Source organism: Mobula birostris, chromosome 26 (assembly GCF_030028105.1).
Source record: "Mobula birostris isolate sMobBir1 chromosome 26, sMobBir1.hap1, whole genome shotgun sequence".
NCBI lineage: Eukaryota > Metazoa > Chordata > Chondrichthyes > Myliobatiformes > Myliobatidae > Mobula > Mobula birostris.
Window position 1 is genome coordinate 15127190 of NC_092395.1, and position 121896 is coordinate 15249085.

At 39.2% G+C, this 121896-nt stretch overlaps 1 protein-coding gene across 7 annotated transcripts; it reads left to right on the top strand.

Annotated features, from left to right (window-relative positions):
- The first annotated feature begins 13533 nt into the window (after positions 1-13533).
- LOC140188335 (mesoderm induction early response protein 2-like) lies at positions 13534-118775 on the top strand. Of its 7 annotated transcripts, none has more exons than XM_072244487.1 (14): positions 13534-13579; positions 20039-20194; positions 34159-34246; positions 38190-38311; positions 38911-39045; positions 43617-43740; positions 70482-70570; positions 73975-74047; positions 77625-77776; positions 78402-78483; positions 81019-81113; positions 99138-99265; positions 107522-107652; positions 108185-118775. In XM_072244487.1, exons 4-14 carry the CDS (start codon positions 38198-38200, stop codon positions 108643-108645), a joined length of 1584 nt encoding a protein of 527 aa, XP_072100588.1. In that variant the 5' UTR covers positions 13534-13579; positions 20039-20194; positions 34159-34246; positions 38190-38197; the 3' UTR covers positions 108646-118775. The 7 variants fall into 7 exon arrangements, with proteins under 7 accessions (XP_072100588.1, XP_072100585.1, XP_072100586.1 ...); XM_072244485.1 differs by having other exon boundaries at positions 13560-13735; XM_072244489.1 differs by lacking the exon at positions 13534-13579 and adding an exon at positions 15138-15170.
- Positions 118776-121896: the final 3121 nt, after the last annotated feature.

Consider the following 121896-nt stretch of genomic DNA (forward strand, 5'->3'; position numbering starts at 1 on the left):
CAAATTTAAAGATGGTATTTGAGCTATGCCTAGCCATACAGTCACGTGTATATAAAGGGTAGAGTAGTGGGCTAAGCACACACCCCTGAGGTGCACCAGTTTTGTTTGTCAGTGAGGAGGAGATGTTATCACCAATCCACACAAATTGTGGTCATCCAGTTAGGAAGTCGAGGATCCAATTGCAGAGGGAGGTACAGAGGCCCAGGTTCTGTAACTTCTCAGTCAGGATTGTGGGAATGATGGTGTTAAATGCTAAGCTATAGTCGGTGAACAGCATCCTGACATAGGTGTTTGTATTGTCCAGGTGGTCTAAGGCCCTGTAAAGAACCATTGAGATTGAATCTGCTGTTGACCTATTGTGGTGATAGACAAATTGCAATAGGTCCAGGTCCCTGCTGAGTCAGGAGTTCAGTCTAGTCATGACCAACCTCTCAAAGCATTTCATCACTGTAGATGCGAATGCTACCGGGCAATAGCTATTAAGGCAGCTCACATTATTCTTCTTAGGCACTGGTATAATTGTTGTCCTTTTGAAGCAAGTGGGAACTTCCGCCCATAACACTGAGAGGTTGAAAATGTCCTTGAATGCTCCCACCAGTTGGTTGGCACAAGTTTTCAGAGCCTTACCAGGTACTCCATCGGCACCTGCCACCTTGTGAGGAATCACCCTCTTTAAAAACAGTCTAACATCAGCCTCTGAGACAGAGATCACAGGATCACCGGGAACAGCAGGGATCTTCACAGCTGTAGTTCTATTCTCCCTTTCAAAGGCAGCATAGAAGACATTGAGTTCATCTGGTAGTGAAGCACCATTGCCATACATGCTATTGGGCTTCATTTTGTAGGAATTAATGTCTTGCAAACCCTGCCAGAGTTGTTGTACATCAATGTTGCCTCCAACCTTGTTCAAGATTGTCTCTTCATCCTTAAAATTCTCACTGAAATTTTATTAAAATCTTATTGACTCCTGATGAAGGGTCTTGGACCAAAATGTCCTTTTCATAGATGCTGGTGAGCTGGTGAGTTCCTCCAGCATTTTGTTTGTGTTACTCATTGAAATTTATCGGATTCTGTGATAAGTTGACATGCAAGGAGCTGAAGATATTTCTCAGCTGGGGAAGAATCTAGAAGATAACAATCAGGAAATAGGTTTTTGGATAACGAATGGAAGAGGAATTTCTTCCCTCCGAGGGCAATGAATCATTGGTTTTCTCTTTTCAGAGAGTCTGAGGGGTGAGACACTGAAGAACTACACAAACTTTTCCATATTGTGAGTCAAGATATATGGTGAACAATGTAGTTGTGTAAATTATCAGAACAACCAGGATCTTTTTGAGTGGTGGAACAGGCTCAAGAAGATCACATAATCTACCTGATCACTTCTTTTATGGGTTCTGTTTGGTATATTCTTGTTGGTTCTTTTTATCATATGTATTAAGCAAAATCAGGTACATTAGATTATGAAAAAATTGAGACAAGACCAACTGTCACATTTGTGCATCCAGATTGATTTTGCTTATAATAAAGTGCATTTTAATTTCATTAATAGAAGAGAACTAGACAAACGTGGGATGTTGAAAGTCTGCAACAAATAATCTGCTGGAACTCTGTGGGTTGAGCAGAGTCTGTGGGAGCAATGGAACTGTCAATGTTTCCAGTCAAAATCCTGCATCAGAAATAAGCTGCAGAGTTAAAACTTAGACAGCTCCATCATGGGCACTAGCCTCTGTAGTATTCAGGACATCTTCAAGGATCGATGCCTCAAAAAAGGTGGTGTCCATCACTAGGGATCCCCTTCACCCAGGTCTTGCCTTGTTTTCATTGCTATCATCATGAAGGAGGTACAGAACCCTGATGCCATATACTCAAAAAATCAGGATTCGCTTCTTCCCCTTTGACATCTGATTTCTGAATGTTCATTGAACCCATGAACACTATCTCACTACTGTATATTTATATATATTTACTGTAATTCCAAGTTTTCTTCTCTATTATTATGCATTGCATTGTACTCCTGCCCCAAATGCAACAAATTTCACAACATATGCCAGTAATATCAAACCTGATTCTGGTTCAGAAATCCTCCATTCTCTTCACAGATGCTGCTTAAATTGCTGAGTTCCTCAGGAAGTCTGTTTGTTGCTCCAAATTCCAGCATCCACATTCTCTCATGTCTCTACATTTTCAAAGACCTGCATTGTCTTAGTTCTTTAAGAAAATTTCTCACCCCCTACCAGATTATCACGGCACTGACCAATGCATTCCAGGAACCTCAGAAGGTGGTCAGTGGTTTCTGCATTTTAAAGGCACTGTGGTTAAAACAAAATTAATGCAAAAGTCACCAATGAGCTTGCATGGTGGAAAATAATATTCTTTCATACATGCCACCATAGTGTTCAGTTTTTATTAGTTAAATGGTAAAATCTTAAGCATTAAGAAGATATATTTGAATAGGTCAAATAGAACAACAGTCTGTATATGAGTAAGGTGCTTTTAAGAGCAGGAGTATGTTGCATATGACAGGTCTGATGCAGTGTCATGCTCCAACTTGATATTGCAATTCTTTATCTGCCCAACCCCCACACCCACCTTAAAGTTGTTGCTAGTAAAAGCCATTCATGGTTTGCCTTATTTCATCTTTGCACACTGTAAAGAGGTGAATGGAATGTCTTCCTTCTTATTTCATAATATTCACAATTAATATTTTTAGAACATTCTATTTAAATTTGCATTGTACTTGGATAGCTTGCAGCGATTTCAATGAAATTGGCTTAATTGATGTCACGTACAAGTTCTAAAAATATCTTTTCCCTGACACAGTGAAAATAATTTTGCTCATAAACCTCACTGACATAACTCCAGCAGAAACGTTCTTATAATTTGCTGACATATTGTCTCACCCGAGGTATAAGTGATTTGAGCATAAATAAACACTCCCTCCTGCTACTAGTAATACACCCAGAAGTCATATGCTATTATATTCCCTACCCAGAGGAAGATCTGAATTTATTACAATTAGTACATTTTGTGTATTGTATGAAGCATTTCTGTTTGCTGTCTGTGCAGACATATTAATAATCTATATTAAGACTTACGTCTGCGGAGTTTTTCCATTGTTTCTCCAGATTTCTGATACATCTGAAATTAAGCTGGTCAAAACATTTAAATTACCAATGTAGACAAATGCATTAATTAGATAGCACTTACAATGAATCTAATCTACTTGCACTGAAATTGCCTCTATTCAAGAATAAAATCGATTCTATCTCAGGTGAGCAATATTCTAGGTTCAGTATAATGGCTAAAATGGCCCTTGTTTTTATTTAGAGATGGTTTGAAATTTATTCTACACAGATCTCCAACCACAACACACACAACTGAAGAAAAACAATGATACACTTGTATGATATATTTGGCAACGATGAAGAAGATCATTCTGTTAGCAACACATACAAAATGCTGGAGGAACTCAGCAGGTCAGGCAGCATCTATGGAGAAGAATAAACACTTGATGCTTTGGGCCTATACTCTTCATCTGGTCACTTATCATTCCGTTAAATTATTTTCTTAGGAGCTGCAAGTCAGTTAAGCACACCTCCAGTATGGTAATTAATCATAAGATTTCAGATTCAATCTGTGATTGAATGTATTTTGTGTTCATCGTCACATATAAGGCATATGGTATGTATAGTTTCAGACAATTCATGGTAAGTAGAAGGTAGGAAGAGAATAACTTCGGACTTATAGCTCCAAAGCTTCTAACAACATAGGTTTTCTGGTTGTATTTTCTGCTGGAAACTGCTGGCATTGATTGCAGAATTAATTAATAATTCGCTTCTTCGTGTCATGCAATTACCCAAATGGTGAATTAAATGGTCTCCGATCACCCTCCACCTAGCAGCTCTGATGCTCCTACATGGCTTTAAGATCTATGTAATGAAATAGAGTTAGCTGCAGTACAGAGATGAAAAGTCTGCCAAGATTCTCTCGGCTAATCACAGTAAACTGAGCCGAAATGGAAAATCATATGTATGAATATCAGCTAAAGACAGGATTATCTTCCACGGTAATTATCTTCAGGTTGAGCAGCCTAGTAATATTCATTGTTCAGTTTAATTTGTGAAGAACAGTCACTTACACAAGGAAAAGAAGGATTTTTTTTTTTTTGTTTTTGCACACAAAAGGCTGGAGGAACCCACCAGGTCAGGCAGCATCTATGGAGAGGGATGAAGAGTTGATATTACAGCCTGAGTTCCTTCATCGGGAGTGGAAAGAAAGGCGGAAGAAGCAGAATGAAAAGGTGGGGCAAGGGGAAGGAGTACAAACTCGGAAGATAATCGATGAAGATAGGTGAGGGGCAAGTTAGGTGGGTGGGGGAGGGGGACGAAGTGTGAAGCATGGAGATATTAGGTGGAAAAGGTAGAGTACTGGAGAAGAAGGAATCTGATAGGAATGGAGAGTTTTTTGTTAATGTTGGTAAGTGTTCCTTCTGGATGGTATGCATGTATCGATATCTACATCTAAATGCTCATTTACTGGTATGTTATGGTTAGCTCAATTATTATCTAAATGATGTTAGTACTTAAAGTCATAGAACCATTACCACAGGGAAGGAATCTACTCGGCAGAGCAAGTCCATTCTGTCTCTCAGTAGGGAAATTCATTCAGTCCCTTTCTCCAAGTGAGTTACCCAATATATGCTATGTTCCTCTGAGCATGTTGCAGTCTTGCAAATTTAATATTGGATTTTACAATTCACTTTCTCAGTCTTTATCAAAATTGACAATTTCCACTGCCAGTCATCCATCTGCAAAATTGGCTTAGTTTTTCTCAATGTATTTTACAACGTTTACATTTCTTTCTTTGTTTTTCACACTCTCCAATAAGCATAAATTTATTTTCTCTCTTTCACTAACTGCCCCCATTAATGTATTGACTAGACAGCCTATACAATGCTGTCTTCAATCTATTAGAGATATTGCATTTGACCTACCCATCTATCCTTCTATCCATCTTCCTACATCTTCTCTGCAACTTCAAGTTAACTTGATTTCTCTCCTTTCTAGTTCTGATGAAAGATCTTTAACTGGAAATCTCAAATCAGAAATGGTAACTGTTTCTCATCGTATTGAGTACCAATATTGCCTGATTTAAGCATTTTCTGATTATTTTATCTAAGTCAAATAGTCCGGTCATTGAATTAATAGTTGTCTATGGGAGTTTCATGGTTACAAAGTCAAATAATTGTGAGAGGAAGTGTCAAATCGATGGCCATGATTTCCACATTGTAAGAATTACTGCACTTCAGAAGTTCTTCATAAGACCATAAGATATAGAAGCAGAATTACGCCATTTGGCCCACTGAGTATGCTCCGCCATTTCATCACGCCTGATCCATTTTTCCTCTCAGCCCTAATCTTCATGCCCTGACCAATCAAAAATCTATCAACCTCTGCCTTAAATATACATAAAGACTTGGCCTCTACAGCTGCCTGTGGCAAAGAATTCCACAGATTCACCATTCTCTGGCTAAAGAAGTTCCTCCTCATCTCCATTCTAAAAGGAAACCTCTCTGTTCTGAGGTTGTATCCTCTTGTCTTTGACACTCCCACCATAAGAAATATCCTCTTCACATCCACAATATTAAGGCCTTTCACCATTTGGTAGGGTTCAATTAGGTCACCCCTCATTCTTCTAAATTCTAGTGGATAAGCTCCAGAGCCATCAAATGCTCTTCATATGACAAGCCGTTTAATCCTGGAATCATTTTCATGAACCTCCTTTGAACCCCCCTCCTGTCTCAGCACCTCCTTTCTAAGATAAGGGGCCCAAAACTGCTCACAATACTCCAAGTGAGGCCTTACCAGTGTTTTATAAAATCTCTACATTACACACTTGCTTTTACATTCTAGTCCTCTTGAAATGAATGCTAACATTGCATTTTCCTGCCTCAGCACTGACTTAACCTGCAAATTAACCTTTACAGAATACTGCACAAGGACTCCCAAATCCCTTTGTGGCTCAGATTTTTGTATTTTCTCTCCATTTAGAAAATAATCAACCCTTTCATTTCTCCTACAGAAGTGCATGAATATACATTTTCTGATACTGTATTCTATCTGCCACTTATTTGCCCATTCTGCTTAACTGTCTAAGTCCTCTGTACTCTCCCTATTTCCTCAAAACTACTTGCCCCACACCTATTTTGTAATGTCTGCAAACTTTGCAACAAAGCCATCAATTCCATCATCCAAATCATTGACATGAAACGTAAAAGGAATCGGTCCCAACACAGACCTCTGTGGAACATCCACTAGCCACTGGCAGTCAACCAGAAAAGGCTTCCCTTATTCCCACTCTTTGCATCCTGCCAATCAGCCACTGCTTTATCCATGCTAGAATCTTTCTTGTAATACCATGGGCCCGTAGCTTATTGAGCAGCCTCATTTGTGGCACCTTGTCAAAGGCCTTCTGAAAATCCAAGTATACAACATCAACCGATTTTCCTTTTTCTATTCTGCTTGTTATTTCTTCAAAGAATTCCAACAGATTTGTCAGGCAAGATTTTCCCTTGAAGAAACCATGCAGAGTATGACCTATTTTATCATGTGCCTCCAAGAACCCTGAAACCACATCCTTAACAATTGACTCCATCATCTTCTCAACCACTGAGGTCAAACTAACTGACCCATAATTTCCCTTCTTCTTCCTCTCTCCCTTCTTGAAGAGTGGAGTGACATTTTCAAATTTCCAATCTTCTGCAACCATTCCAGAATCTAGTGATTCTTGAAAGATCATTACTAATGTCTCCACAATCTGTTCAGGGGTGCACACCATCTGGTCCAGGTGACTTATTTACCTTCAGACCCTTCAGTTTGTCAAGAACCCTCTCTCCAGTAATGGTATCTTCACACACTTCATGACCCGACACCTGGAACTTGCACCATACTGCTAGTACCTTCCACAGTGAAGACTGATGAAAAATAGTTATTCAGTTCAAGTGTCATTTTATTGTCCCCCATTACTACCTCTCCAGCATCGTTTCCCAGTAGTCCAATATCTACTCTTGCCTCTCTTTTACACTTTGTGTATCTGAAGAAACTTCTGGCATCCTATTTAGGCTGTGAAGCATTTTAGAACATCAGAGATGCCAAAGATTCACGAGACTTTCCTTCTTTCTTTTTTTATTTTCTTGATTCTTTCTTACAATTTTCTCTTCCTTATTTTCTTTTTTTTAAACCAGTGAGTACGACTTCTGATCAACTCTATTGCCGTGGCAAGATTATTTCCTATTTCAACATTAACTGCATTGACACTGGCCAGTGTTATCAACACATTCTCTTCACCCCAAAACTCCTTATCCCTGGTTGTGTTACTTATAAATTTAGTTTCTCCAAGACTCTCTTCACATGTCTTCTGACAAGCTGTACAAATTCATCCTGAAATACTGTATATTCCTCACTTTTACACTGAACCCAATCGCCTATCACCTTGTCATCACTGAACTGTCCTCTGAGAAAATTTAAAACCCTTATTATCTTTAGAGACTCACTCCTTCCTAATGACACAACTTCTGTAACCTTTGCATGTCTGCTCCTCTATTTGATTCTCCGCCGTTTATCTTTCTCTCACTTTCCTTTTATTCCATCAGGTCAGACTATTCAAAACTTGTATTCTGCTTTTCTTTTGCCATTGTCAGAGCTTAAATGTACAAATTATTGGCCATTACGACAGTTATTATGACTGCAAAGCTATCTGTATAAAAGACCTTCCTTGAGTTGTTAATGGTGCTATATAAAGTCATGTCTTTATTTCTTCAGCTTTTTGTTATTTAATTTTGTGTAGATATCGTATGAGACCCCCATGAAAAATCTTATTTCTCGCCTGATTCATTTTCCATGTTTACTATTCAATATCTCTAACTGACACATGTTCCTGATGACGGGCCTCAGCCTGAAGCGTGGACTCATTATTCCTCTCCATAGATGCTGCCTGACCTGCTGAGTTCCTCCAGCATTTTGAGTATTACTCTGGATTTCCAGCATCTGCAGAGTCTCCTGTGCAACATTCCCCCTCACAATTGTTAACTTTGCAACTATGATATACTTTGCCACATGAAAATAAAAGGACAATAATTTATTTTTGTCTTTATCTTTAAAGTAAGTTTTTAGCAAACCGATTATTTCAGAGGGAAGGAAAACATTAACTTCTGCACATAGATGGAACCTAGCATCTTAAGCACTACATGGCCAGATAAAAAAGGACTTTCATGTAAAACACCCATTCATTGTGGTTTGAAAAATAAATAATTTACATTTCAACTATTTAAATAAAAATACAGTTACAAGTTAATTTGCTATTTTATTTTTAAAATGTACCATTTTATTTAAAGACACAGCAAGGAATAGGCCTTTCCAGCCCATCGAGGCACAATGGCCAGCAACCCACCTATTTAACCCTAGCCTAATTACAGGATAATTTACAATTACCCATTAACCTACTAACCGGTACGTCTTTGCAGTGTGAGAGGAAACCCACACAATTCATGTGAAGAAGGCACAAACTTCTTATTTGTAGCACCTGAACTCCAGAACACCCAAGCTGTCATGGTGTCGGGCACCCTAGCTGCTATGTTACCATAGTGCCCCTCTAATACAGCAGATCTCCAGACAAAATATCATAGTACTAATAAGTTTACTCTCTGAAAACTTGTGTAATCAGGATTCCCAAAGTGCACTAAGAGTTTCCAGTGGTTGACATTTAGGGTTCTTTACACTACCGGTGTTACTTTCCTCTTCCTTTTTTCCCCCTTTTCACGCCTTGTGGCACATCGGGAGGCATTTTTTTTTTGCCATTTCCTTAGCCCTTATCTGTTTTTTTACGAGGCCGAGTTGGTAGTTCAACATGCAACCCAGCATGGATGGAAAGCGTGCAAGGAGCCAGCCAGATTTGAACCTGGGACCACTCACCAGGACTCCAGTGCTGTTGTCATTACTTTCCTGTGCTGTCCCAATAACCCTCAAAGATTTTAACATTTAAACATATTGAGTGGCAGTGAACATTCCTACAAATATATTTTTCATGTGCTAACAAATATCCAGTGTGCGTCCAATACTTAAAATATTCAACTCTTGCAGTTAAAGCAACTTGATATTCCAGTGCAGTATTTTGACCTGAAATGGTGACAATTCCTTTACCACTCCAGTTGCATGACCCACTGACCTTCTCCAGCAGGTTGTATGTGGCTAAAATAAAACTTGCAGCACTTCTAGGAGACGCAAGAGACTGCTGATGCCTGAATCAAGAAAAAAGCAGGTGGAGGAACTAAGCAGGTGCAGGATTTTGACCGGAAGCATAGATGTTTCCTTTCCTCTGACAGGTGCTTCTCAACCCATTGAGTTCCTCCAGCGGATTACTTGTTGGATGCTTTTTATACTGTTCATCTCATTCCACACTTCCTATTTGTGATTTTGAGTGTAAGTTGTCATTCCTGGTGTTGTGGAATTTGTCACCAGGAATAGCTTATCTTAGTTCTGTTTCATGATACGGCAACAATATAACCATATAACAATTACAGGACAGAAACAGGCCATCTTGGCCCTTCTGGTCCACGCCAAACCCTTACTCTGACCTAGTCCCACTGACCTGCACTCAGCCCATAACCCTCCATTCCTTTCCTGTCCATATAGCTATCCAATTTAACTTTAAATGACAACATCAAACCTGCCTCAACCACTTCTGCTGGAAGTTCGTTCCGCACAGCTACCACTCTCTGAGTAAAGAAGTTCCCCCTTATGTTACCCCTAAACTTTTGCCCTTTAACTCTCAACTCATGTCCTCTTGTTTGAATCTCCCCCACTCTCAATGGAAAAAGCCTATCCACATCAACTCTACCTATTCCCCTCAATTTTAGGTACCTCTATCAAGTCCCCCCTCAACCTTCTATGCTCCAAAGAATAAAGACCCAACTTGTTCAACACTTCTCTGTAACTTAGGAGATGAAACCCAGGTAAGATTCTAGTAAATCTTCTCTGTACTCTCTCTATTTTGTTGACATCTTTCCTATAATTCGGTGACCAGAACTGTACACAATACTCCAAATTTGGCCTTACCAATGCCTTGTACAATTTCAACATTACATCCCAACTCCTATACTCAATGCTTTGATTTATAAAGGCCAGCATACCAAAAGCTTTCTTCACCACCCTATCCACATGAGATTCCACCTTCAGGGAACTATGCACCATTATTCCTAGATCCCTCTGTTCTACTGCATTCTTCAATGCCCTACCATTTACCATGTATGTCCTATTTTGTTTAGTCCTACCAAAATGTAGCACCTCACATTTATCAGCATTAAACTCCACCTGCCATCTTTCAGCCCACTCTTCTAACTGGCCTAAATCTCTCTGCAAGCTTTGAAAACCTACTTCATTATCCACAACTCCACCTATTTTAGTATCATCTGCATACTTGCTAATCTAATTTACCACTCCACCATCCAGATCATTAATATATATGACAAACAACAATGGACCCAGTATAGATCCCTAAGGCACACTACTTGTCACTGGCCTCCAATCTGACGAACGGTTATCCACCACTACTCTCCGGCGTCTCCCATCCAGCCACTGCTGAATCCATTTTTACTACTTCAATATTAATACCTAATGATTGAACCTTCCTAACTAACCTTCTGTGTGGAACCTTGTCAAAGGCCTTACTTAAGTCCATATAGACAACATCCACCGCTTTACCCTCGTCAACTTTCCTAGTAACCTGTTCAAAAAATTCAATAACATTTGTCAAACATGACTTTCCACACACAAATCCATGTTGACAGTTCCTAATCAGACCCTGTCTATCCAGATCATTATATATACCATCTCTAAGAATACTTTCCATCAATTTACCCACTACTGACGTCAAATTCACAGGCTGATAATTGCTAGGTTTACTCTTAGAACCCTTTTTAAACAATGGAACAACATGAGCAATACACCAATCCTCCAGCACCATCCCCGTTTCTAATGACATTTGAAATATTTCTGTCAGAGTCCCTGCTATTTCCACACTAACTTCCCTCAAGGTCCTAGGGAATATCCTGTCAGGACCCAGAGACTTACCCACTTTTATGTTCCTTAAAAGCGCCAGTACTTCTTCTTCTTTAATCATCATAGTTTCCATAACTACCCTACTTGTTTTCCTTACCTTACACAATTCAATATCCTTCTCCTTAGAGAATATCGAAGAAAAGAAATTGTTCAAAATCTCCCCCATCTCTTTTGGCTCCGTACATAGCCTTCCACTCTGATTCTCTAAGGGACCAATTTTATCCCTCACTATCCTTTTGCTATTAATATAACTGTAGAAACCCTCTGGATTTATTTTCACCTTATTTGCCAAAGCAACCTCATATCTTCTTTTAGCTTTTCTAATTTCTTTCTTAAGATTCTTTTTACATTCTTTATATTCATCAAGCACCTCATTTGCTCCATGCTGCCTATATTTATTGTAGATCTCTCTCTTTTTCTGAACCAAGCTTCTAATATCCCTTGAAAACCATGGCTCTCTCAAACTTTTAACCTAACAGGAACATAAAGATTCTGTACCTCAAAATTTCACCTTTAAATGACCTCCATTTCTCTATTATATCCTTCCCATAAAACAAATTGTCCCAATCCACTCCTCCTAAATCCTTTCACATCTCCTCAAAGTTAGCCTTTCTCCAATCAAAAATCTCAACTCTGGGTCCAGTCCTATCCTTCTCCATAATTATACTGAAACTAATGGCATTGTGATCACTGGACCCGAAGTGCTCCCCAACACATATCTCCATCACCTGACCTATCTCATTCCCTAACAGGAAATCTAACACTGCCTCTTCTCTGGTTGGTACCTCTATGTATTGCCACAAAAAACTATCTTGCACACATTTTACAAACTCTAAACCATCCAGCCCTTTCACAGAATGGGTTTCCCAGTTTATGTGTGGAAAATCAAAATCTCCGACAATCACAACCTTGTGCTTACTACAAATATCTGCTATCTCCTTAAAATTTTCTCCTCCAATTCTCGCTCCCCATTAGGTGGTCTATAGTACACCCCTATAAGCGTTACTACACCTTTCCCATTCCTCAATTCCAGCCAAATAGCCTCCCTATATGAGCCCTCTAACCTATCCTGCCAAAGCACCGCTGTAATATTTTCTCTGACAAGCAATGCAACACCTCCTCATCTTGCCCCTCCGATTCTATCACACCTGAAGCAATGAAATCCGGAAATATTTAGTTGCCAATCACACCCTTCCTGCAACCATGTTTCACTAATAGCTACAACATCATATTTCCAGGTATCAATCCATGCTCTAAGCTTATCCGCCTTTCTTACAATGCTCCTAGCATTAAACTAGATGCATTTAAGAAATTCTCCACCTTTTACTCTCTGTTTATCCCTAATAGTGTAAACAACATTGTTATCTTTTTCTTTCTTCTCTCCTACATCTTCGGTCTGAGTGCTCCCGTTCTCTGTCCCCCGCCTGTCCTCCCCCACACAGTCTACTAGCTTTCTCTATTTGTGAACTAACCTCCTCTCTCCTAGTCTCTTCAATTTGATTCCCACCTCCCAACCATTCTAGTTTAAAGTCTCCCCAGTAGCCTTCGCAAATCTCCCCGCCAGGATATTGGTCTCCCTGCTGGAGGAACTCAGATGGCCAAGTGGCATGTGTGTGTGTGTGTGTGTGTGTGTGTGTGAATCGTTGTATCTTATGTCTCTCTGTTTGATGATGCTGTTTCCAAACACTGTCTCAGCGACACAAGATACTGCAGATGCTGAAATCTGACACAAAGGTACTGGAGGAACTCAGCAGGTCAGGCAGCATCTGTGGAGAGGATTGGGCAGTCTATGTTTCAGGTTGAGACTCTTCAGTTAGTGCCTCATGTAGATACTTCCGATGGTGGGAAAGACTGTCCTTGTGGGCTAAGTCCGCTTCTTACTCATTTCACAAGATCTCCACTATCCAGACCATGTCATTTTCTCACAGCTTCCACAGCTGCTGAAACCTTACAACACCAAGTTCAACAACATCTTGAATCATTTGGTTCTTGAATCATCTGGCACAACCCTAATCATCACCTCAGTGTAACAACACTACGAACAGTTTGCAATAAAATGGGCTCTGTTTTGTTCCGATTGTGCTTTTTCTTGTAAAAATTGTGGTTTATGTTTTTTTCTTGTGAATACCGTGATACTGCTGTATGTATTTCATTGCACCTGTGCCTGCGTGTACTTGTGCACACAACAATAAACTCCATTTCGACTTCATTGACTTAGCAGCATTTTTCCGCTGTATTTTAGACTTCTCAAAGAGGTGTGTGTGTGTGTGTGGGGAGGGGGAAGATATCCTCTTTAAACGCAAGCAAGGCACCACTCCGCCCCCGATGACACCGCCGCCTCCTCCCTGCTGATCGGTTGCAGTTCCTGTCGCTGCCAGAAACGGCGCTGCTGAGCGCCCGGCGACTTCACATCCGGGCACGGGCGCTCGGATCTCCCAGGCAGAGACAGAAACAATATGGCGGAGGTGAGGCGGCGAAAGAGCTGGTTTTACCCCGATGTGATTTAATGACGGCGGCCGCGTACTTACCGGCTCCCCGAGCGGCCGGCTGTTGAGGTGTAGGTCGAGGTGGCGGAGCTTGAAGCGCTGGGGTTGTTGGATTTTGGAGCCGGCGGGGTGCAGGTATTGACGGCGAGTGATTTTGCATCGAGGGAGGGGGGTGATGGTGGGTGGGGGGCGCGAGCGCCTGTCCCGGCCGGGCTCGAGCTGACAGCTGCCCGCGCGTACTGCGCCTGCGCGTCATCCAACTCTCTGTTTGTAAACTTCGTGCCACATTGCGCTGTGTGTGTGTGTGTGTGTGTGTGTGTGTTGGAATGAGACCGCGGGTTTGCCTTACGTGCAATGCCGGTAGCTATCTGTATCGTACGCGATTAATTGCTAGTGTAATGCACACTTTGCCGTTTGCGCACACCTAAGTACAGAAGCGAGTGGACGCGCAATACATGTTTTAGTAAATTGTGTGGCCACTTACATATATTTTATTTGGGTGTGCGCATGTGCATGCAAGAGTGCGTATCTTTAAGAAAATCCTTTAAAAAAAAGCTGCAATGTGCGATAAAAGCCGGAAATGTTCAGCAGGTCAGGCCGCTTCTATGGAAGAGGAACTGTCAACGTTTCAGATCGAAGACCCTCCGTGTACTGACCTGGGGGGGGGGGGATAGGTTTAGGGCGAAGGGTCTTCAACACGAAATGTTGACTTTGCTCTTCTCGCAGGTGCGGCCTGATCTGCCGAATATTTCCAGTGTTGATTGTGTATATTTACGCACGGTTGTGTATGTGTGCACGTGTTCATACTTGTGTTGATGTTCTTTAAGTTTGTGTGTACAAACGCACTTGTGGATGAGTATGTGTGCAAACATAAACTGCACGTATTTATTTGCGCATTCCGAGGCAAAAAGGATCTGAGATTTTGCTTGCAGTTGGTTCTTAACCAAATGTTGTTAACTCATCAGTGGAATTATCTTTCAATTCATTGTGCATCTGTATAGTGGCATGATGCACGTAGTAAAATATATGAAAGATTGAGCTTTTTTTGTCGCGATCGACTTCCGATTCTTCTAAAATAAAGCAAAAACTTATAATCTTCCATTGCTCTTTTCCCCCTCCCAAGGAAGTTCATTTCAGACCGTATTACTTTTCTATACGGCCTGTCTGAGTCTGTGTGTCAAATGTGAGTTGGCAAGGCGATGAGCAATCAACGGGTTGAGAAGAATTTGTTGGGAATGGGAAGAAATTGCCGGCGTTTCGGGTTAAAATCTTTCATCAAGAAGGTTTTTTTTGTAAAATTATAGTTGTTAAGAGCGGTAAAGGAGTTTTGAAAACTTGTCTGTTGGCTTGCGATTGGATGACTTATTTCTGTCGCTAAATTCCATTATGTTATAGTCAATGCAATGCTCGTTGCGCAAGTCTGGTCCTACAACGATAATAATGGACATTATTTCATCACAGTTGTACGTGATAAACTCTGTCTAGTTGTGTAAATGACGTAAGACAGGCAAACTGAATCGCATTGTGCAGTTGAGTGAAGAAATGTGTCAAAGCAGCTGAAGTACACATGGTACGGAAGATTGTTACGAGATTCAAAAACCGGTTTAATACGTGAAAGTTGTTTTTATTTAAAAATCATTATCGTTAAGATCCGAACTCTGGGAAGAGCTGCGACATGCGACAGAATGGCATTGTAGAAACGTGAAAGTCCAATGTAAAACCCCTCATGGCAGAGTGAGAAAAATGATTAATCTCATAATCATTTGATTTAAAATGTGATAAACGATGACGCAGTTGAGTGTGGCGCTAAGGTTCAAATTTCCGACTTGGGTGCTTTTGTGTGGAGTTTGTATGTTCTCCCTGTGACTTACCTCTGGGTGTTCTGGTTTCCAACCATATCCGAAAGACGTACGTTTTTTCAGGTTACAAGACCATTATAAATTACACCTATTTATATAGGTAAGCGGCAGATTCTGTGGGGAGTTGCTCAGAATATCGGTAGAGTTAATGGGTGGTTGATAGTTGCTGCGACTCTGTGGTCTAGAAGGGTTTGTTTCCGTGCTGTATCTCTCTGACTCAATGAACTCTATAATCACAACTTATATCAGGACTAGTCATAATTTCCACCAATATTCTAATAGCAGCCTTGCCTCCTGCATCGATGTCTACAGCATAGTTGTTAATGGGTGAAAAGTGCAAGGTGTTTTGTTTGTGTTTTGTTGTACAGCTATGCATTTTCATTTTGAGTTTTCTGGAGTAATTATTAAATAATAGTCAGCAAAGTATGCAAAAAGTATGCATATTTGAGTGCACATCTGTGCTGAAATATAAGAAAGCTGAGTTAGATATAATGAAATGGATGTTTTAATTAGCTAACTGACAACCTGGACTAGATTGGTTTGGTTTTTGGTTCTTGATCCTCCAAAATATTCCGCATGGAATTTAAACTGGAGGTGGCGGAGGTAGTGATGATAATATTAATAATAATAATATATAGTAATAAATATAGATGATGCAATGGAATCCCATTTCAACCAAAATACACTTTTGTTTGAGGTAACATTAAATCTACATTTATTGAATAAACCTTAGAAGATAGTTGGACCCTCTTGAACTATTACAGTAGCTTGTGTTATAGATTCTGACCCAGCAGCAATAAGAAACAGGCATGGATACCCTTTAAGTTATGGTTTATAACTTAAAGGGGAACTTGTACTGTATATTTTCTTTTCTATAGCAATTGTAGAATTAGAGTTTTAAAATGTTCAAATTCAGACAAATTGTTATAGAATTTCAGACTTGCTCAACTAGTTTTTTTATTCATTCATCTGGTGTAGTTGTTAATATCCTTGAGAAGACACTGGTGAGTGTCTGTCAAGCCACTGTGGTTACAAGTCAATGTGAAGATATGGATTTTGCCCCAGCAGCAATGAATGAACCGTTGTATTTTTCTAGAACTTGATGATATGTGATGTGGAGTGAAACTGGCATTGTGGATCAGCCATGATGAAATGGCGGAGCAGACTGGATGGGCCAAATGGCCTAATTCCGCTTCTGTACCTTGTCTTGATATGGTGTTTTTTTGTTAGGTGGCAGATATTACAGATCTGGAAGGCATTGGCAAAATTACCTTGACAAATAATTGTAATGTGTCTTGTAGGTATGGTGCCCCTATTCATGCAGCTAGTAGTGAAGTTATAGTTTGTAGGGGGTTGGTAGAATGTGGTGGGAGTTGTTGAAAATGTGAGGAGAATGGAAGAAAATGAAGTGGAGAGTTTGCGTAAATGAGTTGATGGAGGTTGGCGTGAATGAGTTGATGGTGGTTGGCATTTAATGGGTTGACAATGGGATGGTGTAGATGGGTTGATTATGGTTGGTGCAGACTCTGGGCTGAAGGACCTGTTTACATTCTGTATGACTCCATGATGCACACTGTAGTCTCAGTACACCACTGGATGATTGAATATTTTTAACAGATGTAAATAAGCTTCTCATGTTATTGGGGCTGTACTCTTAAAGATGAGCTTTATTTGTCTCACGTACTGTACGTGAAAACATACATTGAAATGCGTTGTTTGCATAAAGAGTCGCAGAAGGTGCTGATGGAATCCACAAGTGTTGTCGTTCAGGAGCCAGCATAATATGCCCACAACTTACTAACCCTTAATACCTGGACGTATTTGGAATGTGTGAGGAAACCGGAGCACTCAGAAGAAACCCGCACGGTCATGGAGAGAGCATAGAAGCTCCTCACGGGCAGTGTCGGGAACTGAACCCTTATGCAATCGCTGGCGCTATAAAGCATTATGCTATCCACTATGCTACTGTCTACACCCCTCCCCACATACATGTTCGTATAAATGAAGTATATTCTGTCACTCTCGATGTATGCCTTCTGATTGATGCAACTTTGGGGAGTTTAGAAACAAGTTATTTGCTGTGTAATGCTCAATTTTTATCTGCTCTTGAAGGGATGGTGTCCGTTGTCTATCTAGTAGTGTTTCTGGTCAATGGAGATGTATTTTGTATGGATAGTGGAAGATGGTAGCATTTTAGTTTATTTAAATCCAAGCTCTGCAATATTAACACATCTGGTCACAAGTATTTTGTAGGTAATAAAACAACTATTTGGTAGAAGTAACTCGGTGAATATTTCATCCTCAATGAAGGTGGAAACTAGCATATGAATATTGAGGAAAAAATTAAAACATTTGCAACCACGTTCATCCAGAACTGCTAACTAGATCCAGTTATCTGCTGATAGCACCTGATCCAGCCAAGACTATGGGACCAAACAACATCTCAGCTGTAGTTCTGAAGAATGCTCCAGAACTAGCTGCACCTCTGGTCAAGATGTTCCAGTACAGTTATGAAAATTACATATATCTAACAATATAGAAGATTTATCCAGGTATCTCCTTTTTGTCGAAAGTAGGAATATCCAGCTTTCAGGTGCTCTTATAGACTGATACATCAGGAAAAATTGGATTACTGCAAAAGACATTGAAGTTTTTATGATTTTGTGCTCAGGTGTTTTTTCCCCTTAGTTCCTCTCATTTCTTACCATTGGCAGATTAATATTGCCTTTCTTGATTTGCCTAGCTTCATCAGCAGTGATGTTATATTGGCTGTTTTGCTCATAGACATTGAGGTGCGCTGCATACGGTAGATTCTGTGCCCTTGTTCGCTTCAGTACTTCTTCCAGATGGTCCTCGATGAGTATGAGTATTGATTCATTATCTGAGGTATGTGGTGGAATCAACAGGAAACTTTGTTACTCAGAATTGGATTCAGATTTAACATCACCGGCATATGTTGTGAAATTGGTTGACTTTGCAGCAGTAGTACAGTGCATTACATAATGCTAGAGGAAAAAGCATGAATTACTATATATAAAATGTTTATGTATATTTAAATAAGTAGTGCCAAAATAGAAATAAAAAAGTAATTAGGCAGTGTTCATGGGTTCAATGACGATTCAGAAATCAATTGCAGAAAACTCTGCTCCTGAATTGTTGAGTGTGTGCCTTCAGGCTTCTGTACCTCCTTCCTGATGGTAGCATGACCTGGGGTCTTTAATGATGGATGCTGCCTTATTAATCAATCCTAGAAGATGTCCTGGATACTGTGGAAGCTAGTGCCCATGATGGAGTGGACTAAAGGTTGATTTATACTTCTGTGTCAAATCAACGCTGTAGGTACGGCGTTGCCGCAAACCCTATGCAGGGCCTACGCAGATCCCTACGCCGTAGCCTGACGCACACCTCTCCCAAATGTAACTACGCGTTGCGGCAACGCAGACTGGAACAACTGTGATTGGTCTGCTTGATAGCATCGCATTTCCTCCTACGCTGCAATAGCTTCCCATTGGGTGACTGAAGGGCAGGGAAGGTACTCTGGCTGCAATCCTTCCCATAAAGCTTTACAGACCTCCGAAATTATGGAGGACACATTTCGCTTTTACAAAAAAAGACACTGGCTTTAAACTTGTTTACCCCGAGAAAGACTACCATGACCATGAAGCCTTGCAAGGGCAGGTGTGTATGCATGCACAACGAGCGTGAATTGCAGAGCGACACACACACCAACGCACAAGTATAAATGCTCACAGTGTGCGTAGGCCACTTGCGTAGGTTACGGTGTCAATTTGACGCAGAAATGTAAATCAACCTTAAGTTTACAACTCTCTGCAGCTTATTTCAATCCTGTGCTTTGCCCCTCTCCATACTAGATGGTGATGAAGGCAGTTAAAATGCTCTCCATGGTATATCTGTAGAAATTTGTGAGTTGGTGATATACCAAATCTCAAACTCCGAATGACATATAGTCACTGTTGTGTCTTCTTTGCAACTGTATCGATATTTTGAGTCCAGGATAGATCCTGAGAGATAATTATACCTAGGAACTTGAAATTGCTCACTCTTTCCACTTCTGATCCCTCCATGTGGACTGGTATGTGTTCCCTCATCTTACCCTTTCTGAAGTCCACATTCAGTTCTTTGATGGTATTGACATTGAGTGATTAATATGAAGTGATGTGGACACCCTGGTCCACTCTTCCAAACTGCATCGTTGTGTTACTACCTCTTCTACCATAATGAAGCACTGACAGCAGCAAATTTAGGCAGCTCGTCACTTCATGCTTGTGAGAGAAATCTTTTGGTCAACTGGAAGATCTATTTAGTGCATAGTTTAGTGCCGTGCAGCACATTTTTCTCTAATGGGCTGAATGATGCTGATGGCTAATGGGCAGTTTTGAAGTGAACTGCCAGTATGTGCCAGTGGGCATGTCTGCATGTCCCTTAATTAGATTTCACCACACTATAGCACAGATAAATGGAATACGATGGTATGAATGCAAATAAATGTTTTACAATTTATATTTTTAAATTGTGTTTAAATTATTTGAGATTTAACATTTTTAATTCCTTTGGATAGATTACTTCAACTATTTATGGGAATCTCTGACCAAGATGACAGAAGGGCATCTGCAGGGGATCTGTTTGCACTGCCTCAGGCCTAGTTGTCGCTTACAACTAGTCCACCTTGAACAATCATTGCAGTGTGGCTGGAAAATGGGCACCCTGTTGGGAGGTGAGCATAACATACTGATTGGATCCTGCATCTTCCAGCCCAATACCTCACTATAGCATTTTGATAAAACTAATTTTCACAAGGCATTTATGTCAGTCACATTGTGGTGGGTCTGTGGTCACTGGCGAAGTCAGATAAGGACAGCAGATTTTCATCCTTGGAGTTTTTTTTATTGCAGTCATCACTTTTATTGATGCTATCTTTTTATTCCAGGTTGTTTAATTAAGTGAATTTAAATTCCCCAGCTCCTGTGGTAGAGTCTGAGCTCGTAATTCCAGATCTTCCATTCAAGTCTCTGGCATACTAATTCTGCAACTCAATCACTACTAAAGTGTGCACAATCTTTTGATACATTATGTGATGAGGTATTGTTCAAATGAATGGCTTTTATTCTTTTTTAAAAAATTGCTAATGTGTATATTGAAACCACACATTAAAAGTAGGAGAATTAGAATAACACTTCAATTATTTTATTTTATTTTATTTAGAGATATAGCACGGAGCGGGTCCTTTCAGCCCCTTCGATGCACACCACCCAGCAGCCCACATATTTAACGCTAACCTAATCACAGGACAATATATAATAACCATTTACCTACTAACCAATATGGCTTGGGACTGTGGGAGGAAACCGGAGGACTCGGAGAAAACCCATGGGGAGGACGTACAGATGATGTTGGTATTGAACTCCGAACTCCGATGCTCCAAGTTGTAATAGTCTCGTGCCAACCACTGCACTACCATGGTGCCCAATTATGTTCTATTAAAACACTTTATTTTATATCTTTGAAGAAATAATTAAAGGTTATAATGTGTATGTACTTTGTCTATCTTGAACAAAGTGGTAAAGTCTGCGTAACAGAACCTTGCTGCACAGGAGAGTATTAAGCTGGGTACAGTTTTCAAGAGCTATGGAGTTGCCCCTTAATGAAGGCAGACATTGGTGATAAAATTCATCATCTTCACTGTTAGAAGTGCTTTGGTTGAATTTTGAAGCATATTTAAAAATAGAATTCTCAGACTTGGCTGAGAACTCATAGAATAGGCTTGACAGCAGTGATCCATACCTGCCTTTGTGTTCTGAGACTTGGATTATCTACAGCAGGATCAGAAGGCACTGCAAAAATCTTACTAACACTGTTTCTGTAAAATCCTCTAAATTTACTGGAGGGATAGGTGAACCAAAGGAAGTGACTTCTATCAGATCAAAGACTCCAGCATTGTGTTAGTGGCCTCTGTTGGTCGTGGTCGACCATGGGTACTGCGCCTTTGGTAGTCACTGGTTGGAGTGGCCTCTCCAGGGCACAAACATTGAGACCCTGATTACTCACTTAGCTGAGTGGGGCAGACCACCTCACCCTCATGCCTAACACCAGGCTCCTGAAACAGAAACTCTACTCAAAGTCTGTTGTGCAGGGAGGTTACTAGCCAGTGTCAGGTGTTTGTAATTTTTGATCCCTGTGTTCTTTTAGGCGTTCAGGAATGAGCGAAAAACTTCGATTCATTGATTCTTTATGATCGTTTATTTTACAGTTAAACAAAGTTACAAAGCATTTGAAACTAAGTGAAGAGCTGAGAAGCAAAGTATAGATTCAATGAAAAGAAGACGAAGATGGCACATTTGAAAAATCTACCAGCTTTATACTCAAGATAATAGAAATTCTTCAGATAGAAATAATTCAGTTAATATGCTACACAATTAAAACAATTATAACAGGAGTATAATGTGCTAATACTTAGCCAATTAAAAATTAAATGGTATATGTAACTGCTATGCCACCATCTGCTAGTAAGGGGGGGACGAACCTCCATACTGTAAACAAATACTTGAGTTTGTTAAAGGTACAAATTGTTAAAAATATCAATTATGTCAGTTTAAAGGAAACTATGATTAAAACTATAATTTTAGTCTTGCTTTAAATCAACTAATATCTTATAAAAATATTTAAAACAACAACTGATTCCAACACCAGACAGAAATACAAGCTCAAAGCTTGCTTGAAGTACATCTACAGTGATTCTTGGTGTCCTCTGTTCCATAACCACTCTAAAAATTTATAAGTGCTTGGGCTGATATTAAGAAGCTTGAGGCTATACATCTGGAACACACAAAATGCCTCCTAGCCAGTCAAAGGAGCACACACTTCATAAACTGCCCAGCCACCTGCTAGTCTCCTCTTACAACACTTGTGTGGAAGTTTCATTGGCATTAATTAGCCACTTCAGAATCCACAAATGAGGTCATTTGTCGTCAATCTTGAGGGACTGCCTAAGAATATTCAAAGGTTCAAAGCACATTTCTTATCAAAGAATGTATAAATTATACACCTTGAAGTTTGGCTGCTTATAGGCAGCCACAAAGCCAAAAACATTAACCTTTTTTTTAAAAAAAAAGGCCAAAAACCACTGTGCATAGAAGGAGAGAGAGAGAAAACAAAACGTGCATCGTGCAAACAACAGAAGCAAGCCTACAGCATCCTAAACCAGACTGAATCCCAGATCGGCTCCCGAACAGCTGGAGTAGGCCCAAGCCAAGCCTCTGTTGTCCTCAGTGTTCACACTAACAGTGAGAAACGCACAGCAGCCCTTCAGCTCTTCATTCATGGAATAGTTCTTAGAAAGACAACTAAATGACTTAACCCCTCCCCCCCCAAACTGTATCTACCATTATTTCCTTGTGAATAATTTTTATCCCACAAATTTGAAATGTATATCCAGCTCTTTTTGAAGTTTGTCCTTGAGGGGGTGAGGGGAAAATTCTTTAAAGTATGGCAAAATGTGTTTAGGCTCTTCCTACTTGGGATAGTTTATTTGGGCAAAAAAATTGCATTGGAGGCCTTGAAAATAAAATGATATGCCACAAGACCATTACCTTAAAACAAATGACCTTCCTCTGTTTTATATTTACCGGTTGTTTTATGCTTCGAAGATCCTTGCCAATGCCAGGTTCAAAATGAAGCTCAGAAGGAGCTAATTTTTCAGAACAAGTTGCACTCCCTATTGTCTAATATTAGAATGGAGTTGGAAATTGTCTCTGTATATCATGTGATCACTGTGCTTAAAGTCAGTGGGTACTTCTGGAGCCATGAAATGCAAGTTATTTGAGATCTGTAATAAACAGTTATGGTATCAGGATAAATGATGTTTGAGTTTAACACTGTTACAAAACAATAAGAACTCCACTTCACAGTTTTCTTTCCTTTTCCTGTTTGTTGCAGTATTTAATGTCCTACGTTAGAACTTCATAGTGTACCATAATTGCATTTTAAGTTATCTCAGTCTTGCCTGAGTGGACCATAATTAAAATATATTCTGTGGATGTGCATATACACTAAATATACTATTGCACTCTGTGTTAAGATGAAACTGTTAAAGTTCCTTTCCAACCTTATTAGATTTGTGTATCTTCAAACTTTGTTAAATTCTGACTAAGTAGTTCTGTTGATTCCACATTGCCCTAGGGCACATTGCAAATGTAAAATGAAGCCCCTTCAGAGCCTTTTTTTTAATATTGCAAACCCTGAGTTTAATGTGGTTGATTTCCATAATTTTTTTAAAACGTTATTCAGATTTACAGTGTGCTACAGTTGTGTCTTTGTTACTGTACAGGGAGAGGTTTGATGTTAAAACTGAGCCATAGATATGACGTATAAAATGCCTCACTTTGCAATACCACTTCAAAAAATACTGATGTACAGTTTTCCATTGGGCTTCTTTGATTTAAGATTATCCATTGTTAATGTTGCTTTCAATATCTTTTGTCCATGCTACAGATAGAATTGCTGATATACAGTATATTCTGTAAGTGGCATGAAGTGGGGTGAAAATGGTTTCAAACAGTTGAAATGTGGAGCTTGAATTCTGAATAGTAGCTGGTAGTTATAAGTTGATGCATGGTGTAACCAAGTTACCAAGCATTATTCCATTTTCATGGATTCACAGAATCACTTTGTTGACATGAATGTAAGGAGGAGTTGATAGCTAAATAATAATGCATTTACATAGTGTCTTTAATTCAGTATAACCTCTTAAGGGCCTTCATACGATCATTTTCAAACAATGTTTAATAGGCTTTTGGAGGTGATCTATAGGTATTTGGTCAAGGTAATAAACATTGAGGATTATCAAGAGCAGAGCCTGTTGGAGGGGTTTAAGAACCTGGGGTCCAGATGGTTGGAAGCCTTCCTACCAGTAATATATGAGAGCTGTGAATCAGAAGGTGGTAGTACTGGAGGAGGTTACAGAAATGGGGAGGACTTAGGGTCATGAATAAATTTAACAACAGGAAATATAATTTTAAAATATAGTGGATTCTAGTTAATTGGGACATATTGAGACCAGTTCATTTTGGCCCAATTAAGTGGCTGCCACAATTAGCCAAAGTTTCATGGGACTAGTTAAAAAGGTATAAAAAGACAAACTACTGTTTAACTGAGTAACAATATCTGTACAGTGCCTACAAAAAGTACTCACTCCCCCTTGGAGCTTTTCATGTTTTATTGTTTTACAACATTGAATGACAGTGGATTTAATATGGCTTTTATGACACTGATCAACAGAAAAGACTCTCTCATGTCAAAGTGAAAACAAATTCCTAGAAATTGGTGTAAATTAATTACAAATATAAAACAAAATAATTGATTGCGTAAGTGTTCATCCCCTTCAAGTTAATATTTAGTAGATGGGCCTCTGGCAACAATTACAGCCTAGGGTCTGTGTGGATTGGTCTTTATCAGCCTTGCACATATGGACACTGCAGTTTTTCCCCATTCTTCTTTACAAAACTGCTCAAGCTCTGTCAGATTGCATGGGGATCGTGCGTGCACAGCCCTTTTCAAATCCAGCCACAAATTCTCATTTGGATTGAGGTCTGGACTCTGACTTGGCCACTCCAGGCCTTTAACTGTGTTGTTTTTGAGCCATTCCTGTGTAGCTTTGGCTTTATGCTTGGGGTCATTGTCTTGTTGGAAAACAAATCTCCCAAGTTGCAGTTCATTTGCAGACTGCATTAGGTTTTCCTCCAGGATTTCCCTGTATTTTGCTGCATTCATTTTACACTCTACCTTCACAAGTCTTCCAGGGCCTGCTGTAGTGAAGCATTCCCACAGCATGATGCAGCCACCACCATGCTCAATGGTAGGGGTGGTGTGTTTTTGATGACGTGTGATGTGTATTGTTGGCTTGAGCCAAACATAGCGTTTAGTCTGATGGCTAGAAAAACCCAATCTTGGTTTCATCAGATCATAGAACTGTCTTTGAGCTGACTTCAGAGTCTTCCACATGCCTTCTGGCAAACTAGCTGAGATTTCATTTGAGTGTTTTTCAGCTGTGGCTTTCTCTTTGCCACTCCCCCATGAAGCTGTGACTGGTGAAGCACCCGGGCAACAGCTGTTGTATGCACACTCTCTCTTAACTCAGTCACTGAGGCTTGTAACTCCTCCAGAGTTGTCATAGGTCTCTTGGTGACCTCCATCACTTGTCCCCTTCTTGCACGGTCACTTAGTTTTTGAGGATGGCCAGCTCTAGGCAGATCTACAGCTGCGCCATATTCTTTCCATTTCTTGATGATTGACTTAACTGTACTCCAGGGGATATTCAGTGACTTGGAAATTTTCTTGTATCCACCTTCTGACTTGTGCTTTTGATTAACCTTTTCACAGAGTTGCTTGGAGTGTTCTTTTGTCTTCATGATGTAGTCTTTGCCAAGATACTGATTCAACAGCAGTTGGACCTTCAAGATACAGGTGTATTTTTACTACAATCAATTGAAACACCTTGACTGCACACTCCACCTAACCAGTTATGTGACTTCTAAAACCAATTGGCTGCACAATTGATGATTTGGTATGTCATATTAAAGGGGGTGAATATTTATGCAATCAATTATTTTGTATTTTATATTTGCAATAATTTATCTCACTTGGTAGAGATCTGTTTTCACTTTGACAGGGAAGAGCCCTTTTCTGTTGATTGGTGTCAAAAAAAGGCAAATTAAATCCACTACGATTCAATGCTGTAGAATGATAAAACATGAAAACTTCGGGGGGGGGGCGGTGTCTAATACTTTTATAGACACTGTATTTAAAAGAAATATAGAAAAAAATTCAAACGCTATCGAAACTACTATAGTACTATAAAACTGTGTAATAGTTTTGAATAGTTATCGATGGAGGAATTCTTGATTACCTGACTGGCAGACCACAGTATGTGTGCTTGCAACACTGTGTGTCCGACAAAGTGATCAGCAGCACTGGGGCTCCACAGGGGACTGTCTTGTCTCCCTTTCTCTTCACCATCTACACCTCGGACTTCAACTACTGCACAGAGTCTTGTCATCTTCAGAAGTTTTCGGATGACTCTGCCATAGTTGGATGCATCAGCAAGGGAGATGAGGCTGAGTACAGGGCTACGTTAGGAAACTTTGTCACATGGTATGAGTAGAATTATCTGAAACTTAATGTGAAAAAGACTAAGGAGCTGGTGGTAGACCTGAGGAGAGCTAAGGTACTGATGACCCCTGTTTCTATCCAGGGGGTCAGTGTGGACATGCTGGAGGTTTACAAGTACCTGAGGATACAAATTGACAATAAACTGGACTGGTCAAAGAACACTGAGGCTGTCTACAAGAAGGGTCAGAGCCGTCTCTATTTCCGGAGGAGACTGAGGTCCTTTAACATCTGTCGGACAATGCTGAGGATGTTCTACGAGTCTGTGGTGGCCAGTGCTATCATGTTTGCTGTTGTGTGCTTGGGCAGCAGGCTGAGGGTAGCAGACACCAACAGAATCAACAAATTCATTCGTAAGGCCAGTGATGTTGTGGGGATGGAACTGGACTCTCTCACGGTGGTGTCTGAAAAGAGGATGCTGTCCAAGTTGCATGCCATCTTGGACAATGTCTCCCATCCACTACATAATGTACTGGGTGGGCACAGGAATACATTCAGCCAGAGACACATTCCACCGAGATGCAACACAGAGCGTCATAGGAAGTCATTCCTTCCTGTGGCCCTCAAACTTTACAACTCCTCCCTTGGAGGGTCAGACACCCTGAGCCAATAGGCTGGTCCTGGACTTATTTCATAATTTACTGGCATAATTTACATATTACTATTTAACTATTTATGGTTTTATTACTATTTATTATTGTGCAACTGTAACGAAAACCAGTTTCCCCCGGGATCAATAAAGTATGACTTTGACTATGATTCATCCAGTGTACACTTCTGTATTCTTTGATTAACTGTAAATGAACAAAATCAGCACAGACACCTGGTGCAGAGAATGGACTACGTTCACATAATACCTTTGACAATTGCATCCTCTAAATCTTCATTTTCATTGTAATATTCAAGATAATTATTGAGGCTTTCAAATGCTTTGTAGCTCCTAAATGGTTGAAGTAGTGAAATCGTTTAATTTTCACTTGCTAGCCATCTCTGGCATCTCCAAGCCTGAATGCTTGACACCGCAGTGAGCAAAATAGTTCTGAATTGTCTCTTTGCTTATTTCTCATCAACTATCAGCGACAAAAATCGCTGATTTTTGAACACAAGCAGACGCAACTGAAGCTCTAAGCACATTGTAGTGTCCAACTGCCATACATAAGTGCATTTGATAGACGCGGGTTGTAAATTGTATAGCAAAGGTCTCCTGGCCCAGTGAAGCGGCATAGTATACCAAATAAATGAAGGGAATCCCAGTTATTTCTCAATCAGTTTTTCTTTTTAAGGTTTCCCAAATAAGCGGGAGCCCCAATTAACCGATGGCCCAATTAGCCAAATGCACTGTAATTGCTGAACGGAGGGATGTATGGGCAACTGTCAATTGGTAATGATGAATGGGTTTGTTGCTACCTATGTTAAGAGCAACAGATATTTGGATAACTGAGAAGCATTTAAATAGTCAAGTTGAGTGATTACAAAAGATGTTGGTATCATAAGAGCTTAACTGAGATGTGTTTCATTAGTGACTTATGTAGATGATGGTCTTGCTAGCTCATCACTGGTCATGTGCTAATTGTCACAGGGTTAAAAAGATCATTGTTAAATGTATGGCTCAAAGATTGGTGCAGGAGAAGTAGGTTTGAATTTTTGGAACATTAGAACCAATTTTGGGGAAGGAGGGAGCTGTTCTGATGAATTGGGCTCCACCGGTCCCATTCTGAGACCAGGGTCCTGGGAAATTACATAACTAGAGCTGTGGACAGGACTTTAAACTAGTAGAGGGTGGGGGTGTGAGTCCAACAGCTCGGAAAAATATGGATAATGTGAAAGGGAAGAAAAAAGCAAGAGAGGTTATTGGAGTACAGAATAAAAACAAAAAAATTAGATAGGGATAAGAATTTAACTTCCAGCAACAAGGAGGCAAATTGAAAAGAAAGGTGATGAATATAGGGCTGAAGGGTGTTATATTTGAATGCACACAGTATATGAAATAAGATAGATGTAGCATAGTCAGAATTGGGTATGATGTTGTGGGCACCATAGTGTTGTGGTTGACAGAAGATTACATCTGGGAGCTTAACATCTAAGGATACACAATCACATCGAATGGACAGGCAGGTGGGCATAGGGATGAGGTAGCTTGATTATTAAAACATTGAATCAAATCCTTAGAAGCGATATAGCATTAAAAGATATAGAACCTTTGTGAGTATAGTTAAGAAGTTGAAAGAGTAAGAAGACTCTGAGAAGTAGAGTCCACATCCTGGCAACTCTGCATAGTTGCCAGGATGTGGGGTACAAATTATAACAGCTAAGTTTGCGGATGATACAAACCTAATTGGAGGTGGTGGTAGTGTTGAGGAAGCAAGTAGTCTGCAGAAGAACTTGAAGAGAAGAGGAGAATGGGCAAAGAAGTGGCAGATGGAATACATTGTTAGAAGTGTTGGTCATGCACTTTGGTGGAAAGACTAAAGGTATAGACTGTTTTCTAGGACCAAAGGACACAGTCTCAGAATAGAAGGACATCACATTACAACAGAGATGAAGAGGAATTACTTTAGCCAGAGGGTGATGAATGTGGAATTCATTGGTGCAGACGGCTATGGAAGCAAAGTCATTGGATATATGTAAAGCGGAAGTTGATAGGTTCAGGTTCAGAATCAAAATCCAATTTAATATCACAGGCAAATGTCATGAAATTTGTTTTGCGGCAGCAGTACATTGTAATACATAATAGAAAAAGAGCTAAATTACAATAAGAAATATGCAGTACAGTGCTAAAGTCTTAGGCACATGTAAAAAATTCTGAAAAGCAAAGAAGCTTTCAAAAATAGTGAAATGAAAAAATTCTGAATATCAAAAAAATACTATAAAGAGCAGTAAACAGTAAAAAACTAAATCAAATCAATATTTGATGTGATCACCATTTGCCTTTAAAACTACATCAGTTATCTTGGTACACTGTCGTGTAGTATTATAAGAAAATCAGCTGGTAGGCTGTACCAAGCATCTTGGAGAACTTGCCACAGTTCTTCTGCAGACTTTGGCTGTCTTGCTTGCTTCTATCTCTTCAGGTAATCCCAGACTGCCTCAATAATGTTGAGATCAGGGATGTGTGGAGGCCGTACCATCTGTTGCAAAACTCTTTGTTCTTTTCACCGAAGATAATCCTTTATGACCTTAGCTCTGTGTTTGGTGTCATTGCCTTGCTGCAAAATGAAGTTGAGACCAATCAAATGCCTCCCTAATGGTATTGCATGATGGATGAGAACTTGCTTTCACTTCTCAACGTTAAGGATTCCATTAATTCTGACCATATCACTTGCAGCCTCAAACCTGCAGGGAACCTCGGCTGTGCTTTACTGTTGGCTGCAGCAACTCATCCATGTCGTACTCTCCAGCTCTTCTACAGACAAGCTGCTTCCTGTTTGAGCCCAGAATTTCAAATTTTGACTCGTCAGTCCAGAGCACTTGCTGCCATTGTTCTGCACCCCAGTCCTTGTGTTTTTGTGCATAGGTGAGTCCCTTGGCTTTGTTTCCACTTCAGAGGAATGGCTTTTTGGCTGAAACTCTGCCATGAAGATCATTTCTGACAGGCTTCTCTCGACTGTAGAGGGTGTACCTGGGTTCCAGTAGTTTCTGTAAGTCCAGAGCTGCTAGCAGTGCAGCACTACTTCCGATTTAGAAAGGATGTCAGTTTGATGTATCTCTCAGTTTCCATAACTGACTACTGTGTTTTTGGTCCTCAACCTTGCCTGGTTCTTTGTGCTTCTTCAGAAGAGCTTGGACAGCACATCTTGAAACTCCTGTCTGCTGTGAAATTTCTGCTTGGTAGAGACCTTGTTGATGCAGTATGACCACCTTGGGTCTTGATGCTATGGTCACTCCTGACATGGTGTAAGAATTGATGATCTGAAGGTTAAACAGTTACATTGGCCTCACCCTCACCTTCTGGTTTGGTTGTCCTTCATACAGTTTGATTCCTTCTACACCCATTTCTGTTCTAGTTAATCAGTTTAGTATATTCAACTTAATTATGTCATTGATCATTAGCATCCTGTTTGTTGCCTGCAACACATCACAGCAGCAGGGGAGGGAAGCAGGTGGTGGTTATGGTTTTAGAGGAGAGACCAGGCTGTGGGTCCTCCTCTAACTTTGGCTTCTTTTTCAAGGAGGCGTCAAGATTTGACTGCCTTTTCTTAACTCTCCTCTCATAAAGCAATTCTCTGTAGCAGGAAATCATGTTAAAAACACCTCTTTGCCTTACTGCTTTGCTCCCAGTTGGGGTCATTATTGATGAACTGGTCCATGATTTGTGTGATCATGTTGATGCTAGTGCTGAGGAATTTTGTGGTGAGGTTTCTTGCTGTCCTCAGATTCACTCAGGATGTGTTGCTCTGCCAATTCTTGAAGATCTTTATTATTAAGGCTCTCACTATGAGAATCCAGTCACATGGCCATCATTAACATCCTGTAATCCCGTTTCATTGGCCTGTTCAATGATGGTTTGAATGACTGGTTCGACCTGAAATACCAGGATGTCATTGCATGCCTCAGGCCATAGCTTCTTCCACTCTTCATTCATGCAGTTTGAAGTTACTTTATCCCAGGCTGCTCTGATATTGTCTACAGCTTTCATAACGTTGTAGTTTTTCCAAAATTGCCTGATGGATTATTTGTCTTAACCTTTTGTTTCATCTACAAGTTGATTGAATGTGTGACAAAGGTAGTAAGTTTTAAAATTCAGTATTACTCCTTTGGCTGGAGTAATGAAGTGGTGTTGGGTGAAGGTGAAGTATACGAAATAAGATTTACTTATTTATTTTTTATTATTATTATTTTTTTCTTCTATATTATGTATTGCGTTGAACTGCTGCTGCTAAGTTAACAAATTTCATGTCACATGCCGGTGATAATAAACCTGATTCTGATTCTATAGGAATGCAGGTCTGAAGCGTGTCGAGGTTCTCAGGGTGGCTGGGGCATTATCAAGCACCAACAATGCTGTGTCAAGATCATGCTCTTTATAATACCATTCATTGCTGTGCACTGTTACGTGTCCACAGTTTTGTTTTCCTGGGAGTCCACAGTTTCGTTTCTGTGAGTGTTACCTTATGACATATGCCGACGGTATAAAAGAAATGACGTTTTGCTGAGAAGGGAGTCGAAGGAAAGAGAGAGAGAGAGCGAAGACTGCACTTCGAGCTATCCGGGAACAGCTCATGATCAAGAACGGTAGAGTCTAATGCTTACCCAAACCCAAAAGATTGGGTTAATCAGCGGCACACTGTGCATTGTGGAGACATGTCTGTCCTTCGTATAATCCATGGGTGTGGATTTCGTGACATTCACTTTGTGAAATTGCTCTTCGCGGACTTCGGAACAGTATTCCTCAGTTGGGATCTTCAGTAATCATTTATTCGTTCGCTAGCCGTGGAATCTTTGGAATTCGTCATGCTCGCCTCGTGGCTGCATTGTGAATCCGCACGTCTCTCCTCTTACCTATTTCGTGAATTACTGGGACTCTGAACTGCCACTGTAAGACTGTGCTTGAGTAAGATTTGTTAAGAACAGGTTCTAAGTTTGACTGTAAGGGAGCTATAGATGCATAACACTGTTAACTTCTGTTTAAGAAAGTAGTTTATTTAATTTTCTATATTTTTGAGTAGATGTAAATAAATATAGTGGTTTTAATATTAAAACCGGACTCAATTTGTCATCTCTTGCTGCTGGTATGTGACATAATCGTGACAGCACAAATGTGAAACAAAGCAATTTTGGAAAACATCAATTGTCACCTAGGCTTTCTTGTTTGATTTCAAAATCACTGGTAGACTTGACTTTAAAACGCCTTTCGTTGCTCCTGGTGTTTCAGAGTGATACACATCATAGGCTTTAACTTAAAGTCACCTTTAGCATTGCTTCCTAGCAAGAGTGTTAACCGATCCTTTGCAGCCTTGAACCCAGATGCATGTTTCTCTTCGCGGGAGATGAAAGTACGAGAAGGCCTCCTTTACCAAAATAGACCCTTTTTATCCACATTAAAGACAAGCTCGGGAGGATAATCGTCCTTTTCGATTATGGCCTTCAGTGTTGCAGGAAAATCGTGGGCTGCCTTGCTGTCTGTACTAGACACTTCACCAGAGATGTGTATGCTATGGAGGTTACTCTGCTGTTTAAATCCATCAAACCAACCTTTGCTGGCTGTGAATGTTACTGGCGTACCTTCTTCTTCTTGAATATGGTTATCAGCTGGCTTACAGGCATGTTTTGTTGTGTTTGGTCATCCATCTATATATTTAGTCTATTTTCCATTTTCTCAAGCAAATGGCTCCTTGAACGAGTCACCTTCATTGATGATAACTTTGAGGTCGTTGTTGCAGAAGCTTTTATCTTGTTTGCATTTTTTATAATTGTTCTGATCGTCAATGTAGCCAGTTTCAAAGGGGCGCCAACATCAATCTGATGCTGACCAGTTTCCAAATGCTATATCACTTGCAGTTTCACATCCATGCTAATGCTTTTCCAAGACATCTTGGATGTACTATCCTCACTGGAAGTTGCAGTCCATTTTCTAGACATTGTGGGTGAAAAAAATGGAATAAATTGGCGAGGGAACAAGACGTTTACATGCTGGGGAGGCAGAGCATAAACTAATGTGATTGGTTATGAGTGGCTCAGAGTGTATGTAAAGCGCTGTCATTGGCTGATTGAATGTTAACTGTTTTAAGTGTTTAGAATGAATCTTTGTCATTTAAAAAAATTTCAATAAAGAATAGAACAACTGCATTGTAACGAATCAGCGCTCTGTGGGTAGTGTTATGTGGGGTCTGAGTGTTTTTTTTAAAAAGTGGTCTATTACTTAATGTTACTTTATTTAACAAAATACAAAATATCTCTAACATGTAATATTTTGGAAAATGAATTACCTGAAATCTAAAATTAGCTCTTTTCCACTGACACACTAGTGCAGAAGACAGAAAATAAACACCTAAACAAAGTTTATATAAAAAATCTAGGGTGCTTAATACTTTTGCACAGTACTGTACAGTATATGAAAATTTTGTGATTATTAAGGGTGCCAAAGGTTGCAGGAAGAAGGTATGAAAATGGTGTTGAGAGGGAAAATAAATCGGCCGTGATTGTTCGTGCTCTGATGCCTTATGACACAAGTTTAAGAATTGTCACCCGGAATAATCCAAATGAAACACCAGCTCCAAAATGGGCATTGAGTCAGCACTTCTACTTAGTCTATGGTACCAATCCAAGGGTAAGATGCTATTTAGTCTTTGGATGTATCGTGGGCAAGTTAGGTTTTTAATGGAATTGTGTTTTCAGCTCTTGCTCATTTATTTCTGTCAAGTACACATATGTGTTTTGGCTATAAATTTATAGTTAATTCCTTCAGTATCTTATTAATTTGCAAATACATGAAAAATAACTTTGGGTAATGATATTCTAAAGAATGCTAACATTTTCTGTTGTGTACAAAGTTAATTGCTGTTCATTTTGTATTTTCAGGCCTCTGTTGGTAGACAGAGTCCTCGTGTGGTGTTGTATCGAACACAGAATCTATGTTCTTTAGAAAACAGAGTTCAGTCTGGAGGAGGTATAGTAATCAAACTGATATGATAACATACACTTTTATATCTTGAACATTTTCTTCTTTGGCAGTTTAATGGTTTTGTTTATACAAGACTTTTTTTTGTAATTGATCGCAGAAAACAAGGGATAGGAGCATGAATGGACCTTTGAGCACGCTTCAGATTTCATCAAGAGCATGACTAAACTTTGACCTCAGTGGCATACCTTTTAATTTTCTTTAGTGTCCAGGAAACCTGTCAAACACTGTTTTGAATGAACAGAATAATTGAGCCTTTTATAATCATCCAGAATTGAGAATTATAAAGGTTTACCATCCTTTAAGCAATGATATTTTCCTCTCATTCTTGTAAACTCAATAGAACACTGTTTTGTCACTTAGCAAAATATCTGGAAATGAGCTAAAGAACACCTGCAGTACTCACTTTATGGCAAGTACATCCTCATTTAGATAAGGAGATCAAAATTATGCACGGAACTCCAGGCACAAAAAAAGAACATGACAAAAGATGGAGCTAGGACATGGTGTGCAGTTTTGTTTGCTGTACTAGAGGGAGGACATGATTGCATTATAGAAGATACAGAGGATATTCCCTAAGTTGCTGACTGGGATGGAATGATTCAGTTGTGAGGAGAAACTGGATAGCGTGGGATTATTTTGCTTCAAGCAGAGGAGGCTGAGGTAGGACCTAATAAAACTATACAAAATTATATAGGAAAATGGGAGTTAGTAAGAAATTTTCCCCATGGAGGAGGTGTCTTCAGACCAGAGAACATTGGTTTAAGGTAATGAATAAGGTGTATAGAGAGGATCTGAGGAATGACTTTCAATGTACTGCCTGAGAAGGTGCTGGAGGTGGGTACTCTCTCAAAATTTATGAAGCATCTGGATGAGCTCTTGAATGAGACTATGCTGGTAAATAGAGTTACTATAGAAAGATACTTGATAGAATAAATACTGGCCTTCAAAGGCCTATTTCTGTGCTGTATGACTTACATTCATAAACTCCTTTTGCAATTGCAATAAGACTTCTTCACTCCTGTAATCTGATCTCTAACTCATCTCCCTTAATAAAGGCTGACATGCTATTTGTCCCTTGATTGTCCTCCACTGATTTGTGTATGCACCAAAGCCCCTTGCATGTGCTACCGGGCCGCGAGGAAACGATATGAGTCAGCTGCACCTTTTCTCATTTCCTGTCACACACCGTTGAACTTGAACATAGGGATGCCAACTGTCCCGTATTAACTGGGACATCCCGTACATTGGGCTAAATTGGTTTGTCCCATATGGGACTGCCCTTGTCCCGTATTTCCCCTGCTAAGGTAGAGCGTTCCTATGAAACCTTTCGTGCCGAAATGACAGAAAGCGAAGAAGCAATTACCATTAATTTATATGGGATAATTTTTGAGCATTTCCAGACCCAAAGAAAACCTACCAAATCATACCAAATAACACATAAAAGCTAAAGTAACACTAACATATAGTAAAAGCAGAAATGATATGATAAATACACAGCCTATATAAAGTAGAAATAATGTAGTCAGGAAGATTAAGGCAGAACCGATTTGTGGAAAAAAATCAGCATGCATACGCATGCGCACAGAGGTGCCCGCGCAAGGCTTCGGTAGTCTTTCTCAGGGTAAATGCAAGTGTCCCGGACTTGACTGCTACTTTTGTCCCTTATTTGGGAGTGAGAAAGTTGGCAACCCTAACTGTAAAAGACATTTTGAGGTGAGTTTAACCCTACTTGAACATCTCCCCCCCACCACCCCCCGGGTCAGCCAGTCCGCAAGAATATTGTCAATATTAAACTGGTCCGCGGTGCAAAAAAGGTTGGGAACCCCTGTATTAAGAAACTTGACCCATGGAAAGGTGCCTAGGATCAGAGGATATAAGTTTAAGGTGAGGGGTATGAAGTATAGAGGAGATCTGAGGAACAACATAGAATTCGTCATTTGTTCCCTTCAGCCAAAGCATTGATTTGAAACACCTGAATTTGTCTTTTGCTGTGTGCCAGGTTGTTCAAATGCTCTATAAGGTCTTTACTGGAATTATACAGGTTAACAATCCATTAATTTAAGGAGCTTCAAGAACTTGCATTAAATAGCAAGAGTGTTCAGTTTCTTGGGCGATAATCTTGCTTTTTAGGGGTTCCCTCTATATACCTATGCATCCTTTGCTATAATCATATGCTTCTTGGGGCTAAATTTTGAGATCAAAATCAGGTTTAATATCACTGGCATATGTTATGAAACTTGTTAACTTAGCAGAAGGAGTACAATGCAATAGATGAATATAGAAAAATAAATCAATTACAGTAAATATATGTATATTAAATAGTTAAAAATAGTGCAAAAACAGAAATAATAAAAGAAGTGTGAGTTAGTGTTCATGGATTCAATGTCCATTTCGAAATCAGATGGCAGAGGGGAAGAAGCTGTTCCTGAATCGCTGAGTGTATGCCTTCAGGCTTACCTGATGGAAATAATGAGAAGAAGGCATGTCCTGGGTGATGGGGGCCCTTAATAATGGACGCTACCTTTCTGAAGTGCTGCTCCTTGAAGATGTCTTGGATACTGCGGAGGCCAGTACCCAAGATTGGAGCTGACTAAGTTTACAACTTTCTATAGCTGCTTTTAATCCTGTGCAGTAACCCCCCCCCCCCCCCCATACCAGACAGTGATACAGCCTGTCAGAGTGTTCTCCATGGTACATCTGTAGAAGTTTTTGAGTGTTTTAGGTGACAAACCAAATCTCCTCAAACTCCTAATGAAATATAGCTGCTGTCTTGTCGTCTTTATAGTTGCATTGATATGCTGCAACCAGGTTAGGTCCTCAGAGATATTGACACCCAGGAACTTGAAATTGCTCACTTTCTCCACCTCTGATCCCTCTGAGGATTGGTTTGTGTTCCCTCGTCTTATCCTTTCTGAAGTCCACAATCAGCTCTTTGGTCTTACTGACATTGAGGACAAGTTTGTTGCTGCGCCAATACTCAACTGGCTCCTGTATGCCCCCTCATTTCCATCTGATGACGCTTGAGCTATGCTTAGCTCCACAGTAGTGGGTATAGGGAGAGTGCAGCAGTGGGCTAAGCACACATTCCTGAGGTGTTGATCCCTGTATTGATTGTCAGCAATAGGAGATGTTATTACCAATTTGCACAGATTGTGGTCCTCAGGGTAGGAAGTTAAGGATCCAATTGCAGAGAGAGGTACAGAGGCCTGGATTCTATAGCTTTTCGATCAGGACTGTAGGAATGATGGTTCAAATGCTTGAATGTCATTTTCTTACACAAATCTCCACCACACAAAAATGTCCCGTTCACCTGTATTACATTCTGTATCAGGACAGTCTGAGACATTTTTTCTTCCCTTTTGATTTCTTGATCTATCAGGGTGTATATTACTTTCTGTCCTAGCCTTTTCACCCATTCTTACCAGGTGGAAATTTGAGAGTCTAGTTTCAGTGACAATAAAGTCTTACAAAGATGGAAATAAGTAGAGATGGAGGAATCCTAAGCAGTTCAGCAAAAATATTGGTTCCAGCATTTAGCACTTGAGACAGAACATAGCCAGAACAAATGAACACTTTAAAGCCATCAAAACTGGCCTTCGTGCTGTAATTTTTCAATAATTAATCTATAATTCCTGCTATCCTGAATAGTAGCCTTAAAGGAGTACCTATAAAAAGAAAATCTGAGTGTTCTAAATACAAAATGTCTCTAATATGAAAATGTTTCTTGCACAAATACATATTTAACAATACTTTGCAGCTTATCATACTTGCCAAGATGTTGAGAATTTTCCTTTAAATTTGAAAAACAATTACTCTTTGGAAAGTTGGTGTTTTATATCCATTAGTTTTGAATGTAGAGAATTAGGTATTTTTGTTAGGACTGTGGAAGAAAATATGTAATTGTTAAATTTTGTTTTTGGTCCTGCAGCTGGCTCAATGGGCTCAGCAGATCACAGATTCAACTTGGCCGATATCCTGTCTCACAATTACACTCCTCAGGAAGAAGAGGAAACGCCTGAGGCAGATAAATCGTTTGAAGATCTGGAGAGGGTAATTTTTAAAAAAGTTCTCAACTAACCCTGTATATCTTACTGGTATAAACCTAATGAGTCATTTTTAATCAGTAGGTGAAACAGAATGAATACCAGCAACATGTCTCTCAAATGGATGAATGATGTGATTTTCTTTTCATCTTTGTTTCCATGTTTCCACCACTTATCCCACCCAACCCCCACATTCTCTGCAGCATCAAAATGTAGATGAAAAAGATAGTTGATATATAGAATTCTTTGAATGTAAAAGCACTCTATGTCCTTGTGATAATTGATCACAGGTAAAACAGTTCACTCTGTGTTCAATACTTTAGTTATTTAATCTAATTCCTGGCAAACATAGTTTGAACTGTGTTCTTTATTACAACTGGAATAATTTAGTTGAGATATTAAGCACTACATTACAGAGAACAGCAGAATGAGAATTTGGAGCTCAAAAGTTATTTAACAGATAATTTAAATAAATTTTGGCTAAGATTGTACACTAAGTGTTTTGTAAAATATCTTAATGGTATTTTTTGTATTTGCATTCAAAAGCCTCAAAATGGGGAAAATGAGGAAATATGGTCAATTAATATTTGTTTTAAATCTCTTAAGGAAAGTGATGTGCCTCTGGAAGAACTTCTAGCACTTTATGGCTATGAAGCATCTGATCCAATCTCTGAACATGAAAGTGAGGGCAGCTCTCCCAGTGAGCTTGCTGATAACTTGCCGGATATGACCCTGGACAAGGTTAGCAAATCAAAACTCTTAAGATATCAATTAATAAGGTGATCATACAATACAAAGACTAGCTCTTCAATTATCAAGTACCCATCTATACTACTCTCTCTTCAGTACATGATCTATAGCCGCCTTTGCGTTGGTGATTGAAATATTCATCTAGATTAGGGTACCCAACCTGGGGTCCACAAATTCCTTGCTTAAATGTATTGGTCCATGGCATTTTAAAAAAAAAGAGTTTGGGAATCCCTGATCGAGATTCTAATGATTTGTGAAAAATGCTACCATCTGTGGTGAAAGCATTCTTGTATTGCCTCAATCATCAACCTCTTCCCTTAGATCTATGCTGTGTAATTTCAGGCATCTCTGCTTTTGAGAGAAGTTCTTTTCTATATATGTTTTTACTAAATTACTGTCACTTTGTAATTTTATTACCTCAAGCAGTTTCTCAGCTGCTCACCCCTACCCCAACTTCCTCTGCTCCAATGAAGACATCCAGTCTCTCCTCATAACTAAAATAGTTCATCCTAGAATTTTTAAATTACTATTGATACTCAGTTTATCATTTACAAAACCATTGTTCTAGCTCTCTTGATGCTCTTTAAATAAAATAAGTTCATGGAAGGTTTGGAAGAAGGGAGAGATACAGAATTTTTGATAAAGTCGTTGAACACTACAACACAGAAACAGACCACTCAGCCTGTCTAGCCTGCGCCAAACCATTAATCTGCCTAGTCCTATTGACTTGCACCTGAACCGTTGCCCTCCATATCCTCCCATTCGTGTACCTATCCAAATTTCTCTTAAATGTTGGAATTGACCCCACATTCACCACTTGAGCTGGCAGCTCATTCTACAATTTCACCACACGTTCTGAGTGAAGTTCCCTGTCATGTTCCCCTTAAACATTTTACCTTTCACCTTTAACCCATGAATGCTAGTTGTTGTCTCACCCAACCTCAGTGGGAAAAAAAGTCTGCTTGCATTTAGCCTATCTATACTCCTCATCATTTTGTATACCTCTTTCAAGTCTTCCCTGAACCTTCCACGTTCTAGGGAATAAAGTCCTAAGCTATTTAACTTTATCCTACAACTTAGGTCATGGATGGCCAACCTATGGCGCATGCGGCAAATGTGGCGCATTGCACCCCAGTGATGATAATAAAAAAGTAAGCCTACTCATGCAAAAAGTATTAACCAAAAACCGATTCATAGAGAAAAAACTATAACAGGAATTCAAGTAGCTTAGAGCTAGAAATGGGTTTTACTGAGAATAAACCTAAAACTTAGCAATTATTTTTAGCAATTTTATTATTTCGTGTACATCTTTTGGTGAATGTTATCTTCTTTCACATTAATCTGTTTTCAATTTAAAAAAAATGTTCAGTGAGTCAAACTAGGAAAGAAGGACTTTTGTTCTGCAGTCGTTCCATAACTGTTCAATACACGTTTGGTACTTGTTTGATCCTGAGGCGCCAGGCATCTGCACCAGCGGTGCGTCGCAGGTTTTTATCAGTCAGTGTACAATTGACACTCGTGCGCTACGGAGTTGTGCTTTCTTCGTCCTTTGTGAACATTTGCAGTTTTGTACTTTTTTGAAAATTAAGCCTTGTTTTTACATTCAGTTACCCATCACAGTGCAAAAGAAAATGAGCAAAAGAAAAGCAGAAAGTGATAGCGTGAATTCAATGAACAGTGGGAAAATTAGTTATTATTTATAGCGGGTTCGTCAGGAAAACAGTTGTGCATTGTTTGTGAAAACATTTTCAGCCATGAAATTGATTAAAAACAAAACGAGGTCGCGATTGACTGATTCAAATTTGAAGAATTCTCTGCTGCTCTCAGTAACTAATTTAACTCCAAATATTAAAAGCTTGGCGAAATCAAACCAGACTCAAAAGTCTCATTAAAGTAAGTAATGTTTATCTTGTTTTTATATTAAATGGGGGTACAAGAGTTGTATGGCGCATCTGAACTCGTGCGTGAAAAAATTGACGCATGGAATGTAAAAGGTTGGCCACCCCTGACTTAGGTCCTTAAGTCCCTGAAACATCCTTGTATATTTTCTCTGCACTCTTTCAATCTTATTTACATCTTTCCTTTAGGTAGGTGATCAAACTTGGACACAATGCTCCAAATTAGGCCTCACCAACATCTTATACAATTTCAGTATAACATCCCAACTGCTGTATTCAGTACATTGATTTATGAAGGCCTATGTGCCAAGAATTTTCTCTACGACCATATCTACCTGTGACGCCGTTTTCAAGAAATTATGAATCTGTACTCCCAGATCTCTCTGTGCTGTACCACTCCTTTGTAAAACCTACTGTACCCTGGTTGGTTCTCCCAAGTGCAACACCTCACAGTTGTCTTCATTAAATTCCATATGCCATTTTCCAGCTGCAAGCTTCAATAGTCCTCATCGCCTAGCTACACTCCCTACCTTGTGTCATCTGCAAATTTGCTGATCCAATTTACCACATTATCATACAGATCGTTAATATAGGTGATAAACAACAGTGGACCCAGCACCAATCCCTGCCGCACACCACCAGTCACAGGCCTCCAGTCCAAGAGGCATCCATCTATGACAACTCTGTACCTTCTTTCGTGAAGCCAATGACTAGTCCAGTTTACTACCTAATCTTGAATGCCAAGTGACTGAACCTTCTTGACCAGCCTCCCATGTGGCACCTTGTTAAATGCCTTACTAATTTCCATGTAGACGACATCCACTAATTTGTCTTCATCAGTTTTCCCTCTAGAGTCCCTTAGAATACCTTTCAATACTTTTCCACGACTGATGTTAGGCTCACTGGCCTATGATTTCCTGGCTTACTCTTAGAGTCTTCCTTAAACAACAGAACAACATCAGCTGTCCTCCAAGTCTCTGGCACCTCACCCATGGCTTGGGATGTTTTAACTATCTCTGGTAGGTCTCCTGCAATTTCCGTGCTAGCCTCCCACAGGGTCCACAGGGTCAGGTCCTGAGGATTTATCCACCTTAATTTGCATCAAGACAGTAAACACCTCCTCTTCGGTAATCTGTATATGACCTTGCTGCTGCATCTCCTCACACCTGTAGACTCTGTGTCTGTCTCCCGAGTAAATGCAAAAAAAAATTCCATTTAAGAAATTCCCCTATCTCTTTTAGCTCCACGTATAAATTAACACTTTGATCTTTTGACGACTAATTTTGTCCCTTGCTATCCTTTTGCTCTTAATATATCTGTAGAAGCTCTTAAGATTCTTTTTCAACTTGTCTGCTTGAACAAAATCATGTCTTTTTGCTCTCATGATTTCTCTTTTAAGTGTTCTCGTTTTTTTTTGGTGTCACTTAAAAAAAAATCACTGCCAATTTTTTTTTTCACCACTTCTCTCCTGCTCTGGACACATTTGGAACTTGCATTCTATAACGAAGACAAATTTTTTGTTGTTCATGCCCAATTATTGTTAGATAGTGTTTAATGGTAAATGTGTTGATTAACATCTGAATCTGCATCTTCGTCAACAAAAATTTACTGCTTCGCTGCAATTTCTATTCTCCACCATCTCTGATGCTGTCTTATCTTTAGCTTAAATGGCTTCCTTCTAAAACTAGATCGATAAAAAGGGAAAAAAAGTGTACCTGCAATTTTTACCATAATCTGCATAATTATCAGCATCTGTTGAAATAGTTCTTATGAAATCCATTTCAATGCAAACATCATTGAGTAACCATAAGATGTAGGATCAGAATTAGGCCATTTGACCCTTTGAGTCGTCTTTGCCATTCAATCATTCTAATTTTTTAAAGCCTCATTCTTCTTCTTACTTCTGTAACTTTTAACCCCCTTATCAGTCAAGAACCTATCAATCTCTGCCTTAAATATACCAAATGACTTGGCCTCCACTGCACTCAGTGAATTCTACAGATTCATCATCCTCTGGCTGAAGAAGGGTTAAGTCAGGGTAAATCAGGGTGTTCTTGTTGGTGTGGCTGTAGGGCCTATTCCGTGCTGTAAATTCTTGATCATCTCAGTTTTAAAGGGTTGTCCATTCATTCTGAGGCTATGATATTCCCTTGTATCCTAGACTTTTCTATTAATGGGAATATCTTTTGCTTGTCCACTCTGTTGAGGCCTTTTAGTATCCTGTAGGTTTCAGTGAGATCCTCCCTTATTCTTAATTCCATGGAGAACAGGGTAAGGGACATCAAACGCTCCTCATAGGTTAAGTCTTTCATAACACAGTTGAGTTTGATGTGGAAGTAAAAGGGTAAAAAAATAATGTGGCTTGAAATTTGTTGAGGGAGAGGCAGATCATAATTTCTCTTTTTTTTTTCATTAATTCACCATACATTAGAGGTGGAAAATATTTTTCTGGCCTAACTATTAACTCTTTCAACTTTTGAACTTCTGAAGGACATAAAGGCAAATACATGTTAGTGGCTGGTTTCAGAATTAGTCCAGCACTAAATATAATATGAAAAGAAACTTGAGCTATGCAAATCTACTGAGAAAATAAAAGTGAACTGCTGAAACAGAAGCAGTTAATGAAATAAACCTACGTAATAGACCTATTCATTTTGTTGACAGGAGCAAATAGCTAAAGATCTTCTTTCTGGAGAGGAAGAGGATGAAACTCAATCGTCAGCAGATGATTTGACTCCATCAGTTACTTCCCACGAGGCATCAGATCTTTTCCCCCACCCTCTCAGATGTAAGTTCTGTGATATTTTGGTTTATAAAAACCTCAAGAAGGTTGCTATTTTAACTTGTATTTAACTTGCGGTTTGCTAATTTGAGCCTCTGTCATTTTAATCCTAATTTCTCTTTTTATTTTCCTTTAATTGACCATACATTAGAGGTGGAAAGGATTTTTCTGGCCTCTCACATTCTGAAAAAATATGGAAGAAAGATGACTGATTTGTGAATATGAATAATTTGAGGGAAAAGGCCTCCCTACCTCAGTTTTAAACTAGTTATATTCAACAAATAAGCTTTGTCAAGCTGTCAGAAAGCTTGGGGGTTAAATAGGTGGAGGAGAATATTGGTGATAACTCATACTCATTCCAAGTTTTCTTGTGATCAAGTAACATTAGCTATCATTAATCTGATGCCAATGTCCTTTTTCGCTTTGAAGCCCCTTTAAAATTGTGTTCAGCCATCTGGTGTTCTTCGTATATTTTATTGTGTAGAGATACAGCACCGCCCAATTACACCCCTGTGATCATTTAACCTACTAACCTTTACATCTTTGGAATGTGAGAGGAACTGGAGCGCCTGGAGGAAACGCACGTGATTGCATGGAGAACGAACAAACTCCTTAAAGTTAGCAGCGGAATTGAGCCTGGGTCGCTGGCACTGTAACGTTACACTAACCACTACACTACGGTGGCACCCAAATTGATCAACCTTTTTTTTAAATAATGCAATCCAAGCAATTTGATCTTGAAAATCTGTGGGGTGTAAACAAATGGGTAATTTCCAACTTCAAGCCTAGAAAACATTAAGTTGCTACATATAAACAAGAGAAAATCTGCAGATGCTGGAAATCCATCAACACACACAAAATGCTGGAGAAACTCAGCAGCCCTGGCAGCATCTATGCAGAAGCGTACAGTCAATGTTTTGAGCTGAGATCCTACTGCAGGACCTATACTTTTTTCCATAGATGCTACCTGGCCTGCTGAGTTCCTCCAGTATTTTGTGTGTGTTATCTCTATATATCTTCTCTTTTGAGAAAGAAGTCTAGCAGTTGAATTTTAAGTCTAAACTCTCTGAAGCCCTAGTATTCTATCTTTTGTCAAGTACTTCCAGATTAATGTTGTGACATACTAGGCAAAGTTTTTTTTTCCAATTTGAATGCATTACTTGACACAACAGATCCTGCTGTATCATTCACTAAGTTATGGTTGATCTGACTTAATCTCAGCTCCACATTCTCAGTTACTTTTCACACTCTTACTTTCAAGAATCTATTCAAGAAAAATATTTAAATACTCTGCATCAATTGCCCTTGGAGGAAGAGGTCTCCAAAGTCTTAATAGCTGAAAAAATATTTTTCTTAATGGGTGATCCCTTATTTTTAAGCAGTGATCCCTAATTCTAAAATCTCCGAGAGGAAACTTTTTCTGTATACCTTATCGCGACCCTTCAGGAAATTGTGTTTCAGTCAAGTTTCCTCTCATCTCTTCAAACTCCAACGGATTGTAGTAGATTTATCTCCGGGCAGCACCGTAGTGTAGTGGTTAATATAAACTTTACAGTACCAGCTATAAGATCAGTGTTCTTTTCCTGCTGCTCTCTCTAAGGGGTTTGTACGTTCTCCCCGTGACCATGCGGATTTTCTCTGGGTGCTCCTGTTTCCTCCCACTTTCCAAAGACAAATGGGTTAGGGTTAGTAAGTTGTGACTGCACGAGGTGCACTGATCTGCAGCTGCTCAGAGACTGTATTAAGGAACTGGAGCTGCAGCTCGATGACCTTCAGCTTATATAGAAAAATGAGGAGGTGATAGAGCTACAGGGAGGTAGTTACAGGAAGTTGCAGGAGGCAGATACCTGGAGGAGTGTCAATAATAAGTATACCACTTTGGATGCTGTTGAGGGGGATGATTTACCAGGGTCTGGGAGTGGGCGTGCAGTGACTAGGTCCCTGTAGCTCCAAAAGGAAAGGGGAAGAAGAGGACTGCAGTAGTGAAAGAAAATTCCATACTTAGGGGAGTAGACACGAGATTCTGTGGACGTGAAAGAGACACCCAAACGGTATGTTGCCACCCAGGTGCCGGGCTGAGTGTGACGAGAGCACTCGGTAATTGAAGTCCTTAGACATGTGTATTCACTCACACACAAACATTGTGTTGCCAGTGTGCTGCTGTTGTACATCAGTGCCTTCCCTGGTATATTCTATAATTTATCCACTGTTTCCCCTCTGCATTTTTACATACATTCAGAGTCAGACACCAAAGTTTAGTTTAATTTTGTTCCTTATTTGTACTTAACCGTAAGTCCTAAACTGAGCTGATGCTTTTGGGTTGGCTTCATGTTACGTTTCCTGCCATATGTGACAGAATATTCTACTTCCTTAGTAATGAGGTTGTGTAAATGTGTATATGTTGTTTGTAATCTGAATTTGAGGTAGATGCTTCTGTTTATTTTGTAATGATTGTAACTACGTTGTGGGTTGCAGCATATTCTGATTCATGTGTAGTCTTAAGTTAACTTTGTCGGTAATTAAGTTAAATTTGATGGTATCCTGGTGCCCAAAAAAAAGGACTTATCCCTTCAGTATGGGAGAGAGACAGGGGCTGCCAAGAGTTCACAATGGACAAGAATAAGTATGGAGCTATTATTGTGTTTTCGCTGGTAGATATCTTTTTGTAAGTATTGGCATTTTGATTTTCGCTAATTTCCCTAGTTTTTGATTTTTGACACGCCTAGCAAACACCCTTGCATTAAAGTGCTAAGCAACTCCAGACGTTTTCCCTTTGGCCATAACCGACATTATAACGGTCAGGGACATGTTGGATTGGGTTCACGGCATTCTAAAGGGGGGAGTGTGAGCAGCCAGATGTCTTGGTACATATTGGCATCAATGACATAGGTAGGAACAGGGAGGAGGTCTTGAAGAGAGAATTTAAGAAGTTAGGTAGAAAGCTGAAAAGCGGGACCTTTAGGGTAGCAATCTCTGGTTTGCTGCCTGTGTCACACACCAGTGAGGGTAAGAATAGATGAATGCATGATTGAGGAACTGGGAGCAGAGCTTCAGATTCCTGAATCATTGGGATCTCTTCTGGTGAAGGTAGGACCTGTAGAAAGGGGAAGGGTTACACATGAACCCGAGGCGGACCAATATCCTTGTGGGCAGGTTTGCTAGAGCTGTTGGGGAGGGTACAAACTACTTTGACAGGGAGATGGGAATAGGAGTGATAGGGCTGAGGATGGGGCAGTTGATATACAAGCAGATGCGGTGTGTAGTGAATCACAAACATGAGAAAATCTGCAGATGCTGGAAATTCAACACAAAATGCTAGAGGTACTCAATTGGCCAGGCAGCATCTGTGGAAAAGAAATTAAATTAAATCCTTAGAAAGACATGACATAGAATTGGAAGATGCAGAATCTTTGTGAGTAGAGTTAAGAAACTGCAAGAGTAAAACAACGCTGATGGGAGTTCAAACAGTAACAAGGATGTCGTCTACAAAGTACAATGGGAGATAGAAAATGCATGTTAAAAGGGCAATGTTACTATAGTCATGGGGGATTTCAATATGCAATTAGATTGGGAAAATCAGGTTGGTGGTGGATCCCAAGAGATTTGGAGAATGCCTATGAGATGGCTTTTTACAGCAGCTTGTGGAAAAGCTGTTCTGAATTGGGTGTTGTGTAATGAACCAGTGTAGTAAAGGGAATTACAGAGTCCTGAGAGGAGTTGCCCAAAGTTGATTGGAAGGGTGCACGAGCAAGGATGGCAGCAGAACAGCAACGGCTGGAATTTCTGGGAGCAAATTGGAAGGCCGAGGATAGATGTATCCCAAAGAAGAAGTAGTATTCTAAAGGCAGAATTGTCATGTTTTGTAACTCCGGAGAAACACAGGAGCCCGAGAGAACATGTACACTTCATTTTTACTTTAATGAGACACGCACATATGATGAGGCGTATTGAAGTATGCCATTCACGTACTTTTACATATAACCCATAATGAATTATGTAAACAACAAAGATGCTTAATCAAATGATATATTTCCAATATTACTGAAATATTCGATAGACAATAAGGATGTCACATCCATGGCTGACAAGGGAAGTCAGAGACAACATAAAGCAAAAGAGAATATATAATAGAGCAAAAAATAGTGGGATGTTAGAGGATTGTGAAGTTTTTAAAAACCAGCAGAAGGCAACTTAAAAAGCCATATGGGGGGAAGAGATGAAATATGAAGGTAAGCTAGCCAATAATAGAAAAGAGGATATCAAAAGATTTTTTTAAAAGATATATAAGGAGTAAAAGAGAGGCGAGATATCGGACCACTGGAAAATGACACTGGAGAGATGGTAATGGGGAACAAGGAAATGGCGGACAAATTGAATAAGTACTTTGCTTCACAGTGGAAGACAATAGCAGTATGCCACAAGTTCAAGAGTGGCAGGGACAGAAGTGAGTGCAGATGCTATTACAGTGGAGAAGATGCTTGGGAAGCTGAAAGGTTCGAAGGTAGATAAGTCACCAAGTCCAGATGGACTGCACCCCAAGGTTCTGAAAGAGGTAGCCGAAGAGATTGAGGAGGTTTTAGTAATGTTCTTTCAAGAATCACTAATTTCTGACATGGTTCCAGAAGACTAGAAAATTGCAAATGTCATTCTATTCTTCAGAAAGAGAGGGAGGCAGAAGAAAAGAAATTTTAGGCCAGTTAACCTGACCTCAGTGGCTTGGAAGATGTTGGGGTCGATTGTTAAGGATGAGGTTTCAGGATACTTTGAGGCACATGATAAAATAGGTCAACGTCAGCATGGTTTCCTTAAGGAAAAAATTTGCCTGACAAACCTCTGGAATTCTTTGAGGAAATAACAAGCAGGATAGGCAAAGGAGAATCAGTGGATGTTGTGTTGTTGGATTTTCTGAATGTCTTTGACAAGCTGCCACATTTGAAGCTACTTAACAAGATAAAAGCCCATGATATTACAGGAAAGATTCTAGCATAAATAGAATATTGGCTGATTGGCAGAAAGCAGAGAATGGGAATAAAGGGGACCTTTACTTGTTAGCTGCTGGTGACTATTGGTGTTCTGCAAGTGTCAGTGTTGGGACCACTTCTTTTCATGTTATATGCCAATGATTTGGATGACTGAATTAATGGATTTGTGGCCAAGTTTGCAGATGACACAAAGATAAGTGGAGGAGCAGGCAGTGTTGAGGAAATAGGGAGTCTGCAGAAGGACCTAGACAGATATTAAGAGAATGAGCAAAAACATGGCAGGTGGAACGCAGTGTCAGGAAGTATATGCACTTTGGTAGAAAGAATAACAGCATAGACTATTTTCAAAAATCCAAGGTGCAAGGAAATTTGGGACTCCTAATGCAGGATTCCCAAATGGTTAACTTGCAGGTTGAGTTGGTGGTGAGGAAGGCAAATGTGAAGTTAGCATTCATTTTGATAGACTAGAATATAAAAGCAAGGATGTTACGCTGAGACTTTATAAGGCACTGGTGAGGATTCACTTGAAATATTGTGTGCAGTTTTGGGCCCCTTATCAAAGAAAAGATGTGCTGGCCTTGGAGAGACTTCAGAGGAGGTTCACAGAAATGATTCCAGGAATGAAATGATTATTGTATGAGGAGCATTTGATGGCTCCGGACCTGTACTTGCTGAAATTTAGAGGAATGAGGGGATCTCATTGAAACCTATCAAATTTTGAAAGGCGTAGATAGAGTTGATATGGAGCAGGTGTTTCCTATGATTGGTGGTTCTAGTACCAGAGGGAACAGCCTCATAATGGAGGGACGATCATTTAGAACGGAGACGAGGAGGAATTTCTTTAGCCAGAGGGTGGTGAGTCTGTGATATTCGTTGCTACAGGCAGCTGTGGAGGCCAGATCATTAGGTGTATTTAAGGTAGAGGTTAGTAGGTTCTTGATTAGTCATGGCATGAAAAGTTACGAGGGGAAGGCAGGAAATGGCATTGAAAGGGAATATGGATCAGGCAGGATGAAATGGTAGAGCAGATGTGATGCCTAGATCTTTTTTTAGGTAATTATGTTTTTAACCCTATGCCATTCAGCAGGACAAAGATTATTATATTTTGAGCTTGTACTTAATTGTATACCTAAAATGTGATCAGATCTTCACGCAAGCCCTAAAGCTAGATAAAGAGAACCAATTAAATAAATAACACAAAAACATTATACTTTTTCATTTATTTATTGAGAAAAATTATCCAATATTATATGTATTTGTTCGATTATCTACATGAACTTCTGGGGTAATGCCTTCTACAAAAGCTATGTGGAGTCAGGTGTTCCAGTCAACAAAATGAGATTGGAGGTGTGGGTGGTAGAGGTGCCCTGCCTTATAATAAAAGACACATAAAGTCAGGTTACTAACAGAGCCTGCTCTTCTCAAGAAAGATCTGTTTATGTGCAACATGCCTCGATCAAAACAACTATCAGAGGACCTTAGAAGAATTGTAGAGATGCATGAAGCTGGAAAAAGCTACAAAAGCATTTCTAAAGACCTGCATGTTCATCAGTCCACAGTAAGAGAAATTATCTACAAATGGAGGAAACTCAGTACTGTTACTACTCTCCCTAGGAGTGGGTGCCCTGCAAAGATCACACCAAGAACACAACATGCAATGCTGAAGGATGTGAAAAAGAATCCAAGGGGAACAACAGCAAAAGACCTGCAGAAATCTCTATAACTTGCTAAAGTCTCTGTTTATATGAAAAACACTGAACAAGAATGCTGTTCATGAAAGGACACCATGGAGGAAACCTCTGCTCTCCAAAATAAATATTGCTGCATGTCTCAAGTTTGCAAAAGACTGCCTGGATGTTCTACAACATGCTGGGACATTGTTCTGTAGACAGATGAGACAAAAGTTGAACTTTTTTGGCAGATGTGCGCATTGCTATTTGTGGAGGATAATGAGCACTGCACACCAACACCAAAACCTCATCCCAACTGTGAAGCACGGTGGAAGCATCATGGTTTGGGGCTGCTTTGCTGCCTCAGGGCCTGGACAGCTTGCAGTGTTGAGGGAACAATAATTCAAAATTATATCAGTTTTACGGGAGAATGTCAGGGTAGCAGTCCGTCACCTGGAACTAAATAGAAGTTGGATAATAAAACAAGACAGTGATCCAAATGACAAGAGTAAATTAACAGCAGAATGTTTAAAAAAGAAGAAAATTCATGTTTTGGAATGGCCGACTCAAAGTCCTGATCTTAATCTTAGAGAAATGTTGTGGAAGGACCTGAAACAAGCAGTTCATGCAAGGAAGCCCACTAACATCCCAGAGTTGAAGCAGTTTTGTAAGGAGGAATAGCCTAAAATTCATCCAAGCTGATGTACAGGACTGATCAACAGTTACTAGAAACATTTGGTTCAAGTTATTGCTGTACAGTGGGGTGGGGGGGGGTGGGAAGCGGGATGCTCACACCAGTTACTGAAAGCAAAGGTGCACATACTTTCTCCAACAAATACATGTAATATTGTATCATTTTTCTTAATAAATGAAATAAGTATAATGTTTTTTGTGTTATTTATTTAATTGAGTTCTCCTTATCTCATTTTAGGATGTATGAAGATCTGATCACATTTTCGGTCATATTTATGCAGGATTAGAGAAAATTCTACAGGATTCACAAACTTTCTAGTACCACTGTAGATGCTCATTCATGAAACTGACTTGGCATCTCTGGAAATGCGGCACGTTAGCCACTCGCTGACAGCCATTGGATTCCGCGGCAAGAAACCCACCTTTCTTAGGATTCATACGTCTAGGGTGTAAATGACTTTGGTCCTGCCTAATCCGTGAGTTTGGGATGTCTCACCCCCTCAGACTCTGGTTTGTGTGAATGCCGTGTGATTTACTGACCCCGGCAATCACCTGTCGGCAAGAAATAACAGATTGTACACTGCCTACAATTATAAGGAAGTGTGTTTTAAAATGTTAACTTAAGCAATCGGTTATTAAAGGAAAGAAAGAAAACAAAAAGGACCAGGACCCATTATACTTAAACAGTCAAATGTGTACGGTGGAGTTCAAATGTTGAACTTGTCTGTGACCCGCGTACTGGACCCTCTGTCTGCATGATGTTATGTACCCTGTAACTGGGTTGCCAAACCAGCAGAAATGGACCACTTAGTTGGAGTCTGGATTACTGGAACTAAGAAAGTTTTATTAAAGAAATAAGTAACACAGTACTCCAATAATAAGGATATAAATGCAACAGGTTAGCAATGAATAAACACACATGTACACAGAACTAGGATAATAGGATCAATCAAGCTCTATCGCAGTCTAGGGGTAAAATATTAGTCTCAAGTGACACAAAGTTCAGTTCAGTTCGGTTTCAATTTGCAGTAATCGCTGTTGTGCCGTTGGGGGGAGAGAGAGAGAGAGAGAACGAATGCTGATATTCAAATCGGATTCAACAGACCTTTGATATTCCTCGCAGTTAGCTTTCGGCGCGAGCCCTTTTTAATGTCTTCTGAGGTCACCGACTATGACCCCTCCGTTCCAGATACAATCGTTCTTCTGCGGTGAACCCGGCACCCAGGCAAGGGTGGACACACACACCAGGTTCCCGCCGATCGTACCTTCTTACCCTGTGCGTCTATGGTTGGTCCCACGACCAGACCTCCAAAACTCCCACCAACTTGTGGGGGCACACCGCTTTTCCAGGGTCTCGTTATCTCGTGGTGTCGTGGCGTGTCTTGCCTTAGTGAACCTGTTCCTTTTATCCCCCTGCTAGGGTATCGCCTGTCCATCAAACTTCAAACTGTTCAGGTTCAAAGCAACCGGTCTAAACAATACTCGGAACTGTGTCTCTCTTCGTTAATCTCTCTCATCTCTCTCTTATTAGCATTTTGAATATTTCCCCCATTTGTCTCTTTCTTATCTCTCTTATCAGCATCAATCTTCTGATAACTTGGTCACAGTGAAAACACACACCGCCTTCTGAAGGTCGCTCGAAATCCAGCTTGAACAAAAGGGTATTGGTGCTTCCTCCTCAAAGCCATTCATCTGCACAGAGAGAGCACCTTCTGCAACAGGGTTGGCATCCTCCACCATCTTCCCTCCTGTCGTTTCCCAGCTCCTGCAAAACAAAGATCTCTCTGCCCAGTGTTCTCTAGAACCTTCTCTGAATTCTTCCATCTTGATTGGCTGACAGCACATTCCTAAGTTGAACAACAAGCTTCTCATCTCAACTCAAACCCAAGCTAGCTGATTGCTGAACAGATTGCTTTTACAGAACTGCTCAAATGAAATACCTAAAGCACTGTAGTAAAAATCTTAACCAAGGTATTACATACAGACTATGCAGACCATCATTTCTTTATCTTTCATCTGTTTTTGGTAACTACATGACAGAATTCTTTTCCTTCCTCTCCAGTTCTCAGCAGATATCCTTAACTCTTGGCATTGGGGCAGGAAGCACAACTTTGTGAACGCTTGCTGTTTTTGCAGAGAATAGTATCTCTCACAGTAGCCTGCACCACTACTAATATATATTCTTTACTTTCCTCACTTGAATGGCTTTCTGTGTCATTGTCATTCAATCTGCATTTTCCCCACTCTCAGCCAAACAAGCTAAAAGCCACTTTTATAATGTCACAGACAGTCTCCCACATCCTATCATTCTGGTTCCCTTAACTATCTCATTTGCAGTTGGACTCCCCAGCCACTGACCATATCCGAAGACCATATCTTACAGGTGTGACTGTCTCCTGGTAAAAGGAGATAACTTTTCCCCCTCCATGATGTGTTGCATAGTCTGTAGCTTACTGCACCCCCCAGTCCCCCCACCCACTCTTGCAAGCCAACTCACAAAATGAGCCAAAGATCCTTGAACTACAAACATTACTTTGGAAATGTATGCTTAGATTTCTAGGTATCCAGGAGCTCCTTTGTGCTGGAGTTGTGACATGTCACCAATCTTTAACATGTATTAACCATTTAAAATACTTAATAATAGAGAAGTTACCTTTTTATATTTATTACTGCCAGATCTATACTTTAAAATCTTACCAGATAGTCACCAAACAGCAAGTATCTTTCCTAACTTTTGGTACTCAGCACAATAGCGTAGTGATTAGTATAGTGTTTTACAGCACCAGCAACTGGAGTTTAATTCACGCCATGCCTGTAAGGAGTTTGTGTGATCTCTCCATGACCATATAGTCTTCCTCTGGGTGCTCTGGTTTCCTCTCATGTTCCAAAGACATATGGGTTGTTAGGATATAATGGTGGCAGATGCAAATACTGATAATGTATTTGTCTTTGACGCAAATAGTGCATTTCACTGTATGTTTTGATGTACATGTGACAAATAAAGCTAATCTTTAAATATTATTGCTAGAAATTAAGTAGAAATTTGTCAAAAAATTCTTAACAGCTATTCATCAAATCAACCACCTAATTTGCAACAATACCAGTTGTTTCTGTCTTTGCTCATGATCAACCCTACCTCGCATCAACCCGCACTCTGAGAATCATTTGTTCCAAGCTATGTTTCGCTGCAGAAGTTTCATTTCTAATACCAGCTAATTCAACTGACTTAAGTTGACTTGTTCCTGATTGTAACTGGGAAGGCTTTTACTATGGAATAGGGTCTGCCCTTCTCAAGTTTCTTATAACTAACTGAAAATGCAGCTTTTTATTATGGTGATAGGAGGTGGCCTCCCTCAGGCTTGTTTGAAGAAATCTCTGGCCAATTATTGGCAATATGTAACTTGCAGCACTGGGGGTCCCAACATACTCAACCACTGCTCGTATTCTGTGCTTAGGAATGCCTACTGTTCCATGCCTAGACCACATTTAAGGTAGTCCGATATCTTGGCTGTCCTTCTCCTATCAGCATACAGGCAAAGGCTAAAGAACAAAGTTCCAGAGATAAGGACAACAAAAAAGGTGGTTGTGGTAGGCAAAGGAGTGGCTAAGGAATTGATGGATTGGGCTATGTTCATGGACTGATCAAAGGATCGGAATGAATATACCAATATTAAAACAGTCATGGACAAGTGTGTCACCACAAAAATCATTCAGCCTTCCCCCAACCAGAAGGCCTGGATAAACCATGAGGTCCGCACTCTGCTGAGGGCCAGATCAGTGGCACTCAGATGGAGTGACCAAGTAAGATGCAAGAGGTCCAGATATGATCTCTGGAAAGCCATCTCACACGCAAAGTGGCTGTTACCTCTCACAAAGTGAAACCAAGCAACATATGCAACAACAAGGCTTTGCTCCTAAGATGAGCTCAGTATCTTATATCCTCAACTTGATCATCAAAACATCAAAGAACCTTCACAGACTCCCACAGCCCTGAATAACTGTGATTTCAGTCTCTGAGGCTGACAAAGCGTCTTTCAGGACAGTGAATCAACGGAAAGCATCTGGCCAAGATGCGATACCTGGGTGAGCACTAAAAATCTGTGCTGATCAACTGACTGGAGTGTTCACTGATATCTTTAACCTCTCGCTTAGGCAGCCTGAGGCACCCACCAATTTAAAGTAGGCTTCAATTATACTGGTGCCCAAAAAGAACATGGTAACCTGCCTCAATGACTATCATCCAGTGTACTTGCGTCCATTGTGAAGAAGTGCTTTGAGAGGTTGATGATGAAACGTATCTACTGCTTGGGAAGTGACTCAGATCTGCTTCAACTTGCCTACCGTCACAACAGGTCTACAGCAGATGCCATCTCATTAGCTCTTCACTCAACCTGGGACATCTGAACAGCAAAGGTGCATACATCAGGGTGCTTTCATCAATTATAGCTCAGCATTGAATACTATAATCCCTCAAAATTAATCAATAAGCTTCAAGGCCTTGGCTTCAATCCCTCCTTGTGCAGTTGGATCCTCAATTTCTTCACATGCAGACCCAATTGGCAAAAACATCAACACAATCTCTGTCGGCACTGTTGCACCATGCAGCTGTGTGTTTAGCCCTCTGCCCTAATGTTTTAGACTTATGACTGTAAGGCTAAGCATAGTTCCAATACCATATTCAAATTTGATGATGGCATCACTATCTTTAGCCAAATCAAAAATAGTGATGAATTAGCATATAGGAGGGAGATTGAAAATCTGGGGGATTGGTGCCACAATAACAACTCTCTCATAATGTTAGCATGACCAAGGAGCTGATTATAGACTTCAGGAGGAGGAAACCAGAGGTCCATGAGCTAGTCCTCATTGGGGATGAGAGGTGGAGAGGGTCAGCAACATTAAATTCCTCGGTGTTATCATTTCAGAGGATCTGTCCTGGGTCCAGCACGTAAGAACCATTATGGAAAAGCATGCAACATCTCTACATTCTTCGGGGTTTGGGAAGGTTTGGCATGACATCTAAAGCTTTGACAAACTTCTGTAGCCGTCTGGTGAAGGATATATATTGACTGGCTGTATCACAACCGGGTATGGAAACACCAATGCCCTTGAACAGAAAATCCCACAAAAAATAGTGGAGATGGCCCAGTCATCATGGGTAAAGCTCTTCCCACCATTAAGCACATCTATACAGAGCGCTGTTGCAGGAAAGCAGCATCCATTAACAAGGACTCCCACCACTGAGGCCATGCCCTCATCTCGCCTTTGCCATCAGGAGGAAAGTACAGGAACCTCAGGTCCCACACCACCAGGTTCAAGAGAAGATATTACCCCTCAACCATCACACTCTTGAACCAGAGGGTATAGCTTCATTCAACTTCACTTGCCTCCATCACTGAACTGTTACACAGCCTACCGACTGGCTTTCAAAGATTCCTCATCTCGTGTAAGACATTTTTTCCTCAGGTCAAGCTTGTAAAACCTGAGGTGCAGGCATAGTCAAGCACACTCATTTTTCAATTGCTTTGAACTTTTGGACTATTCTAGTAGTGTCTAGTATTGTGGCTTTCTGAGGGTTTACATAGATATTGCTGTGTAGCCCTAATTGTTTAATGCTATTGTGTAGTGCGTTTGGGATGAAACCAGTTGCAGATATTGCTGTCAGGATATGTTCATGTTCCAAAGTTTATCAACTTCCTTTTTTAATTCAGCATATTTATGGTGTTTTTCACTTACTGATTTCTGTAAGTTATGTGTGTTTGGAATGGCTATATCTATTAACCTTGTTTATCCAGTATTATTTCTGGATGGTTATGGATTGTCCTATCTGTAACAGATCGGTCGTAATATAATTTGTGGGATTCTGACTCTAAAACTGGATTAGGCTTGTATTTATAGTAAGATATGATTTCTTTTATGAGTTTGTATTTTAAAGCAAGACTTTGATGAATGATGTTTGCCACTTGATTATGTCTGTGTAAGTAATCAAACTGCTACGGGATCCTGTAATGTGTTAGATTGTTTCTGGTTTTTCTTGGTATTTTCCATATTTATCATCATGAATTTGTTGGTCTTTTACTATGTATTTTTGATTTTATCACTCGTATTGCCACAACGAACCCTTCTGTTTCTGGGAAGAGATCTCCAACTCTGAGCCTGGCATTCAGCATCTCCTTGTTGACATCTAGTCTGCTCAGATTGTGGGGATCTCTTCCATTTGTTAACTTTTTCTTCAATAGTGATAATTTTTTTCCAGGTTGCACTCTCATTTAAGTATAGTGGTCTGTACTTCGTATCAGAATTGCATATACTCATGTGGAGTGCTAAACCCTGTTTTTGTTGATGAAAAAAGTAGTAAGGTGAAAAGTAAAAGTGGCAGGTCGGCAAATCCAGGGCAAAAATCAAAAAGGGCCACTTTTCAACATAATTGTATAAGGGTAAGAGTGTTGTAAAAGCAAGCCTGAAGGCTTTGTGTGTCAATGCAAGGAGCATTCGTAACAAGGTGGATGAATTAAAAGTGCAGATTGTTATTAATGAATATGATATAGTTGGGATCACAGAGACCTGGCTCCAGGGTGACCAAGGATGGGAGCTCAACATTCAGGGATATTCAATATTCAGGAGGTGGGGTAGCATTGCTGGTTAGAGAGGAGATTAACGCAATAGAAAGGAAGGACATTAGCTGGGAGGATGTGGAATCGATATGAGTAGAGCTGCATAACACTGAGGGGCAGAAAACGCTGGTGGGAATTGTGTACAGGCCACCTAACAGTAGTAGTGGGGTTGGGGATGGCATTAAACAGGAAATTAGAAATATGTGCAATAAAGGAACAGCAGTTATAATGGGTGACTTCAATCTACATATAGATTGGGTGAACCAAATTGGTAAGGGTGCTGAGGAACAGGATTTCTTGGAATATATGCGGGATGGTTTTTTGAACCAACATGTTGAGGAACCAACTAGAGAGCAGGCCATTCTAGACTGGGTATTGAGTAATGAGGAAGGGTTAATTAGCAATCTTGTCGTGAGAGACCCCTTGGGTAAGAGTGACCATAATATGGTGGAATTCTTCATTAAGATGGAGAGTGACATAGTTAATTCAGAAACAAAGGTTCTGAACTTAAAGAAGGGTAACTTTGAAGGTATGAGACGTGAATTAGCTAAGATAGACTGGCAAATGATACTTAAAGGGTTGACGGTGGATATGCAATGGCAAACATTTAAAGATCGCATGGATGAACTACAACAATTGTTCATCCCAGTTTGGCAAAAAAATAAAGCAGGGAAGGTAGTGCACCCGTGGCTGACAAGGGAAATTAGAGATAGTATCAATTCCAAAGAAGAAACATACAAATTAGCCAGAAAAAGCCGTTCACCTGAGGACTGGGAGAAATTCAGAGTCCAGCAGAGGAGGACAAAGGGCTTAATTAGGAAAGGGAAAAAAGATTGAGAGGAAGCTGGCAGGGAACATAAAAACTGACTGTAAAAGCTTTTATAGATATGTGAAAAGAAAAAGATTGGTTAAGACAAGTGTAGGTCTCTTACAGACAGAAACAGGTGCATTGATTATGGGGAACAAGGACATGGCAGACCAATTGAATAACTACTTTGGTTCCGTCTTCACTAACGAGGACATAAATAATCTTCCAGAAATAGTAGGGGACAGAGGGTCTAGTGAGATGGAGGAACTGAGGGAAATACATGTTAGTAGGGAAGTGGTGTTAGGTAAATTGAAGGGATTAAAGGCAGATAAATCCCCAGGGCCAGATGGTCTGCATCCCAGAGTGCTTAAGGAAGTAGCCCAAGAAATAGTGGATGCATATGTGATAATTTTTCAAAACTCTTTAGATTCTGGACTAGTTCCTGAGGATTGGAGGGTGGCTAATGTAACCCCACTTTTTAAAAAAGAAGGGAGAGAGAAACCAGGGAATTATGGATCAGTTAGCCTAACATCGGTGGTGGGGAAAATGCTAGAGTCAGTTATCAAAGATGTGATAACAGCACATTTGGAAAGCGGTGAAATCATCGGACGAAGTCAGCATGGATTTGTGAAAGAAAATCATGTCTGACGAATCTCATAGAACTTTTTGAGGATGTAACTAGTAGAGTGGATAGGGGAGAACCAGTGGGTGTGGTATATTTGGATTTTCAAAAGGCTTTTGACAAGGTCCCACACAGGAGATTAGTGTGCAAACTTAAAGCACACGGTATTGGGGGTAAGGTATTGACGTGGATAGAGAATTGGTTGGCAGACAGGAAGCAAAGAGTGGGAATAAACAGGACCTTTTCAGAATGGCAGGCAGTGACTAGTGGGGTATATGGGGTGTCAGGGAGGGGTAGCACCTCTGGTGGGGGAACATGTCGCGTCCTTTTCAGGGCGGTTAGTCCACCTTTGGTCCCCACCTGGCACTCAGCTCTCACCTGTGGCTCCCTGTAGCTGTTTGCATGCGACAGCGGCCACACCCCGGGCAACGGCTTCAACAAGCCGGCTAAACCAGGTGAGGGTAGCCGACGGGTCTCAAACCCTCGGTGAGATAGGGAATTGTCTATCCCAGCAGGTGAAGACAGACTCCGGCGGATTGTGCGGACGAGACCAATGGAAGGTCCAACGGTCAAGAAGGCAGTCTCTGCAAGCGTTGTGGAACGTGTAGAGCAGGACAAGACACAGAAGACGTCCTGGTCATCCACTACGCCTAGTCCCATCTCCAGCCCTCTAGACTCTGTCTTGCCACTGGATCCAGATGGGAATTGGGAAGAGAGAGTGAGGCTGACGCTGCGCAATTCTCCCTCACTTAAATCCAAATCACGCGCTAGTCTCAACACCATCATTATGGTGTTGAGGTCCTCATCGACGTCAACGATGGACGAACAACAACAACAACCGCAAGGCTCAGTGCTGGGACCCCAGTTGTTTACAATATATATTAGTGACTTAGATGAGGGAATTAAATGCAGCATCCCCAAGTTTGCGGATGACACGAAGCTGGGCGGCAGTGTTAGCTGTGAGGAGGATGCAGGGTGACTTGGATAGGTTAGGTGAGTGGGCAAATTCATGGCAGATGCAATTTAATGTGGATAAATGTGAGGTTATCCACTTTGGTGGCAAAAACAGGAAAACATTATTATCTGAATGGTGGCCAATTAGAAAAAGGGGAGGTGCAGTGAGACCTGGGTGTCACTATACACCAGTCATTGAAAGTGGGCATGCAGATACAGCAGGCGGTGAAAAAGGCGAATGGTATGCTGGCATTCATAGCAAGAGAATTCTAGTACAGGAGCAGGGAGGTACTACTGCAGTTGTACAAGGCCTTGGTGAGACCACACCTGGAGTATTGTGTGCAGTTTTGGTCCCCTAATCTGAGGAAGGACATTCTTGTCATAGAGGGAGTACAAAGAAGGTTCACCAGATTGATTCCTGGGATAGCAGGACTTTCGTATGATGAAAGACTGGATCGACTAGGCTTATACTCGTTGGAATTTAGAAGATTGAAGGGGGGATCTTATTGAAATGTATAAAATCCTAAAGGGATTGGACAGGCTAGATGCAGGAAGATTGTTCCCGATGTTGGGGAAGTCCAGAACGAGGGGTCACAGTTTGAGGATAAAGGGGAAGTCTTTTAGGACCGAGATTCGGAAAAACTTCTTCACACAGAGTGGTGAATCTGTGGAATTCTCTGCCACAGGAAACAGTTGAGGCCAGTTCATTGGCTATATTTAAGAGGGAGTTAGATATGGCCCTTGTGGCTAAAGGGATCAGGGTGTATGGAGAGAAGGCAGATACAGAGTTCTGAGTTGGATGATCAGCCATGATGATACTGAATGGCATTGCAGGCTCGAAGGGCCGAATGGCCTACTCCTGCACCTATTTTCTATGTTTCCATGTTTCTAAAATATATCCTTAGAAGTTTTATCTGATTGTTGTGTAGATTTATTATTATTATTTTTGGATTTTCAGTTTGTTGTCTTGCAAATTGGTTGTTGTCCTTCCTGTTGGTTGTGAACTTCTATTGATTCTACTGTATTTCTTGGATTTACTGAGTGTGCTCATACAAAAAAATAATTTCAGGGCTGTGTATAGTGACGTATATGTACTTTGATAATAAATTTACTTTGAACTTTGTATTTTGAGCATAGATATAAATTTGAATAAAATAGTGGTACTTGTCCAGTCTTGAGCAGTATTGTAGGTATATTTGTAAATCCAATGTCAGCAAGCTGATTGTGGACTCCTGGAAGGGTAAGAGAAGGGAACACAAACCAATTCTCACAGAGGGATCAAGAAGTGGAGAGAGTGAGGCTACGTCCTCACTACGCCGGATAATTTTGAAAACGCCAGTTTCGAGTAAAAACAACAGGCGTCCACACTGAGCGTTTTTCAAAATATCTCCGTCCACATTAGACGGATATTTGGGCGAATCTCCTCCTACTGGGCATGCGCAGGACACACAGAAAACAAGCGAAGAGGAAACAGTGTACGGTGAGTTTGTTCAGTTACAGAGTAGAAAGACTTAAAAGGAATTGCTCTTGGCACTCGCGCAGGAGGACTTAAAACTGAAAAAAAATAAATACTGGAGCGTATGGAGGCAACCGACAGGGAGTTCACAGACAGTATGACCCAGCTGACAACGATCATTGAAAAACTGACTAACTCTGTTGCATTAATAAAGCACCTTGTTAAATGTATAAAACGTCTGCATCAGTGTTATCTTGTATTTCCATACAATGTTACATTAGGCTGTTACACATCTATTGTCAGAGAAGTACTTGCATAAACAGGTGAACCACCTTCATACAAGCAAGGACAGAAAACAGGGCAAAGTGAGTATACTTATTTATTCAGTAAGCTATGGGTCAATGTATTTGGTGAGTACATTTCTAATCCTTCTGGCTTCAGTCTCTTTGCCATCTGTTTTGAAATTGTTAGGTGGTTGCGTTCAAGAAAACAACAAAATACCGCGCTGCGGCGATCTGTTCCGACACGTCATGACAGTGTTTTTAAATAGTCAAAAAAGCTCACTTTACAATTTAACTCTCACGCCATTCACACCAACTGCGCATTATAACAGCTTGCGCAGTACTAAGCAGAAGCAGAAAAAGCATTTTTGTTGTGGTGTTGTCATGACAGCGTTTTTAAATCTCTCCAGTTACCCCGTACACACTACAATGGATATTAGGCGTTTTCAGATTTATTCACTCTGGAGATCGTTTCTGAAAATCTCCGTTTTCGGGGGATGAAAAAGCCGTTTCAGGGAGATGAAAACGCAGTTTCAGTTTGGACAGAAGGTCAAAACGAAGAGAAAAAGCTTCGTTTTCAAGATTATCTGGCGTAGTGTGGACGTACCCTGAGCAATTTCAAGTTCTTGGATGTCAATCAATATTTCTGAGGACCTTGCCTAGATGCAACATGTTGATGCAGCTACAAAGGAAGCAGGACAGCAGCTTTATTTCATTAGTAGTTTGAGGAGATTTGGCTTGTCAACTAAAACACTTGAAAACTACAAACATACAGTGGAGAGTATTCTGACTGGCTGCATCACCGTCTGGGATGGGGGTCGCTACTGCACAAGATTGAAATAAGTTGCAGAAACTTGTAAAATTAGTTAGCTCCATCATGGGTACTAGCCTCTGTAGTATCCAGGACATCTTCAAGGAACGCTGCGTCAGGAAGGTGGTGTCCATCATTAAGAATCCCCACCACCCAGGACATGCCCTCTTCACACTTTCTGTAGGAAGGAGATACAGAAGCCTGAAAGTACACACTCAGCAATTCAGAAACAGCTTCTTCGCTTCTACCATCTGATTTCTAAATGGAAATTGAACCCATGAACACTACCTTGCTACTTGTTTTATTTCTGTTTTTTTTTGCTCTACTTATTTTAACCTAACTATTTAATCGACATATATATACATACATATACGTATGGTACTGCGGCTATGAACTTAACAAATTTCACAACATATGTCTGTTATGTTAAATCTGATTCTGAATTAATCTGTGTATTTAATGACATACAAATCTCTTCTAGTAGTTGTTAATAACCAGTAAATTGCATGACTTGGTGTATCCTTAAGCCACATTCATCTTCAAGATTCAAGATTCAAAAAACTTTATTGTCATTCTAACCGTACATCAGCTCTGCAGGGCAGAATGAGACAGGGTTTCTCAGGAGCAGTGCAATCATAACATAACAAACGCAACACTAAATAGTATAACAATAAATAGTAAAACACAACAGCCACATGTCAGTTAAAATCAAGTTATAAGTGTCCAGTGCAAGTTAAAAGTGTCCAAAGCAGAGTCAGGTAGAGCAGCTATTTAGCAGTCTGACTGCCTGTGGGAGGAAGCTGTTTAGTAGCCTTGTGGTTTTAGTTTTGATGCTCCTGTAACGTTTGCCTGATGGCAGAAGAACAAACAGTTCATGGAGAGGGTGTGAGGGGTCTTTAATGATGTACCGTGTCTTCTGGAGGCATCGACTCTGAAAGAGGTCTTGGACAGAAGGTAGGGGACCCCAATAACCTTCTCTGCTCCCCTAACCACCCTCTGCAAGGCTTTTTGGTCAACAGCACTGCAGCTGGAGTACCAGGTTGTGATGCAAAAGGTCAGCACACTCTCAACCACGCCTCTGTAGAATGTAGTTAAGATGTTAGTGGTGAGTGATGCTTGTTTAAGCTTCCTCAGAAAGTGCAATCTCTGCTGGGTATCTCAGTCAGATTCTTTCATTGTTTCTGCTTCTCCGAACTATGTTTTTGGTCCCCTTTTTTAAAAGATGTGTTCTTTTTGCTGTTGGTGATTTTAAAGTTGTAAATTATAGAAGAGACTTGACTAGATTTGTGCAGCTTTGACTTAACCAGAAAACTCTGAATGTCCTGAAGCCTGTGGTCAGGGTGGATTATTACAGGTGCAAGACTAAATCCACTGTTAAAATATTACAAGTGGAGAGAAGCAGTAACTTAGAAGAGCTGAAACTATCTCATGCTCTATAGGGCTATGTTTTCTGAGTATTTTTTTTAACTACTTGACATTGTTAATTCATGCCAGCAGTGAAAGTATTCAGTAATGTAGACTTAACAAATGGCACCAATTCCTAGTGGAGCCATCCCTGCTTTTGTGTGTCTAAATAAATTAATCAAAAAAAATGTTAGCACACAATTACAGCAAATAATTGTGAAGGCTAATGAAATGTTGACCTTTATTGTAAGGTGTATAGAAAATAAAAGTAAGGATTTAGATGCAACTGTTTAGGGCAATACTGCGGTATTGTGCACTTTTGCTGTCTCAGTATGATGTACTTGTGATTCCTGGTACGGAGCATGAAGAAAGTCTGAACAGATTGGGCCTCTCCCTAGTGGATTACAGAAGAATGAGAGATGTCGAAATATAAGCGTCCAGAAGAATTGACAGAGCCCACGCGGAGATAATTTTTTCCCTACTGGGAAATAACCAGAGTTTTTCATTAGTGTAATTTACCCTCAATAATGTTCATTTAATATTGTTGTTTAATTCTGTGTTGCATTAAATACTGAGTCATTTAGTTTAGGCAGTTATTAGTCTTCAGAAATCATTTTTTATTCGTCTGGCAAAATTAGATCTGTGAACTTTGAGTAAAGCTACATTTAAAGATGGGTTCTATTAAATTAATTTTCTTATTCATTGTGAAAATAATCCATTGTATTTGAGAGCTGGTGAGGTGGTAGCTGAAGACATGGAGAAACTTGCCTGTATTCTGAGTGGGTGATGTGTTGCTGAAACCAAGAGTGCAGGGGAAGAAAGACCAGAAATATTTGGTAATCTTGGCAACTTTTGTGAGGGAGAAATCTGTTGAAGAAAATAAATTGTGCTAGAAGCACTGGTGTAGACCTGCATGGTCAGAACAGGCAACAACTGAGATGGAGAAAAAGGGAAGAATAGAATGGACTTCAGTAAGGCCTTTGACAAGGTCCCACATGGAAGGTTGGTTAGGAAGGTTCAATCATTAGGTATTAATATTGAAGTAGTAAAATGGATTCAGCAGTGGCTGGATGGGAGACGCCAGAGAGCGGTGGTGGAAAACTGTTAATCAGATTGGAGGCTGGTGACTAGTGATGTGCCCCAGGGATCTGTACTGGGTCCAGTGTTATTTTTCATATACATTAATGATCTGGATGATGGGGTGGTAAATTGGATGAGTAAGTATGCAGATGATACTAAGCTAGGTTGGAGTTGTGGATAATGAAGTACATTTTCAAAGCTTGCAGAGAGGTTTAGGCCAGTTAGAAGAGTGGGCTGAAAGATGGCAGATGGAGTTTAATGCTGATAAATGTGAGGTGCTACACTTTCATAGGACTAATCAAAATAGGACATACATGGTAAATGGTAGGGCATTGAAGAATGCAGTAGAACAGAGGGATCTAGGAATAATGGTGCATAGTTCCCTGAAGGTGGAACCTCATGTGGATAGGGTGGTGAAGAAAGCATTTGGTATGCTGGCCTTTATAAATCAGAGCATTGAGTATAGGAGTTGGGATGTATTATTGAAATTGTACAAGGCATTGATGAGGCCAAATTTGGAGTATTGTGTACAGTTTTGGTCACCGAATTATAGGAAAAATGTCAACAAAATAGAGAGAGTACAGAGAAGGTTTACTGGAATGTTATCTGGGTTTCATCACCTGAGTTACAGAGGAAGGTTGAACAAGTTGGATCTTTATTCTTTGGAACGTAGAAGGTTGAGGGGGGACTTGATAGAGGTATTTAAAATTATGAGAGGGATAGATAAATAGAGTTGACGTTGATAGGCTTTTTCCAATGAGAGTAGGGGAGATTCAAACAAGAGGACATGAGTTGAGAGTTAAAGGGCAAAAGTTCAGGGGTAACATGAGGGGGAACCTCTTTACTCAGAGTGGTGGCTGTGTAGAACGAGCTTCCAGCAGAAGTGGTTGAGGCAGGTTCGATGTTGTCGTTTAAAGTTAAATTGGACAGCTATGTGCACAGGAAAGGAATGGAAGGTTATGGGCTGAGTGCAGGTCGGTGGGCTAGGTGCGAGTAAGAGTTCGGCACAGACTAGAAGGGCCGAGATGGCCTGTTTTCGTGCTGTAATTGTTATATGGTTATAGAATGGAATGGAATGTTTCAGGAAGCAGGAGGAAATTCAAATAAGGTAAAAAGGTAAATTGGATCTTGGTTACTAACCTTAAAAAAAAAAGAAGAGTTTGAGCTGGAACGAGTGAAAGTGAGAGCAGGGTAGAAATCAAGATTAGCAAAAGGTAATGTTTGAGTGGAGGATTGGAGTGTGTAACAACACCAACATACTAATGTACTGGGAAAAGAGGCAAGGGAAGGTGCTTAAGTGAGGACAAGAAATGCACCATGTATTCCATAAAGAAATTTGGGTAACTTGGATCATTATGGGTTGAAAACCATTGTGGCTATCATTATTGATTGAAAAGCAGTACATGGAATTAGAGAAGTTGTTCAGTGTGATCATTTCAATTAAGCAAAGGAATCTGGTGGTGGAAGGAAAACTGGTTGAGCCTCTATTCAAAGGGGAAGCAAGTCCAAGAAGATGGGAGGCAATAACTGGTTTAGTTATGGGGCATGGACTAGGGCAGTGGTAGGCAACCTTAAGCACAAATGATTTTCTAGCATGCGCTATTCATTAATTTGAGGCAAAACATAATTAGATGTATTTAAATGGATAATTCCCATATTTCCAATTTTTTATGGCATTTATCTGGCCTACCGTTCACTCATTAATATGTGATCCGGCCCACAGAGGCAAAAAAGTTGCCGACCCCTGGACTAGGACATGTGGAAAGAATATCAATGAGAAGGTATTCTATAGGTACCGATCATAATTCAGTTCGACGTAACATTGTTGTGGTAAAAGCTAGGAGTCAATGTGCACAGGTCCACAGAACCTTCTGCATAGGTTAGGTTGCAGGAGAGGTCAATATGCCAATTAAAATGACATATGCTATTCTTATCCTCTATTTATTGAGATATTGACTACAGGTCGACCTTCACTAATCTGGCGCCATTGGGACCTGAGGAGTGCCGGATTAGTGAAAATGCCGAATTACAGAAGAATCACATTAAGCATAATCAGTGCCGGATTATCGAAGGAACCAGAGTACAAATAGTCGGATTAGTGAAGGTCGACCTGTATAAGAACAGTGATGTTTGGCAAGAACTATATACATTAGGCTACAGTTTGTACAGCTCTGGTCAACACATTACAAGAAGGATAAAATTGCAGTAGGGAGGATGCAGAGGAGACTTGCAAAGGTGCTGCTGAACCTGGAAAATTATAGCGGTGAAGAAAGGTTAAGCAAGCTAGAGCTGTTTTCTTTACTAGCTATGAGACTGAGAAAAGACACGAGTGAGCTTTAGAAGATTGTGGGGCCTGGATAAAGTACATTGGAAGGAAAACAAGGTGCAGATATTAAGTATTTTTTTAAATTGGGGAGGAAATGAAGCAAACATTTTTAATTAGAGGGTGATTGGGAGGGGATCTGAAACATGCTCTATGGAAAGATAGCAGAGGTAGAAACCTTGAACAGTACTTGGATGATTATTTGGAAAAGCTGTTACTTGTAGCTGTGGAAGGCATCATTAGGCTTGGGAAATTTTTCTGTCTGCCAAAGACAGAAGTTGCTAAATAATTACCACCTATGGTGTATTTTCTGATTTTACAAGCAAAGGGTTCACAGGCTATAATGTGGGATGGCGTGTGAGAGTATTAGGTGAAAGAAAATCAGCTGGTTGGAACCAATAATGTAGAAATAGTTGAAGTGCTAAAGATGTCAGAAAACTTTGTAGATGGAGATGGGAAGAAGCTGGAAGACATGAAAGAGGATAGACCACAGTTAGAAATAAATTAATATACTAAGCAAGAACTGGCAGTACTGATTCTACCGGTACAGTACTCCTTTAGACAATAGGGAGAGGTCTGTATTGAGGAACAAGGTTGGAAGCTGGAAGGATGATTACTAAAATGTAAAGCAGAGCATGTCAAATATGCACATAACTATTAAAGTGCATATGTATACATTGTAAGAATGAGTATTATTTACAAATCAAAAGTACTAGTACCCTAATAAATTTGCATTTTTTTAATAGAATGACTGTTGCTAAAATCATTTTTAAAGAGAGATTAAGGAAAAAAATGCACAACTTTCATAGATCATTCTTGGATTGCTCCAAATTTCCTAAGTCATTGAAGTACCTTTTTCCTTTGTAAGAAAGTTTGAAAACTTACTTGCTCATGTAGCATTGCTGTCAGATAAATGACCAAACATTGATTGTATGGTGGGAAACAATAGTCAGATTGACTAGGAGGTAGAGACATGGTCCACAAAGGAGAAATTAAAAGCTTTCAAAGTTGTTTTTCACTGTGTAGGTCCCTAATATTAAAAGTCATTTTTAATAGCTGTCCTAAATTAAATAAAAAGATGTACATTTTTTTGTTTTAAGGATTATGACTTACTTTTTGGAGGACTGGACAGGTATTAAAATCCCTTCATAGGCTCAATTCTTCCAGCATTCCTGAAGAATTCCCCACTGGAGTTTCATTAGCCATAAATACAAATTATTGATTTGGAATGTGAACAATTCACTATGTCACCTTTAAAAAAAAGATTTGTTTGCTTGCTTCCAGTTAGTTTTAAAATGATTTTCAATGCTTGTTCTAATTTTACATACCATCATTTTCTCCTTTTTTAAAATGGGCTTCTTTATAAGTGTAGACCACAGTCTTGGCATCAGTAGTGCAGTAGAAGTGAGCAGTATTGTTTGATCACTTAACTATACCTGGTCAAGTGATAATCCTATAGTTTACGTGGACTGGTGTAATGCATCACTCATCTACACTTCGAATTCTATTTCTGACATTGATGTGAACTCCAAAATCAGCTTCAAAACCTGGAGAAACAAAATTTCACAAATTCAAGAACATTTCCTTTCATCCAAAGGCTACTAGATTTTAATAGCCGGTGATTGACTGTTCGAATAATTTAAGGGATTTTTATGGAGGTAATCTAGAACTTGTGGGAGATGTTCTTTGAGAGGAGGAAATCATCTTTTGACATGGGGAACCCAGACATTTAACTTGAGAGGACTAACAAAATGATCACCAGCTTTTACTGTGTACATTATGATATGCTATGTCACAGTGTTATATGTGCTTGCATGCTTTCTGCTTGACAGAACAGTCAGTGAAAAATTAATCCTTGAGTAAATAGTCATCATTGACTTGGGTGCAAACTTACTTCAGTGCTGTGGGTTGAAGAAACTTTAGAATAGGAACATAAGTTTACAATTAAAATTTTGGCAAAAAGAGCCAAAAGTGCTTCAGTTGGGTTCTTGCATCACAAAAATAGGCTGTTTACAAGTTACATAATTTACCTCTTTGGAGCCTCTTCCAATCACCTAATTTTGCTGGGATTTTCTAAACATTTTCCTTTGTGCTTGACAAATTTCCCTTAATGCATTTATGCTATTTATATCTCCATGCTTACCATATTGAGTCCCTTAATAATTAAAGACTGTATTGAGCCTTAATTTATTTGTTCTTTCCAGATAAATATATTCCTCATCTGTGGCATCATTCTAGTAGATCTTTGCCTGGACTCTGTCTATCTAGTGCCTCTGTCCTCTGTATAATTTGGATTTAAGATGTATACATGCTTTAGTCAATATGTCATCTAGTATTCACTATTCACAGATTACAGAATAGAATGGAAATCTGTTACTTTGTGCATCCTAGCAATGTCAACCCATTAATGCAAAAATAGGAATAAGTAGTGATAACTTAGAAATTTTTAGCCAATATTAAGGATAGTCAAGGTACAAAGAAGGACAGCCTTGGTGCTTGCACTACAATTCACCAGCCTTTTATTTTAAAAAACTGAGGAAACATTGGTGGGTTAAGATCCTATTTAGAATGCTCTCGAATTATTTAAAACCTTCAGCCAAGTATATTCCTTTGCATGTTTGTGTGGTTTGAGAAAAATTGGCTTCAGTTTTTGATGAGTTAACTAGTATATAACTACGAATAAATTCTTCTCGAGCTTCCAGCCGGGTACAGGTATCAATTATAACCGATGTTTCAGTGACAGACTCTGCCACCTTCACCAGGGATGATGCCTGAAGATAGTAGTGTTTGTCATCGAAATGTTGGTTATAATTGATATCCGTACCCAGCTGGAAGCCCAAGAAGAATTTATTTGTCAGATATGCCGGGAAAGTGTTAGATCCTAGTAGCTAACTGTTTCAGCTGTTAAATATCTACAGATGACTAAGAGAGTCCATTCTTGAATTTCACACCGGTAAACCTGCATGAAGTGAAAATAAGTTACTGCTCCTGTCAATTGTATTTAATTACTAAATTTGCATATTAATCACCGATTTTATTTGATTTCTAGCAAATTCTATTGAAGATGATAAGGAACTTTCATTAACGGATGAGGATTCTGAAGAAGATGATTCCATTTTGTCAAATGACTGTAAAAAGGTTTGTGCATGCGAACATGAGACTGATAAAGGATGTGTGCTACTGTAGATGTTTAAGTTCAGAAGAGATACTGCCATTACAGTATATGACATTGGACAATTTTTGTAACTACAATAAAATGCTTGTTCTTGTCACAGTTGTTCCATCTTTTACATCCACTTTGTATCATTTTTATCTTTCCCCACTTTCGTTGTTTTTGATAACACTTCACGTTGTTGAGATGGCATATAACTGTGATACTCATCTTGCAAAATCTGTGTTTTAATTCCAACCCAGTTCTTGATACCTTATATCAGCTAAGATGCCAGAAGTTGCATCGTTACTGAACTAAGACATGGATAATAGAAAGGAAAGCATAAAAGCTTTCATTATATTTTGAATGGTAGCTGGATATACGAGGTGGACAAGTCATAATATTTGTAAGGTTATTTTACTAAATTGTTGACTGCAGCATGAAGTTAAGGTAGTAACAGATATGGGTACAACCTGAATAATCCAACGTGCTCAGGAATTTGATGCCAGGCTCATGGAGTTTCTGGGCTATTGGATCTTATTTTTTTTAAACTGTTGCACAGTGTTACAAGGAATTTTCTAGAAAATCCAATAGGTCTACAGGGAGTACAGGAAATGGGATCCTGCTCAGTTTAAACAGAGCACAGGAAATGGCCCTATTGGTTTGAATGGGAATCTGAGAATCAAGGCCCCTTTGAAACCTCTGAGGGGTGAGTATAAACAGTGAGGGAACTGGAGCTCTAACAAGTCAGAAGGGAGCAGTGGTCTGGGTGAGTGAGGGGGGCCTGGCAAATGTTACCTGGAAAGCCAGACGCTGAATTGTTGGGATTTCCAAAAGATTGAATAGCAGATTATAGCAATTTTGCTGTACTGGGTTTTGTTATAAGAAGTTTAGATTATAAAGATGGCTGTCTAAATTTATTCTAAATCTGTCTGAAACCTACTAAGAGGTATGATTGAATAGGTTAAAATAAAAGGCTATAGTAAACATGTTCATTGTGGGTGTAGAAGCCGTGTATCTATTTTTCAATTTGAAGGGTCCATGTATCTATTTTCTGTCTTTATTGTATTTTTGCAGTGTGTTTATTATGAGTAGTCTGTCAGGTGGGTTGGGGCATGGTAGAATCAAATGAGTATCGTTATGTGTTCACGCTTTGGGTTAGTTCGTTGTTAGCCAGAGGAAATGAGCCATGGGATATGACATTTTTTTGTTAATGGCTTAAATACGCTAACTTTGCTAATTGGAATGCTAATTTAGTTTGACTGCTGATTATGTATGGTATCCTTTATAGAAAGGAAAGGCAGCAAGTCCTGATTAATTAGTAATAGAACAAATTATCACCCTTGAAGGTTATGGAATTGAAAAACTTACTGATTTAATCAATGACATTTATGAGACTGGAATAATACCAGAAGAGATGAAAAAATCAGTATTTATCGCTCTTCCAAAGAAACCTGGAGCAATAGAATGTGAATTACATAGGACCATAAGTTTAATGAGTCATATCACCAAGGTACTTCTAAGAATTTTGATGACAAGAGTTAAAAGTAAGATACAAGCTGAAATAGGCAAAGAACAATGTGGTTTTGTGAAAGACAAGGGTAGAGGAAACGCAATATTGATGTTAAGGATACTATCAGAACGAGCTATTCAAGTGCAAAAAGATTTGTTTGTTTTATCAACTACACAGAAGCATTTGATAAAGTGAAGCACAATTCTGAAATATTACAGAAAACTCTAGATCTAGATTCAAAATTTCCCCCTGGGATCAATAAAGTATGACTATGAAAGACCTCCGCCTAATCAGAAATCTGTACTGGGAACAAACTGCCGCTGTAAGAATAGATGAAGAAGTGAGTCAGTTTACGAAAATCAAGAGAGGCATTAGACAAGGGTGTGTTTTCTCCACTGATTTATTTAATGTGTACAGTGAATCAATATTACAAAAAATAAGAGACATCTTGGAAATCAAAGTTGGCGGTGAAAACATCAATATTTTCAGATATGCAGATGACACTGTGTTAATTGCAAGTACAGAGGAAGAACTACAAAACTTAATTGATATAGTTGTTGAAGAAAGTGCAAAAATGGGTCTATCTATCAATTGCAAAAAGACAGAATGTATGGTGATAGCCAAAAAGAAGGAGAATCCTATCTGCAGGCTGAGAATAAACGGGGAAGGCAGAAAACAATTACAGAACTTTTGCTACTTAGGAAGCTGGGTGACATCAGATGGCAGGTGCGATATGGACATCAAAAGAAGAATAGGGATGGCGAAATTTCCTCCGTTTGTAGATAATTTCTTTTACTGTGGACTGATGGATATTGGAGTCTTGAGAAATGCTCTTGCAGCCTTTTCCAACTTCATGCATCTCTACAGTTCTTTTTCTGAGCTCCTTTGAAAATTCTTTTGATCGAACCATGGTGCACATAAATATTTCTTTCTTGAGAAATGCAGGCTCATGTCAGTAACATGATTTTATGTGTCTTTTTATAGGGCAGGGCACCTCTACAACCCACACCTCCAGTCTTATCTCATTGATTGGAACAGCTGATTCTAAATAGCTTTTGTAGAAGACATTACCCCAGGGGTTCACATTTTTTTTGAACCTAGACTGTGATTGCTTAGATGGTGTACTCAGTATTGATGATAAGAAGTGCAATTGTTCGTGTGTTATTAGATTAGGCAGATTGTGTTTGTCAATTATTGTCTTTAATTGAACATCAGACCACATTTTTAAGTAATTAATGCAGAAAACCAGGTAATTGCAAAGGGTTCACAAACTTTTTCTTGCAACTGTGCATAGGAGTATTTTCTGCTCTTTTACATTTTCTTTGGCAATTGAAACCATCCATCAACTGGAAGACAAGTTTATTGCCCATTCCTAATTGCCTGTGAACTGTATGGGTTATTTTGGAGAGCATTTAAGAATCAAGCAAACTTATAGATCTGGAGTCGTATTTATGTTGGATGACAAACCTCCACTATTGGGTATAATCCAGTCATGCCTGATTTTTTATAAAAAAACTGAAAAATATTGTCAATTCTATGCATTTAAAAAATAATTAAGAATGTTAAATGAATATATAGTCCTCAACCTCCCTGACTGAATTTAAACTCTAATCTCCAGATTGTTAGTACAACCTGGGTTACTAATTTAACTGCTGTGTTACCTCCATACCCAATGGGGTTGATCCTATGTTTGAGTGACTACAACTTGTCCTGTATATTACAAATCTAAGCATTATCTTGACCTTAGTGAAGATTCCTAATTGTGTAATAGGCTTTGGTTAGATGCAGTTGTGTATTAAATCCTTTGGATAGAATTTGAGAATGTATTTTATACCCTGCAAGATAACTTGACAAAGTGTGTGTTTTGATTTACTTTAGGAAATTATGATTGGTCCTCAATATCAAGCTCCAATTCCACCTTTTATAAGCAAATATAGGCAGAATGAAAAAGGTAGGATCAGAAAATGGTCTAAGTTCCTTCCTGGTTACGGTTTTTAACAAATTACTTTGTTTGTTTCCTCAGCTTTGTAGTTCTTACTATTGTGGATTGATGTGGATGAAAATATTGTTTTGTTATAGAAATGAAGAAAATTGGGAGCAGGAACAGGAGCAGACTACTTGGCCATCTAGTATAGTTGTGACTAATCAGTCTTCTGTCTTAATATCACATTCCTACTATATCCCCATACTCCTGATTGCTTTTTATATCTAGAAATCTAACTCCTTAAATATTTTCAGCAATCGTACTTGCTCATCCTGAAGCAGAGAATTCCACAAGTTCTTCATTCTGGGGTGTTGAAATTTCTTCTCGTCACAGTTCTACATATCAAAATTGCTAAACTCTAGTGAATGTAGCCCATGCTATCCTTATGTAACAGTTCCATTACTCTTGGAATAGTTGGCAAACTATTGGTGTATTCCCTCCCTGCCAGCTATATCCCTTATTGGGGATGGAGACCAAAACTGCACACAGTACTCCAGGCGTGGTCGGCGTAATTGTAGCAAGGTCGCCATATCCTGTACTCAAATCTCAATCCAGGCCAAATATCTTCAAATATGAATTGTTTGCTGTACCTACCTGTATGCTTTAAGTGACTTGTTACAAGGACACCCAGAACCCAGAATTTATCTTCTCATTAAAAGAACCTTCTGTCCTCTTTGCTAAATTCTAAACTGTCCCCAGTCATCAGGCCTGCTTTTTTTTTTTTTTTTTTTTTACCTTTCTGATATTTATATATCCTATTTCTATCAAATACTATCCCAAATTTTCTTTTGTAAACTGTCTTTCTAAACTTATTTTTGTGCCAGACAGCAATGAAAACTTGTGATAAATCACATTAACATTCTTTAAATATTATCCATTGTCTTTCTGCTGTCAACCCATTTTAAAAAAAACTTCCCTAGTCTTCATAGCTTCTCAGATTAAAGATTAGAAAGAGATTGAAGGCTAGCTTTATTTCCCACATCCAATGAAATGTGTTTTGTGCGTCAGCAAGCGTAACACAGTCTGATGATTGTGCTAGGGACTGCCTGTAAGAGTTGCCACACTTCTGCTGCCAGTATAGCATGCTTGCTGAAATTGATCAAACGATCATGTGCTTATTCACTGAATAAGCACATTTTATATATGCCCATTAAATTTATTTTGTTTTGGCTCAGTGGTTGCTGTATTAATAATTGATAATTAATGATGGCAATTAATATTTAGGGTTTCCTATTATACTGTTAGTGCTTGACATTAAAGCATCATTCTCATTTTGTTTTGTCTTTATATATTTTTAGCAATGCAATTTTTTTTAAATGTAGATTATTTATAAATGTATTTACAGAGAAACATGCTTCTGTCAAGCTTTGTTCTAGCACGTGAATTGTGAAAATCACATCCCTATATGGTAGGCAATTGAGTTTCAATCAAGTGGTCAATAGTGTCAGTCCATGGTCTCCTCTACTTCCACAATGAAGCCATTCTCATGTTGGAGAAGCAACACCTCATATTGGGTAGCCTCCAACCTGATGGCATGACAGTGATTTGCACTAACTTCTGATAATATTGCCCCCTTTTCTTCACTCTTCTATTCCCCACTCTGGTTCCTCTCTTACCTTTTCTCTTCTCCTCATCCTCCTGTGAACTTCCCCATGGTGCTGCTCCTCCTTCCCTTTCTCTCATGGCCCACTCTTCTCTCCAGTCAAATTTCTTTATCTTTAGCCCTTTACCTTTTCCACCTATCACCTTCCAGCTTCTCACTTCATTCTCCAGCACTCCCCCAAACTGGCTTCAACTACCACTTTCTAGCTTGTACTCCTTCACCTTCCTATTCTGGCTTCTTCCCCCTTCCTTTCCAGTCACGATGAAGGGTCTCGGCCTGAAACGTCAACAGTTTATACTTTTCTATAGATGTTGTCTGACCTGCTGAGTTCCTCCAGTGTTTGTATGTGTCACTGTGGATTTTCAGCACCTGCAGAATTTCTTGTGTCTATAAATTCCACTTTGCATTCTCCATAATGTTTTTCTTCCTCTTAAGCCCATCATTCCTTCTGGGTCTTAGGCTGCCGACAGCAACCCACCAGAGTCCTCTGTGCTGGACTAGTCTTTCAAGTTGTCCCCAGGTATAGCCCATCTTGCGTCTTCTAGGTGAAGATCCTTCCTCTCCCAGGATTGAGGACTATAGCACTTCTGTTGGTGTTTCTATAGCTCTGGGTATTTACAGGATGGGGTTGCTAGCCCCATTCCCAACCATCCTTTCTTCACAGCTGGGTGTGGGACAGTGCATGGCAGAGTTACTCAATAACATTATTCACTAATAAAAGTCGATATAAGCAGTGTGATACCCTAATAGAGTTTGGTGCACAAGTGACTGCAGGTGCTGAAATCTGGAGTAGCAGACCAAGTGCTGGAGGAACTCGACAGGTCAGGCATAGATCCATTGGTCCATTGATGCTGCCTGACCTGTTGAGTTCTGGCAGCTTTTTGTGTGATTCTCCAGAGTTTGCTGCATGCCTGGGCACCATTTCGGTGATTTCATGTGCATGACCTGCAAATAGCCTAGCTTCTCATGAAACCTGTTGTCGTATCTGGGAGTGGGAACCTGCGTTGGTGGATAATCTTTGGCAAAATACGAAAATGTGACTGCAATTCTGCCTTGATGCGCTTTCTCCACTTATGTTACCAGTGCCTTTCTTGCATTCCCCTTTCCATGTGACCTGGATTAGATCTGTGAGTTGTCTGGTTTCCTTTTCACTCTGCAGTAGCTTGATTTCAAGTAATAAGCTTTTAAAAAGGCCTCTTCTTCACCACACAATCCCTTACCCCTTTTGCTCTACACCTCTACAGAATTTTACTTTGGTGGGCTTTTTTTTGTAATAATATTTCAAAATTAGCTTCCCCTTCTGTGGAATCTCACTGAAGCTAAATACTTGCCTTCTGCAAGCTAAAATGTTATAAACTTCTCGTCTGATACTCACCTAGGATGTAGAAAGTGTCCATTTTATCAAAATTTCTTAATCCTCTTACTGTAAATATCCACTAAGAACTTACCAGTTTGTGCAGTGTTTATTTCTGCCATCTTTATATGCATTGGATATTGGCATATAGTTGGATTCTGTACAAAGTATTCAAAATCCAGTAATTGGGCTTTGCAGTTTTTATCTGGCATTGATCATGTTGTGAAAAGAGGAACCTATGAAACAGTGACGCACTGTATTCTCAGATTTTTAAAAAACATGGCTGCAGCTTTTCACCATCTAACAATTCAAAATCTATTGAAGAAGATTACAAATGGAAAAAAGTAAAGAGTTTGTTAGTAAAAGAATATTTATATTTTACAACTAATTTATTGAATTGAAAGCACTGGAAGATATTGGGATGTTAAAACACTAAATGCATGTTTTATCAGTTAAGTGTGTATATTTTGAGATACCAGGTTCTGTTTTTTACTTAGGGTGAATAATTTCGTTGAGGTTCTAATAACATTGATTCAGTTTTGAATGATTTGTATTTGGTGCATTTGTTCTTTCTTCCACACCACTAGTTTATGATAATGAAGACCAGTTGCTATGGGATCCCTATGTTCTCCCAGAAAGAAGAGTCGAAGAGTTTCTGTACAAAGCAGTAAAGAGATCGAGAGAAGAAAAAATAACAGAGAACTTCCCTGAAGGAATACTTGTAAAAGATAGTGAACAGGTGAGTAACCAGTCAATATACTGTAACTCAACTTCTGTTGAGTCTTGTGCTCCTTTCTGTGTAGGTCTGATGGTATCTTAAGTCCAAGCCGATTCCAAATTAAATAATTTTTTTAAAAGATATCTGGGGTAAATTCTGCTTCAAGAGCACTTCAAAGATAACATGTTGCAAAAAGGATTTTCTTTACTACTAGGCTCTACTTGAAGGGTACTTGTCATCATAGACATATTCCCAAATATACACAACAGAAAGGGCTTTGTATACACTATTATGTATACACTGTCACTGTTTATTTATGGAAGCCATGAACCAATAACATTCAACCATGTGGAGCAAGCAAATAACTTGCATCCATTTATATAACTTGAAAACATTACTACTTGAAATAAATTAGAGATTTTTAAAGCATGTGTGGTTGCCATTTGGTTCTGATTGATCTCCCTCCAATCTCCCCAGTTTTGATGTTTGCAGTACTTTCTATATTATTTTTAATATTTTTATTTATTGAAGATATGAAAGTAATTTCAGTAACAAATATTGCTTATATTACCTTCATCTGATCATTTTTCAGAAAGTAGTGCTTCTAATCTATGGATCAATTTCCAATCTGTCTTTAACTCCATAGGCTTTATATGAGCTCGTGAAATGCAATTTTAATGCTGAGGAAGCTCTCAGAAGACTAAGATTTAATGTCAAGGTGGTACAAGGTATGCTTCCATTTTGTTTTGAATGCCTTTTCTAATCACTAACATTACGTAAATTATTCAAGTTGGTTGAGATATCTGCCACTAGTGTTTTCCATGTGGTATCACTTTTAATGCTAATTGTGTTTAAAGCAGTATGAAGAATTGAAAGACCTTTGGGGTCCTGCTTTTTAGCTTTCTTCCTAGACTCCTACATTCACCCTTTTCCTAGCTGTGTCATTGGTACCAATATATACAACTCCATTCCCCTCCTCCCCACCATGCTTCCCTCTGAGCCACAGAGCCAGTCTCAGGGCAGAGACCTGTTCGCTGTAACTTCCCCAGGTAGATTACTCACCCCCTCCATCAATGATATCCAGAGCAGTATACTTGTTATTGAGAGGAACAGCCACAAGGGTACACTGCACTAACTGTCTATTCTCTTTTCCCTCATCTGACAGTCACCCACCTATGTGGTTCCTGCAACTTAGATGTGAGTGCCTCCCCATAGCTCTTACCTTTCAACTCCTCATTCTCCTGAATGATCTGTAGGTCGTCCAGTTCCAGCTGTAGTTCACGTTCCATAATGCAGCCTAAAAAGAGTTGTGGCTGGATGACTTTTTGCAGGTGTAGTCATCAGGGACACTGGAGGTCACCATCAAACTTCCCACATTATACAAGAGGAATGCACATTCCCTGGGTTCAATACCTGTTAGAGTCAATTGTTAAGGACGAGCTGATGGAGTACTTGGTGACACAGTCAGCATGGTTTCCTTCAGAGAAAATCCTGCCTGTTGAACCTGTTGGAATTCTTTGAAGAGATTACAAGTAGGATAGATTAAAGGGAATGCAGTGGATGTTGTATATTTGGGCTTTTTAGAGGGCTTTGACAAGATGCCACACAGGATGCTGCTTACCAAGTTAAGAGCCCATGGTATTACAAGAAAGTTACTAATATGGTTAGAGCCTTGGCTGATCTTAGGAGGCAGCGAGTAGGAATATAAGAATCCTTTTCTGGCTGGCTGCTAGTGACTAGTGGTGTTCCGCAGGGTTCGGTGTTAGGACCACTTCTTTTTATGCTGTATATAAATGATTTAGATTATGGAATAGATAGCTTTGGTGCCAAGTTTGCAGATGATATGAAGATTTTGGAGGGGCAGTTAGTGTTGCGGAAACAGGTAGGATGCAGACGGACTTAGACAGATTAGGAGAATGGGCAAGAAAGTGAAAAATGAAATACAATGTTGGAAAATGCATGGTCATGCACTTTGGTACTAGAAATAAATGCGTGGACTATTTTCTAAAAGTGGAGAAAATCCAAAAATTTAAGGTGCAAAGGGACTTGGGAGTCCTTGTGCAGAACACCCTAAGGGTTAACTTGCAGGTTGAGTTGGTGGTGAGGAAGGCAAATGCCATGTTAGCATTCATTTCAAGTGGTCTAGAATACAAGAGCAAGGATGTGATGCTGAAGCTTTATAAAGCACTGATGAGACTTCACCTTGAGTATTGTGAGCAGTTTTGGGCCCCTCATCTTTGAAAGGATGTGCTGGCATTGGAGAAGGTCCAGGGGAGGTTCACAAAGATGATTCCAGGAATGAAAAGGTTTTCATACTAGGAACATTTGATGGCTCTGGGTCTGTACTCGCTGGAATTGAGAAGAATGAGGGGGGATCTCATGGAAACCTTTCAAATGTTGAAAGGCCTAGACAGAGTAGATGTGGAAATGATGTTTCCCATGGTGGGAGAGTCTAGCACAAGAGGGCATAGCCTCAGGATAGAGGGGTGCACTTTCAAAACAGAGATGCATTCTTTAGCCAAAGGGTGGTGAATTTGTGGAATTCACTGCCACATGCAGCTGTTGAGGCCAGGTCATTGGGTGTATTTAAGGTAGGGATTGATAGGTTCTTGATTGGACATAGCATCAAAGGTTATGGGGAGAAGGCCAGGAACTGGGGTTGAGGAGGAGAAGAAAAAAGGATCAGCCATGATTAAATGGCAGAGCAACTTGATGGGCTAGATGGCCTAATTCCGCTCCTACGTCTTATGGTCTTATAGTAAAGAAAGAAAGAGATACTTATAAGAAACTCACTTTAGCCCCGCCCCTTCTTGTCTCTGCCTCTTGAGTCAAAACCTTTACTCCCCACTCTAACCCTGTTAACTCCAGCACTTGCCACTCCACTTAAACCTAATGTCTTTTTATTGTCCCTTACTGAAACTCACAAGCAACAAGTGCTCGTTTCAGTGTTTCCTGCTCTTTCACAGATCTCATTTCTCATTCATAATCTTTCAAAGTGAAACTCATGCAACGAGATTTGCTATTTTCACTGCCTTCTGCTCCCACTCATGATCTGGTATGTGAAACTGGCCAGCAAGTCCTAAAACTACCCCTTAAAATTTTGTCTTTGTGTGTATGTCTCTCCCTCACCCTCTCTCCCTCCTCTCCCCCGCCCCATAACTGTTTCTGTATTAATATGGATTGCAAATATTTTAACCATGTTTTAATTTATCATGCAGTTCTCATTCTGCATTGATTAAAGTGCCATGTTTTTGCATTTGCAGATGAACTGTGTTCCTGGAGTGAAGAGGAATGCAGAAATTTTGAACATGGACTTCGTGTCCACGGGAAAAACTTCCATCTGATACAGGCAAATAAGGTAATAAGAAATACAAAAAAGATTGCGGGTGCTGAATGCCTAAAATAAATACCAAACTTTATGGAAATAATATATAGGGAGTTCAAGTAGATTTGGTCTGGGAATGAACAAGTACTGATATACAAAAGGAAATGCTGTCAGTGTGTCTTTGTGATGTGCGAGGAAATAAACACTTGAAGAAAACATACAGCCATGGGGAAAGTGAGTAAATTCCATGCAGCGTACCAGGGATTAGGATATGCTAATAGATAGATAATTGATCACGCAAGATTACGCTCCGTATAGTTGGATGATAGGTGAACCAAGGTGGAGTCACTAGGTAAGAATAAATGATGCACTTTGGGAAGTTAAATAAGTGTATGCATAGTAAATGGTAAGCACCAAGAAATGTTGATGAACAGAGGGGTCTTGAGGTTCAAATCTGTCAATCCATGATAGTTGCAAAGCATGTAGATGGGGTGGTGAACAAGGCATATGGCAAATTCTTTCTCCCTTGGGAGGGCCATGAAAACAAAAGGGTGTAAGCTTAAGGCGAGAGGAAGGATTTTTAAAGGGGACTTGAGGGGAATGTCTTTACAGAATGGTTGATATTTGCATTTGCTGTCACAGGTAGTGATGGAATCGGTTACATTGAAATGGACATTTGAACAGGCAGTGCATAAAAAGTTACAGGCCTAATATGCAAAGCCGAGACATGTGGGCCTAAGAGCCTGATTCTTTCCTGTACGACTCATTGACTATAATAGGTCATATGGAAATAATTGAGGATTTGGAATTGTTTTGTAAGTGCTTTTGTTGAATGGGCACCACCTATGTCTTAAGGTCAAGAGATTTGCACTCAGTTGCTCTGCCCCTGCAATTTGGCTAGCACTGCATGTTATAGTACAAGGGCAAAATATTACAAGTGTAAGGAATCTTAGAAAAAAAGAACTAGAAATACTTATCAGGGACTATATTATCTTTGGGGAGAGAAAATGACAATATCTTAGACCAGTGACATCTTTGTTTTGGTTCAAATTATTCATTATATATATATTAATGAGTTTTTGTCAAAATTAGCCAATCTCATGTTCAACAGTTCCACATGCAGAGAGAAAATATGAAAATCATTGTGTGCAAATAGAATTGACAACTTGGTCTTTTGGCTTGTCAATTCTGTTAACCAGTTAAATTAGCAAATGTACCAAGCAGCTGCTGCTTATGAATTCCTAAGGATTTGGAATATCATTTCGCAGCCAGAACACTTATGCAAGTTGATCATTTTTTTCTTTGGCCTGTAACAAAGCTGGTTATTTTGGGGCATTTCTTTCACTTTTAACAATACACAGTTAATACTCTTAAAGTAACACTGATTCCTTATGGCGTAGAGGTTATTTGCCCCATTGAGCCTTGGCTAACTCTCAGAGGAATCCCATTTCCCCCACTTTCTTTTCTGTAACCTGTTGTCTTGCACACTTGTAACTCCCCATGCCTACTCTTGTAGCAATTCACAGTTGCCAAATAACTTACTGGCCAGCACACCTTTGGGATGTAGGAGAAATTAGTCCACATGGTCACAAGGAAAATGTGCAAATAGCTCTGCAGGTCAAGATCAAGCACGAGTGGCACCTGCTGTACTACTTACCTCATGTTTGGAAATGGAATGTGGTAGATGCAGCTAAGCAGTTGACTGAAATTTGCTTGGGAGACTATTTCACATCCTTTGTGCTAAAACCATGCTTCCAGATTCACTGAAGGACTGAAAGAAATTTATTTTGCAAATACATTAAATAAAATAAATTGAACTTCCATTGCCCGTATGGTATCAAAATGGGGAGAGATTATTCACCAAAGAAGAGTTCTTCTCATGGAGGCAGAAGGTATAAATAAAGTAAAAGATGAGTTGCTTGCATGGACAATTACTGCCAAAGGTCAGTAAAAGAAGATGATAATAACAAATAGATTAAATATGTAAAAAACACTTGAAATAATTGGTAGGAAGAAAAGAAATTGGTAAATTAGTTGCCATGTACCAAATTACAGTAAAGAACTTGCATACTATTCACACAGAACATTGCATTGAGGTAGTACATTTCAGGCAATAACAGAATTCAGAATAGTATTTTTGATAGTTTTTTTTATAGAGAAAAGTGCAGTGCAGGTCGACAATAACAAGGTAGATTGAGGACAAATGCCCATGCTATCATACTAGGGTGCTGCTCAGTAGCCTTAAAAGCATGATGGAAGTTGTCAAGCTTGGTGGTATAATCTTTCAGGCTTTTGTATATTCGGCCCTTTGGGAGCGGGGAGAAGAGAGAATGTCCAAGGTGCTTTAGGGTGATTGATTATACTGACTAGTTTACCAAGGGAGTGAGAAGTATGCTGGTTTCGATGATGTACTGAGCTCTGCAATTTCTTGTGATCATAGGCTGAATAGTTGCCAACCAGTCTGTAACAGGATGATTTTCTGTAGTATATCAATTTAAAAATTGGGGAGTATGAAAGGGGACATGCCAGATTTCTTTAGCCTCCTGATGTAGTAGAGGCAGTGGTGAGCTTACTTGGTTGTGCTGTCACTATAGTTGGACCAGAACAGACTATTTGGTGATGTTCATTCCTAGGGACTTGCAATTCTTAAGTGTCTTGACCTCCATACTGATGATGTAAGCAGGAGCATGTGCACTGCAACCCCCCCCCCCAACGTCGCTGAAGTCAATGTCCAGCCCTTTTGTTTTGCTGACATTGAGCGAAGTTTTTCTGTCATGATACCATGCCACTAGGCTAACTCCTTCCTGTCCTCCAACTCATCAGTATTTGAGATGTGGCCCACAAGGTGGCATCATCCACAAATTGTTGAATTGAATTAGATCAGAACAGGACATGCTGTCGTGAGTGTACAGGGAGTGGATTAGGGGGCTGAGAACATAACCTTGTGGGTGCCAGTGTTGAGGATAATTATGGTGGAGGGGTTGCTGCTTATGAATAAAGTCTGTTGGCCAGGCAGTCAAGAATGCATTTGCAAAGGAGTCCCTAGTCTAGAAGTCTGGAGATGAGGTTTGATTTGACTTACAGTATTAAAGGCAGAGCTGTAGTCAACTAATGAATAGTCTGACATGCCTTTATTGTGCAGATGCTCCAGAGATGAGTATAGGGCCAGAGACATGATGTCTGCCATAGACCTGTTTTGATGGATAGGTGCATTGCAGTGGATTGAGGTTGTCTGGGATGCTGGAATTGGCATGTGCTATGACCAGCCTCTCCAGGCACTTGATGATGCCAGAACCACAGGGTAGTCACAAAAGCAAAATAGCGTGTTTCCTTAGGTACTGGGCTGATAGTTATCCTGATGGATAATAGAATTAAATAGAATAGTTATGCAGATGGGATCCATCCTAATCTATAGCTACAAGTGAGTTACTTTATTGCTTGGTGCTGGTGAATGAAGAATTACAAAAGTAAAAGAGCTACAAGTAGATGAGAGCAGTATAATTGATGTGCTTGCACGGATTTCCAAAAGATTTCTAACAATGGAGTTGGATACAGAAAACAATACTAGTGAGGTGCTTTTCAGACTGGAGACAAATATATGCTGATGTTTCTTGAGGAATTAGTTTTGATTCCATTATTATTTTTGATATGTAATATTCCAGAACTTGCTGAGTGTAACTCACTGCTAAGATATGCAGTTGGCCCAGGCTCACCTTTATGCTAGAAATTTGCAGCTAGTTGGTGAAGATATAAGAGATTGCTGATGCTGGAACCTGGAGTAACAAACAATCTGCTGGAGGAATTTAGTAGATTGAACTACATCAGTTGTGGGTGAGGGGTTGTCGGTATTTCTGCTCAAAATCTTGAATCAACACTGAGAGTGAAGATGGGAGATGGTCTTCATAATGACAAGAGTGGGAGTGGTGAAACAGGAGCTCGATGTGCTTGATGGGCTGAGGTGGTTCAGTGCAGAATTTAGAAGGGGCATAACTCAGAAATAAGTAACTGAGTTTGGCCAAGAAATTGGGGTTTCTGTGTCCTTGTAGGGGCCTGATCTTTCTGGCATTTATGCTAAGAAATTCTGGCTGTTTTGTTTGCAACTGGTAACATTTGTCAGCAAGCTCTGACTCTTCATAGAAGCACAAATATGGCAGATGGTGGAATTCTGAAATTTAAACATAAGATCCTTCAAACACTCAGCAGGTCAAACTGCATTTAACATAAGAAATATGAACAGGAGTAGGCCACCTGGCCCATTGAGCCTGTCCTGCCATTCAATAAGATCATGGCTGATCTGTCTGTAAACTCAGCTCCATATACCTACCTTTCCCCCATAATCCTTAATTCCCTTACTATGTAAAAACCTATCTGACTGTTTCTTAAATATATTTAATGAGGAAGCCTCAACTGCTTCCCTGGGCAGAGAATTCCACAGATTCACCACTTTCTGGGAAAAACAGTTTCTCCTCATCTTTGTCTTAAATCTTCTCCCCTGAATCTTGAGGCAATGTCCCTTAGTTCTAATCTCACCTACCAGTGGAAACAACTTTCCTACTTTTATTTTACCCATCCCTTTCAAAATTTTGTATGTTTCTATAAGAAATCCTCTCACTTTTCTGAACTCCACAGAGTATAGTCCCAGGCAACTCAATCTCTCCTCATAGGTTAACCCCTTCATCCCTGGAATCAACCTGGTGAACCTCGTCTGCACTGCCTCCAAAGCCAATATATCCTCCCTCAAGTATGGAGACCAGAACTGCACACAGTACTCCAGGTGTGGCCTCACCAGTACCCGGCATAGTTGTAGCATGACCTCCCTGCTCTTGAATTCAATCCCTTTAGCAATGAAGGCCAACATTCCGTTTGCCTTCTTAATGTACGGGGTCTTTCTTTTGTTACATTTAAAATGGCGATTTTTGTTATGTTAATCTGTGGAATGCGGCTTTGTTGTGTTTTAACGCTGCAGAGAGTTTGCGCTAGCAGTTTATTGTGGTTTAGAGGGTGATAAGAGGGTGCTATTAGCCAATGGGTGGTTATGTATCGTTTTGTTTTCGGATGCCATGCTGTATGATATGACTGTGGACTGAGTTTTGGCGGGGAGTCGGGAGGAGAGACGAGGAGGACGGCGGACGTGCGGAGAGGCTCCGGTCGATCACTTCGGGTGGTCCCGAGCCGTGGGTCGACGGAATTCGGGTGGTCGTCTGACGTCGAACTTGAGCTCCAACGGTAGCGCGCGAAGAACTTGGACTTTGAATAAGTGTTGGCGCCTTTTTTTTTTCATTACTTTCCTCTCTGTATCACATGTATATTAATGCCCTAGAATTAGTAATATCTATAAAGTGTATGTGTTAAAATTTACTGGGTGTGCTGGCTGATGATTGATGTTTGTGATTGATTCGGGCGACGATTGACCCTGAGGGGACTGCTGAAGCAGGTGCTGGGCGGGATTTCCCCTAGACATACACGAGCCAAAATAACGGAACGTTACAAGTGGGGGCTCGTCCGGGATTTAGGACTACAGGGTAAGCACAAGTTGGCGGACCGTTGGGCAGCCACCCCATATGTGGTGGAGAGTCAGATGCCGAATCTCCCGGTTTACCGGGTGAGACCTGAGGGCGGGCAGGGGCCTGTCAAGGTACTCCATCGGAACCACCTGTTGCCTCTGGGTCGAGAGGTGAAGATGGACCTAGAGTCCGAATGGGAGTTTACTCCTAGTACGAGGACTCTGCGAGGGCGCGGGGCGCGGGAAGAGGCCGCTGCGAAGAAAACGGGGCCGGTCCCCACCTCGAGAAGGGATACGTCATCGGAAGATGATGATTCGGACGTGTGGTACCTGCTTCCGTTCGCTGATTCCCCGGTGCCAGGAGAAGAGACTCTTGGCCCTTCCATCACTGAGTCAGGGGGACCGAGGGAGGGTGTTGCAGAGCCGCCTGTATTACAGCCGGCATTGGGGGAGGAGAGGGTGGAGGCAGAACCCGAGCCAGAGGGCTCACCGGGGCAGAGGGATCCCGGTGAAGGGGAAGGTCCGACAGATCGGCTCGAGGGGTCACCTGGGGTGTCTGAACAGGGAGAGTCCACAGAGGAAGTCCTGAGGCCTCAGAGGAGTAGGCATCCCCCGGAAAGACTCACTTATATAGCGCCGGGAGAGCAGGGTGTAATCTCTACTGCCCTGCAAAGTTATGTCACTGCTTTATGCACCTGGGTTGGGTTTTGTGTTTTACAAGGAGTACTAGTGAATTCTGTTAACGTCATGAGGGCATGACTTTTTTTTAGGTGGGGGGAGAGTGTACGGGGTCTTTCTTTTGTTACATTTAAAATGGCGATTTTTGTTATGTTAATCTGTGGAATGCGGCTTTGTTGTGTTTTAACGCTGCAGAGAGTTTGCGCTAGCAGTTTATTGTGGTTTAGAGGGTGATAAGAGGGTGCTATTAGCCAATGGGTGGTTATGTATCGTTTTGTTTTCGGATGCCATGCTGTATGATATGACTGTGGACTGAGTTTTGGCGGGGAGTCGGGAGGAGAGACGAGGAGGACGGCGGACGTGCGGAGAGGCTCCGGTCGATCACTTCGGGTGGTCCCGAGCCGTGGGTCGACGGAATTCGGGTGGTCGTCTGACGTCGAACTTGAGCTCCAACGGTAGCGCGCGAAGAACTTGGACTTTGAATAAGTGTTGGCGCCTTTTTTTTTTCATTACTTTCCTCTCTGTATCACATGTATATTAATGCCCTAGAATTAGTAATATCTATAAAGTGTATGTGTTAAAATTTACTGGGTGTGCTGGCTGATGATTGATGTTTGTGATTGATTCGGGCGACGATTGACCCTGAGGGGACTGCTGAAGCAGGTGCTGGGCGGGATTTCCCCTAGACATACACGAGCCAAAATAACGGAACGTTACATTAATAACCTGTTGTACCTGCAAACCAACTTTTTGCGATTCATGAACAAGCACTCCCAAGTCCCTCTGCACAACAGCATGCTACAATCTTTCACCATTTAAATAATAATCTGCTCTTCTATTATTCCTTCCAAAGTGGATGATCTCACATTTACCAACATTGTATTCCATCTGCCAGACCTTGGCCCACTCACTTAACCTATCTATATCCTTCTGCAGACTCTCCAGATCCTCTGTACAATTTGCTTTTCCACTCAGTTTAGTGTCATCAGCAAATTTTGCTACACTACACTCAGTCGCCTCTTCCAAATCATCAGTGTAAGTGGTAAACGGCTGTGGGCCCAACACAGATACCTGCGGCACCCCACTCACCACCGACTGCCAACTGGAGAAACACCCATTTATACCAACTCTCTGTCTTCTATCAGTTAACCCATCCACTATCCATGTCAATACACTTCCTCTGACTCCATGCATCCGTATCTTATTTATAAGTCTCTTGAGCGGCACCTTATCGAATGCCTTCTGGAGATCCAAGTATACGACATCCACCTGTTCCCCTCTATCCACTGCACTCATTATGTCCTCAAAGAACTCCAGTAAGTTTGTCAAACAGGACCTGCCCTTTCTGAAACCATGCTGCATCTGCCTAATGGAACCACTCCTTTCTAAATGTTTTGGTATTTCTTCCTTAATGACAGCTTCAAGCATTTTCCCAACTACATTTGCAGAGAAAGCAGCTGTCAGCTTTTCACGTCATTATCTATCAGTAGTGTGATAATCAGAAGCACGCTTGTTTTAAGTTGCAGAAAGGCAGGGCGAGATGGACCAGAGAGAAAAGTAGGAATGTCTGTGATTGGGTGCTAGAGAAAGTTTTCAAGGTAACCGGTCATCAGGTTGAACACCAGCAGTTTATCAAAAGGGGAAAAATGGAACAAACCAAAGCTGAAATTCCCAGCCAGATCTGTGAAGAAGAATATCCAAGATTGTGAACTACTGACGACTAGAGCATGGCCAAACTGAGGATGAGGTTATGTTCCTGAAAATTCTTTCTTTTTCAATTTTTTTTTATTAGTTTCAACATCATACACATGACAAAAAGTAAGTACAGAGTAATTGGGATTGTATTAATTAATAGTACAGGTGTCCCCCGCTTTTTGAACGTTTGTTTTATGAAACCTCACTGTTACGAAAGACCTACATTAGTACCCTGTTTTTGCTGTCAGAAGGTGTTCTCACTGTTAGGAAGAAAGGCAGCGTGCGATAAAAAATCAGCATGCGAAAAAATCAGCGCACGCCCCGAGCAGCCGCTCTGCCTCCGGATTTGGAACGGCATTGCTTAAGCACGTTGCATTGAGCAGCCGTTAGCAAGATGAGTTCTAAGGTGTCGGAAAAGCCTGAAAGAGTAAGGGTGTTACACTTAGCGTAAAACTAGACATAATTAAGCGTTTCGATCCTGGTGAACGAAGCAAGGACAAAGTGAGTTTGGCTTGTGGAAGCTGACGAAGATGATGTTGAAGAGGTTTTGGCATCCCATGACCAAGAACTGATAGATTGAAGAGCTGATGCAATTAGAAGATGAAAGGATAACAATCGAAACCGAATGCAGAAAGTGAAGCAACTGCATGAGATTTTCGCTGCAATGATAAAGTACGACTTTAATTTTGAAAGGGTATGTAGGCTTAGGGGATATTTGCAGGATGGTTTGAGTGCTTACAAGCAACTGTATGATAGAAAAATGCGCGAGGCTCAGCAGGCAAGCAAGCCTTCCACATCAGCCACAGCAGACGACGAACCTCGACCTTCGACATCGAGGCCGGCAGTCATAGGAGAAGATGAGCTGCCTGCCCTGATCAACGGTGAGATGACACCCCTGTGTCCCACCACCCCAACACCCAGGCCCCGGACAGGTACTGTACCGATTTGCGAAGAACGCAGCGGTAGCTGGGAGGCATCCAGCAAATCTTTAAGAAAAAAGCCGAAATAAACTTGCTAATTAATTAGGTGCCGCCTAGCACGTAATTGTCGGCCCAGATCAGAGGCGATGCAATCGGCAATTGCCTCTGATCTGCGCCGACATTTACGTGACAGGCAGCATCTAATTAATTAGCATGTTTATTTCGGCTTTTTTCTTAAAGATGTACTGGGTGCCTCCCGGCTACCGCTGCATTCTTCACGGCAATGTATCGGGTCGGCAGCCCGGAGGGTGGGGGCCACTGCACCACCCAGCCTGCGACAACTCAGTCTAACACACTGTCATCAGCGTGCTCGGCGCTATTTTCCCAATTCCGATAAGTGATACTACACTGTACATACATTATTTCTACTTTATATAGGCTGTGTATTTTTACGTGTTATTTGGTAGATTTAGCAACTTCATAGTTTAAAGGTTACTGGAGAGCGCGTTTATGCCAATGGCACTTGCGTGAGATTTTCTGCCAACAGCGCTTGCGTGAAATTTTAGCTACGGAGCTCTGTGCAGGCAATCGTTGTAGTGAAGTATTTCTACTTTATATAGGCTGTGTATTTATCATATCATTCCTGCTTTTACTATATGTTACTGTTATTTTAGGTTTTATGTGTTATTTGGCATGATTTGGTAGGTTATTTTTGGGTCTGCGAACGCTCACAAAATTTTCCCATACAAATAAATGGTAATTGCTTCTTCGCTTTACGACATTTTGGCTTACGAACCGTTTCATAGGAATGCTCTACCTTCGAATGGCAGGGGAAACCTGTAATTATAAAAGTTTATAGTCAGGTAACACATAGTTAGTAATCATCCCAAAATCACACATATTAACAATAAAATATACAAAGAGTATACATAAAATACAAAAATATCATAAAAAAAAGAAAAAGAAAAAAAATATCCCCCCCCAAAAAAACTAATCTACCCAAACTAAAAGAAAACTAAGGAAAAAAGAAGAAAGGGCTGTTATGATACCTCAGATAGAACCAATAGTGCCGCCACTTCCGCTCCTCTCCCCATATATTGAAATCACAAGGGTCAAATTACATCATGTGGAAGTATTGAATAAATGGTCTCCAAGTCTCATCAAATTTAATAGATGGGTCAAAAATGACACTTCTAATTATTTCTAGATTTAAACAAGATATAGTTTGAGAAAACCAATGACTAATCTCTTTCCAATTCAATAGTATAGATCTTCTAGCCATTAGAGTAACAAAAGCAATCATCCGACAAGCTGAAGAGGTCAAATGATGTTTTCCTATCATTGGCAAACCAAAGATGGCAGTAATAGGATAAGGTTGTAAATCAATATTCAAGACAGTGCAAATAATATCAAAAATATCATCCCAATATTTCTTTAATAAAGGGCAAGACCAAAACATATGAGTTAATGAGGCTACCTCAGAATGACATCTATCACAAACAGGGTTTATATGAGAGTAATAACGAGCTAATTTATCCTTAGACATATGAGCCCTGTGTACAACTTTAAACTGTATCAACACATGTTTAGCACAAATAGAGGAAGAGTTCACTAATTGGAAAATTTTTTGCCATTTCTCAGTAGGTAAGGTAAGCTTAAGTTCTCTTTCCCAGTCATTCTTAATTGTATTGGAAACATCTGGATTTATTTTCCTTATCATATTATAAATAATTGCTATTGAACCTTTCTGAAAAAGGTTTAAATCCAAATTTTTTTCCATCATATCAGTAGAATATGAAATCGGAAAGGTAGTAAGAACAGTATTTAAAAAGTTTCTAATCTGTAAATATCTAAAAAAATGTGATCTAAGTAAGTTATATTTATTAGATAATTGTTCAAAAGACATAAAACAATTATCTGAAAATAAATCAGAAAAACATATTATACCCTTTGTTTTCCAGACCAGATATGCTTCATCCAAAAAAGAGGGTTGAAAAAGAAAGTTGGATATAATAGGGCTAGTTAAAATAAATTGATTCAGTCCAAAAAATTTTCGAAACTGAAACCATATTCGAAGAGTATATGTAACTATTGGGTTATCTATTTGTTTGTCCAATTTAGAAAAGTCAAAAGGAAGTGGGGTCCCTAAAATAGAACCCAATGAAAAACCTGTAACAGAATTACATTCAAGATTAACCCATTGTGGACTTGAAACTGTGTCCCAATTCCATGTCCAAAATTTTAAATAATGAATATTAATTGCCCAGTAGTAGAATCTAAAGTTTGGCAATGCTAAGCCACCCTCCTTTTTGGGCTTCTGTAAATGTCTTTTACCTAGTCTGGGATTTTTATTCTGCCATATGTATGAGGAAATTTTTGAATCAACATTATCAAAAAAAGATTTCGGAATAAAAATTGGCAATGCTTGAAATAAATATAGAAACTTAGGTAAAATAATCATCTTAACAACGTTGATCGGACCAATTAATGACAAAAACATTAGTGACCATTTAGTAATCAAACCTTTAATCTGATCAAGTAAGGGTAAAAAATTAACCTTAAATAAATCCTTATTCTTCTTAGTAATTTTAACTCCTAAATAAGTAAATTGATCAGTAACTAATCTAAATGGTAAACATTTATAGTTTGGAACCATCATACTTAACGGAAAAAGTTCACTCTTATTAAGATTCAGTTTATAACCAGAATATTTACTAAACTTATCCAACAAGGATAAAGTTACAGGAATGAAATTTTCTGGGTCAGAAATATATAATAGTAAATCATCTGCATATAATAATAACTTATTTATCTCTTTGCCACGAGTAATACCACAAATATTTGGTGAATCTCGAATTGCAATTGCTAAAGGTTCTAAAGCAATATCAAATAATAAGGGACTGAAAGGACAACCCTGCCTAGTGCCACAAAATAATTGAAAAAAGGGAGATCTTTGATTATTAGTAAAAACTGAAGCTAAAGGAGTACGATATATCAATTTAATCCAGGATATAAATATCAGGCTAAAATTAAACTTCTCAAGCGTAGTAAATAAATATGGCCAATCAACTCTGTCAAAAGCTTTCTCAGCATCTAATGAAATAACACATTCTGGAGTTCTCAGTGAAGGAGTATAAATAATATTTATTAATCTCCTAATATTCAAAGATGAATAACGATTTTTAATAAATCCAGTTTGATCCGCGGAAATAATTTGAGGTAATACTTTTTCTAACCTAGATGTTAATATTTTAGAAAAAATTTTTGAATCAACATTCAATAAAGATATCGGTCTGTATGATGCACATTCAGTAGGATCCTTTTTTTTAAAATTAATGAGATGAAGGCTCCATAAAATGATTGTGGTAGTTTGCCTATAATAATTGCATCTCTAAAAACTCTGCACAACTGGGGAGAAAGAATAGAAGAAAAAAACTTTAAAAGTTCTGCTGTATAGCCATCTGGGCCAGGTGATTTGCCAGAATTCATTGAGGAAATAGCACCCATTATTTCTTCATCCATAATAGGCATTTCTAACTTTAAATGTTCTTTGAGTGTTAATTTCGGAAAGTTCAAATTTCTTAAAAAATTTTGCATCTCCCTAGGATCATGAGGAAATTCTGACTGATATAAAGATGTATAAAATTCTTGAAAAGATTTATTAATCTGATCATGATCAACTGTTGAAATATCATTAGGTTTACGAATCTTAGTAATTTGACGTTTAACCGAAGCTGTTTTTAATTGATTGGCTAATAATTCACCAGATTTATCACTATGTATATAAAACTCACTTCTTGTTTTCATTAATTGATTTTCTATTGACGATGTTAAGAGTAAACTATGATTCGTTTGAAGTTCAACTCTGTTTGTAAAGCTCCTCATTAGGAGCAATGGCATATTGTTTATCGATGTCTTTAATCTTATCAATCAACACAAGCATTTCATTCTTAGTGCATTTTTTCAATCCAGCCGTGTAGGAAATGATCTGACCATGGATATAAGCTTTAAAAGTGTCCCATATAACCCCACTGGGAATTTCATCCATAGTATTGGTTTAAAAAAAAGAAGTCAATCTGATCCTTAATAAATTTTACAAAATCTGAGTCTTGAAGTAAGTTGGAATTAAAACGCCATTGTCTAGAATTGGAAGGTATATCCCATAACTTAATAGAGAGATTCAATGGTGCATGATCAGATATGGCAATGATATCATAGTTACACTCAATTACAGATGGAATTAAACGAGAGTCTATAAAAAAAGGTTAGTCCTAGAATAAGTATGATGTATGTGTAAAAAGAAAGAAAATTCTTTATCCTTGGGATGTAGAAATCTCCAAATCTCGGAGATTCCAGAATCAATCAAAAACGAATTGATAAGAGTGCCGACTTACTCGGTAGTGCCTGAGTTGGTACAGATTTATCCATCGAAGGATTTAAGCAGCAATTAAAGTCACCCCCCATTATCAACATGTAATCACTTAAATTAGGAAAAGAGGTAAATAATTGTTTAAAAAATTCAGGGTAGTCCACATTCGGGGCATAAACATTAACCATAACAACTTTCTTATTAAAAAGTAGACTGGTAATTAACAAGAATCTACCATTCGGGTCAGAGAAGGTATTGTGATGTACAAATGCAATTGAAGAATCTATAAAAATTGAAACTCCTCTCACTTTAGCTTTGGCGTTTGAATGATACTGTTATTTCTTCCAAAACTTAAAAAAACGCTGATTATCCTCTTTCCTCACATGAGTTTCTTGGGCAAAAATAATATGGGCATTCATTCTATGAAATACTTTAAAAATCTTTTTCCTTTTAATCGGATGGTTTAGTCCATTTGTATTCCAAGAAACAAAATTAATCCTCTGAGCCATGTTAACCTTGAATCAATCTTTTGGTATATAAAGAGTTAACCAGAGTATAAACTCATGTAACCAGAAGAGGAACCAGCATTTGGAAAGGAGACGGAAGTTGCGACAGTGCAGACATTGTTGTAGTTCAAAATTAGCCCAATGACAAAAAAGAAAAAGAAAAAGCCCCCCCCCCACCCACCACCCAAGAAACCCTAAAACTAAGCCAAGGAAGGCCAGAAAGCTAGCTAAGACTAAATCTACCCCCATTTTTCCAGAAGGTGGCTCCCAAATATATGTTGGTAAAAAGACCCCCAAAAAAAACTACAGTGTAACGGTGAAAAAGACAATAAACTTACAAATACAGTAAAATAAAATACCTTATACCTTAGTGATTATAAATAGTATTATAGTCACTAACATGCTAATAAAATAAAGAGAAAATAAAGAGAAAAAAAAGAGATACCAATACATATTATTCAATATAAAATATTTGTAAGGGAAAACAGTTGAATGAAAAAGAAAAGGTGTATCCGGAAAGAAAAGTATTATGGGAAGAACCCAAAAAGATGACGTGGTAAAAAAAGACAAAGGTATTATGGAAAGAAGAAGACAAAACACCATCAAGGTTATACCACAGGGAGAAAAAACATGATATCCCCCCACATACAATGATAATAAAAATACAAAAAATAACCGATAACAACGGTGAAATTAGGTATAAAGAATACCAACACTACCGATCAAAACTACAAGTCTTATACTTATAAAAGTCAATCTTCAAAAATGAATTGCATGATTAATAGAATTTGAGAAAAAACGAAAAGCCAAAGCCAAAATCACAAGAATCGTATATTAATTAAACCGTGGCGGCTGATTCAAGTTCTTCCAGAAAGCTTCGAGCTGCACTTGTAGAGTTGAAGAAAAGTCGCTGGATGTTCGGAGGAGAAATTCTTAGGCGGGCAGGATACAGTAACGCTGGTTTGAGATCTTTTTGGTAGCATTCCATCATCAGAGGTTTGAAAGCCATTCGTGCTGTAATTAATTCGGGGCTGAAATCTTCATACAATTGGAATTGATGGTCTTGAAATTTAATCATTCCCTGCCGTCGGGCTACTCGTATGAGTTGCTCTTTAAATGAACATAATGAAATCGGATGATTACTGGTCTCGGTTTAGATTGAGAATCTGATTTATTCCGAAAAATACGATGCGCGCGATCGAGCAATGGAGGATCGTCCAGGAATTCAGAGCTAAATGCAGTCTTTAAAAGTTCAGAAAAGAATGCTGAAGGGTCTCCTGTCTCAACTCCCTCGGGGAGACCAATTAAACGTAAGTTCTTTCTTCTGGAGGTTTTCCAGATCAGTAATCTTAAATTTAAGACTCTCCAGCTGTTCATCTGTCGAAGAAACTTTTTGTTCCAGACTCTTGATTTTTTCATCTTTCTTTCATGCATCCTCCTTCAGTTCGGTGATAGTGTTTTGTTGCTGTTGAACTTGATGGTCAAGCACACCATAAGTTTGCATAATTGCCATAATCTCTTCTTTAACGCCTCGGCGTATTTCATCAGCTTGTTCATGAAACAAATTCATAAGTTATCTCAGGATGTTTAGGATCCAGTTTCTTTTTTACGTCGCCATCGGTATCTTTTGCAGGTTTAATGTCTCGGACTTTAGGTCTTGCAGCTGTTTCTTTACTCATCTCTTCAAAGTTCAAAATCCAAACTTAAAAGTAAATTAAATAAAGGTGATCATAGATATAAAATGAAAAAGTAACGGAGCGAAGCCGAGAAGTGACCTCACTGCGTGAGCGCCATCTGGAAAATCCACATTCCTGAAAATTGTATTTGGTATCTTTGGAATCATATAGGATTGGGATGGAGGATGAAGTAATCAAACTACTAGAAGCTTAGGGTCACCCTTGCGGACATTGAATGAAGGTGTTCTGCAAAGCAGTCACCCAATTTGTATTTAGTTTTTCATAGTGGAGATATGTACACTGTAGGTATTGAATAATGCACTAAACTGGAAGAATTGCAAGTAAATTGCTTTATTGAGTCCCTGGATAATGGAAAAGAAACAAGTGCTGCAACTGGTGTTGCTGTTCCTGCACTTGTATGGAAAGTACCTTGAGAAGGGGAGGGTTAATGGAAATGCAAATCAGAGTCACAAAAGGGACAGTTCCTTCACAATACTAAAAGAGAGGATAATTGTTACTACTGATGTAATCCTTTTGGTGGCCAAAATTAGGGAGGATGACCTTATTGAATGTGGAGGCTAATGCAGTGGAAGAGTCTCGGCCAGAAATGTCAACTGTACTCTTTTCCATTGATGCTGCCTTGCCTGCTGAGTTCTTCCAGCATTATGTGTGTGTTGATTATGTCCTTGTTCTGTGTAACTCAACTGTACTAACTCCCAATCTGCTTCCTGTAATGACTCTCTTTCATTTTCCCAACATTTCTGTTCGAGTGGAAAGATTTAACGTTCCAGTGTCTTTTAGATATCTTTCTTCACTCTATCATCATTGTTAGAGTAGTCAACTCTGTGTCTCTTCTGTTTCCCCACTGCTGTCCTCACATCTTCTACCAGCTGTTTCTCCTTCCATGCCACCAGTATCCATTTTCAATGATTCATTCTTTGTAATTTCCACCACCTTCAATGGAATTGCAACACCAGATATCTTTTTCCCCCCTCCCCTGCAGCATTCTAAAGGAATTGTTCCTCCTAGTGGAAATGTAGGAACCTTCATTACTCTATTCATGGTATTTTCCCATGCATCTGAAGTAGATACAACACAATCTTGTATCTTTTTTCTTCCCTCTCACCCAGGAGCCAACCAGTTGTTCCAGCTTGAAGCAGCAATTCGCAATTTGCACTTTTCTAACTTGATGTATTGCTTTTAGTGCTCATGGTGGTACCAATTGATACCAGGCATGGGTTGCATGATCACTTTGCAAAACACATCCATTCAGTCTGTAAGTGTAAAACCTGATTTTCCTATTGTTGTCATTTTAATCCTCCATCCCATTTCCATTCCAACATGTCTTTGGTCCATTGGAAGGTGTCATATATGCCCAACATGATCTAGTGGAACAATACCTCATCTTCAGTCTGGGCACATTGCAGTCATCAGAGCACAATTTCAGCTAACTTATTTTTTTCTCTCTGCATAGATAATGCTGAGTACATTTTCTTTGTCCTTTTCTGTCTCAAGCTGCTGGTATTCGAAGTAATGGTTACCTTGACAACTTCCTTATGCATCCTGTCTCTGACGTGCACCACCCTTCACCTTTCCTCCAATTTAAAATGTGCTTGTTTTCTCACTGCATTGGAGCTGAAAATATCCTGAAACTTCAACTGTTGTTTCATCCTCCATAATCTTCTGACTCCTTCCAGCATTTTCTCTTATTGTCAGACTCTTAGTGTGGCATTGTAAACATATTTCAATGTTTACAGATGCATCAGACCCATAAATACAGTGAACAAAGGGAATCATTAAGGATTTTAAGATCATATAAGAAACATTGAACAAGAAAAATGCAAAGTGATAAATTTTGGTATGAGGAATCCAGAGAGTCAATATAAACTATTGTATATATCTAATGGGAGACCCAAACAGTAAATAGTAGGAGCGTAGGTAATCAAATCATTGAAAGTTAATCAAGCACAAAATACAATAGTAAGGAAGTTTTAAAAGATTGGTTTGTCATCTGCTTGGGGATATTTGATTTTGGATGGATCTTGGAGTAGAGGTTTAGTGGAATTTTATTCTTTATAGAGGGATCAGATGAACAAGATTGATTATTCTTGGTGCAGAGAAGGTTAATAGGAGCTTTGATTGATGTGTTTCAAAGCACAAATCAGTAAGCAGAAAGTGTTTTCAGTGGTAGAAAAGTCGGTAATCAGGAGATGCAGATTTTGTGTTCAGGGGTAAAAAGAAACATGAAGATTTGGCCTTATGGTTTGTAATGTGTTGCTGATGAAAGGAAAGTAGAAACGGTTTCAGCAACAACTTTCAGAAAGAAATTAGATAATTAATTGAAGGAAGTAAAATCACAACGTTTTGGTGGGGGGGGCAGTGGTGAAGTGGAACAAAGAACCAGCAAATTGATGAGGGTTCACTTGTGCTGTATCATACTTTAACTGGCTAAGAAATTTCAGGATCAGGTTTATTAAGACTGATATATGTTGTGAAATTTGTTATTTGTACAATGGAATATATAAATTACAATAAGAAAAAAGAAATATAAATTAAATGAAGTGCAAAAATAATGAGGTGTTCATTTGTGTATAGAATGTACATTGTTTCAAAATAGGATTTTTTTACACTGTAAAAACTTGATCAATGAAATTGTAAATTTGCTGTGACTCAACCTTTTCAACATTTTGAATGCATGCTATGTGACTAGGTACGAACACGTTCTGTTGGCGAGTGTGTTGCATATTATTATATGTGGAAGAAATCTGAACGTTATGACTATTTCGCTCAGCAAACAAAATTTGGAAAGAAGAAGTACAGCCTTCACCCAGGTGTCTTGTAAGTACTAATCAGATATATAAACTGTGCAAACAATTTTTAACAGTCTTAATCAAGTTCAAGTTCACTGTCATTCAATCGTATATCATTATACCAACAAACAAAACAACATACCTCCAGACCAAGGTGCACAACAAACACAATGTATATAACTCACGCACAACACAAGGTAATAGTACCTCAAAGACGTAAAATATATTCTAGATGATTAACATTTAGCATAAGTTACATTTATGACACAAATTTGAAAAGTAAACAGTATAATACTAGTGGCGCTTCTTAAATGACAAGACCTGGATGGTGGCAAGAATGTAGTCTCACGGCCCGGAGCTGTTTTCCATCCTAACAGCCTTGTCCTAATACTATGGTACCTTCTGCCTGATGGTAGGGGTAGGGGGATGGATGACAATAATGTAACTGTTCAAGGACATTTAAGCTAGGAAGTTCAATTTCTCATTTGTGTCACCTTTACTCACATTCTGATTCAGAAAATTCAACTTGTGCTACTTTTGGTGATGAGGTTTGCATTATAGGCTTTTCTATGTCGTGAACTATTACTGATGTTTCATTGGTTCAGCTAGTTACTTTAATACTTGCTAAAATGAATGTCCCTTTCGGGAAGCAACAACATCAGTGATATTGCTTACCTTTGGTTAACTGCCTAGAACAGGGGTTCCCAACCTTTTTTATGCCATGGACCCCTACCATGAACCAAGGGGTCATTAGACCCCAGGTTGGGAACCCATGGTCTAGAGGGCTTTATTTTCCTCAGGTTTTTCCTTTGAATTAATTTAAAAAATAATGGAGATATTTTGTGCTATTTTTGTCATTTCAGAAAGGAAACATTAGTTCCATCATACAGACTAATTGTTTCCAGAGTTTTAACCTCTAATGCTTTATTCTGTTGACTGTTACTAACTTGAATCTACTGTCCCTCATACTGCTGATTAATTGAACTTCAATTAAAAGTGGAGTTTACTTTCTTCCAAATACCTTTTATAGATTTAAGATTAATTTTCTAGTGCCCTCTTCCTGGAATGAAAAGGTGAAATTTGCCTAAAGTCATAACCAGGATCTCATCCCTTTACTGACCCTGTCTAGTTGATGAGAATTGTATGGTCTGTCCATATAAAACCAAAAGAAAACTTAAACTATGTCACAGATGCAAATGTCTTTGTAGATTAGTGATCAAGAAGAGTAAAATACGACAAAAAATGATTGTGAGACCATTTCCTCTAGCTGGAGAGTCTAACCCTAAGAAGCATAAGCTTAGGATAAGAGCTGGCCATTAAGGACTGACGTACAAAATTTCTATCTTTTGTAGGTTAATTTATCTCAAGTGGCTTTGAAATCTTAGGCATTGAAAATATTGAAGTTGAGCATAGACATTTGAGCACAAAATCAGAAAAAATCTTATTAAATAGTGGAGAGAGTGTCTCTAATGCCTATTCCCTATTTCCGTTTGTTATGTTGTATTAAAATCTATTCTTGTAATTTGCAAGTGGCAGAATAATGAACTTACTAAAATGGACACAGCTTACAGTTTTCAGGAAATTCTGAGACATTATTTGCAAAGCACGAAACAAAACTGGTCACAGTTCAAAGAACCTTTGAAAATGTAATGAATTTGCATGTACCCCTTGATACCTCTCACTGTGTATAATCAACTAGACCAAGATGAAAGATTGAGGTATATCTGTTAAGAATAAAAGCGTGTGGTGCAAAACAGTGCTAGAGATGTCAGCCAATTGTAAAATGGGATTCAAGCCAGTGAGGGTGTTAGAGTAGAATTAACCACATGCAAATTGATGCTGAACAAAAAACTGGCAAGAATTAGCTTCCAGTGTTGTAAATTGTCCTGAATTGTTAAGTTTTATTTATTTCAGAAAGCCAAAAAGCAAGCACACTGCTCCTAGATTCATATAAGCACCCTCTGGTCTTTTTTCTTTGTAGGGTTTGCATTTTTTTTATGCGCCACAGTCCCAAGGAAACATCAGATTGCCTAGGGAGAGAAAAAGTTTAAAAGGAACAAATGGGGGCAGTTGGCACTTCTTACACATCACTGTTCCAGAGAAGACATTGTAGAGTGCATAATTAGGCACATGGCAAGGACCAATAAAAAGGAAACAACAGGAATTCTGCAGATGCTGGAAATTCAAGCAACACACATCAAAGTTGCTGGTGAACGCAGCAGGCCAGGCAGCATTTCTAGGAAGAGGTACAGTTGACTGTACCTCTTCCTAGAGATGCTGCCTGGCCTGCTGCGTTCACCAGCAACCAATAAAAAGAAGTTAGGTTTAAGCGGAGCAGCGATTGTGTGAGTGGGGCAATGTTAGAATAGGGAATTGAAGTTTTGGCTGATCGAGGCTTTGGAGAGGGGAAGGCTTAGGTAGATTTTATTTTTATTTATATATGAATTTTGGATGAACTGCATTGTCCCTGATGACTACACCTGCAAGAAGTGTATCCAGCTGCAGCTTTAATAGATCATGTTAAGGAGTTGGAGCTGGATCTGGATGAACTCTGGATCATTCAGGAGGCTGAGGGGTTAATAGGACATACAGGAAGGTGGGTACACCCAAGGTGTGGGACACAGGTAACTGGATGACTATTGGGAGGGGGAAAGGGGACTGGCAACTAGTGCAGTGTACCCTGTGTCCATTCTCTTCAACAACAAGTATACCACCTTAAATACTGTTTGGGGGCGGGGGGATGGCGAGGGATGACAGAGTAGAGGAAAGTCACAGCGGTCAGGTGCCTGGCTCTGTGGCTCAGAAGGGACGGTGGGGGAGAAGAAGCTAGGTGTAGTGATAGGGGACTTATTGGTTAGGGGAACAGAAAGGAGGTTCTGTGGATGAGAATGAGATTTCCAATTGGCTTGTTGCCTCCAGGGTGCCAGGGTCAGGGATTTCTTGGATTGAGTTGGCAACATTCTTATGTGAGAGGGTGAGCAGTCTGAGGTCATGGTCCAAGTCAGTACCAATGGCATGAGATCTTGTAGAGTGAGTTCAGGGAGTTTTGTGCTAAGTTAAAGGACAGGACTTCCATGATTATGATGTTAGGATTGCTACCCGTGCCACGTGCTAGTGAGGCCGGAAGTAGGAAGATCTTACAGTTTAACACGTGGCTAGGGAGTTAGTATGGGAGGAGGGCTTCTGATTTTTTGGATCATTGGGGTTTCTTCCAGGGAAGGTGGAACCTGTATAGAAAGGGCAGTTTGCCCCTAAACCGAAAGGGGACTAATATCCTAGCAACAACACAGCAGGTCAGGCAGCATCTCTAGGAAGTGGTACAGTCGACGTTTTGGGCCAGGACCCTTCAACAGGACAATTTCCAGCATCTGCAGATTTCTTCGTGTCTAATACCCTAGCAGGATGGTTTGCTAGTGCTGTACTGTGGGGGGGGGGGGGTGGGGGGGGGGAGGTGTGGTGTTAAACTAGGACTTCAGGGGAATGGGAACCAGAGCGCCAAAACAGATGGTAGAGTGGTTGTGGAGAAAAATATTGTTATGCCTACAAGGTCAAGAAAAAAAAGTTGAGCATGGTTGGACTAATGATTTGAGCTGGGTATATTTCAATGCATGGAGTATTGTCGGGAAGGTTGATGAACTTCACCTGGATCAGCATGTGGAATTATGACATTGTAGCTGTTAGTGAGGCTTGGTTGCAGGGCCCAGGACTGGCAGCTCATTGTTCAGGTGTTCCTTCATTTTAGACGTGTTGGAGCGGGAGGTATTAAAGAGAGAAAGGTGGCATTATCAATCAGGGAAAATGTCACAGAAGTGCTCAGTCAGGAGAGACTGGAGAGCTTTATGGGTAGATATGAGTTAGAAAGGTACGATCATATCGTTGGCATTATATTACAGACCACCGAACAGTTTGCAAGATTGTTGAGAGATTGTAGACTGTTGCAGGAAACATGAGGATGTGATAGTAGGTGATTTTAACTTTCCACGTATTGACTGGGACTCCCATACTGTAAAAGGGCTGAATGGGAAAGAGTTTGTCAAATGTGTTCAGAAAACTTTCCTTAATCAGTATACAGAAGTCCCAGCTAGAGAGAGTACGATACTAGATCTGTTGTAAGGGAATGAGACAGGGCAGATGACAGGAATTTGTGTAGGGAAACACTTTGCATCTAGTTATCAGAATACCATTAGTTTCAAGTTAATTATGGAAAAGGATAGGTCTGTACTCAGGTTGAGAATCTAAATTGGAGAAATGCCAATTTTGATGGTCTCAGAAAGGATCTGGCAAATGTGGATTAGGACAGGTTGCTTTCTGGCAGAGGCATACTTGTTAAATGGGAGGCCTTCAAAAGTGAAATTTTGAGAATACAATGTTTGTATGTTCCTGTCAGAATAAAAAGCAAGGATAACATGTTTAGAGAGCCATGGTTTTTGAGAGAGATTGAGGATCTGGTTAAGAAAATGAGGGAAGTGCATAACAGATATAGGACAGAAGGAAGAAATGAGGTACTTGAGTATAAGAAAAGCAAGAGAACACTTAAGAAGGAAATCTGGAGGGCTACAAGAAGATATGATGTTGCTGTAGCAGACAAGGTGAAGGAGAATCCTAAGGGCTTCAACAGATATATTAAGAGTAAAAGGATAGCATGGGACAAAATTGGTCCTCTGGAAGATCAGAATGGTAATCTATGCATGGAGGTGAAAAAGATGGGGAAGATCTTAAAGCTACACACATAAAAGTTGCTGGTGAATGCAGCAGGCCAGGCAGCATCTCTAGGAAGAGGTACAATCGACGTTTCGGGCCGAGACCCTTCATCAGCATCTGCATTTACTTGGGAGATGGACTCAGTGTCTATAGATATCAGGCAATTCAGCAGCAAGGTCATGGACCTTATATATACTACAGAGGAGGAGCTCTTTGCTGTCTTGAGATAAATCTCCAGGGCCTGATAATGCGTTCTCTCAGACCTTGTGGGAGGCCAGTGCTGAAATTGTAGGGGACCTAGCAGAGATAGTTAAAACATCCTTAGCTATAGGTGAGGTGCCAGAGGATTGGGGAATAGCTAGTGTCATGCCATTGTTTAAGAGCGTCTCTAAGAATAAGCTAGGAAATTATAGGCCAGGAAGCCTAACATCAGTACTGAGAAAGTTATTGGCAGGTATTCTAAGGAACCAGAAGTATAAGTATTTTGATAGACAGGGACTGATTAGGGATAGTCAGCATGGTATGGTGCAGGTTAAGTCATGTCAAACCAATTAGAGTTTTTCGAGGAAGTTACCAGGAAAATTGATGAAGGCAAGGCAGCAAATGTTGTCTACATGGAATTTAGTAAGGCCTTTGACAAGGTTCTGCATGGGAGGTTGGTCAAGAAAGTTCAGTCGTTCAGCATTCAAGTTGAGGTAGTAAATTGGATTATATGTTGGCTTTGCTGAAGAAACTAGAGCAGTGGTCCCCAACCACCGGACCGCAAAGCATGTGCTACCGGGCCGCGAGGAAGCGATATGAGTCAGCTGCACCTTTCCTCATTCCCTGTCACGCACTGTTGAACTTGAACATAGGGTTGCCAACTGTCCCATATTTGCTGGGACATCCCGTATATTGGGCTAAATTGGTTTGTCCCATACGGCAGCGGTCCCCAACCACCGGGCCGCAAAGCATGTGCTACCAGGCCGCGGCGGAACGGTATGATTTGGCGATAGGAGTCAGCTGCACCTTTCCTTATTCCCCGTCACGCACTGTTGAGCCATTACGCATGCGAGGTCATGACCTGCGCATCATCCAAGTCAGTGCAGGAAGGAGATCCTGCAATAACTCCTCGAGCTTGCAAATGATGACGGACTGAAAAGTATGTTTGACATAACATCTCTGCCAGCATTCTGGATCAAAGTGAAAGCTAAATATCCTGAGATAGCCACGAAAGCACTGAAAACGTTGCTTCCATTTCCAACATACCTCTGCAATGAATGCAACGAAAACTAAATTGAGGAATAGACTGGACATAAGGAACCCCGTTCGAGTATCGCTGTCTCCCATCACCCCTCGATGGGACTGTTTTGTTGCAGGAAAACAAGCCCAGGGCTCCCACTGATTCAGTGATATTGGTGTGTTGCAATGATTTTATATGTTCATATGGGGAAAATATGTGCTGTGTGTTTAATATCCAAACGTTACTTAAAATGTTATGATGCTATTGACTTACTTATATAACCATATAACAATTACAGCACGGAAACAGGCGATCTCTGCTCTTCTAGTCTGTGACGAACGCTACTCTCACCTCGTACCACTGACCTGCACTCAGCCCATAATCCTCCATTCCTTTCCTGTCCATATACCTATCCAATTTTTCTTTAAGTGATAGTATCGAACCTGCTTCTGCCACTTCTACTGGAAGTTCGTTCAACACTTACTTCAAGCTCCCATGTCCTCCCCCGATAATTGACTTACCACTATATTCATGCGAGGAAAATATGTGCTGTGTGTTTAATATTAAATTCGTTAGATAAACCCCTTTAGAAATGAAATTGAGTGATTAGCCACTTATCACCTATATTCCGGTCGTGATTAACATAGCCCCCCCCCCCTCCCCTGAACAGAATCGCTAAAAAGGATTTGCAGAAAAAAAATTGGCAGGTACACGCATGCGCATTGGTGCCTGCGCAAGGCTTCATGGTCATTGTAGTCTTTCTCTGAGTAAACAACGTATTTGACTGCTACCCTCGTCCGTTGGCAACCCTACTGCCCCCCCCCCCCCCCCCGGGTTGGCCAGCCCGCAAGAATATTGTCAATATTAAACTGGTCTGCGGTGCAAAAAAGGTTGGGGACCTCTGAACTAGAGAGTTGTTGTAAATAGTTTCCTCTCTGACTGGAAGCCTATGATGGGACTAGGCAGATTGATGGTTCAGCACAAACTAGATGGGCTGAAGGGCCTGTTTCTGTGCTGTAGTGTTCTATGACTAACAAAAAGTCTTGTTTATATTAGTACAAATCACTAGTTTCAAATGGTGTCACTGCTAATATTGGCTGTGATCTTCTCTGCTTGCCATAGATTTATCAGTGCTTTCTTCAAGAGAATAATTATTGTTTTGTTTCGAGGTGAAGACATTCTAGGTGTACAATGGGGATATATTATTATAGTGTGTCAACAGAAAATTTATTACACCAACAGGGTTTAGAGATGGTTTCCATTTCATCATGGTATAATTAGTGTTGAAGGAATTTGAGAGGAGATTTCCACCAGTGTGTAATTTTTCAGTGGTTAGTGAGGCACAGTGCACACAGTAAAGTTTTCAGGATTTCTTTCTGCAACGCAGAAGATCATGCTATTATCTCTAATTTTACAATGCTATGTTAAATATTTGGAGATTCAGTTTACAAAAGATGTTCATAAAGACATCAGTAAATACTATCATTTGAGATCCCATTACATTATTAATATAGTCTGGAAGAAATGGACTTTGTCCTGACCCTGCTTGAACAAAATTACAGGATGCCCATTGAATGTACAACATGTACAAGGTCTTGCATCTTTTTATTTTCAGGATATCATTCACTGCAGCTAAAAAACAACTTAAATAAACATGTTACTTTTCTGTAATTGCTTTTAGCTTCTTCCCAGACCCTTCATTCCCTCACACGCGCACTCTCTGACACACACATGCACGCTTACACACACAGTCATTCACGCTCACACACTCAAAATGATAACTACAACAGGTACAGATTCTAACTGCCTAATGTAGCGAGGTGAAAATGCCCTTGTTTAAAATGCCCAATGTAGAAAATAAACATAACCCAAATCTAAATAGTAACAGTATTAATCATGTAAGCGATTACAATCAGCTATAATGAAGTCTCACTGTAGCAGGGAGATGTACACTGATCACAGATAATCTATAGAAGTGCCCTGGGTTCCGTTGCATAGTGTGACAACTGTGCTCAACCCTAACGAATTATCAGAATATTTTTCTTTTTGCACCATATCTTCAAGGTTCCTTTCCCCTCCAGAATTCTAACCTGACAAAATAGCTGACAGCAGGTGATTTTTTTTTTTGGCAAATGTAATGAGCACTCAGAGGATATGGAGGCAAAGAGGATTGCAATCGAGCTTGTTTAGTTTGTGTATGTACTCAACATTGGGGATTTTCAAATTCAAGTTCAAAACAGGAATTCTGATTGTTATATTGAAATGTGGAGAGCGTGAATTATTTTGCTTTATTTATCCACATTAATTTTCTGCATTTAAATTTGTTCTCATTTCCCTCCTTGCAATTTTCCCTCTTGAAAGAGATTATATGGATCAGGACTTGGATGGTATGGAGGGTGAAAGTTGCAGCCACGTACCAAGCTCTCCACCCATTTCCTCTACTACCAGCAGACTGGATTCTGAGCAGGAGTCTATTGTGCTTCATAACTCAGGTAATCCTCCCTCAACAGTATTTTTTTGAATTTCTAATAAAGTAATTTATCAAGATAAAATTTTAGACTGCTTCAGAATAAAATTACATTCGTTGACTGGGAATGGTGTCTATTGTTAAATGTTTAATTCAGGTTGAAATGTCATGGTTGAAACTTCATCTTAGAACTCCTGCGCAATATAATCTATGAATGATGTCCATATGCAGAATCCTGATTAGTGTCACTTGGACTGGTGGTTTAATCCAGTGAAACCTCTTGTATTTTAAAGTTGATTTTCTGAGATATAGTATGGCGGTTAAAGTATTCTTGCCAGGACTTTGGCTAGACCTCATAGTTCTACATTCCTTTGTTCTTCAAGTATTTGAGGGATCCTGGATTTAGATCCCTATTGTCTTGTTTTCACCCCATGGCTAATTACAATATTTATCAGTCTGTAATCTTAATTTGCTATAGATATCAAGTGTACATTAGTACAAATTATTCTGTTTTAATATTCTTATTCCCTCCCTCATGCATACATTTTTTCTTACAGAACAGCAAGATGTTGAACTTGACACGAGTGCTAACAGTCAGATGTTTGAGTACCTCAGTCCTGCAGTGAACCGACCTGAAATGAATTGTTCACCGGATCCTATCTGTGACCAAGCAAGAGTTGCACCCACACACGACTGTGATGCTGTTCCTTTAGGGCAAGCTGAACCTGGATTTTTCCAGCTGGAACTGGATCAAGTCATTCTGGACAGACCAGCATTGGAGATGTCCACAAAAAAATTGAAGATGGATTTCTCATTGCCTAAGTCATTTAATGATGGGCTGCCTGACAATCCCAGCAATGTGGATTTTGAAAATCACGCTTCACATATTGCTCAAGCAAAAATGTCTGTTGCTGTGACGAATTTTGGAAGTATTGATGTTGGAGATGTGAACAGTTTGCTCAGTGCTCATACATTGCACCACTCCGCAACTATTCAGTCGGAATCTTTATCTCAGTGAGAGCTAGACGTCTTGCAGATTATTTTATTTATATTTTACTTTAAAAGTTACTGGAAAACTATTTTTTGGCATGACATCAGTGATGTCTTATATTTATTTACAGTACATATTTGTTTCTCAAGAGGATGGAACCATTTATTTTTTGGGCCCAGGTACATGAATGGGATCTAAACTTTTGGATGTCACATGAAGGAGACTTCCCCCACATTTTTACAGAACAAAACCTTTTTCATCTGTTAAGTTTTTGTATTCATCTTGTCAGTGAAATTGGATTCATAACGTTATCACCAACAAATCTCATTCATGGCAGTTATTCTGGTCATAAACATTTTTATTATTGTGCATGGTGTTTAAAGTCTAACTTTAGTCATTTCCTACATCTCAAGAAATTAATCAGTGTTCTTTTTAGATAAAGATGTGTGCATTTTGTGTGTGACTGATTTCTAGTAGTACATTATTTAACCAAACCATCTGGTAAAGGACATAAATAGCTGTTCCTTTGGTTTGGGAAAATGTGAGCTGATTGATTGGAGGAAACCCCATTCCATATCAATTGTTTAACTATCTCCCTTTTGATCTAATGAGCCAATCTTGAACTATTCTAGGCTGATACGGAACAGTGATCTGGGTGTCTGAGAGGGCACCTAATATTCTGGTCATTCACTACAACCAGAATAGTACTAGGGATTGATTAAGGTGGATCCCAGGGATTCCTTATACCAAACTGTGAGCCAATTGCTGTGTGGACTTTATGTCACTAGGTGATGGTTTGTGGTAATACTTTGCTGTACATCTAGTGTTAATAAAGGGTATTGCATGGACCAGATATAATTTGTTCTTAATGAAGTGAGGGCTGTAGAAATCTGTCCTCTTCTTCAAGTTCGCAGGTGAGTTGAGCAACTGCCCCGCCCTATCCTCAACCCATCAAATAAAAGTGCAATTCCTGTTGGATAGCTGCTACGTCTCTTAAAAAGCAACCAGTGTATTTTCCTAGATTTTCATGCTATGGTCCAATTGGAATGCAATCGCCACCTTGCTGCTGGCCTGTAAACTGGCCATTAAGATAAGCATTTAGAACTGCCTTTATTTTAGAAGTGATTTTAGTTGGAAGCACATCTTGATTTTGCATATCTGAAAGACAAGCTGTCAGTACATTGCATTTATCCTCATTGGGAAATGATGATGATCAACCTGGCATGCATTGTGATTGAAATCCTTCTCCAAAAAATACAGCCAAAACATTTTAAATCATAAAACTGCAATGTCCTTTGTAGAACACATAGTGAGGAGAACGTTGTATGCTGCCATTGAGTTGCACATTAATTGAGACAGTGCAACATTGAGTAGACAGGTGTTGCAATAATAATCATCGTTCTGCATATTTTATAAGGCAACACTTTAACAGTCTTGCACTGAAAAGGTCTATGCACTCAAACATTAAATTTCTCATACATTGTTACACTGCAATAAAAAGCAATCCCCATGTGTTAGGGAAACTGGTTTGGTAACTGTCTCTATTGAACTAATAAAGACTAAAGCACAAATTGTATACATTTGAAGCCATTTGTGCTGTATTTTTATTTATAAATAGCACTGAAAATCTTAGTGGTTATCAGATCATTTTACCCTCCTTTCCCCATACTGGTGCTGTGCAATTTCTAAGTTGTTCTGAGCTCATCCTAAAGCCCTAATTGATGTGAAAGGACCTCTTCAGTGTTAATATGACATTGCTTGCTACTCAGTATTTTTAGATTATAAAAGTTACATTGGCAGACAAATAACAATTACTTGTAGTTAATAAGCCCATTCAACAGTCAAGTTGAGAAGAGCGCAATTTCCAATTCTCTTGATGTTTACTTTAGATATCTTACTCAAAAGTTTTCCCTTTTTCTGTGACTTTTTTTAAAATATATGCTTTACAATACCTTTTCATTAAGGTGTTAAATTTGATTATTTTGTTTGAATGAATAGTCTGTAGTATTTTTTTATTGTCAACTGACTTCCTGGTGACTTTAGTGATTATTCTTTTGGAGCTCTGTGTGAAAAGTGCCTCTTCAGTTTGCACATATTAATCAATCTTCTTTTGTATTGATGTCATCTTGGCTCAGTGGTAGTTCTCTGAGCTCTGGAACACCATTCAAGCTCAAATTTTAGGGCTTGAGTGCGTAATTATAAGAGAATTGTTGGGCATTGAGGGCATACTACTTTGCTTGAGGTGTTGTCTTTCTGCTGAAACATTAAAACAAGTTTCCATTTGTCCTCTTTTATGTGAAGGGTTTCTTAAAACTATTCCAAGAATAGGTGAGTTTTCCTAGTGTCCCTGCCATTATTTAACCACCTGCCAGTATCATTAACACAAATTGTCATGTCATCACTGGCTGGCAAAATGATACAGGTAGATAAATTGGTAATTCAGTTAGATCTAGCTTTACAAGAGCCACATTCTGAAATATTTATATTATTTCCCCAAGCAAATACGAAGGTGGTATTTTCATTTGTCTAAAATGCCAAGTATTTAAGTTTTATATTGTAACTTAAGTCTAGAAGGTGACAGTCTGTTATTTGTAAAGCAATTTTTAGTTGAATTGCTACCCTCTTCAGAACACAACCCAGTTAGTTAAAATTCAGATTTTGAAATATAAAAATATATGGTATCCTGCAAATTGCTGTCTGACAGTAGCTTTTCAATGTTAGTTCCTTACATAAATCATTTACTAATTTATATCCTTGCCTAATAGTGAGAGGGGCTTAGTGTATGAAACTCTATCATGTCTATGCCAAAGTACTTTGCAAAACTTTTCCTACAATAATATTACTTTTGTTAATTCCGTTCCTTGCAGATAATGCACAATACATGCAGGATAGTTATTCCTATCTGTAAATTATGCATTATGCCTTTTATGGCTCTGGGCACAATATTTTTAAAAAATAATCTGATAAGATTGAATCGGGAAAGAGGAATTTGTTCAGTTTCTTGATGTGGAGAAATTAATATTAGATATTTAGTATGAATGAGTTACCAAATGTATCTAAAAACTTTGCATTCCCATAGTAATGTTACCATATCATGTCTACTGGAATAAGGTTCTTGATTTCTTGGAGCAAAGTCAACTAACCAAAGTTCTGCATCTACATTAGGAAGATCTGTAAAAGGATCATTCGTAGTGAAAAAAAAATCACCCAATGATTAGAAATAGTATCTGAAACAGTTAGAATCCTAAATTTTCTCACAGCTTTATATGTGATGTTTGGCCACTATTTTGGGAAATGTATTTTAACTGGAATGCTAAAAGAGATAAAATCATCCTTGAGTATTAGTGTTGTGAGAGAATCATATAATTCCCACTGCCTGACATTATAGAGAGGAGTACTCTAGCGATAAATGTATTTCCAGCTGTGTGGCACTGGAAATCAAGGTTAAATTTCTACAAAATTGTGCTGAGGTTTTGTACAAGCCACAAGCAACAGTTGAAAATGTCAACTTCAAATTATTCCAATAAGTTCAAATTTGCACTGTTTCTACATAAATGAGAATGACCTCTGTTAAAATGAAATGAAAATGAAAATGAGGGAATATTGTGAGCAGTAGAGCAGTTATACGTTTTAGCATTTGTCCAAATCTTCGCACTTTCTAGGAAACAGAATTTTTTAGATGAGCCTAAAAATTGTCTAAACTGCGGGTCTATTTGCTACCAATGTGCACCATCAACTGTCAAATTATAAAAATAAAGCTTTCCTACAGCCTGATTTTTAAATATCTCTTTCACCATTGCTATTATTGGATTAATGCCCTCCTTAATAAACTTAAACTTATCAACTGATCTGATCTCTCATATTTTTGTGAAGCAAAAGCTATAATTAAGTTAGAACATCTGAGTTCCTTGTGTACTTCAGTAACAGATCATTTGTAAAAGTACACTGATAAACTCGGGATAATTTTACTTTCACAATTTTTGCACTTTTCCTGCTTTTTGTTGTAGTTGAAATGTGGAATTTCATTTTTTTAAAAACAACCCACTGAAACAGACTTCCTTTTGGTGCTTTTCTATGAATGTAATGTTTCTTGCTGTCAGAGATTGGTGAGTTTCATCATGCAGAAAGGACAACTGGTATTCAAAACTGTTCAGCCTTTAGTTTCATGTTTAGAACTACCGGATGGACAGGCATGATTTTTATACTCTTGAGTTTGCCTTATAATTAGATTAGTGTGAAGCATTGTTCCAATTGTGTTACCTTCTTTACTGTTTGTGTTCATAGACTTGCTTTCAAGTTGTTGAAATTATATGGCTCCAAAGACAATGATCACATTAAACGTTCCTCAACTCAGTCATGTTGGGCCTGGCTATCCTTGTTCATTCATCGTATTATGCTAGCTGTTTTATGTACTGTATTTTACCATATAATTTATCATGCATTCTGTGTACATTTCTTAAAATCTTTATTTGCCATTCTGGTTTGCTTCCTTTTATTTTTTGTTTGTGCCACAAGTTTCCCCTGTGCATCTGTTAACCGAGTAATGCAGTATCAAACAAAGAGTCTGTCTCCAAAAATAAATTTAGACTTTTTTGAGGGGGAAAAGGAAATCTTGTTGCAAAATGGGCAAAACATTTGCAGTTTATTCAAGAATTTTCCCAGGAGGAGGGGGTGGAAAGTGTAGGGGTAAACATCTTTACCTCAATCTACCCTAGCTCCAAGGTTTTTTTTGCAGGTAAGTTCAAAGCTCTATCATTGTAGCACAGTAATAGGTAATTAAATCAATAAATCTGGTTAACATTGAGGACGACTTACTGTACTTCACCTTGGTCAATTCCAGTCAGCCAGTTGAAGAGCTGGACTTGAATGGCAGGTATAAATGGGGAAAAAAATGTGTGCATTTGAGTGCCATTGGGTAAAAACTGCCTTCGGAATTGGCCAGGCAAGTAAAAGCAAAGTATAGTAAAGGTATAAAATGGATTGTATCAATTGTTGCAAACCTTGCCAAGTTTGTATTTCTGAAACCAATAATGGCTATTTACTGGTGCCACAAGCTTCGTTTAAAAAAAAATCTACAGTTGTAGGTACAATGGATAGAGGCAGCAATAAGTCACCATCCCATGATGTATTATAATGAGAGAGAATGGTATTCTATTCATATTGTGTAGTATAACTTTGAACTAATAGCAAATGTATTTTTGTGAGAATTTCATACAAGAATGTTGAGTTACAATGTATAATACTGTGGCATTGATAATTTCTAATGGAACAACAATCGGATATTTAGATGGTTACTGCATAAAATCTGTGAGGCATTTCTAATATATAATGACTTGATACTCTTTGTCATTGATGGACTGATTTGGAAGATAAATATGTATATTTGTACATTTTCAGCCATGTATTTTAATCTCTCCAATCTTTTAGATACATACCTGAATGGCATTGAAACTGTTGACAGACCTGATGAATTTTTAATAGACTTAACATCAGCCTAAGTTCATCTTGTTCAAACCTACATTGTTTTAATGACAGAAAAGTGGTTAAAGTTTACTAATCTGTGTACCCAATATCATTCAGAATTCTGGTGGATTGAGAAAGCAGTGCTTGTCATTTCGGTAGACAAAAACAAGGATGTGCATACTGTTGTAATCGGCATTATGAAAACCAACTTAATTATTTAACTGCAATCACCAAACCCTTTGTATTTTGGGGTTCCAACCAATGTTAATCAGCCATGGAGAGAACAAGGAATTTGGATGCATAATTGTGGTCCAGAGTCTTAGGGTTTTGCTTCAAAAAAATAAGATGTTACTGATATTTTCTTCTCAGCTTTTTGACTGTTCTTGGGTATTTTAATCAAGAATACACAAAAATTATGCATTTGCAAATTCTTGTACATTATGAAGTGTTAGATTTCATTATGTTAGTACAACTACATTGATTGTACTAATTAAAGTAAAGTGTTTAGTTACCATTGAAACTATTAAGTTGTAGTTTTAGAAGAAAATAATCTCATGCTGCTGCTACTGTTCCAACCTGTTTCTTTGCATCCTTCTACTAGCTCTTACTAATGTTCAAGCTGTTTTTACGAGGTGGGCACAAACTGTATAAAATCTTAATCTTATGGTTTGTTTGAGGTTACAGAAATCTTATATTTGGATGTTTTGCCAATCCTTCCACATCCTTTTAATCATATGTATTTTTTCCTAGTGTTTTTCTTTTAAATTTCAGCCGCTGATGTCAATCTTTTGCACTTGGTCCATTTCAGAGTAGTTAATGAACCAAAGATCAAGGCTGATTGAATAGTTCCAAGTGCAATTTTTGGTGTAAATGTGTTTTAAAATGATCAGATATGGAAACTACTTATGCCCTCTACTTTTTGGCATGCATACTGGATTTTGATTTCCTTTGTCCAGTAATCATTAAGCATATTAACAAATGTGTGTACCCCCCATGGTAGCACGGGAGTTTAGCACTACACAATTATAACTTGGGGTTTAAGGGTTGAGAGTTCAATTTTGACACCGTCTGTAAGGAGTTTGTATGTCCATCCCATGAGTGTGTTGGTTTCCTTTGTGTGGTCTAGTTTCCTTCTAAATTTCAAAGATGTTCCAGTTAGTAAATTATCCTATGATTAGGGTAAGGTTAAATAGGTGGGTTGCTGGGTGGTGTGGCTTGTTGGGCCAGAAGGGCTTGTTCATAAATAAAACCATTTAACTATTATTCACAAAAGTAAGAATTTAAGAGTATAAATTAAAAAATGACATGTGACTCCTGCAAAGGAGAAGTTATATGATACAATAAGTTACTCAAATCCCTTGTTCTCAACTGATTGATCTACCAAGCCATTTGCATAGGTGCTGTGGTTGAGGAAGTCAAAAGTGGTCATACTTTCTAGTTTTGAAACCCATCAAATGGAAATGTGCAAAATCTGGTGAGGACATAACTCACAGATTAAACACATCATGTCCTGATTCAGATTTGTAAACATCACCACGTGGGTGATGTTTACAATTCCAGTTGGCAAATGAGATTTATCTAGGAATGAAGGGCATTTACAATGTTTTGATTATATTTCATGGCTTTTTCTCATGTATTTTTATTCTAAGACATTTAAACCATGCATGCATGTTTTAAAAAGTTGCATTCATTATTTGATATTTACCCTTGATAACAATTTTTTTTTACAAATTCAAGCTTTCTTTCATGATTTTCAAAAACAAAATTGCAAATCGCAAATGATTATTGATGTGTGCATTCTCCAGAACATGTTTTAGAAATATTACAAAAGGGTTAAATATGTTTTGACATAGAATAAGTAATTTTTTTTATACTGGTACTGAAAATAAGGCCAATTGTTGTTTGTCATGAATCAATTGAAAGATGCCTTTTCTAAAGTTAACTTGAGCAGAGGAAGTCAGTATGTATCTTTAACACTGCATTCATGCATGTTACACATATGTGACTTCAGATAAGTTAAGGATCTGGTGATTGGATAGCCAATACCCATCTGTAAATTGTAACATTCCGTGTATGAGACTTCTCTCATTACTCTCAGACTCGTACAGCTTGGCACTAAAAGAACAAGATGGCATATGAAATTCCTGTAGTAAAGAAGAAAATAGTGGTAAAATATTTTTGATGTTTCCTTGTAAATATAACAAGACTACGATGCTGTAATAATGTTAAACCTTCTGTAGTTTGTATGTTGTAGATTTCCTGAAATGCCTGGATGTTTGAAAGAAGCAGTCTGCTGCAAAGTAGGAAGTAACCACTAGATGGTGAAACATGTTTATTTTTGTGGTCATTTAACTGGAGAAGTCTACACTACACTTTATAAGGTGATAATGGTTAACAATTTTGTGTGCCTGTAGATTTTATATTCGGACAATGAAAGAACTTCCATGATTATTCACATTTTGCATATCTGCACAGGCTGATTTCCAGAAATCTGTTTTATATTGCATTGTATTTTGTACTGTATTGAGAATGATTTGCCCATCATACATACTTTGAGATAAATTTGTATATGTTGTCAGCATGTTTTTATCAGTATCACCTCTGTTTTGTGTGGACAGATATAATATCATTCTTCTTATCGATCGCCTTTTACAGATTTGATGTTTTACAATACTTCAGATTTTGAATTGAAATGAGAAATTTGGTTTGCAATGTAAGTTGTTATTACATTATGAACCAGCTTTTAAGAATCCTCCAAAACATTTAATCCCAGAGAAAAACAAAAAATCCTCTTAATTCAGACAAAGGCAATGCTATAAACATTCCAGTCGGCATTACTTCCTTTTGTGTAATAAAAATTAGTTTTTGGGGTCAGTTTCAAATTGACTTGGCTTGATGTCCCAAAAATACTTTGAACTATTTTATAAATAATAGCTAATGCCTTTAAATTTGCACAACTACCAATTTGTCCAGCATTTTAAGATTACTGTGTAACATAATAGTCTGAAACTTTTAAAATGTTGAGAACTTTATGCAAATACAGAAACCCTTGTCATTCTATCTGTCGGGCCTAACCTGTCTTGGTCTGTACTAATATTGTAGTTATAATGAACTCTGAATCCAAGAATTGAAAATCCAATACACTGGTGAAAGCAGGTATCTTTCAACTATTTACAGTCTCTATTTTTACCTCATGTTGAATATAATCTTGCAACCGTTGGTTTGAAAGATTATCAATCCACCCATTTCTGAAATGGCATTCCGTGAAAATACAATGTGAGTACACTGGTCATAAATAACTGCTAGTGATTTTAATAATAAAAATAATTGCAGTGTTGAGTTATGTGAGAGACCATCTTGATTTCCATAAGCAGCTAATATTAAAAGTTTGGTGCTCTTGCAACAGAATAAAAATGTTGTTTTCATTTATAGCATAATGATACAAATATTGAATTAAGTTCACAAATTGGGAAGAAAAAAATGTCATCTGAAAGCAGGAGCTTAGGGGAATGTTCAAAACATTCTTCTGTTATATTCATCATATATAGTGTTCATTTACTGGAAGTGTGCCTTTTGAATAAAGGTCACTTGTAAAAGGGATTATGTGTTGAAATTTTGAATAGATTAAAGGAAAATACCAACATGTTCTAATAGTTCAACCCAATTTAAAAAATGGCAGTGAAGATATCTGAACACTTTTGAGTTGTGGGAATTTTTTTTACCGACATAGAATAATGTATTTTTGAAAATATCGTGGTGGTATTTTTAGTCAATGCTGGCCTTGCTTACTACATGCTGCACTGGAATATGAAGATATAAAACTGAATATGGGATTTTTATTTGAAATCTGAAAGCTTGTTACAAGTATTGAAGATCTGATTGGATATACTTGGGGAGAGATTAAAAATCCCTTTTTAATTTTCAAGAAAAGAAAAACAATTTGTATTAACTAGTTTTCAATTGTGAGAAGCTATTTCAATTACTAATAGGCACTAGTTTTGTATGAAATCTCCCAACTTCTGAAGACTTAGTTACTTTTTTGCTCTTAATTTTCTGTCATGTGCAATGAGGTTTTAAAAGAACATCCTTTAGGAGTCTATAAAAGGGTATAATGAGAAGTGACCTGAAAACCTTACCTACCCCTCAGTAAAAAAAACTGCTGCACTACACTTTTTTTTATCCCACTGAAGTCTCTTGAAAGACTCTCTAATTCCAGAAATTGAATTAAATATGTTTGCAGTGCCTGTCAGCCAAGTGATGATATGTCATGTGACAACATAATGTTTATGTACAGACAGTCTCACCAAAATTGCTTGTTGCTAATTTAGCTCAAGTATTTGTATGACTGTTGTGCATGGACTGTGACTCTATTCCAAGTTTCACAAACAGTTTTGAAAAGGCTAAAAGTGTAACTACTGGCAATGTATTTGAAGTGTAGAGTATTAAAATACTAGGTGTTGAATTGACACACCTTGTGAAATTAACTGTGCCTAGCCAATCTGATTTAATACTTAAAATATCCCCGAAGCAATCTTGTTTCATTATAAATGGGAATACTTGTATTAACCATTCTTAATGTACTGCAGATGTTTTCTCTCAATTTGGTTAAAAAAGTTAAAAGTAATGCAGACTTCCCTCTCAATGAGTGACCAGTTTAGTATTGTTTGTCTCGTGTGAAAACTTTTGTTTGTCATTTTGTACAATACAATAAAACCTTGATAAATAAAGTCACTTTTCATGCTTGTTTTACTGAATGAATAACAATCTTGCAGCGACTTCCTTCTTTCCATTCCTTATCTCACCTGCAGGAAAAAATACTGAGGCATTGAAGTTGACTGGGAAGAAATATATGTGTATCTTTTTTCTACATGAATGCAATGTTTGATGCTACACCATTGAAGCAGTCAACTTCAGGAATATTAGTCTTTATTAAACTGCATTTCACTTATCTAGAACTTGTTGCTCAAGTACTTAACTTCATATTTCTTCCTCTATGCATGTAATGGGCAGCAAAGTGGTGTGTCAGCACTGCCTCACAGCTCCTGGGACTCTGGTTTGATTCTGTCCTCAGCAGATGTCCATATGGATTTTAGCATTCTGTTTGTGATTCCATGGGTTTCAGATTTTATTTCTTCCCGTGTGGTGAAAGGTTAAGTAGCTTCTGTAACATACTCTTCAGTGTTGGTAAGAGACAAAAGAAAGTGCAACTGATGGGCATGTGACAGAAGGAGTTGCAGTTGTACAGGGAAGTGATGATAGTGGGAATGTGGCTGATGGGATTAGTCTGTTGGTATGGTATAGACCGACTAGCTGTTATTTATATTTTATTTTCTTTCACTTAATCCTTTCCAATTGGATGTTTTTATATTAATAAGTATCCTGATGGGAATGACTACCGTGCCCCCATGTAATATGTTAGGCTAGCAGTCCTGCCCTAAAAATCTCCTTAAGTTGTGCAGTTCCAGTTTCCCAGACATCTTGAGATTTATATTTCTAAAAGCACTTTTAATAAATATCCTTCACTACCTTCTTGAATCCACTTGTGATGATAATCTATTTAACTCCAAACATTCTTGTTAAGCTCATTTGAAATCTAGCTCTTTAAACTAGCCAAAGAAGAACTGAGACTTATTTCAAATCAGTTGATTTAATTTGATGCAAATGAGGCATTTCTGTATGTTTCGATGCACATGTGACAAATAAAGCTAATGTTTGTCTTTATATGATTAGATGCCTCTGTGTGGTACTTTGCATGTCAACAATGTACTTGAAATGACATTGATCTGGGGTGCTGATGGAATTGCAAGGGAGAGCGCCCGTGCAATCATCATGCTGCACGTATTGACATCTCCCAATGGGGAAAAATGCAGCTTTAAATATAACCTATTTTTAAAATTCAAGTGGTTCTTGGTTATGTGGTTTAGTCCAATCTTATTTAGCAACAAACCAGTGTCTTGGGCCTTTTCGTTAAGAGCTCAGTATAATTGCAAGGTGTTTTCATGAGATGCACAGTGACCATACATATGGAGTCAACAGTCTTCAATCAAACAATACAGGTCACCAATGGAGTTGATAAAAACTACTCCTCAAAAATTGCAGTTTGTGGGAGCTAAAACTCATACAACTGGAAAGAATAAAACTTAAATATTCTCCCACTGAAGACACTGAGCATCAGAAACATTGGTAAGGCAGTGCCTTCATGAATCATGTTACCTTGGATTTTAAAAAGGTTTTAACCTAACTAAAGGAATTGGGGAGGATCAGTTGTTGAGAGGAAATGAGAAAGGACAAAGCAAAACTCTGGAGTAGTAAAATGGATAAATGATTACCAGAGTCTGTCAAGAAGGTAAATAGCTTACAAGATAACGGCATGCCTCCAGTTGGAAACAGAGAACACTGGGTAAGAGACAAAACTGAAAGTTCGTTGATGATGGGACTTTGACCTTTTGGCTTCAACTGCTGTGGTTTCCTCCCACAGGCCAAAGACGTACTGGTTAGCAGGTTAATTGGTCATCGGGCTAGGTTTAAATGGGTGGTTGGACGGTGCGGCTCATTTTGTATTGTATCTCTAAATAATAAAAAAAATACTTTATGCATAAATATGAGAAAGACTGCAGATTCTACAAATCTGAGGAAAAGTCTAACTTATGGCAGGTTAGTTTACTTGTCGGTCGAAAGCCGCCCCTACCGTGCCGGTCATCGATTGGACCGTTTCAAGTACGTAGATGCTCTTTCCCATCAGTTACCCTGTTTGCCACGGCACCAATGACGTGTTTCAGGCACCTGAGGGGTATAAGAATAGCACGTGCGGGAGGCTCGGTCTCTTTCATCCCCGGGGCGCGAGTGCTGAAGAACCACTGGTAAATTATGTTGCAAATATAGGGGAGCCCACGTGCACTCTTAGCGAAGTATCTGTTCAATATTTAGTTTTGCAGTTTGTGTAACTTGGATGCTAGGTGGAATCTTTCACTACTTGTAAATTGATGATCAATGTTCTTACTCGTAATCAGTGTCTCCTGTCTCACTCACCAAACCCATGAACCTGCTTCCATGTTACAGGGTCTCGGCTGGAAGCGTCGACTGTTTATTCATTTCCATAGATGCTGCCTGACCTGCTGAGATCCTCCATCATTTTGTGTGTGTTATCTATATGCATGCCGTGTTTGTAACCAGGTAGATGAATGGAGTGAATAGAAATAAATGGGTATGAGCTAATAAACATTAAAATGATAGAGTTGTAAGTGGCCAAGGAAATTTGACCTTTATCAGGAAGAGGCAATAAATAAGAGGAAAGGTAATAAGGAACAAGTAAAAGCTGGAAGTGAGAAAGAATCAAACCTCAGAAAATCAAGAAGCCAAATCAGTTTGGATGGAGCTAAGTAACAGAAAGAGACAGAAAATATTGATGGGAGTTGTAGGCCACTGAAATATTGTGGTACTGTTGAGCATATTCATACCAATAGAAGTACATGTAACACGGGTAATTCAATAATCAAGAGAGGCTTTACTGTACATATTCACTGGGCATACCAAATTGGCAGTAATAGCAATAGAATGTATCCATGCACTATATAAGAGGTGGTTTTCCAGATCAGCATATTGAAAAACTAACTGGGAACAGAGTATTTAAATCTACTATTGTGCAATGAGGAAGGATTAATTAATACTTGAGGAGATGAAGTTCCTTTGAGTAGAGAGGTCATAATATGAGGTAAATATTTGCCATAAAGAAGAGGATTTATTCAAGAACAATTAATGATATACAATAGTAGAATCTGAAATTGGGGCATTACATCTAGATACAGCAAAGGTGCA

Coding starts and splice junctions, on each gene's coding strand:
- LOC140188335 (XM_072244484.1), top strand. Junction 78,484..81,018: donor TAATGTCAAGGTGGTACAAG/GTATGCTTCCAT, acceptor TTGCATTTGCAG/ATGAACTGTGTTCCTGGAGT. Junction 107,653..108,184: donor TATTGTGCTTCATAACTCAG/GTAATCCTCCCT, acceptor TTTTTCTTACAG/AACAGCAAGATGTTGAACTT.